Source organism: Parasteatoda tepidariorum, chromosome 9 (assembly GCF_982258835.1).
Source record: "Parasteatoda tepidariorum strain Cologne lab strain chromosome 9, Ptep-v5.0, whole genome shotgun sequence".
Lineage (NCBI taxonomy): Eukaryota > Metazoa > Arthropoda > Arachnida > Araneae > Theridiidae > Parasteatoda > Parasteatoda tepidariorum.
This window is the reverse complement of record NC_141763.1, coordinates 2550248-2694426: the sequence shown is the minus strand read 5'-3', so window position 1 is coordinate 2694426 and position 144179 is coordinate 2550248. Positions and strand designations below refer to the sequence as shown.

At 29.9% G+C, this 144179-nt stretch overlaps 1 protein-coding gene across 23 annotated transcripts; it reads right to left on the bottom strand.

Moving 5' to 3' along the window:
- Positions 1-41795: 41795 nt before the first annotated feature.
- On the bottom strand, positions 41796-118655 carry LOC147803249 (disheveled-associated activator of morphogenesis 2-like). 23 transcript variants are annotated; one of them, XM_087150672.1, is made up of 15 exons: positions 118373-118655; positions 117403-117502; positions 116842-116934; positions 111609-111744; positions 108874-108961; positions 101792-101853; positions 97547-97733; positions 92840-92957; positions 85353-85482; positions 83001-83095; positions 79319-79452; positions 76010-76124; positions 67108-67251; positions 51688-51787; positions 41796-44642 (listed from the first exon to the last, which is right to left on the bottom strand). In XM_087150672.1, the coding sequence occupies exons 8-10, from the start codon at positions 92909-92911 to the stop codon at positions 83004-83006; spliced, it is 294 nt and encodes a 97-aa protein (XP_087006798.1). In that variant the 5' UTR covers positions 92912-92957; positions 97547-97733; positions 101792-101853; positions 108874-108961; positions 111609-111744; positions 116842-116934; positions 117403-117502; positions 118373-118655; the 3' UTR covers positions 41796-44642; positions 51688-51787; positions 67108-67251; positions 76010-76124; positions 79319-79452; positions 83001-83003. The 23 variants fall into 23 exon arrangements, 21 of the variants coding, with proteins under 21 accessions (XP_087006798.1, XP_087006797.1, XP_087006796.1 ...); XM_087150671.1 differs by having other exon boundaries at positions 118498-118655; XM_087150670.1 differs by lacking the exon at positions 116842-116934 and adding an exon at positions 112995-113081 and having other exon boundaries at positions 118498-118655.
- Between the last annotated feature and the right edge of the window lie 25524 nt (positions 118656-144179).

Below are 144179 nucleotides of genomic sequence, written 5' to 3'. Positions count from 1 at the left end.
TTAAAGAACTTTAAAGCGCGTACCTAATGGAACCTATTATGGGCCATTGTATGTCCCCTAATATGTCTATAAAAATTCTCTTTCGTACGATTGTTTAGTATATTAAACTCCAATCTCTTGCCGAGTTTGAAAATTATAAGTTAATATTAAAGGAACATACTGGGTGATTCGTATCCGTGTCTGCGGACCCGAAATTTAACCGTTTTATAGCAATTCTTTGCTTTTTCCCAAAGAAAAATAATAATTCTTATATATTGAACACTTCATTCACGTAAAAATATTGAAAAAGATATTAAAAGAATAATATAGAATAAATAAATAAAAATTAACCCTTGACCGGTATCGCAGTTTTAAAAATTAATCTTCTGCCAGTATCGATCCCCAGCCTCTATGCTTACTACCCCGTCGCTCTTCCAACCACGCTATGCCTTACACACTTCTGCCGCGAATATCAAGCTTAAAGAACTTTAAAGCGCGTACCTAATGGAACCTATTATGGGCCATTGTATGTCCCCTAATATGTCTATAAAAATTCTCTTTCGTACGATTGTTTAGTATATTAAACTCCAATCTCTTGCCGAGTTTGAAAATTATAAGTTAATATTAAAGGAACATACTGGGTGATTCGTATCCGTGTCTGCGGACCCGAAATTTAACCGTTTTATAGCAATTCTTTGCTTTTTCCCAAAGAAAAATAATAATTCTTATATATTGAACACTTCATTCACGTAAAAATATTGAAAAAGATATTAAAAGAATAATATAGAATAAATAAATAAAAATTAACCCTTGACCGGTATCGCAGTTTTAAAAATTAATCTTCTGCCAGTATCGATCCCCAGCCTCTATGCTTACTACCCCGTCGCTCTTCCAACCACGCTATGCCTTACACACTTCTGCCGCGAATATCAAGCTTAAAGAACTTTAAAGCGCGTACCTAATGGAACCTATTATGGGCCATTGTATGTCCCCTAATATGTCTATAAAAATTCTCTTTCGTACGATTGTTTAGTATATTAAACTCCAATCTCTTGCCGAGTTTGAAAATTATAAGTTAATATTAAAGGAACATACTGGGTGATTCGTATCCGTGTCTGCGGACCCGAAATTTACCCGTTTTATAGCAATTCTTTGCTTTTTCCCAAAGAAAAATAATAATTCTTATATATTGAACACTTCATTCACGTAAAAATATTGAAAAAGATATTAAAAGAATAATATAGAATAAATAAATAAAAATTAACCCTTGACCGGTATCGCAGTTTTAAAAATTAATCTTCTGCCAGTATCGATCCCCAGCCTCTATGCTTACTACCCCGTCGCTCTTCCAACCACGCTATGCCTTACACACTTCTGCCGCGAATATCAAGCTTAAAGAACTTTAAAGCGGGTACCTAATGGAACCTATTATGGGCCATTGTATGTCCTCTAATATGTCTATAAAAATTCTCTTTCGTACGATTGTTTAGTATATTAAACTCCAATCTCTTGCCGAGTTTGAAAATTATAAGTTAATATTAAAGGAAGATACTGGGTGATTCGTATCCGTGTCTGCGGACCCGAAATTTACCCGTTTTTTAGCAATTATTTGCTTTTTCCCAAAGAAAAATAATAATTCTTATATATTGAACACTTCATTCACGTAAAAATATTGAAAAAGATATTAAAAGAATAATATAGAATAAATAAATAAAAATTAACCCTTGACCGGTATCGCAGTTTTAATAATTAATCTTCTGCCAGTATCGATCCCCAGCCTCTATGCTTACTACCCCGTCGCTCTTCCAACCACGCTATGCCTTACACACTTCTGCCGCGAATATCAAGCTTAAAGAACTTTAAAGCGCGTACCTAATGGAACCTATTATGGGCCATTGTATGTCCCCTAATATGTCTATAAAAATTCTCTTTCGTACGATTGTTTAGTATATTAAACTCCAATCTCTTGCCGAGTTTGAAAATTATAAGTTAATATTAAAGGAACATACTGGGTGATTCGTATCCGTGTCTGCGAACCCGAAATTTAACCGTTTTATAGCAATTCTTTGCTTTTTCCCAAAGAAAAATAATAATTCTTATATATTGAACACTTCATTCACGTAAAAATATTGAAAAAGATATTAAAAGAATAATATAGAATAAATAAATAAAAATTAACCCTTGACCGGTATCGCAGTTTTAAAAATTAATCTTCTGCCAGTATCGATCCCCAGCCTCTATGCTTACTACCCCGTCGCTCTTCCAACCACGCTATGCCTTACACACTTCTGCCGCGAATATCAAGCTTAAAGAACTTTAAAGCGGGTACCTAATGGAACCTATTATGGGCCATTGTATGTCCCCTAATATGTCTATAAAAATTCTCTTTCGTACGATTGTTTAGTATATTAAACTCCAATCTCTTGCCGAGTTTGAAAATTATAAGTTAATATTAAAGGAAGATACTGGGTGATTCGTATCCGTGTCTGCGGACCCGAAATTTACCCGTTTTTTAGCAATTATTTGCTTTTTCCCAAAGAAAAATAATAATTCTTATATATTGAACACTTCATTCACGTAAAAATATTGAAAAAGATATTAAAAGAATAATATAGAATAAATAAATAAAAATTAACCCTTGACCGGTATCGCAGTTTTAATAATTAATCTTCTGCCAGTATCGATCCCCAGCCTCTATGCTTACTACCCCGTCGCTCTTCCAACCACGCTATGCCTTACACACTTCTGCCGCGAATATCAAGCTTAAAGAACTTTAAAGCGCGTACCTAATGGAACCTATTATGGGCCATTGTATGTCCCCTAATATGTCTATAAAAATTCTCTTTCGTACGATTGTTTAGTATATTAAACTCCAATCTCTTGCCGAGTTTGAAAATTATAAGTTAATATTAAAGGAACATACTGGGTGATTCGTATCCGTGTCTGCGGACCCGAAATTTAACCGTTTTATAGCAATTCTTTGCTTTTTCCCAAAGAAAAATAATAATTCTTATATATTGAACACTTCATTCACGTAAAAATATTGAAAAAGATATTAAAAGAATAATATAGAATAAATAAATAAAAATTAACCCTTGACCGGTATCGCAGTTTTAAAAATTAATCTTCTGCCAGTATCGATCCCCAGCCTCTATGCTTACTACCCCGTCGCTCTTCCAACCACGCTATGCCTTACACACTTCTGCCGCGAATATCAAGCTTAAAGAACTTTAAAGCGCGTACCTAATGGAACCTATTATGGGCCATTGTATGTCCCCTAATATGTCTATAAAAATTCTCTTTCGTACGATTGTTTAGTATATTAAACTCCAATCTCTTGCCGAGTTTGAAAATTATAAGTTAATATTAAAGGAACATACTGGGTGATTCGTATCCGTGTCTGCGGACCCGAAATTTAACCGTTTTATAGCAATTCTTTGCTTTTTCCCAAAGAAAAATAATAATTCTTATATATTGAACACTTCATTCACGTAAAAATATTGAAAAAGATATTAAAAGAATAATATAGAATAAATAAATAAAAATTAACCCTTGACCGGTATCGCAGTTTTAAAAATTAATCTTCTGCCAGTATCGATCCCCAGCCTCTATGCTTACTACCCCGTCGCTCTTCCAACCACGCTATGCCTTACACACTTCTGCCGCGAATATCAAGCTTAAAGAACTTTAAAGCGCGTACCTAATGGAACCTATTATGGGCCATTGTATGTCCCCTAATATGTCTATAAAATTCTCTTTCGTACGATTGTTTAGTATATTAAACTCCAATCTCTTGCCGAGTTTGAAAATTATAAGTTAATATTAAAGGAACATACTGGGTGATTCGTATCCGTGTCTGCGGACCCGAAATTTACCCGTTTTATAGCAATTCTTTGCTTTTTCCCAAAGAAAAATAATAATTCTTATATATTGAACACTTCATTCACGTAAAAATATTGAAAAAGATATTAAAAGAATAATATAGAATAAATAAATAAAAATTAACCCTTGACCGGTATCGCAGTTTTAAAAATTAATCTTCTGCCAGTATCGATCCCCAGCCTCTATGCTTACTACCCCGTCGCTCTTCCAACCACGCTATGCCTTACACACTTCTGCGCGAATATCAAGCTTAAAGAACTTTAAAGCGGGTACCTAATGGAACCTATTATGGGCCATTGTATGTCCCCTAATATGTCTATAAAAATTCTCTTTCGTACGATTGTTTAGTATATTAAACTCCAATCTCTTGCCGAGTTTGAAAATTATAAGTTAATATTAAAGGAACATACTGGGTGATTCGTATCCGTGACTGCGGACCCGAAATTTAACCGTTTTATAGCAATTCTTTGCTTTTTCCCAAAGAAAAATAATAATTCTTATATATTGAACACTTCATTCACGTAAAAATATTGAAAAAGATATTAAAAGAATAATATAGAATAAATAAATAAAAATTAACCCTTGACCGGTATCGCAGTTTAAAAATTAATCTTCTGCCAGTATCGATCCCCAGCCTCTATGCTTACTACCCCGTCGCTCTTCCAACCACGCTATGCCTTACACACTTCTGCCGCGAATATCAAGCTTAAAGAACTTTAAAGCGCGTACCTAATGGAACCTATTATGGGCCATTGTATGTCCCCTAATATGTCTATAAAAATTCTCTTTCGTACGATTGTTTAGTATATTAAACTCCAATCTCTTGCCGAGTTTGAAAATTATAAGTTAATATTAAAGGAACATACTGGGTGATTCGTATCCGTGTCTGCGGACCCGAAATTTACCCGTTTTATAGCAATTCTTTGCTTTTTCCCAAAGAAAAATAATAATTCTTATATATTGAACACTTCATTCACGTAAAAATATTGAAAAGATATTAAAGAATAATATAGAATAAATAAATAAAAATTAACCCTTGACCGGTATCGCAGTTTTAAAATTAATCTTCTGCCAGTATCGATCCCCAGCCTCTATGCTTACTACCCCGTCGCTCTTCCAACCACGCTATGCCTTACACACTTCTGCCGCGAATATCAAGCTTAAAGAACTTTAAAGCGCGTACCTAATGGAACCTATTATGGGCCATTGTATGTCCCCTAATATGTCTATAAAAATTCTCTTTCGTACGATTGTTTAGTATATTAAACTCCAATCTCTTGCCGAGTTTGAAAATTATAAGTTAATATTAAAGGAACATACTGGGTGATTCGTATCCGTGTCTGCGGACCCGAAATTTACCCGTTTTATAGCAATTCTTTGCTTTTTCCCAAAGAAAAATAATAATTCTTATATATTGAACACTTCATTCACGTAAAAATATTGAAAAAGATATTAAAAGAATAATATAGAATAAATAAATAAAAATTAACCCTTGACCGGTATCGCAGTTTTAAAAATTAATCTTCTGCCAGTATCGATCCCCAGCCTCTATGCTTACTACCCCGTCGCTCTTCCAACCACGCTATGCCTTACACACTTCTGCCGCGAATATCAAGCTTAAAGAACTTTAAAGCGGGTACCTAATGGAACCTATTATGGGCCATTGTATGTCCCCTAATATGTCTATAAAAATTCTCTTTCGTACGATTGTTTAGTATATTAAACTCCAATCTCTTGCCGAGTTTGAAAATTATAAGTTAATATTAAAGGAAGATACTGGGTGATTCGTATCCGTGTCTGCGGACCCGAAATTTACCCGTTTTTAGCAATTATTTGCTTTTTCCCAAAGAAAAATAATAATTCTTATATATTGAACACTTCATTCACGTAAAAATATTGAAAAAGATATTAAAAGAATAATATAGAATAAATAAATAAAAATTAACCCTTGACCGGTATCGCAGTTTTAATAATTAATCTTCTGCCAGTATCGATCCCCAGCCACTATGCTTACTACCCCGTCGCTCTTCCAACCACGCTATGCCTTACACACTTCTGCCGCGAATATCAAGCTTAAAGAACTTTAAAGCGCGTACCTAATGGAACCTATTATGGGCCATTGTATGTCCCCTAATATGTCTATAAAAATTCTCTTTCGTACGATTGTTTAGTATATTAAACTCCAATCTCTTGCCGAGTTGAAAATTATAAGTTAATATTAAAGGAACATACTGGGTGATTCGTATCCGTGTCTGCGGACCCGAAATTTAACCGTTTTATAGCAATTCTTTGCTTTTTCCCAAAGAAAAATAATAATTCTTATATATTGACACTTCATTCACGTAAAAATATTGAAAAAGATATTAAAAGAATAATATAGAATAAATAAATAAAAATTAACCCTTGACCGGTATCGCAGTTTTAAAAATTAATCTTCTGCCAGTATCGATCCCCAGCCTCTATGCTTACTACCCCGTCGCTCTTCCAACCACGCTATGCCTTACACACTTCTGCCGCGAATATCAAGCTTAAAGAACTTTAAAGCGGGTACCTAATGGAACCTATTATGGGCCATTGTATGTCCCCTAATATGTCTATAAAAATTCTCTTTCGTACGATTGTTTAGTATATTAAACTCCAATCTCTTGCCGAGTTTGAAAATTATAAGTTAATATTAAAGGAAGATACTGGGTGATTCGTATCCGTGTCTGCGGACCCGAAATTTACCCGTTTTTTAGCAATTATTTGCTTTTTCCCAAAGAAAAATAATAATTCTTATATATTGAACACTTCATTCACGTAAAAATATTGAAAAAGATATTAAAAGAATAATATAGAATAAATAAATAAAAATTAACCCTTGACCGGTATCGCAGTTTTAATAATTAATCTTCTGCCAGTATCGATCCCCAGCCTCTATGCTTACTACCCCGTCGCTCTTCCAACCACGCTATGCCTTACACACTTCTGCCGCGAATATCAAGCTTAAAGAACTTTAAAGCGCGTACCTAATGGAACCTATTATGGGCCATTGTATGTCCCCTAATATGTCTATAAAAATTCTCTTTCGTACGATTGTTTAGTATATTAAACTCCAATCTCTTGCCGAGTTTGAAAATTACAAGTTAATATTAAAGGAACATACTGGGTGATTCGTATCCGTGTCTGCGGACCCGAAATTTAACCGTTTTATAGCAATTCTTTGCTTTTTCCCAAAGAAAAATAATAATTCTTATATATTGAACACTTCATTCACGTAAAAATATTGAAAAAGATATTAAAAGAATAATATAGAATAAATAAATAAAAATTAACCCTTGACCGGTATCGCAGTTTTAAAAATTAATCTTCTGCCAGTATCGATCCCCAGCCTCTATGCTTACTACCCCGTCGCTCTTCCAACCACGCTATGCCTTACACACTTCTGCCGCGAATATCAAGCTTAAAGAACTTTAAAGCGCGTACCTAATGGAACCTATTATGGGCCATTGTATGTCCCCTAATATGTCTATAAAAATTCTCTTTCGTACGATTGTTTAGTATATTAAACTCCAATCTCTTGCCGAGTTTGAAAATTATAAGTTAATATTAAAGGAACATACTGGGTGATTCGTATCCGTGTCTGCGGACCCGAAATTTAACCGTTTTATAGCAATTCTTTGCTTTTTCCCAAAGAAAAATAATAATTCTTATATATTGAACACTTCATTCACGTAAAAATATTGAAAAAGATATTAAAAGAATAATATAGAATAAATAAATAAAAATTAACCCTTGACCGGTATCGCAGTTTTAAAAATTAATCTTCTGCCAGTATCGATCCCCAGCCTCTATGCTTACTACCCCGTCGCTCTTCCAACCACGCTATGCCTTACACACTTCTGCCGCGAATATCAAGCTTAAAGAACTTTAAAGCGCGTACCTAATGGAACCTATTATGGGCCATTGTATGTCCCCTAATATGTCTATAAAAATTCTCTTTCGTACGATTGTTTAGTATATTAAACTCCAATCTCTTGCCGAGTTTGAAAATTATAAGTTAATATTAAAGGAACATACTGGGTGATTCGTATCCGTGTCTGCGGACCCGAAATTTACCCGTTTTATAGCAATTCTTTGCTTTTTCCCAAAGAAAAATAATAATTCTTATATATTGAACACTTCATTCACGTAAAAATATTGAAAAAGATATTAAAAGAATAATATAGAATAAATAAATAAAAATTAACCCTTGACCGGTATCGCAGTTTTAAAAATTAATCTTCTGCCAGTATCGATCCCCAGCCTCTATGCTTACTACCCCGTCGCTCTTCCAACCACGCTATGCCTTACACACTTCTGCCGCGAATATCAAGCTTAAAGAACTTTAAAGCGGGTACCTAATGGAACCTATTATGGGCCATTGTATGTCCCCTAATATGTCTATAAAAATTCTCTTTCGTACGATTGTTTAGTATATTAAACTCCAATCTCTTGCCGAGTTTGAAAATTATAAGTTAATATTAAAGGAACATACTGGGTGATTCGTATCCGTGTCTGCGGACCCGAAATTTAACCGTTTTGTAGCAATTATTTGCTTTTTCCCAAAGAAAAATAATAATTCTTATATATTGAACACTTCATTCACGTAAAAATATTGAAAAAGATATCAAAAGAATAATATAGAATAAATAAATAAAAATTAACCCTTGACCGGTATCGCAGTTTTAAAAATTAATCTTCTGCCAGTATCGATCCCCAGCCTCTATGCTTACTACCCCGTCGCTCTTCCAACCACGCTATGCCTTACACACTTCTGCCGCGAAAATCAAGCTTAAAGAACTTTAAAGCGCGTACCTAATGGAACCTATTATGGGCCATTGTATGTCCCCTAATATGTCTATAAAAATTCTCTTTCGTACGATTGTTTAGTATATTAAACTCCAATCTCTTGAAGAGTTTGAAAATTATAAGTTAATATTAAAGGAAGATACTGGGTGATTCGTATCCGTGTCTGCGGACCCGAAATTTACCCGTTTTTTAGCAATTATTTGCTTTTTCCCAAAGAAAAATAATAATTCTTATATATTGAACACTTCATTCACGTAAAAATATTGAAAAAGATATTAAAAGAATAATATAGAATAAATAATTAAAAATTAACCCTTGACCGGTATCGCAGTTTTAAAAATTAATCTTCTGCCAGTATCGATCCCCAGCCTCTATGCTTACTACCCCGTCGCTCTTCCAACCACGCTATGCCTTACACACTTCTGCCGCGAATATCAAGCTTAAAGAACTTTAAAGCGCGTACCTAATGGAATCTATTATGGGCCATTGTATGTCCCCTAATATGTCTATAAAAATTCTCTTTCGTACGATTGTTTAGTATATTAAACTCCAATCTCTTGCCGAGATTGAAAATTATAAGTTAATATTAAAGGAACATACTGGGTGATTCGTATCCGTGTCTGCGGACCCGAAATTTACCCGTTTTTTAGCAATTATTTGCTTTTTCCCAAAGAAAAATAATAATTCTTATATATTGAACACTTCATTCACGTAAAAATATTGAAAAAGATATCAAAAAAAATAATATAGAATAAATAAATAAAAATTAACCCTTGACCGGTATCGCAGTTTTAAAAATTAATCTTCTGCCAGTATCGATCCCCAGCCTCTATGCTTACTACCCCGTCGCTCTTCCAACCACGCTATGCCTTACACACTTCTGCCGCGAATATCAAGCTTAAAGAACTTTAAAGCGGGTACCTAATGGAACCTATTATGGGCCATTGTATGTCCCCTAATATGTCTATAAAAATTCTCTTTCGTACGATTGTTTAGTATATTAAACTCCAATCTCTTGCCGAGTTTGAAAATTATAAGTTAATATTAAAGGAAGATACGGGGTGATTCGTATCCGTGTCTGCGGACCCGAAATTTACACGTTTTATAGCAATTATTTGCTTTTTCCCAAAGAAAAATAATAATTCTTATATATTGAACACTTCATTCACGTAAAAATATTGAAAAAGATATCAAAAAAATAATATAGAATAAATAAATAAAAATTAACCCTTGACCGGTATCGCAGTTTTAAAAATTAATCTTCTGCCAGTATCGATCCCCAGCCTCTATGCTTACTACCCCGTCGCTCTTCCAACCAGGCTATGCCTTACACACTTCTGCCGCGAATATCAAGCTTAAAGAATTTTAAAGCGCGTACCTAATGGAACCTATTATGGGCCATTGTATGTCCCCTAATATGTCTATAAAAATTCTCTTTCGTACGATTGTTTAGTATATTAAACTCCAATCTCTTGCCGAGTTTGAAAATTATAAGTTAATATTAAAGGAAGATACGGGGTGATTCGTATCCGTGTCTGCGGACCCGAAATTTACCCGTTTTATAGCAATTATTTGCTTTTTCCCAAAGAAAAATAATAATTCTTATATATTGAACACTTCATTCACGTAAAAATATTGAAAAAGATATCAAAAAAATAATATAGAATAAATAAATAAAAATTAACCCTTGACCGGTATCGCAGTTTTAAAAATTAATCTTCTGCCAGTATCGATCCCCAGCCTCTATGCTTACTACCCCGTCGCTCTTCCAACCACGCTATGCCTTACACACTTCTGCCGCGAATATCAAGCTTAAAGAACTTTAAAGCGGGTACCTAATGGAACCTATTATGGGCCATTGTATGTCCCCTAATATGTCTATAAAAATTCTCTTTCGTACGATTGTTTAGTATATTAAACTCCAATCTCTTGCCGAGTTTGAAAATTATAAGTTAATATTAAAGGAAGATACTGGGTGATTCGTATCCGTGTCTGCGGACCCGAAATTTACCCGTTTTTTAGCAATTATTTGCTTTTTCCCAAAGAAAAATAATAATTCTTATATATTGAACACTTCATTCACGTAAAAATATTGAAAAAGATATCAAAAAAAATAATATAGAATAAATAAATAAAAATTAACCCTTGACCGGTATCGCAGTTTTAAAAATTAATCTTCTGCCAGTATCGATCCCCAGCCTCTATGCTTACTACCCCGTCGCTCTTCCAACCACGCTATGCCTTACACACTTCTGCCGCGAATATCAAGCTTAAAGAACTTTAAAGCGCGTACCTAATGGAACCTATTATGGGCCATTGTATGTCCCCTAATATGTCTATAAAAATTCTCTTTCATACGATTGTTTAGTATATTAAACTCCAATCTCTTGCCGAGTTTGAAAATTATAAGTTAATATTAAAGGAAGATACTGGGTGATTCGTATCCGTGTCTGCGGACCCGAAATTTACCCGTTTTTTAGCAATTATTTGCTTTTTCCCAAAGAAAAATAATAATTCTTATATATTGAACACTTCATTCACGTAAAAATATTGAAAAAGATATCAAAAAAATAATATAGAATAAATAAATAAAAATTAACCCTTGACCGGTATCGCAGTTTTAAAAATTAATCTTCTGCCAGTATCGATCCCCAGCCTCTATGCTTACTACCCCGTCGCTCTTCCAACCACGCTATGCCTTACACACTTCTGCCGCGAATATCAAGCTTAAAGAACTTTAAAGCGCGTACCTAATGGAACCTATTATGGGCCATTGTATGTCCCCTAATATGTCTATAAAAATTCTCTTTCGTACGATTGTTTAGTATATTAAACTCCAATCTCTTGCCGAGTTTGAAAATTATAAGTTAATATTAAAGGAAGATACTGGGTGATTCGTATCCGTGTATGCGGACCCGAAATTTACCCGTTTTTTAGCAATTATTTGCTTTTTCCCAAAGAAAAATAATAATTCTTATATATTGAACACTTCATTCACGTAAAAATATTGAAAAAGATATCAAAAAAAATAATATAGAATAAATAAATAAAAATTAACCCTTGACCGGTATCGCAGTTTTAAAAATTAATCTTCTGCCAGTATCGATCCCCAGCCTCTATGCTTACTACCCCGTCGCTCTTCCAACCACGCTATGCCTTACACACTTCTGCCGCGAATATCAAGCTTAAAGAACTTTAAAGCGGGTACCTAATGGAACCTATTATGGGCCATTGTATGTCCCCTAATATGTCTATAAAAATTCTCTTTCGTACGATTGTTTAGTATATTAAACTCCAATCTCTTGCCGAGTTTGAAAATTATAAGTTAATATTAAAGGAAGATACTGGGTGATTCGTATCCGTGTCTGCGGACCCGAAATTTACCCGTTTTTTAGCAATTATTTGCTTTTTCCCAAAGAAAAATAATAATTCTTGTATATTGAACACTTCATTCACGTAATAATATTGAAAAAGATATCAAAAAAAAATAATATAGAATAAATAAATAAAAATTAACCCTTGACCGGTATCGCAGTTTTAAAAATTAATCTTCTGCCAGTATCGATCCCCAGCCTCTATGCTTACTACCCCGTCGCTCTTCCAACCACGCTATGCCTTACACACTTCTGCCGCGAATATCAAGCTTAAAGAACTTTAAAGCGCGTACCTAATGGAACCTATTATGGGCCATTGTATGTCCCCTAATATGTCTATAAAAATTCTCTTTCGTACGATTGTTTAGTATATTAAACTCCAATCTCTTGCCGAGTTTGAAAATTATAAGTTCATATTAAAGGAAGATACTGGGTGATTCGTATCCGTGTCTGCGGACCCGAAATTTACCCGTTTTATAGCAATTCTTTGCTTTTTCCCAAAGAAAAATAATAATTCTTATATATTGAACACTTCATTCACGTAAAAATATTGAAAAAGATATTAAAAGAATAATATAGAATAAATAAATAAAAATTAACCCTTGACCGGTATCGCAGTTTTAAAAATTAATCTTCTGCCAGTATCGATCCCCAGCCTCTATGCTTACTACCCCGTCGCTCTTCCAACCACGCTATGCCTTACACACTTCTGCCGCGAATATCAAGCTTAAAGAACTTTAAAGCGGGTACCTAATGGAACCCATTATGGGCCATTGTATGTCCCCTAATATGTCTATAAAAATTCTCTTTCGTACGATTGTTTAGTATATTAAACTCCAATCTCTTGCCGAGTTTGAAAATTATAAGTTAATATTAAAGGAACATACTGGGTGATTCGTATCCGTGTCTGCGGACCCGAAATTTAACCGTTTTATAGCAATTCTTTGCTTTTTCCCAAAGAAAAATAATAATTCTTATATATTGAACACTTCATTCACGTAAAAATATTGAAAAAGATATTAAAAGAATAATATAGAATAAATAAATAAAAATTAACCCTTGACCGGTATCGCAGTTTTAAAAATTAATCTTCTGCCAGTATCGATCCCCAGCCTCTATGCTTACTACCCCGTCGCTCTTCCAACCACGCTATGCCTTACACACTTCTGCCGCGAATATCAAGCTTAAAGAACTTTAAAGCGGGTACCTAATGGAACCTATTATGGGCCATTGTATGTCCCCTAATATGTCTATAAAAATTCTCTTTCGTACGATTGTTTAGTATATTAAACTCCAATCTCTTGCCGAGTTTGAAAATTATAAGTTAATATTAAAGGAAGATACTGGGTGATTCGTATCCGTGTCTGCGGACCCGAAATTTACCCGTTTTTTAGCAATTATTTGCTTTTTCCCAAAGAAAAATAATAATTCTTGTATATTGAACACTTCATTCACGTAATAATATTGAAAAAGATATCAAAAAAAAAATAATATAGAATAAATAAATAAAAATTAACCCTTGACCGGTATCGCAGTTTTAAAAATTAATCTTCTGCCAGTATCGATCCCCAGCCTCTATGCTTACTACCCCGTCGCTCTTCCAACCACGCTATGCCTTACACACTTCTGCCGCGAATATCAAGCTTAAAGAACTTTAAAGCGCGTACCTAATGGAACCTATTATGGGCCATTGTATGTCCCCTAATATGTCTATAAAAATTCTCTTTCGTACGATTGTTTAGTATATTAAACTCCAATCTCTTGCCGAGTTTGAAAATTATAAGTTAATATTAAAGGAACAGACTGGGTGATTCGTATCCGTGTCTGCGGACCCGAAATTTAACCGTTTTTTAGCAATTATTTGCTTTTTCCCAAAGAAAAATAATAATTCTTATATATTGAACACTTCATTCACGTAAAAATATTGAAAAAGATATCAAAAGAATAATATAGAATAAATAAATAAAAATTAACCCTTGACCGGTATCGCAGTTTTAAAAATTAATCTTCTGCCAGTATCGATCCCCAGCCTCTATGCTTACTACCCCGTCGCTCTTCCAACCACGCTATGCCTTACACACTTCTGCCGCGAATATCAAGCTTAAAGAACTTAAAAGCGGGTACCTAATGGAACCTATTATGAGCCATTGTATGTCCCCTAATATGTCTATAAAAATTCTCTTTCGTACGATTGTTTAGTATATTAAACTCCAATCTCTTGCCGAGTTTGAAAATTATAAGTTAATATTAAAGGAAGATACTGGGTGATTCGTATCCGTGTCTGCGGACCCGAAATTTAACCGTTTTATAGCAATTCTTTGCTTTTTCCCAAAGAAAAATAATAATTCTTATATATTGAACACTTCATTCACGTAAAAATATTGAAAAAGATATTAAAAGAATAATATAGAATAAATAAATAAAAATTAACCCTTGACCGGTATCGCAGTTTTAAAAATTAATCTTCTGCCAGTATCGATCCCCAGCCTCTATGCTTACTACCCCGTCGCTCTTCCAACCACGCTATGCCTTACACACTTCTGCCGCGAATATCAAGCTTAAAGAACTTTAAAGCGGGTACCTAATGGAACCTATTATGGGCCATTGTATGTCCCCTAATATGTATATAAAAATTCTCTTTCGTACGATTGTTTAGTATATTAAACTCCAATCTCTTGAAGAGTTTGAAAATTATAAGTTAATATTAAAGGAAGATACTGGGTGATTCGTATCCGTGTCTGCGGACCCGAAATTTAACCGTTTTATAGCAATTCTTTGCTTTTTCCCAAAGAAAAATAATAATTCTTGTATATTGAACACTTCATTCACGTAAAAATATTGAAAAAGATATTAAAAGAATAATATAGAATAAATAAATAAAAATTAACCCTTGACCGGTATCGCAGTTTTAAAAATTAATCTTCTGCCAGTATCGATCCCCAGCCTCTATGCTTACTACCCCGTCGCTCTTCCAACCACGCTATGCCTTACACACTTCTGCCGCGAATATCAAGCTTAAAGAACTTTAAAGCGGGTACCTAATGGAACCTATTATGGGCCATTGTATGTCCCCTAATATGTCTATAAAAATTCTCTTTTGTACGATTGTTTAGTATATTAAACTCCAATCTCTTGCCGAGTTTGAAAATTATAAGTTAATATTAAAGGAACATACTGGGTGATTCGTATCCGTGTCAGCGGACCCGAAATTTAACCGTTTTATAGCAATTCTTTGCTTTTTCCCAAAGAAAAATAATAATTCTTATATATTGAACACTTCATTCACGTAAAAATATTGAAAAAGATATTAAAAGAATAATATAGAATAAATAAATAAAAATTAACCCTTGACCGGTATCGCAGTTTTAAAAATTAATCTTCTGCCAGTATCGATCCCCAGCCTCTATGCTTACTACCCCGTCGCTCTTCCAACCACGCTATGCCTTACACACTTCTGCCGCGAATATCAAGCTTAAAGAACTTTAAAGCGCGTACCTAATGGAACCTATTATGGGCCATTGTATGTCCCCTAATATGTCTATAAAAATTCTCTTTCGTACGATTGTTTAGTATATTAAACTCCAATCTCTTGCCGAGTTTGAAAATTATAAGTTAATATTAAAGGAACATACTGGGTGATTCGTATCCGTGTCTGCGGACCCGAAATTTAACCGTTTTATAGCAATTCTTTGCTTTTTCCCAAAGAAAAATAATAATTCTTATATATTGAACACTTCATTCACGTAAAAATATTGAAAAAGATATTAAAAGAATAATATAGAATAAATAAATAAAAATTAACCCTTGACCGGTATCGCAGTTTTAAAAATTAATCTTCTGCCAGTATCGATCCCCAGCCTCTATGCTTACTACCCCGTCGCTCTTCCAACCACGCTATGCCTTACACACTTCTGCCGCGAATATCAAGCTTAAAGAACTTTAAAGCGCGTACCTAATGGAACCTATTATGGGCCATTGTATGTCCCCTAATATGTCTATAAAAATTCTCTTTCGTACGATTGTTTAGTATATTAAACTCCAATCTCTTGCCGAGTTTGAAAATTATAAGTTAATATTAAAGGAACATACTGGGTGATTCGTATCCGTGTCTGCGGACCCGAAATTTAACCGTTTTATAGCAATTCTTTGCTTTTTCCCAAAGAAAAATAATAATTCTTATATATTGAACACTTCATTCACGTAAAAATATTGAAAAAGATATTAAAAGAATAATATAGAATAAATAAATAAAAATTAACCCTTGACCGGTATCGCAGTTTTAAAAATTAATCTTCTGCCAGTATCGATCCCCAGCCTCTATGCTTACTACCCCGTCGCTCTTCCAACCACGCTATGCCTTACACACTTCTGCCGCGAATATCAAGCTTAAAGAACTTTAAAGCGGGTACCTAATGGAACCCATTATGGGCCATTGTATGTCCCCTAATATGTCTATAAAAATTCTCTTTCGTACGATTGTTTAGTATATTAAACTCCAATCTCTTGCCGAGTTTGAAAATTATAAGTTAATATTAAAGGAAGATACTGGGTGATTCGTATCCGTGTCTGCGGACCCGAAATTTACCCGTTTTATAGCAATTATTTGCTTTTTCCCAAAGAAAAATAATAATTCTTATATATTGAACACTTCATTCACGTAAAAATATTGAAAAAGATATCAAAAAAATAATATAGAATAAATAAATAAAAATTAACCCTTGACCGGTATCGCAGTTTTAAAAATTAATCTTCTGCCAGTATCGATCCCCAGCCTCTATGCTTACTACCCCGTCGCTCTTCCAACCACGCTATGCCTTACACACTTCTGCCGCGAATATCAAGCTTAAAGAACTTTAAAGCGCGTACCTAATGGAACCTATTATGGGCCATTGTATGTCCCCTAATATGTCTATAAAAATTCTCTTTCGTACGATTGTTTAGTATATTAAACTCCAATCTCTTGCCGAGTTTGAAAATTATAAGTTAATATTAAAGGAACATACTGGGTGATTCGTATCCGTGTCTGCGGACCCGAAATTTAACCGTTTTATAGCAATTATTTGCTTTTTCCCAAGGAAAAATAATAATTCTTATATATTGAACACTTCATTCACGTAAAAATATTGAAAAAGATATCAAAAAAAATAATATAGAATAAATAAATAAAAATTAACCCTTGACCGGTATCGCAGTTTTAAAAATTAATCTTCTGCCAGTATCGATCCCCAGCCTCTATGCTTACTACCCCGTCGCTCTTCCAACCACGCTATGCCTTACACACTTCTGCCGCGAATATCAAGCTTAAAGAACTTTAAAGCGGGTACCTAATGGAACCCATTATGGGCCATTGTATGTCCCCTAATATGTCTATAAAAATTCTCTTTCGTACGATTGTTTAGTATATTAAACTCCAATCTCTTGCCGAGTTTGAAAATTATAAGTTAATATTAAAGGAAGATACTGGGTGATTCGTATCCGTGTCTGCGGACCCGAAATTTACCCGTTTTATAGCAATTATTTGCTTTTTCCCAAAGAAAAATAATAATTCTTATATATTGAACACTTCATTCACGTAAAAATATTGAAAAAGATATCAAAAAAATAATATAGAATAAATAAATAAAAATTAACCCTTGACCGGTATCGCAGTTTTAAAAATTAATCTTCTGCCAGTATCGATCCCCAGCCTCTATGCTTACTACCCCGTCGCTCTTCCAACCACGCTATGCCTTACACACTTCTGCCGCGAATATCAAGCTTAAAGAACTTTAAAGCGCGTACCTAATGGAACCTATTATGGGCCATTGTATGTCCCCTAATATGTCTATAAAAATTCTCTTTCGTACGATTGTTTAGTATATTAAACTCCAATCTCTTGCCGAGTTTGAAAATTATAAGTTAATATTAAAGGAACATACTGGGTGATTCGTATCCGTGTCTGCGGACCCGAAATTGAACCGTTTTATAGCAATTATTTGCTTTTTCCCAAGGAAAAATAATAATTCTTATATATTGAACACTTCATTCACGTAAAAATATTGAAAAAGATATCAAAAAAAATAATATAGAATAAATAAATAAAAATTAACCCTTGACCGGTATCGCAGTTTTAAAAATTAATCTTCTGCCAGTATCGATCCCCAGCCCCTATGCTTACTACCCCGTCGCTCATCCAACCACGCTATGCCTTACACACTTCTGCCGCGAATATCAAGCTTAAAGAACTTTAAAGCGGGTACCTAATGGAACCCATTATGGGCCATTGAATGTCCCCTAATATGTCTATAAAAATTCTCTTTCGTACGATTGTTTAGTATATTAAACTCCAATCTCTTGCCGAGTTTGAAAATTATAAGTTAATATTAAAGGAAGATACGGGGTGATTCGTATCCGTGTCTGCGGACCCGAAATTTAACCGTTTTATAGCAATTATTTGCTTTTTCCCAAACAAAAATAATAATTTTTATATATTGAACACTTCATTCACGTAAAAATATTGAAAAAGATATCAAAAAAAATAATATAGAATAAATAAATAAAAATTAACCCTTGACCGGTATCGCAGTTTTAAAAATTAATCTTCTGCGAGTATCGATCCCCAGCCCCTATGCTTACTATCCCGTCGCTCTTCCAACCACGCTATGCCTTACACACTTCTGCCGCGAATATCAAGCTTAAAGAACTTTAAAGCGGGTACCTAATGGAACCTATTATGGGCCATTGTATGTCCCCTAATATGTCTATAAAAATTCTCTTTCGTACGATTGTTTAGTATATTAAACTCCAATCTCTTGCCGAGTTTGAAAATTATAAGTTAATATTAAAGGAAGATACTGGGTGATTCGTATCCGTGTTTGCGGACCCGAAATTTAACCGTTTTATAGCAATTATTTGCTTTTTCCCAAAGAAAAATAATAATTCTTATATATTGAACCCTTCATTCACGTAAAAATATTGAAAAAGATATCAAAAAAAAATAATATAGAATAAATAAATAAAAATTAACCCTTGACCGGTATCGCAGTTTTAAAAACTAATCTTCTGCCAGTATCGATCCCCAGCCCCTATGCTTACTACCCCGTCGCTTTTCCAACCACGCTATGCCTTACACACTTCTGCCGCGAATATCAAGCTTAAAGAACTTTAAAGCGGATACCTAATGGAACCTATTATGGGCCATTGTATGTCCCCTAATATGTCTATAAAAATTCTCTTTCGTACGATTGTTTAGTATATTAAACTCCAATCTCTTGCCGAGTTTGAAAATTATAAGTTAATATTAAAGGAAGATACGGGGTGATTCGTATCCGTGTGTGCGGACCCGAAATTTACCCGTTTTATAGCAATTATTTGCTTTTTCCCAAAGAAAAATAATAATTCTTATATATTGAACACTTCATTCACGTAAAAATATTGAAAAAGATATCAAAAAAAATAATATAGAATAAATAAATAAAAATTAACCCTTGACCGGTATCGCAGTTTTAAAAATTAATCTTCTGCCAGTATCGATCCCCAGCCTCTATGCTTACTACCCCGTCGCTCTTCCAACCACGCTATGCCTTACACACTTCTGCCGCGAATATCAAGCTTAAAGAACTTTAAAGCGGGTACCTAATGGAACCTATTATGGGCCATTGTATGTCCCCTAATATGTCTATAAAAATTCTCTTTCGTACGATTGTTTAGTATATTAAACTCCAATCTCTTGCCGAGTTTGAAAATTATAAGTTAATATTAAAAGGAAGATACTGGGTGATTCGTATCCGTGTCAGCGGACCCGAAATTTACCCGTTTTATAGCAATTATTTGCTTTTTCCCAAAGAAAAATAATAATTCTTATATATTGAACACTTCATTCACGTAAAAATATTGAAAAAGATATCAAAAAAAATATATAGAATAAATAAATAAAAATTAACCCTTGACCGGTATCGCAGTTTTAAAAATTAATCTTCTGCCAGTATCGATCCCCAGCCCCTACGCTTACTATCCCGTCGCTCTTCCAACCACGCTATGCCTTACACACTTCTGCCGCGAATATCAAGCTTAAAGAACTTTAAAGCGGGTACCTAATGGAACCTATTATGGGCCATTGTATGTCCCCTAATATGTTTATAAAAATTCTCTTTCGTACGATTGTTTAGTATATTAAACTCCAATCTCTTGCCGAGTTTGAAAATTATAAGTTAATATTAAAGGAAGATACGGGGTGATTCGTATCCGTGTCTGCGGACCCGAAATTTACCCGTTTTATAGCAATTATTTGCTTTTTCCCAAAGAAAAATAATAATTCTTATATATTGAACACTTCATTCACGTAAAAATATTGAAAAAGATATCAAAAAAAATTATATAGAATAAATAAATAAAAATTAACCCTTGACCGGTATCGCAGTTTTAAAAATTAATCTTCTGCCAGTATCGATCCCCAGCCTCTATGCTTACTACCCCGTCGCTCTTCCAACCACGCTATGCCTTACACACTTCTGCCGCGAATATCAAGCTTAAAGAACTTTAAAGCGGGTACCTAATGGAACCTATTATGGGCCATTGTATGTCCCCTAATATGTCTATAAAAATTCTCTTTCGTACGATTGTTTAGTATATTAAACTCCAATCTCTTGCCGAGTTTGAAAATTATAAGTTAATATTAAAGGAACATACTGGGTGATTCGTATCCGTGTCTGCGGACCCGAAATTTAACCGTTTTATAGCAATTCTTTGCTTTTTCCCAAAGAAAAATAATAATTCTTATATATTGAACACTTCATTCACGTAAAAATATTGAAAAAGATATCAAAAAAAATAATATAGAATAAATAAATAAAAATTAACCCTTGACCGGTATCGCAGTTTTAAAAATTAATCTTCTGCCAGTATCGATCCCCAGCCTCTATGCTTACTACCCAGTCGCTCTTCCAACCACGCTATGCCTTACACACTTCTGCCGCGAATATCAAGCTTAAAGAACTTTAAAGCGGGTACCTAATGGAACCTATTATGGGCCATTGTATGTCCCCTAATATGTCTATAAAAATTCTCTTTCGTACGATTGTTTAGTATATTAAACTCCAATCTCTTGCCGTGTTTGAAAATTATAAGTTAATATTAAAAGGAAGATACTGGGTGATTCGTATCCGTGTCAGCGGACCCGAAATTTACCCGTTTTATAGCAATTATTTGCTTTTTCCCAAAGAAAAATAATAATTCTTATATATTGAACACTTCATTCACGTAAAAATATTGAAAAAGATATCAAAAAAAATATATAGAATAAATAAATAAAAATTAACCCTTGACCGGTATCGCAGTTTTAAAAATTAATCTTCTGCCAGTATCGATCCCCAGCCCCTATGCTTACTATCCCGTCGCTCTTCCAACCACGCTATGCCTTACACACTTCTGCCGCGAATATCAAGCTTAAAGAACTTTAAAGCGGGTACCTAATGGAACCTATTATGGGCCATTGTATGTCCCCTAATATGTTTATAAAAATTCTCTTTCGTACGATTGTTTAGTATATTAAACTCCAATCTCTTGCCGAGTTTGAAAATTATAAGTTAATATTAAAGGAAGATACGGGGTGATTCGTATCCGTGTCTGCGGACCCGAAATTTACCCGTTTTATAGCAATTATTTGCTTTTTCCCAAAGAAAAATAATAATTCTTATATATTGAACACTTCATTCACGTAAAAATATTGAAAAAGATATCAAAAAAAATTATATAGAATAAATAAATAAAAATTAACCCTTGACCGGTATCGCAGTTTTAAAAATTAATCTTCTGCCAGTATCGATCCCCAGCCTCTATGCTTACTACCCCGTCGCTCTTCCAACCACGCTATGCCTTACACACTTCTGCCGCGAATATCAAGCTTAAAGAACTTTAAAGCGGATACCTAATGGAACCTATTATGGGCCATTGTATGTCCCCTAATATGTCTATAAAAATTCTCTTTCGTACGATTGTTTAGTATATTAAACTCCAATCTCTTGCCGAGTTTGAAAATTATAATTTAATATTAAAGGAAGATACGGGGTGATTCGTATCCGTGTCTGCGGACCCGAAATTTACCCGTTTTATAGCAATTATTTGCTTTTTCCCAAAGAAAAATAATAATTCTTATATATTGAACACTTCATTCACGTAAAAATATTGAAAAAGATATCAAAAAAAATAATATAGAATAAATAAATAAAAATTAACCCTTGACCGGTATCGCAGTTTTAAAAATTAATCTTCTGCCAGTATCGATCCCCAGCCTCTATGCTTACTACCCCGTCGCTCTTCCAACCACGCTATGCCTTACACACTTCTGCCGCGAATATCAAGCTTAAAGAACTTTAAAGCGGGTACCTAATGGAACCTATTATGGGCCATTGTATGTCCCCTAATATGTCTATAAAAATTCTCTTTCGTACGATTGTTTAGTATATTAAACTCCAATCTCTTGCCGAGTTTGAAAATTATAAGTTAATATTAAAAGGAAGATACTGGGTGATTCGTATCCGTGTCAGCGGACCCGAAATTTACCCGTTTTATAGCAATTATTTGCTTTTTCCCAAAGAAAAATAATAATTCTTATATATTGAACACTTCATTCACGTAAAAATATTGAAAAAGATATCAAAAAAAATAATATAGAATAAATAAATAAAAATTAACCCTTGACCGGTATCGCAGTTTTAAAAATTAATCTTCTGCCAGTATCGATCCCCAGCCCCTATGCTTACTATCCCGTCGCTCTTCCAACCACGCTATGCCTTACACACTTCTGCCGCGAATATCAAGCTTAAGGAACTTTAAAGCGGGTACCTAATGGAACCTATTATGGGCCATTGTATGTCCCCTAATATGTTTATAAAAATTCTCTTTCGTACGATTGTTTAGTATATTAAACTCCAATCTCTTGCCGAGTTTGAAAATTATAAGTTAATATTAAAGGAAGATACTGGGTGATTCGTATCCGTGTTTGCGGACCCGAAATTTAACCGTTTTATAGCAATTATTTGCTTTTTCCCAAAGAAAAATAATAATTCTTATATATTGAACCCTTCATTCACGTAAAAATATTGAAAAAGATATCAAAAAAAATAATATAGAATAAATAAATAAAAATTAACCCTTGACCGGTATCGCAGTTTTAAAAACTAATCTTCTGCCAGTATCGATCCCCAGCCCCTATGCTTACTACCCCGTCGCTCTTCCAACCACGCTATGCCTTACACACTTCTGCCGCGAATATCAAGCTTAAAGAACTTTAAAGCGGATACCTAATGGAACCTATTATGGGCCATTGTATGTCCCCTAATATGTCTATAAAAATTCTCTTTCGTACGATTGTTTAGTATATTAAACTCCAATCTCTTGCCGAGTTTGAAAATTATAAGTTAATATTAAAGGAAGATACGGGGTGATTCGTATCCGTGTCTGCGGACCCGAAATTCACCCGTTTTATAGCAATTATTTGCTTTTTCCCAAAGAAAAATAATAATTCTTATATATTGAACACTTCATTCACGTAAAAATATTGAAAAAGATATCAAAAAAAATAATATAGAATAAATAAATAAAAATTAACCCTTGACCGGTATCGCAGTTTTAAAAATTAATCTTCTGCCAGTATCGATCCCCAGCCTCTATGCTTACTACCCCGTCGCTCTTCCAACCACGCTATGCCTTACATACTTCTGCCGCGAATATCAAGCTTAAAGAACTTTAAAGCGGGTACCTAATGGAACCTATTATGGGCCATTGTATGTCCCCTAATATGTCTATAAAAATTCTCTTTCGTACGATTGTTTAGTATATTAAACTCCAATCTCTTGCCGAGTTTGAAAATTATAAGTTAATATTAAAAGGAAGATACTGGGTGATTCGTATCCGTGTCAGCGGACCCGAAATTTACCCGTTTTATAGCAATTATTTGCTTTTTCCCAAAGAAAAATAATAATTCTTATATATTGAACACTTCATTCACGTAAAAATATTGAAAAAGATATCAAAAAAAATAATATACAATAAATAAATAAAAATTAACCCTTGACCGGTATCGCAGTTTTAAAAATTAATCTTCTGCCAGTATCGATCCCCAGCCCCTATGCTTACTACCCCGTCGCTCTTCCAACCACGCTATGCCTTACACACTTCTGCCGCGAATATCAAGCTTAAAGAACTTTAAAGCGGGTACCTAATGGAACCTATTATGGGCCATTGTATGTCCCCTAATATGTCTATAAAAATTCTCTTTAGTACGATTGTTTAGTATATTAATCTCCAATCTCTTGCCGAGTTTGAAAATTATAAGTTAATATTAAAGGAAGATACTGGGTGATTCGTATCCGTGTCTGCGGAACCGAAATTTACCCGAAAATGGCGGGATAAAAGGTTCAAATTTCAAGTCCATCTAACTGCCTTTAATTTTAAGCTATAAATTTCAAACTTGGACGGAAATTTGGCCTTTAAGAGCTAAACCACCCTGTGAAGCAAAATTCTTATAGACCTATTAGGGGGGCTGCAAACTCCCCTTAAGTCTTTTGATTAGCTCACCGGGAGAGGGTACTTGAAGCTATGTAGTAGCCCGATCTCCGTCTAAACGTGGTTCAACGGCTAAGACCGCGTGTTAGTAACTTACTCCTTAAGCGAAGGAGTGCGGATTCGAACCCCGGCAGAGATTTATTTTCAAGAAAAATTTTTCTCTTTTTTTTATTTTACATTATATTATTTATTTACTGTGTTTTTCGATATATTTAAGGATCCTATAAATAAAAATAATTTTTTTTATTCGGGAAATATAAAAAAATGCTTAGAAACTCGAAAATTCCTGGAAAATTAGTTTATTTTTATTATATTTTTTTTAAAACTCCTTTTACAATATTTTCACGATAGTTTAGCATGTGAAATGCGTCCTGTGTTTGAAATCAATTGTCTTTCTTGGAGAAAGAACGCATAATAGAACAAAAAACAAGATAAAATGGCGGGAAAAAGGTTCAAATTTCAAGTCCATCTAACTGCCTTTAATATTAAGCTATAAATTTCAAACTTGGACGGAAATTTGGCCTTTAAGAGCTAAACACCCTGTGAAGCAAAATTTTTATAGACCTATTAGGGGGGCTGCAAACTCCCCTTAAGTCTTTTGATTAGCTCACCGGGAGAGGGTACTTGAAGCTATGTAGTAGCCCGATCTCCGTCTAAACGTGGTTCAACGGCTAAGACCGCGTGTTAGTAACTTACTCCTTAAGCGAAGGAGTGCGGGTTCGAACCCCGGCAGAGATTTATTTTCAAAAAAAAATTTTTTCTTTTTTTTATTTTACATTATATTATTTATTTACTGTGTTTTTCGATATATTTAAGGATCCTATAAATAAAAATAATTTTTTTTATTCGGGAAATATAAAAAAATGCTTAGAAACTCGAAAATTCCTGGAAAATTAGTTTATTTTTATTATATTTTTTTTAAAACTCCTTTTACAATATTTTCACGATAGTTTAGCATGTGAAATGTGTCCTGTGTTTGAAATCAATTGTCTTTCTTGGTGAAAGAACGCATAATAGAACAAAAAACAAGATAAAATGGCGGGAAAAAGGTTCAAATTTCAAGTCCATCTAATTGCCTTTAATATTAAGCTATAAATTTCAAACTTGGACGGAAATTTGGCCTTTAAGAGCTAAACCACCCTGTGAAGCAAAATTTTTATAGACCTATTAGGGGGGCTGCAAACTCCCCTTAAGTCTTTTGATTAGCTCACCGGGAGAGGGTACTTGAAGCTATGTAGTAGCCCGATCTCCGTCTAAACCTGGTTCAACGGCTAAGACCGCGTGTTAGTAACTTACTCCTTAAGAGAAGGAGTGCGGGTTCGAACCCCGGCAGAGATTTATTTTCAAGAAAAATTTTTTTCTTTTTTTTATTTTACATTATATTATTAATTTACTGTGTTTTTCGATATATTTAAGGATCCTATAAATAAAAATAATTTTTTTTATTCGGGAAATATGAAAAAATGCTTAGAAACTCGAAAATTCCTGGAAAATTAGTTTATTTTTATTATATTTTTTTTAAAACTCCTTTTACAATATTTTCACGATAGTTTAGCATGTGAAATGCGTCCTGTGTTTGAAATCAATTGTCTTTCTTGGAGAAAGAACGCATAATAGAACAAAAAACAAGATAAAATTTCGGGAAAAAGGTTCAAATTTCAAGTCCATCTAACTGCCTTTAATATTAAGCTATAAATTTCAAACTTGGACGGAAATTTGGCCTTTAAGAGCTAAACCACCCTGTGAAGCAAAATTTTTATAGACCTATTAGGGGGGCTGCAAACTCCCCTTAAGTCTTTTGATTAGCTCACCGGGAGAGGGTACTTGAAGCTATGTAGTAGCCCGATCTCCGTCTAAACGTGGTTCAACGGCTAAGACCGCGTGTTAGTAACTTACTCCTTAAGAGAAGGAGTGCGGGTTCGAACCCCGGCAGAGATTTATTTTCAAGAAAAATTTTTTTATTTTTTTTATTTTACATTATATTATTTATTTACTGTGTTTTTCGATATATTTAAGGATCCTATAAATAAAAATAATTTTTTTTATTCGGGAAATATAAAAAAATGCTTAGAAACTCGAAAATTCCTGGAAAATTAGTTTATTTTTATTATATTTTTTTTAAAACTCCTTTTACAATATTTTCACGATAGTTTAGCATGTGAAATGTGTCCTGTGTTTGAAATCAATTGTCTTTCTTGGAGAAAGAACGCATAATAGAACAAAAAACAAGATAAAATTTCGGGAAAAAGGTTCAAATTTCAAGTCCATCTAACTGCCTTTAATATTAAGCTATAAATTTCAAACTTGGACGGAAATTTGGCCTTTAAGAGCTAAACCACCCTGTGAAGCAAAATTTTTATAGACCTATTAGGGGGGCTGCAAACTCCCCTTAAGTCTTTTGATTAGCTCACCGGGAGAGGGTACTTGAAGCTATGTAGTAGCCCGATCTCCGTCTAAACGTGGTTCAACGGCTAAGACCGCGTGTTAGTAACTTACTCCTTAAGAGAAGGAGTGCGGGTTCGAACCCCGGCAGAGATTTATTTTCAAGAAAAATTTTTTTCTTTTTTTTATTTTACATTATATTATTTATTTACTGTGTTTTTCGATATATTTAAGGATCCTATAAATAAAAATAATTTTTTTTATTCGGGAAATATAAAAAAATGCTTAGAAACTCGAAAATTCCTGGAAAATTAGTTTATTTTTATTATATTTTTTTTAAAACTCCTTTTACAATATTTTCACGATAGTTTAGCATGTGAAATGTGTCCTGTGTTTGAAATCAATTGTCTTTCTTGGAGAAAGAACGCATAATAGAACAAAAAACAAGATAAAATTTCGGGAAAAAGGTTCAAATTTCAAGTCCATCTAACTGCCTTTAATATTAAGCTATAAATTTCAAACTTGGACGGAAATTTGGCCTTTAAGAGCTAAACCACCCTGTGAAGCAAAATTTTTATAGACCTATTAGGGGGGCTGCAAACTCCCCTTAAGTCTTTTGATTAGCTCACCGGGAGAGGGTACTTGAAGCTATGCAGTAGCCCGATCTCCGTCTAAACGTGGTTCAACGGCTAAGACCGCGTGTTAGTAACTTACTCCTTAAGAGAAGGAGTGCGGGTTCGAACCCCGGCAGAGATTTATTTTCAAGAAAAAATTTTTTCTTTTTTTTATTTTACATTATATTATTTATTTACTGTGTTTTTCGATATATTTAAGGATCCTATAAATAAAAATAATTTTTTTTATTCGGGAAATATAAAAAAATGCTTAGAAACTCGAAAATTCCTGGAAAATTAGTTTATTTTTATTATATTTTTTTTAAAACTCCTTTTACAATATTTTCACGATAGTTTAGCATGTGAAATGTGTCCTGTGTTTGAAATCAATTGTCTTTCTTGGAGAAAGAACGCATAATAGAACAAAAAACAAGATAAAATTTCGGGAAAAAGGTTCAAATTTCAAGTCCATCTAACTGCCTTTAATATTAAGCTATAAATTTCAAACTTGGACGGAAATTTGGCCTTTAAGAGCTAAACCACCCTGTGAAGCAAAATTTTTATAGACCTATTAGGGGGGCTGCAAACTCCCCTTAAGTCTTTTGATTAGCTCACCGGGAGAGGGTACTTGAAGCTATGTAGTAGCCCGATCTCCGTCTAAACGTGGTTCAACGGCTAAGACCGCGTGTTAGTAACTTACTCCTTAAGAGAAGGAGTGCGGGTTCGAACCCCGGCAGAGATTTATTTTCAAGAAAAAATTTTTTCTTTTTTTTATTTTACATTATATTATTTATTTACTGTGTTTTTCGATATATTTAAGGATCCTATAAATAAAAATAATTTTTTTTATTCGGGAAATATAAAAAAATGCTTAGAAACTCGAAAATTCCTGGAAAATTAGTTTATTTTTATTATATTTTTTTTAAAACTCCTTTTACAATATTTTCACGATAGTTTAGCATGTGAAATGTGCCCTGTGTTTGAAATCAATTGTCTTTCTTGGTGAAAGAACGCATAATAGAACAAAAAACAAGATAAAATGGCGGGAAAAAGGTTCAAATTTCAAGTCCATCTAACTGCCTTTAATATTAAGCTATAAATTTCAAACTTGGACGGAAATTTGGCCTTTAAGAGCTAAACCACCCTGTGAAGCAAAATTTTTATAGACCTATTAGGGGGGCTGCAAACTCCCCTTAAGTCTTTTGATTAGCTCACCGGGAGAGGGTACTTGAAGCTATGTAGTAGCCCGATCTCCGTCTAAACGTGGTTCAACGGCTAAGACCGCGTGTTAGTAACTTACTCCTTAAGAGAAGGAGTGCGGGTTCGAACCCCGGCAGAGATTTATTTTCAAGAAAAAATTTTTTCTTTTTTTTATTTTACATTATATTATTTATTTACTGTGTTTTTCGATATATTTAAGGATCCTATAAATAAAAATAATTTTTTTTATTCGGGAAATATAAAAAAATGCTTAGAAACTCGAAAATTCCTGGAAAATTACTTTATTTTTATTATATTTTTTTTAAAACTCCTTTTACAATATTTTCACGATAGTTTAGCATGTGAAATGTGCCCTGTGTTTGAAATCAATTGTCTTTCTTGGTGAAAGAACGCATAATAGAACAAAAAACAAGATAAAATGGCGGGAAAAAGGTTCAAATTTCAAGTCCATCTAACTGCCTTTAATATTAAGCTATAAATTTCAAACTTGGACGGAAATTTGGCCTTTAAGAGCTAAACCACCCTGTGAAGCAAAATTTTTATAGACCTATTAGGGGGGCTGCAAACTCCCGTTAAGTCTTTTGATTAGCTCACCGGGAGAGGGTACTTGAAGCTATGTAGTAGCCCGATCTCCGTCTAAACGTGGTTCAACGGCTAAGACCGCGTGTTAGTAACTTACTCCTTAAGAGAAGGAGTGCGGGTTCGAACCCCGGCAGAGATTTATTTTCAAGAAAAAATTTTTTCTTTTTTTTATTTTACATTATATTATTTATTTACTGTGTTTTTCGATATATTTAAGGATCCTATAAATAAAAATAATTTTTTTTATTCGGGAAATATAAAAAAATGCTTAGAAACTCGAAAATTCCTGGAAAATTAGTTTATTTTTATTATATTTTTTTTAAAACTCCTTTTACAATATTTTCACGATAGTTTAGCATGTGAAATGTGTCCTGTGTTTGAAATCAATTGTCTTTCTTGGAGAAAGAACGCATAATAGAACAAAAAACAAGATAAAATTTCGGGAAAAAGGTTCAAATTTCAAGTCCATCTAACTGCCTTTAATATTAAGCTATAAATTTCAAACTTGGACGGAAATTTGGCCTTTAAGAGCTAAACCACCCTGTGAAGCAAAATTTTTATAGACCTATTAGGGGGGCTGCAAACTCCCCTTAAGTCTTTTGATTAGCTCACCGGGAGAGGGTACTTGAAGCTATGCAGTAGCCCGATCTCCGTCTAAACGTGGTTCAACGGCTAAGACCGCGTGTTAGTAACTTACTCCTTAAGAGAAGGAGTGCGGGTTCGAACCCCGGCAGAGATTTATTTTCAAGAAAAAATTTTTTCTTTTTTTTATTTTACATTATATTATTTATTTACTGTGTTTTTCGATATATTTAAGGATCCTATAAATAAAAATAATTTTTTTTATTCGGGAAATATAAAAAAATGCTTAGAAACTCGAAAATTCCTGGAAAATTAGTTTATTTTTATTATATTTTTTTTAAAACTCCTTTTACAATATTTTCACGATAGTTTAGCATGTGAAATGTGTCCTGTGTTTGAAATCAATTGTCTTTCTTGGAGAAAGAACGCATAATAGAACAAAAAACAAGATAAAATTTCGGGAAAAAGGTTCAAATTTCAAGTCCATCTAACTGCCTTTAATATTAAGCTATAAATTTCAAACTTGGACGGAAATTTGGCCTTTAAGAGCTAAACCACCCTGTGAAGCAAAATTTTTATAGACCTATTAGGGGGGCTGCAAACTCCCCTTAAGTCTTTTGATTAGCTCACCGGGAGAGGGTACTTGAAGCTATGTAGTAGCCCGATCTCCGTCTAAACGTGGTTCAACGGCTAAGACCGCGTGTTAGTAACTTACTCCTTAAGAGAAGGAGTGCGGGTTCGAACCCCGGCAGAGATTTATTTTCAAGAAAAAATTTTTTCTTTTTTTTATTTTACATTATATTATTTATTTACTGTGTTTTTCGATATATTTAAGGATCCTATAAATAAAAATAATTTTTTTTATTCGGGAAATATAAAAAAATGCTTAGAAACTCGAAAATTCCTGGAAAATTAGTTTATTTTTATTATATTTTTTTTAAAACTCCTTTTACAATATTTTCACGATAGTTTAGCATGTGAAATGTGCCCTGTGTTTGAAATCAATTGTCTTTCTTGGTGAAAGAACGCATAATAGAACAAAAAACAAGATAAAATGGCGGGAAAAAGGTTCAAATTTCAAGTCCATCTAACTGCCTTTAATATTAAGCTATAAATTTCAAACTTGGACGGAAATTTGGCCTTTAAGAGCTAAACCACCCTGTGAAGCAAAATTTTTATAGACCTATTAGGGGGGCTGCAAACTCCCCTTAAGTCTTTTGATTAGCTCACCGGGAGAGGGTACTTGAAGCTATGTAGTAGCCCGATCTCCGTCTAAACGTGGTTCAACGGCTAAGACCGCGTGTTAGTAACTTACTCCTTAAGAGAAGGAGTGCGGGTTCGAACCCCGGCAGAGATTTATTTTCAAGAAAAAATTTTTTCTTTTTTTTATTTTACATTATATTATTAATTTACTGTGTTTTTCGATATATTTAAGGATCCTATAAATAAAAATAAATTTTTTTATTCGGGAAATATGAAAAAATGCTTAGAAACTCGAAAATTCCTGGAAAATTAGTTTATTTTTATTATATTTTTTTTAAAACTCCTTTTACAATATTTTCACGATAGTTTAGCATGTGAAATGCGTCCTGTGTTTGAAATCAATTGTCTTTCTTGGAGAAAGAACGCATAATAGAACAAAAAACAAGATAAAATTTCGGGAAAAAGGTTCAAATTTCAAGTCCATCTAACTGCCTTTAATATTAAGCTATAAATTTCAAACTTGGACGGAAATTTGGCCTTTAAGAGCTAAACCACCCTGTGAAGCAAAATTTTTATAGACCTATTAGGGGGGCTGCAAACTCCCCTTAAGTCTTTTGATTAGCTCACCGGGAGAGGGTACTTGAAGCTATGTAGTAGCCCGATCTCCGTCTAAACGTGGTTCAACGGCTAAGACCGCGTGTTAGTAACTTACTCCTTAAGAGAAGGAGTGCGGGTTCGAACCCCGGCAGAGATTTATTTTCAAGAAAAATTTTTTTCTTTTTTTTATTTTACATTATATTATTTATTTACTGTGTTTTTCGATATATTTAAGGATCCTATAAATAAAAATAATTTTTTTTATTCGGGAAATATAAAAAAATGCTTAGAAACTCGAAAATTCCTGGAAAATTACTTTATTTTTATTATATTTTTTTTAAAACTCCTTTTACAATATTTTCACGATAGTTTAGCATGTGAAATGTGCCCTGTGTTTGAAATCAATTGTCTTTCTTGGTGAAAGAACGCATAATAGAACAAAAAACAAGATAAAATGGCGGGAAAAAGGTTCAAATTTCAAGTCCATCTAACTGCCTTTAATATTAAGCTATAAATTTCAAACTTGGACGGAAATTTGGCCTTTAAGAGCTAAACCACCCTGTGAAGCAAAATTTTTATAGACCTATTAGGGGGGCTGCAAACTCCCCTTAAGTCTTTTGATTAGCTCACCGGGAGAGGGTACTTGAAGCTATGTAGTAGCCCGATCTCCGTCTAAACGTGGTTCAACGGCTAAGACCGCGTGTTAGTAACTTACTCCTTAAGAGAAGGAGTGCGGGTTCGAACCCCGGCAGAGATTTATTTTCAAGAAAAAATTTTTTCTTTTTTTTATTTTACATTATATTATTTATTTACTGTGTTTTTCGATATATTTAAGGATCCTATAAATAAAAATAATTTTTTTTATTCGGGAAATATAAAAAAATGCTTAGAAACTCGAAAATTCCTGGAAAATTAGTTTATTTTTATTATATTTTTTTTAAAACTCCTTTTACAATATTTTCACGATAGTTTAGCATGTGAAATGTGCCCTGTGTTTGAAATCAATTGTCTTTCTTGGAGAAAGAACGCATAATAGAACAAAAAACAAGATAAAATGGCGGGAAAAAGGTTCAAATTTCAAGTCCATCTAACTGCCTTTAATATTAAGCTATAAATTTCAAACTTGGACGGAAATTTGGCCTTTAAGAGCTAAACCACCCTGTGAAGCAAAATTTTTATAGACCTATTAGGGGGGCTGCAAACTCCCCTTAAGTCTTTTGATTAGCTCACCGGGAGAGGGTACTTGAAGCTATGTAGTAGCCCGATCTCCGTCTAAACGTGGTTCAACGGCTAAGACCGCGTGTTAGTAACTTACTCCTTAAGAGAAGGAGTGCGGGTTCGAACCCCGGCAGAGATTTATTTTCAAAAAAAAATTTTTTCTTTTTTTTATTTTACATTATATTATTTATTTACTGTGTTTTTCGATATATTTAAGGATCCTATAAATAAAAATAATTTTTTTTATTCGGGAAATATAAAAAAATGCTTAGAAACTCGAAAATTCCTGGAAAATTAGTTTATTTTTATTATATTTTTTTTAAAACTCCTTTTACAATATTTTCACGATAGTTTAGCATGTGAAATGTGTCCTGTGTTTGAAATCAATTGTCTTTCTTGGAGAAAGAACGCATAATAGAAAAAAAAACAAGATAAAATGGCGGGAAAAAGGTTCAAATTTCAAGTCCATCTAACTGCCTTTAATATTAAGCTATAAATTTCAAACTTGGACGGAAATTTGGCCTTTAAAAGCTAAACCACCCTGTGAAGCAAAATTTTTATAGACCTATTAGGGGGGCTGCAAACTCCCCTTAAGTCTTTTGATTAGCTCACTGGGAGAGGGTACTTGAAGCTATGTAGTAGCCCGATCTCCGTCTAAACGTGGTTCAACGGCTAAGACCGCGTGTTAGTAACTTACTCCTTAAGAGAAGGAGTGCGGGTTCGAACCCCGGCAGAGATTTATTTTCAAGAAAAAATTTTTTCTTTTTTTTATTTTACATTATATTATTAATTTACTGTGTTTTTCGATATATTTAAGGATCCTATAAATAAAAATAATTTTTTTTATTCGGGAAATATGAAAAAATGCTTAGAAACTCGAAAATTCCTGGAAAATTAGTTTATTTTTATTATATTTTTTTTAAAACTCCTTTTACAATATTTTCACGATAGTTTAGCATGTGAAATGCGTCCTGTGTTTGAAATCAATTGTCTTTCTTGGAGAAAGAACGCATAATAGAACAAAAAACAAGATAAAATTTCGGGAAAAAGGTTCAAATTTCAAGTCCATCTAACTGCCTTTAATATTAAGCTATAAATTTCAAACTTGGACGGAAATTTGGCCTTTAAGAGCTAAACCACCCTGTGAAGCAAAATTTTTATAGACCTATTAGGGGGGCTGCAAACTCCCCTTAAGTCTTTTGATTAGCTCACCGGGAGAGGGTACTTGAAGCTATGTAGTAGCCCGATCTCCGTCTAAACGTGGTTCAACGGCTAAGACCGCGTGTTAGTAACTTACTCCTTAAGCGAAGGAGTGCGGGTTCGAACCCCGGCAGAGATTTATTTTCAAGAAAATTTTTTCTCTTTTTTTTATTTTACATTATATTATTTATTTACTGTGTTTTTCGATATATTTAAGGATCCTATAAATAAAAATAATTTTTTTTATTCGGGAAATATAAAAAAATGCTTAGAAACTCGAAAATTCCTGGAAAATTAGTTTATTTTTATTATATTTTTTTAAAAACTCCTTTTACAATATTTTCACGATAGTTTAGCATGTGAAATGTGTCCTGTGTTTGAAATCAATTGTCTTTCTTGGAGAAAGAACGCATAATAGAACAAAAAACAAGATAAAATGGCGGGAAAAAGGTTCAAATTTCAAGTCCATCTAACTGCCTTTAATATTAAGCTATAAATTTCAAACTTGGACGGAAATTTGGCCTTTAAGAGCTAAACCACCCTGTGAAGCAAAATTTTTATAGACCTATTAGGGGGGCTGCAAACTCCTCTTAAGTCTTTTGTTTAGCTCACCGGGAGAGGGTACTTGAAGCTATGTAATAGTCCTATCTTCGTCTAAACGTGGTTCAACGGCTAAGACCGCGTGCTAGTGATTTACACCTTAAGCGAAGGCGTGCGGGTTCGAACCACATCTGAGGGTAATTTTTAAAACTTTTTATATTTTTCTTTTGTTTTTTTTTTACATTATATTATTTATTTATTGTGTTTTCAGATATTAAAGAATCCTATACAAAAAAAATAATTTTTTTTATTCGGGAAATATAAAAAAATGCTTAGAAACTCGAAAATTCCTGGAAATTTAGTTTATTTTTATTATATTTTTTTAAAAACTCCTTTTACAATATTTTCACGATAGTTTAGCATGTGAAATGTGTCCTGTGTTTGAAATCAATTGTCTTTCTTGGAGAAAGAACGCATAATAGAACAAAAAACAAGATAAAATGGCGGGAAAAAGGTTCAAATTTCAAGTCCATCTAACTGCCTTTAATATTAAGCTATAAATTTCAAACTCGGACGGAAATTTGGCCTCTAGGAGCCGAACCACCCTACAAAGCAAAATTTTTATAGACCTATTAGGGGGGCAGCAAACTCCCCTTAAGTCTTTTGTTTAGCTCACCGGGAGAGGGTACTTGAAGCTATGTAGTAGCCCGATCTCCGTATAAACGTGGTTCAACGGCTAAGACCGCGTGCTAGTGACCTACGCCTTAGCGATGAGGTGTGGGTTCGAACCATGGCTGAGGTTAATTGTTAAAATTTTTTATATTCTTTTCTCTTGTTTTTTTTTTTACATTATATTATTTATTTATTGTGTTTTTCGATATATTAATGTATCCTATTTGTAATAAATAATTTTTTTTTATTCGGGAAATTTCAAATAATGCTTAAAAAATGGAAAAATTCAGAAAAATTAGTTTATTTATATTACATTATTTCCTAAAACTCCTTTTACAATATTTTCACGATAGTTTAGCATGCGAAATGTGTTCTGTGTTTAAAATCAAGTGTCATTCTTAGTGAAAAATCGCATAATGGAATAAAAAATAAAGTCCATGGAACAAACGCTTCACCGTTACAAATTTTGAACATTTTATGCCAGTGATATAAACGAAAAAGAGCTAGATCTATAATTAGAACATTTCAAGCATGATTTGGCCTAGAAGAATAAGTTAGATGAATTTGGAATCGATGCATAAAATAGTAAAAAACAACAATCTCGAAGACACTTTTCCATACATTGACGTTTGTCATATTTTTTTCAAGCGTGACATTGGACAATTGTCATTCATGATAGCTAGATGCAGTGGCGCACGTTTATTCTCCATACTAAACTTGATAAAAAATGAACTAAAAAATGACTTAAGAAAGAATTAATCAACATGAGCATTGAACATGATGTGCTGGAAATTGATTTCAGCAATGTGATAGAAGTCTTCACCTCTCAAAACGCGTGAAAGTATTGCTACCTTAAACTTTTGATGAAAATAATGTAATTAAAGCTTTTATAATAATGTATCAATGTTTTACTTTCTTAAAATAAAAATTATTCAAAAGTAAAATTTTTTCTTTGAAATTACTCATAAAGCGCCCCCTAATGAAGGCAGGCCGAGGGCCCCCAAAACGGCTCTGCTTTTTGTATTATTCATTTTCATTTAAAAAAGTTTAATATATTACCTTAACGCTAGTTTCGTGTACAAAATGAATAAATAATGAAAATGTGACCGCGCTTACACTTTATTGTTCTCATTTATCTGCTATATAACTAACGTTTTTCTGGAAAGTATGCATAGCGCTTTCGAAAGACGGAGCTCCAAAACTAGCACAGCAGTGCGTTGTAGTTCTGGGAGGTAATGTCCCAATAGTTTCGTCAAGAGAGCTGTCCAAAGTTTAGAACAATTAATGTTAATTTTACTTTTTGTGTATTTCACCATATCTCGAAAACTTACAAAAAGAATTTGAAACATTTTTGCTCTCAGTTATAAAATTCGTTTATCCAAAAGAAAATTCTATGCAAAATATAGCTTATAGTAAATGCTAATTATTTTATTTAATAATAGTCGAAAAATTGAACTGCAAGGTAGAAATTTCTTTCAAAATTTAACTTTTCACTAATTGACCGATTTCACTGAAATTTTGCTATTTAAAATTGCAGTCTTTAAAATGATGTAAAAAAATTATTTACTATACAATTCAAAAATTTTAAGACTTATATTAAATAAAAAACCAATGATCATTTACTAAAAGATATATTTTGAGTGGAATTAAATTTAAATAAACGAATTTTACAACTGTGAACAAAAATCTTTCAATCCGTTTAAAAAGTGCTCAAAAAAAAAATATTAACATGAAGGAATCCAAAGTTTGGAATTCTCTTCTGTCCAAACTATTGGAACCATACTTCCAGAGTTCCGGCTGCCCCCAATATCTTGGGGGTCAGACATCTACATCACTAAAAAAAAAAGTTGGTTTACTCTGAGAAAGTGCATTTTTGTGTCTGATTTCGTAAAATATTGTTACTGTAAGACTGTCTTTTTTGTGTTAAAGGGGCATTTATATTCTATTCCTTTACTATTTGATTGAAAGCGGCCAAATACTGTCTTTGAAGATTCTTGACCTCATTTCAAATCAACTGAAATAGAGTTAAACCGTTTAATGCTCATTACATGAATTATTTGCGCTTGCTTATCCATTACTGCTACCTTATAACCTGAATTAATAGTGCTTTGTTTCTTTAATAAAGTTGAAAACTGCATTTTTTTTCTTAGAATAAATCAATTATATTTTAAATGGGAATAAAAAGTACATTGAATGCTTAATTTCTGGATCATTTTTATCAGTATTAATGTACTTACGTGTGTACTCAATAAAAGTTAATTTAAAAAAAGGAGCTGTTTTTGTAAATTGTTTTCAAAAATGCTGCAAATCAAGTTTCTTTTCTTTTTTGCCTACTACGGAAGATAACACAACTTTTTTTTTATTATAATTAATTTAAAACAGAAAGTAAGATTTGTATACTATTGAATTTGTAATTTTTGTTGAGAAGAATGCATGTAGATAATTGGCATTTTATGTTTAAATTTCATATTGGGACACAATCAAAGTCACTAATCCTAACCACTTTCAAGAATTGATTTGAAATAAATACTGTACTAAAATTTGGATATATGTCATATTTTATTGTGTTAATAAATAAATACAATTAATTCAAATATGGTGTTTTATGTTTTTTAAAGTGTTGACTACGCTGTAATTGGTCTTGTACCTGGAAGGTTCTGGGTTCGAATCCCGCTTAGTGCATAGATGTAATCTATCTGTCCTTTTAAGGGTGACGTTGATCCACCTTAATGGGACCCACAAAACAGAAATAAACATTAGTGCCTGTCACGTGCCATATGTTGCCAAAAGTGGTGGGCATTGAAATAATATTTCTGAAAAATATTAATCTTTGGAATGTCTTGCACATCATACAAAGTCATCTTAAAGACTAACAGTTAAAATTGAGTCAGCAACTTTTAAAAAATAAATCTTTCTTGTGTTTCAAATTTTATAAATTAGAATGTCTTTAAAGATTAACAGAGTGTTGTATTTTAAGTTTATACGATTGTATAATATTTTTATGCTCAATTGACTGAATTAAATGGTAAATTTTATATTATGCCTTTTGAGCTAACAGTATGTCTTTGTAAATCTGCTCTGGCTCTTTCTTTTAGTATCTTGATTTTTTTTTATGTGTCACGTTGATGCATTCCTTTATATATATATATAACGTCGTTGCCGAGAGGAAGGATAAAAACAGGTCTTAGGCAGGGAAAGAGGGCACAATATTTAATTTTTAGAGAGAGAAAAATCATCAAAGTGACACAAAATCCTTGCGTTCTTCGATAAAAGTTAGTTTCCCAAAACTGCGGCTTTTCTTCAAGTCAAGTGCTAGCTTCTATTGTTCAATACTTATCAGTGTTTCAATCAAATGACTTCTACTAACGTACTATTGGACATATTTTCTAAATTTAAGAAGTTTTTAATTAAATACAGTAGCATTAAATTCTAAATTGAAATTTATTTAAACTGAAATAGTTGAAATAGTAGTAAGCTTGTATATAAAGTGAATTAAGTACCTTGGATAGATATTCCATAAAATAGCAGCTTTCCCTTAAATTATGTATCTTCATGTTATGTATCTTCCTAATTATGTATCTTCAAGAAATGATAAATAAATGAGATACATTTTCTTTCGATAATTTTTATTTTTGCCTTTTTATTTATTTTTTAGTGGTAAGTAAGAGTACAGCATATGTAAAAAGTATAAAATAGGTTTTATTGTTGTGTTATTCTAGGTCCTGTTCCTGTTTTATTCTAAGACGTACTTATAGAAACTAATGTTGGCTGGAAACTTGAAATAAATTGTCACAATTATTTTTACTGATAAATGAATTGTAGTGGTATCATCAATGAAGAATTTTCTACCCCAGATAAAAGTTGGATAAAAATAAAAATTATTATTATAATATCTGGTTATTGTAACTAAAATTGTCCGCAATATAAAGAAATGTCTACCTTTTTAAAATGTTTGACTTATGAGCAGGATTGTTGATTTTGCAAATTCTTATGAAAAAAAGTCAGCTTTTATATAATTTATTTTTGTTTTGTTAAGACATATCTCTTAAAAAATGCATAGAAGGAAAATAATTCAACAATCAAAGACTATTTTCTAATTAAGGATTAAGCTTTTACTTAAATATATCAGGATGCAATGAGAATTGTGTATTACAGTATACACTCAATATGTTGAAAACCTTGTTATGTCAAAAAAATATTTTTCTCCTTGACATTATACAACCACCAAATGCTAATTTGAATTCCTATGTTGCAGAGTTTCTTCTCAGAACATTACGTTGATTTTTTTTTACATAAAAAATCATTTCTAATTAATGCATAATTATTTTTGTCTCACTTTTAAAAATAAAATTATTGCTGTGTTTAAAATTATATGTGAATGTACATTTCTGAAGCATTGATGTTAATTCAATAGAAGGGAATATATACATTTTCTGTAATTTTTTAATCACTTTGTATTTTAGAGTAAATAAAAAAGCATTAAATACCTATCAAAATTGAAAATAATTTATGATTTTTTACTGTTTCTTAAATACTGTTGAGAAATACATAAAGCTAAAGGTTAAAGTAATTTGTTAAAAATGGTTTAGAATTACATACTCGCTCCTGTAAACATGAATAAATATTTCATAATAATTCATGTTTAAATAAACAATTTCCTTATTCAAAACCATTTTCAACAAGTGTGTGATTTAAGTTCTCCAGCAAAGTCCGTCTTCTAAAGATAGGAAAGCAATCGCTATATTTTTTAAAAATAAGTTGTTGTAGTTAACTATATTTATAATAAAGTAGTTGTAATTAAGTACAAAAATGTAGTTTTTTGCACACCTGTATATGCATATATACTATACGTATATGCATACATATTACTTGCTACGAATTTATAATTAGACTAATGTAATCTGCTTCTGTTTTGTGATTTCAATTGAAAATACAGTTTTCTAAATTTAAACCTGTTATTCTTAAAATCTGTTTTGATAAAACAAAGATTATTTTTTACATAAGTATTTAAATATTTGATGAAAAACGCTTGAAATATAAATGGAACAAAATCTATATTTTTGCATCGCTGTTTTTTTTTTTTTGCCAAGATATAACTTTTGAAGTGACAATTAATATACATAAAAAATTGGGGAGTGTGGTAATGAATTGGCCACTAATAATGTATGAAAAAGTATTTTTATTTATATGAAATAAATTTAAATGCTACCGATAAGTGGAGTTACTTGCTCTGTCGAACACATCAAATGTGAAAAATTTGCAACTTCTTTTTTTTTTCTGCAAACAAAATACTACCTAAAAAATATCTGTTATTTAATGACAACTAGAAAACCTTTTGTAGACTAACTTTAAATGTGTCAATGCTTGAATTTAAATGATCTTCAGAATTCTGATTACATGTACAAAAAGTAATATGTTCGACTGAATGGACCTCATTTGCCCTGATTATGAAGATTATTTTGCTTTTGCTTGCTTTTTTTTTCTATTTAGAATTCTTTTTTCTTGATGTATGAAACTATTAAAATGGCTGTTAAAGATTTTAGATTAAATGGCAGTTCAAAAGGCATAATTTATATTCATTTCTAAAGAAAAATGTTGCCTGATGTTAAATTCTTCAGAATATTAGTTTATTAGAAATTGATTACTTGAAATTTAATTAAAATAAGTTTTTGTTTCAGATGGACAGTGTTTTCAAGTCAAAGACAGACCAAGGATATACATTTTAACAGATGTAAAATTAATTTTGATAAATCATTATCTGTTATATTTAGTCAAAAAAAGAAGTTGATACTTACTTTTTAATAGAATTTCATGTGGCCCATTCATATTTATCAATGGCACATTCAACCTCACGTGTTGGAATTGAATGGGCTAAATTTCTATTTTTTTGTTTATCTATTATTTACAGTAAGCATTTTCTAATCCAATTTTTATAAATTTTTCAGATAACCAAATATATAAAATAGACATACAATTTTGAGCTAAAGAAATAAAATCGAAAATATTACAAAACTAACTGAAATTTGACTCATTTATGAGCACTCTTTCCTATGAGGGATTTCCTGGTTTACGAAAAACAAAAACGACCTTGCTTTGTTAAAAGTAAATTATTTCATTTGTTACATGCTTCCATCGTGAAAACCAGTACAAATATATACTAATTAGTCCTCACACTACAGGCTCCAGAAAAAGGTGTAATGCAAATGTTTTAAGATTTATAAATTCATTTTTTCAGAAATTTGGAAATTCTCTCTACATCATTTTTCTTAAAATATATAAATAAATATTTCACATAAACTAATTTATGTGAACACTCATTAGACTTAATATGCATTGAACAAAATTAAAGACACAGTTTAAAAAAGCCCAAATAGTGTTTTGCTATTTATAGGTATTTATTTCATGAAAGATAAGAGATACATTAGGTAACATACTAAGTAAGCTGAACAAAATAAACGAATCACAAATTTTCAGCTCATTTTAAAATGAGAAAATAAATTGTGCAGCACGGAGCACAGCTCAATTCCAGAAATTATTTAAATACTTCTTTTATATGTGTACTACAGGTCAATACTCTCAATTAGACTTCGTGTTATGTCAATCATTGTCCTTGAATATTTCTGATGGTGCAAAAAAATTTATTACATGTCAAGTTTTGTTTTAGTTTTTCTCATTTTAACATGATTTTTAACATTATATATTTACAATAAATTTTAAAGCATAAAATGAAAGTAAATTAATTTTTATATCTTTAATTGAGCTATCAATGCTTTCAAGAATTAATTTTCTGGTGAAAAGCCAATCCCAACATAAATTATGATACAGTTGAATAATGGTTGAAATTTAATGATACGTCATGTCATGGCACGATATTGCAGAGTTACACATTTTGAAAGTTGGTTCTTGTGAAAGTTTTGAGTAATTTATATTCGTCAATAAACATATAATACAGGGTTAAAGAATACATAGAATCACTCAAATAAAATAGGGCAAAGTATGCAAAATTCCTTATTAATTAATTTCATTTATGTAAAAGTATGGTGACTGAAGGTAAGAAATGCTAAAATAAAAAAAGAGGAATCAGGAATTATAAATAGGTTACAAAGAAAACAAATTTAAAATACATGAAACTTAAAATATGATCTCAGAAAATAAATATTTTATTGCTAGTTAAGTAGGTTTGTAAAATAAAAGTAATATTTACAAAAAATAAATAATTCACATTCTCTGACATAAAATTGAATTAATTTTCTTATGGAAAATCAAACTAGAATAAACTTGATTGTGAAAGATTAGCCAAGGGTCCCAATCCTTGCTTCCGAAACACGCGTGGCAGTGCCTTTCCATGGGGAAATGTATGGAATTAGGTTGCCGGACGCTCTTTCACTGTGTTCCATATAACTTTTGCTAAAAATAAATAAAGTCTTGTTATATAAAAAACATACTCTCTTTAAAAAAAAGGAACGAAACCACTCAATTTAAGGAAAAATTTAGAATTAAAACCTTTCACTCCATTAAAAGAAGGTGTAAAATCAAACAAATATCAAAATATTCGAGAACTTGTTTACTTGAAGAATTAAAGTTTACTAATAAAATCTTCTTAAAAAAAACAACTAAGCCACACAAAAAATTATTAAAAATGTCTGAAATAAATAAATAAAAAGCTAAATTATTAAAATTTCTCAATATCACTCATGATAACAAATTCTCTCACTATAGAATATTTTACAAAAAATTTTTAAGAAAAAAAGGATTCAAGCATCTTACATAAAAAAAAATATGCTTTTTTAAAATATAAATAAATAAAAACAATATTCTCTTGGGAGAAAATTTTTCTTTAAAAAATTAAAATCAAGAGCCTTAAACGTAGGACAGGATATACTTTAATTGCTTAAACCTTACTTGCTTATTAGTAAATGGTAAACTTTAGTTACTGATATGCATGCCATGAAAAAATACATTATTGAAGAAAAATAAAAGTTTATATCTGTAAAATAATAATAACCTAGTTCCCGAACTAAGATTTATTTAAAATCAATTTAACAGAATGCGCGGATAAAAAACAGAGATTGAAGTTTGAAGAAAATATTTAATAATTAATTGAGATATATAAAAAATTAAATATATTGTGTGACAAGAAAAAGATGCTTTTGAAATAAAATAATGAAAAAATAGTTAAATAAAACCAATAAGCTAAATATAAATTTTATCGTTTGTTCTAATACTTTTATTCAATTTCAAAATTTAAATGAGTATAAATACAGAATGATAAAGCATTACTTAATATGGTAAGACAATTTATACTACTAATTGGCAATTGAAAATGAAATGTATTTGATTGAATTATAAATGACTAAGTAAATTATCACCTTACATGGAAAAAAAGACATTTTGTTGTTAATATTTTCACAATTCATAAGCTTGTTATGGTCAATAATGAAGTAATTGAAGTGATGAATAATAAAATAAATACAGATATAGTAAACGTGACTTTACGCCTAATTTTTCCAAGTCAATAAATAAAATAAAACCAGCATATAAACAGATGTAGAAAAATGATTAGTTTAAAATTAATGATAATTCACAGCATAAATTAGTCAACACCTTTTTCTCCTCATGGCAGCGAAGGAATTTTGTAAGAGTCTCCCACAAATTTAATGGATGAGTAATTTCTATCGCTGCTAAGTTCTTAATGTTTTTCTTAAAAATCAGAAGAGGGTTTTACTCTAGCACGCTAGTCATTGAAAATTCTAAAGCAGTTCTTTTCCAGCAATCTTCTCACTCTTTTCTCTAAGTTTTATTTAATACTCCAATTTTTATGCCTATATATATATATTTTTCTTAGTTTATTTTAACTACATTAAAGGCTATGCCCCCTTCTATTCATTGCTAACCAATCCTTAGAGTTTCACAATTTAATTTCTACAAAAAAATTAGAAATTTAAACAAAGACACGTTTAAATAAAACATGAGAAAATAAATTTTCATAAATATGACGAATGGCCAAGAGTGAAACTGTATGAAAGGTCACAGCAACCTCCCATCCTGCAGTAGCAAAACATGAGAATTTTTATTTAGCATTTTCAAATTTTCTTTGACAATAGTCGAACCAAAAATGGGATAATACACCTTCCAATTACACATATCATTTTCTTCCAGGATCTCGTTTTGCAGTCATATCTTGGAGAATGTGACATTACAGTTTAAAAGAAATCAACAACAGCTGAAATTAAAATATATTTAAGAATTAGCAATAGAATTCACCAAACATTTAAAATAATTTATTAAAAATATTATTATCAAAGCTACATTGTTTTTAATATTACAAGTAGCTACACATGCTTTAGTAAATAATAAAAATAATTGATAGCAAATAATAGTTATGAATAACACAAAAGAACTTCATAAAGCATATAAAAGCAAATGCGTTTTGTCTGTAAAAGGGATTGTTTTAAATAATAATCACACAAGTAAAATTCATTTCAACACGATTTAAGCAATATTTTAAATAAGCAGTCTAGGATAACAAACTTGATCTTCCATCCCTGAGTGCAGGATGAGGGTAAACTTTGAAATCATAATTATGAACTCCCATTTTTCTTTATTTCATGATTTTCCAAAAAAATTTACTCTTATGTTTTTGTTTTAACCTTATCTATAGGTTTATTTATTTTGCATTATAGATGACGTTGTAGAGGAGAAATTTATATACATTATAGGTACCAACTGCTTAAAATGAATTGTTGAGTTAATTGAACAAGAAGGATATCCATATTTAAAATTTGCTATGTTGTGCTCAATTTGATAGTAAGTTGGAAATATTAGACACCGAACTTTTTCAACAATTAAGTTTTATCAATACATAAAAATCAAACGACTTTTTCAACTATTCAAAATCGAAATCGGTTTAAAATTTTTAGTGAATATAGTTGACTCTCATTTTTTTAAAGCACCCAAATTTTTTTTGATTCTTAAACAACTGAACTTTTTTGTGACATAAAGAACATTATTTTAAATGAAAATTACATGCAGTTACATAAACACAACACAAAAAGGAATAACAGGAAAAATGTAAATTTAAAGCTCAATTAGCAAACTCTAAAGTTTCTTGTTCTTCAGGAGGTGCCGCTGCTGTTGTTTTGCAGCTTCAATTTCTACAAAAAGTCAAATATAGCACAAAGAGTAAAGGAACAAAAGAAAAGAAGAAAGAAAGAGTTGCGCCAACACAAATTATAAAGAAAATATACATGTAGACCAGAATTGACTGAAGGTTGAAAATTTATATTTAGGACATAGTTTAAAAATTAGCAAGTTGTTTAAAGTAAAAATTATCCCTTAAAAGAAAGATAAAAAGCACTATAAGATTATATTAAGTGATGAACTTAAATTTTTTGGATGAATCCTATACTTTTCAAAACATTTTATATTATACTTATTTTATAGTTTTTTCAGCAAATTAGCAATCTTCAAATCCCCATAGTGTAGGACATGACATAAACTGCTTGGTTTCAAATGCAAAAACCATCAAGCAATGACAATTCTATTTTGAGAAAGAGAGATAGGCCGAAAGGAATACTTTCTCAAGTTTTAAAGCATGTTGTCACACTTCTTTATTCTTTCCTTTCATTTTGGTTTAAATAAATTTCTGAATTCTGCAAATTTAATTTTATTCCAACTAGAATAGAAACATCTGTATTCTTCACAATTATATCCTAATTTTGCTATAACAAGAAAAAAGAACATTTTTGAAAAAAGCAAACAAAATGAATAAAGCATAGATGAATTAGATTGACAAACTTTTTATGTATTATTCCTTTATTTTTAAATGTGAAAAGTTATTAATTTCAAGGGAAAGTTTTTTTTTTATATATATAATTTATAAAAAAATACATTTAAAGTAAGAAAGGTTTATTTAATTTTAAAAAAGTTTTCTTTGAAAATTATCACAGGCTTAATTAGCTTCAAAAATTAGAATGATTGTTAAATATATAAGTCAGCAATATTTTTTTAAAAAAAAAATTGCATATTTTTGCTTTAAGAAAAATACTTGTGAAGCATTTTACCAAATCTCAGTATTTTTCACCAAAAACACATTAAATAAAATAAAGAAATTTCAGCAACAGCACTGAAAAAAAAAATCCTATCTTTATGAAATCAAAGTAGACCTGATACATGCATAAACACATTTTTGGCTTTTTGATAAGAAAATATACAGTAAACACACTAATATTTCTAAATTTAAACTGTCAAAACTCACTTTTTAAAAATAAAATATTTCAATGGAAAGAACTATTCATTACTATTGCATGTCCTGGTGCATAAGTAAACTTTTCAAATTCCAAAAATTTTACAAAAATCAGGGGGGTTCGACTTATACATTGGTATAGTTCATTCAACAGGAGTTGACACTTGGCTCCGCCTCCATCATGTGGTTTTCCAACGATACTATTTTGCTATTTTTTGGGAAAAGGATGTTAACAAACCTGAAGAAGGTTGCTATTTGGTAATCGTATGAGAAAAATATTTATTTCGCAATCTTTATGTGTATTTTTTTTAACATTAAATATTTCATAAATTTGACAGGGTGGCCACTCAAAACAGAGTTCAAATTTCCCTGACTTTTCCAGGTTTTCCAGGTAAAAATCTTAAAATTTCCAGGTTTGTGTTTTTTTCCTTTTTTCTTATAAAGTGTAGGCTGTATACAAGAAGAGTGTCTGCATTAAAAAATATCTTATTCAAAATGTCATTTTTAAAACATATCTTGAAAAAAAAAATATTTTTTACAAGATATTTTTTTATTATCTTTTAATGTTCTGGTACAACATTAATTTCTAAAAAATTAAGACGTGGAGAAAATAATATGTTTAGCTTGCAGAATATATTGTTTTTATTGAATAATTTTAATTGTTTTTATTGAATTTAATGTGTTACTTTAAGTAGTATTTGCTCAAAGTGTACCTACAAAATCACAAAATCAGAATAACCAATAAAACCTTGTATAAGTATTGTTTAATATATTTTCATTAAGGAAAAGAAAACCGTTTCAGGTGATTATATATTAATAATTTTTAATAATTACAGTGGCTCCCAAAAGTGCACACTCACTTATAACTTATATTGAAATAGGAAATAAAAATTCAATAATTAAAATGAATATTTCACAATGGGTATTTGATAATAAGATGTATAATCTATTCTTAGCAAAACTGCACGGAATATTTTAAAAACAAAGCAAACGTTAATTTTTTTTATCAAATAGTAACAAAAATGTTACCCCACGAAAGTCATCGTACATTTAAATGTTTTGGATCTCAGAATTAAAATTATCGTCAATTGCTTTTTTTATTTAATTATTTTTCATTTCTTTATTAGCAATTTAGTATCAAACCTATAATAGCAAAATTATATTTTAATTTTTGCTTGCTAACTCCGTAATATTTTATTTTATCATTTAAAAATGACTTGTGGTCGTAATAGAATAGACCAAATTTGATTATTTGTCTTCATAAGAGGTAAATCAGTAATGAATATGTTAAATTAGTTTACTGTATTCAATTGAACTGCGCAATATGTGATAAAATGCTTAAAAGAAGGACTTCATATCAGAGATTAAAATCATAAATTTTGTGGAAAAAATTCATAAATTTGCAATTGAGTGTTGTAAAAGTTTCTGTAAAAATTTTTAAAAAATATTCTGCACGAATTTCACCAGACAAAAAAAAAAAACTAGTTACACGTATTTTCAACCTTTAAAAGCTATTGTAGATGTTAAAAGAAACTCCACTAAATGTTAATTTAACGAAAAATTAGATTTACTAATAGACTGAGTTTTTACTTTAAAAGTGTATGATGACTTTTGTGGGATAAAGTTTTTGTCACTTTTTGATGATTGATTCCTTAAAAATAAACTTTTCCTTTGTTTTCAAAATATTTCATATTGTCATTTAAAATATTTCAGTTTTGTTAAGATTAGAACACATTTTTTATCATTAAATATATATTCTGAAACATTATTATGGATTATTATGGATTATTTAATTAATGGATAGTCTTATTTCATTGAAAGTCATAACAGGGTTGCCACTCAAATCTGGAGAAAAAAAATTCCCTGTGTTTTCCCTGTACTATTATACACAATATATTAAAAGGAAACAACAATTACTGTGCTCTTTTGTGAGCTATATAGGGCTAACTATATTTATTAGTTTTAATTGGTGGGAAAACAGCTGAACATATTTAAATAATGTTATAGTAAGTGAAATAGTTTAGTATAGCTGAAATATCATGGCTAAATATCCCATAGATTACGCTTTGAGTGTGTACCATTTTTTAAAAGACAAAAATAAGAAACAAAATTCCCTGTATTTTCCCAGTTTGCAAGGAAAAAATCAAAATTCCCTGCATTTTCCCTGTTATTTTAGGTGATTTTTAAATTCCCTGTATTTTCCAGGTTTTCCCTGTTCTCCATGTAGAGTGGCAACCCTGCATAAGTGTATCAACACTTTTGTGAATCACTGTAATTACATTTCAATATAAAGCTTTAATGTATACTGTATTTCATCTTACCAGTGCTTTTTATAAAATTCACTGATCATATTTTCCTTAAACCAATATCTCAAGTCAAATTTTTAAATAATGGCATTTTAAAATAACATTTTTATTTTAAGGGATTCAGTATAAAAAAATAAATGTCAGAATTGTAAAATTGTCTAATTTTCAGTTCTATACTCTATAGAAGAAAAAAAATAGAAAAAATTCCTTTAAATTTATACTTTTTTGATTTTATTTTCTTATTTGAAATTAAAACATTTAAAGAATTCCAATCTAAACACACAGTTTTTTAGTTTAGCATAGTTAATTGTTTTTTGTTCCGTCTAAAAAATGTGGGTATAATGGATGAAACAATTTAAATTAAGAAAATTAGCAAATAACTTAAATTAGTGAAATTAAAAAAAATATATAAGAAAAAATTTCCAGCTTTTCTTTAAAATTTCCAGGTTTTCCAGGTTTTTATCCATATTTCCCTGATTTTTCCAGGTTTTTTCCAGTATAAAAAAAATTCCCTGATAATTCCAGGTTTTTCAAGGTTTTCCAGGTGGGTGGCCACCCTGATTTGATATTTCTCTCTTTTGAGTGAAAAGATAGTCCCTTTTGAGACATTTTGCTGGGAAAGCAGCAGTTTTTAAATTTAAAATATATATTCAATTAGCCAGAGTAATGAAAGGTATAATGGCGGATGATAAAGAGAAGTAAGTAAGTGAAAAAGAATTTACTGTTTGCGTTTGGCGCGCATTAAGGGTTGTCTCCTTTTTAACAACAAAAATGTTTCTCCTATCCAGCGCTAAAATTAACTCTGCGCCCGAGTAGGTGGAGCCAAGTGCCAACTCTTGGTGAACCAATTATAGTAAAGTTGGGCATTCGTTGAATGTGAAATATTCATGCATTATAAACTATAAGATATGTATGAATAACTCAGTATCAATTTACTCCTTTCAAAAACTATTTTTACTATGTTATGTATAATTAATTCTGAATTATCTCTCATATTTTCTTTACATATATTGGTTTTTTTAAAAACAATTCCTTAAAATACGTTCTGAAAAATTAAGATTAAGAAAAGTTATATATTTCAAAAAATATAACACAATGGAAACTTTTAAGACAGACCATAGAGCTACAAATTTAAAGATTTCAGATCACCTGTCAGATTCAGTACAATTAACAGTGTCTTTATTCGGATCTCACATTTAAAACTTCATCTGCTGAGTCTTACAGAAAATAATTTTAATCCTCATTCAAAAAATTTGTATTTCCACACTTTTAAAAAGACTTCACAATAACAATTGAATTTATATTTTGGAGATGGTCTCAAACATCATCTTTACTTAAGGGTAAACGTATCATATTCAGAGAGATTTAACAATTTTATTTATTTATATTCTAATTTTAGAAATTTTCTTATTTGGTTTACATAGTGGTTGACTTATACACCTGACCATACCAGAAACTTGATATGTTGTAATCAAAATTGGGTTGACTTTAATCACAGGATATACAATAATTCATCTATTTAAGATTATTCATAATAAACAGTAGAGTAAACTGAATTTAAAAAAAAAAAAAAAAACAATAGAAGTCATAATATTTATATCCAGTAAACCTGTTTTAAAAGAAGGAATAGAAAACAGACAATATAATTTTAATTTAAAACACTTACAAAAATTTTTTGTTTACACAGGGTATTTGCGACATTTTAGATTTTCAATTCATGGCTTTCCATGACAAATTCCAAGAATTTTTCATGACTTAAGAAAATTACTATTTTCTCCGGAAAAAAAAATCAATAAATTAAAAAAAGCATTATAATAACATTAATTGAAATGATAGATAAAACCCAAACTGTTATACTTTGCATCTTCATAATTATAGATTTTAAATTTAAAAAAACAGTAATGAAAGAGTTAAAGCAATAAAATAGCTGAAAAATACAGAAATGCAAATAATTTTTTTCTTTTTTTCTGCAGAATTATATTCTATAGATACCTTTATTGTTTAGTCGAAATGAAATAAATACTTCTGATTTTTCTGTTCTCATTTCAGAATAAAAACAATTTGCCAATGACTGGCTTGCTTCAACTGGAATTTTAAATTGATAAAATAAAAAATTCTGAAATCACAGAAGTTTAAAAGATAATTCGCTCTATAAATGATGTTTTTTCTTTCATTTTTTGAAAGATTATTTAAGATTAATTTTTTAATTAACTTTAAGTAAGCAAAATAATATTAAAAAACTCTTAAAAATTAAATAGTAATATCCTGAAATGATGAATATTTATCAACTAAAATTAAAAAATGAAAAAGAAAAAAGGCAGTTTATTTCAAATCGCATTGAAAGAAAAATTAAAGGAACATTAAAATGAATATTAGAGGCATGAATTAAAGCCTTAGCATTTAATTACACACACTAAACTACAAAATAAATAGATTTAAACAACATTTTAAAATTTTTTAAAAAAAAAGTTGAGTTAAGAGTAGAGCTTCAAAAATTGGCCATACTGCATCAAATGTAAACAATATGATCTGCTTCAGATAAACTTATAAAAGTTTGCTATTAACTAAGTCCAGGGCGAAGAAAAAAAAGGGAACTCGGGTACATTAGAGACAACCTCTAAGAGGATAACCAAAACTTATGAGAACAAATTTGCGAGTGGATTTTAAATAATAAGCTAATTTAGGGTTAATTATAAAGAAAAGAGTAATATATTTACCTAAAATGAGTAATTCGGTTTTCAAGAAGTATTCGTAATTGTACCTCAATATTGGCAAAAATATCACTTTACAACAGTCACAGTTCCAATACCATCTGGCCTTAGGTAGAAAATAATTTTTACTTTTTTAGTATATTATTTTCATAAAACACATATAATATTACAATAAAATTAGTATACTAAATTATTTATAATATACATAAACTTGTTCTTAGCATTGATGCAATCTTTATAATAAGCTATGAAGTTTATTTAAAAATGTTTTTAACTTCCACTTTACATATTAACTTTACATTTCAATCAAAAAAGAAAGAAAAGAGGAAAAGAGAAAAAAAAAAGAAAGGTAAGTAAGAAAATAAAAAATTAAGCGAAGAATAAAATATTAAGCATATTTTATCGATTTTCTTTTTCTCCTATCTTTTAGCATAAAGAGGCGGCGATATAATTCGTCACTTATACAGGCCCGAAAACTAAAAGTGTCATTTGGCCTTCTACTATTAATTGGTTACAAGACCTTCATTGCATGCCATTATTAATTTTAAGTAACAATGAATAGATTTATTAATAATGAGAAAGTGTAGAGTTGGTATAAAATTTTTTTTATTAACTCGAAAATTTGAAAAAAGATAGAAGAATAAAATCCATAAAATATTTAGCATATTACGATTTAAAAAATGCACTTTCATTGTTCTTTAAAATTTGCAGAACTTTTACATAAAACATTAAAAAGTTAGCATTTTATTAATTTACTATAACCTAAATATGAAGTCTGGAATTGCTTATTAAATAGTTTTAAAAAGTAATTCGATTTGAAATAAATATTTTAAAATTTTTAAATAAATATTTATAAGAATTTTTTATTCTAAAAAGCATTTCTCGAAGTATAATATTTAAATCCGTTTATATTCTTTGTTTTGAAGTAAATATTTTTGATGAAATTTAATACTATTTCCCTTAAAAATAAAATTATTACAACTTATAACTAGAACAATTCTTAAATTTATTGAAAAATGTTTTTATTTTAATTGCTTATTATAAAATGTTTAATATGTTGTATTAAGCATGTATTTTAAAATAAAGACTTTTCTTTTATTAGATAAAAGATATATTTATTTTTAATGTTACATGATTCCTAAAAATTTATTATTTTAATAATAGATGGTAAAAACAAGTAGTTAAAAAAATTTCATATAATAGCAGGAAAAAGATAAAGGTACGTTCTTGTTTGTATTACGGCATTTTAGGAAGAAGCCTGAAATGAGCTACTATAACTACTTATAACTATATACATATATATATAATTACCTTTCTTTAAGCCTTCTTTAAAAGTAAAATTAATACGCAATTCAGAAATGATGAAGACATTCAGAAATAATGAATATATTTATAGATAAGAAGAAAAAGTACTTTAAATTGCTGAAATCCTCCTTTTAATCATACATTTTTTTAGTTCAAAGTAACGATTTTTTATGAAATATACTTTTTTATTTTATTAATTTGCTAACTTTAATTACAATTTAAGTATTATGTTATAATAAATGTTAAAATAGGACATTTTTAATTTATATAAATTGTTTTAATCTATTTAAATGTTCAATATTTAATGTTCATTTTAACTTAAAATCTCAGTTAAATTACTTACTTTTTAAAAACGGGATTCAAAAAGGGTATAGTTTTGCATAAATAAAATATGTTTAAATTTTTTGAATTTTTAGAACAAAACTCTAGTATAATAGACTCAATAATATATTTTTCAAAAAATTTTGGGATAATATTTGAAAATAGTAATTGCTAAAGAAATTCTGTTTTTAAAAATTGATTTCTCTCAATATTTGGAATTTTTATTAATTGAATTTCAAAATATTAGACAATTTACAATAAAACGATTTACTGATAAAATTATTACTGATAAAATGATTTTATTTTAAATTTTAATACAGAATATAAATGAAAATCAAAATTATACTTTAAAAACGCTCAACATATTTATTTTTCATTTACATAGCAAAAATATTTTTTCATGTAGCATCATATTTATATTTAAAATAGTTTTAAAAAAAACTTAAATAAAATCTTTCAAATGTCATATAGAGAGAGGGAGCTGTTTATTATTTTATTATATTAATCAAAATTATACTTTTAAAATGCTCAACATATTTCTTTTTCATTTACATAGCAAGAATATTTTTCCATGTAGCATCATATTTATATTTAAAATAATAATAAAATAAAAAAATCTTTTAAATGCCATATAAAGAGGGTGCTGTTTATTATTTTAGACGTGTTTTAAAAAGCTTCCGATAGATGGCAGGGAAATTATTTTTCTAGCTTTCACATCATATACCTCCTCAGCAAAGGGAGAAAGAGGGCTTTATTTTCTTCAGAATTCGAAAAGATTAGAACAGTCAGTTTCATATCAAATCGCTAAAAATCAAGATAAGAACAACAGTATCAAAGATTATTTTCCTTAAAATATTATGGCAAAACAACAGCATAAAAGAAAATGGAATCCATAAAATAGCATGGCTAACTGATGGTTAATAAAATTAATTTCTGCTAACTAAAGCTCTTTTCAGTCACAGATGACTTAATACTGTCAATAATACTCTAAATAAAACCTATTTTATACTTAATATGTTATTTTTTAAAATTTAATGTTATTTTTATAAAATTAAATTTGAAAAAAAAAAAATTTCGTGCCATCATTTTTTTAAAGTATTCTTATTCTTTGTGAGTGGAAAGTTTATTTAATTTTTTCCTATGAAGGGGAAAAATACTAATTGAGCTCTAAAATCAAAAATTCGTTCTTTTTTTAATTGAAACTATAGAATTATGTAAAGGAACATTATGTTTTATGGAGACAGCTAATCCATGTTATCCACTACGGCAAATCTTACATGAACAAATTAAAATGTTATAGAACAAATAAATAAAGTTTTATTTTAATTAATTATAAACTCTTTCTTTATTAAAAAAAAATTAATAAAGAAAGTTGATTTTTAATACTTTAAACTTTTATGAATAAAGCCTTTTTATAAGTAACCCTTTCTAGTTCAAACGAAAATTACTTTTAAAATGAATGTTGTTTTTCTTATGGTACTTGATATTTATCTGGTAAGAGATTGAGTGTTACATATGAAAGCATCAAAAAATGAGCTGCGAGTTAAGTAAATTTTTCCATGATCTTGGGATAAATAGAGTAATTTGAGTAAATCTATTTTCTTTTTTATAATATTCTGTATTGTATTATACCATTCCTTTTAAATAGAATTTCTTTAAAAAACAGAACTCTATAATTCAAAAAGAAGTCTATGACTAAAATAAAAAAAAGTAAAATAGTTTGAAAATCAATTACTTAATTTATGGTGAGCTTCTTAAACATTCCAGAGGAAATATATAATAATTGTACCAAGTATAATCATATTTTTTTTACTATCCCCAAGTTGTATTGAAAATACTGTTATATAAAACTGTTATGTGTTATATGAAAGTACTGCTTCCCTCATGATGTTCTGATGATTTTTTTGCCTGCTCTTCTCTTTTTTCTTTTTCAAATTTACAGTAAAATTTTCACTAACATTTCCTTGACTTATCACTATTTTAAGAAATATTCTCTTTTACGAAAAACTTATTCCCTATTCTTGAAATAGTAAATTTTTTCCCTATGAGTTTTTAATAAACATTTCAATCATTACTATAAAAATAATCTTAAAAACTTATGAGAGAACGTTGTCTTACAATATTTTCCTTTTATTGATTAATAAAAAAGGTTTGACAGAAGATGCAAAGCAAATATTTTGCATGTAATGATTTACATATGGAAAAAAATTATTTATGAGTATAACGTTATAAATTGAAGATAAATGCAAGATAAGTTAACTACGAATTTGTAATTGTTAAGAAATGCGATATTATATATTACAAATTTAAATCCCTTCCGAAAGAAAATTCTGTCTACTGCTTGATACATACCTGGTAACTACTCCGGATTTTCCGGAGGATTTTATTTTCATATTTAAAGTGGTAGTAATTATATACTATTTTTTTTTTATAATCTTAATTTTTAAATGATATTGATCACCACTATTCTTACAAAAATTAAGCACATATATTAATATGCGTTACTATCATGGTTGTCAACTTAAGTTTTCTCAAATACAACGTATTTGTTTGATTAAAATTGAAGTTTTAATTCCATTTTAATACCACTGGGAAAAATGATAATGGAAGGGATTAAAAGTTACCAGGTATGTTGATATATAATATTTTAAAATGTATGAACGAATCATGAAAGCACAAAATTATCGGCAAAAGATCCGATACTTCTTATCTTGCTGTTGAAAATTTCTTAAATTATATATTTTTTGCAATAAAACACAAGTTTCAAGTGAGAAAAAATCCAAACAGCATGCTTCTCTAAGACAAGGTGTGGGGTTTTGTAGGGTTGATTTGCTTTTGATTCTCTAGAATCTCGCAAAAAAACATTTACACGGGTGTCTGTAAACTGATCGGTGTGGCTTTTGACCAGAGAATGAGAGGAGGTCTTCGTAGGGACCCCCTCCCCCCGGGCTTGACCTTCAAACCTTAAGCTTTCGCTATCCATATCAAGCAGAGAAGAAATTTATAACTCATGTGTTGCAATAGCATAAAATGCGTCATTCGGAAAATATTTAATATAAAAATAAGCAACTTCATTTACCAATTAAAGAGCAAAATAGTTTTTTTAAACTAGAATTATTTCATTTTAAAAAGCTTTATTTTAAATTCAATTTTTTTAATATCAAATTAGACTAAAATAAACATTAAAATTTCTATTTTGATTTATCCCTTTCTATTTTGATTTATAGTAAAATTTATCATATAATTTAATTCAAGACTTACATAGCACTCTAATTAAAGCGGAAAATAGTACAAGAGTCATAGCATAGTTTAAAAAAAGTTATAAATTTTTTCTGCTACTAAATCAATTTAATATTCAAATCAAAAGACGTATAAAAAAAATTACTCCTTTCCCAGTAACTATTGAATAATGAAAGAAACATAACTTGCAGTGGCAACACAAAATAATAAACACACATTTAATCATTTTCAATGCTGATTTGGAAAAAATGTTTCCTATACATGCAGATTTCTTGCAACAAATTTTTTGGGGGAGTTAACAACTATAAGTATGTGTAAAATGGTTTAAATCTCTGGAGTTAGTTGAAGAACCCTGTTTGAAATATAAAAAGAACGTTAAGAGTACCGAAATTTCGACTTTTATTGAGTTGAAATATTAGTATAGTTTCCAATTTATAGTTGAAGATACAGAATCTCAATATTTCAGAAAAGGCATAATTGTCTAGATGAAATAAAATTATTTTGTAATTAGGACTTAATAGGGGAGATCTTTAAATCACGAACAAGTGAAAAATAAAGCGGTATTTCTTGCTGCCTATAAATGACAATTTTCATGCTACAAAAGAAAATCATTTTCATACCTCCCTTTTAATTAGTGGAACTCTTTTAAAATTAGTCAAGTAGAATTCCGACAATAATAATTAATGCTAATAATAACTTTTTCAAAAACACGCCTTAGTAGATAAATTACTTATCATGCACATATTTCACTAATAAAATTATTTTTAGATTGTGACATGATTTATGCCTTGACTGTAGCAAAAGATTTGCCTACTGTTCATCAGCCTCCACAGTCGGACTTTTGGAATGATTCTAAATGTGCATCATACACTCACAAATAATTGTTTTTCGTCACAGATTATTTGTAAGCATCCTTTTGCTTTTCTACTGGGAGGCTCCGTTACCTGTTCGTTTCACTCATCAGCCCCAGTAGTTGCTTGTCATTCATGATTGTAGATTAAAAGAGGAGAACTGTTTATGTCCCCCTTTCTTTTATAAAATTACTGCCATTAGTTGTATTTTGAAGATTACTTAGTTTAGCAAATAAAAACAAGGAAAAAATCGGTTCTCGCAGAGAGTTATTACACAATAAAAATGCAGTTTCTGCCCATGCACAAATCTTTTTCTTCTCAGAACCAGAAGCAGTGGACATAAACCGTTCCTTCCCCTTGTTCTTAAAAGTTGATTAAAAATCATTTTGTTTGTAAAATATATAAGTATTATAATTTTCGCGTAAGCATATTTTATTTTAAGAATCCTAACAAAAATTAGATGATAGCTGATTTGAAAATAATCAAACGTACTTGAATAAATAATTAAATTAAGAACAAAATGTGTGAGACAATAGCAATTAAAACAAGAAATAATTTTTCTTGCTAATAATATATAATGATGATCTTATATGATATACCGGATCATATTCAAAACTGCTTTTATCTCTCTTTTTTCCTAATATTTTTTATTTTTTAAAACGTCTATATAAATGTTTAGATTTATATTTGGCAATATTTATAAATTTTTTTTTTCTTTTTTAGTAAATTTTTATGTCAAGGGAAGTTTGAAGTTATGAAAATCACGTAAAAGATAAATTTTTCTACATTCCAATGGAAAAATATTTATTATATAGGGAAAAAATCTTTAAGTGAAAAAAAACTAAAAAAAACTCTGTATTAAACTTGGTCTTTTCAGCATGCCAAATTTCAACTTAGTTGCATTCCTGCAGAGTAACTTTGGTCTATTTTCCCATCAAGTTTAGAAGTTACAAATTCTCAAATTAACTATCGAATGCTAATTTTTTTCTTCCATTGTAATCCTTGTATAGTTTTCCACACACCTTAGTAATTTAAAGTTCTAAGTGAGCAGAAATGCAAAATGAATAGCAAACGTTAAACTCTCAAAACAATCCCTTTCAAGTTTCTGATATAGAAAAAAATTTATTAAAAATTTATTTGATATAGAGAAAAAGCAAGTATCAAGTTCGGTGAGCATGGCAGTTTTTTTTTTTTTTCTTTTTCCAAGTTCATATGAAAGGAAATTTTTAGGATTGGTCAGAGAGCAACTTAATCGATTAGATCAACTTCAACACTATAGTCTCAAGTTAAAATCTGTAAGAGTCAAAATAAAAAAATCAGGTTAATATAAGCATTAATAAAAAAGCAACACACAAAGATCAAATCAGGCTATAATTTTTGATCTTCTTATACTTGTAGTTGATTGTTTCCCAAGATGAATTTCTTTCTTTTTCTTTTCATCAGGGAGTGATTTTAATATTTTTACATGAAATTACCTTAAAGTGTTTTTATATTCCTGTATGGTTAATTTATACATAATTACTGTCCCTTGTCTTAGCATCATTTCTTATGTAAATATGAATACCGAAGAAGGAAAAGAACTTAGTGACTTCCTAGGAACATATTTAGGTAAACAATTACTGTAAAACAAATAACATTGTTATTGCTGAGAATGTTTGCAAGCTTTAATGATGCATTTTTATTGGAGTTTTCATTGACAAGTCTGGTAAATCATAGATTGTTCAAAAAACTTGAATTAAAATATTATTTCAAATTATTTATATAAAAACAGATACGAATTTTACCCACTGCCTCCTTGTTGCCCTGACTGGTCAACGATAAAATTATAATAATTTAAATATTTTTAGGAATGAATGCTATAAAATTAGTAATTTGTAGCTTAAACACTTTTGTATGTGGTAAGAACTAGAACTCTTTTTCTGCACATCTAAAAATGTTCAGTTTTTTATGTATCAATATGAATTAATCAGTATGTATTATTATAATGTAATGTCAAAATGAGAATCATAAGAATCAATGCAATTTTAGGAATAAAAAAAATTTGTATGTATATTAGTGTATCCGTCATGATATCTAAATATTGATTACTAGAAGAAGTACAAACGTTTGTTTTAGAATAAGAATTTGAATTTTTTTTTAATAGGGATGAACTGTTGATGGGGTGCAGCTGTAGATCCCCTTTCTGTAGGGTAAAAAGGAAAATTAATGATGTCCGGCTATGCGTTTTTCATCCCTCCCTGTTGGTGGTTATTCTTGAGAAGTCTTGGGCTTTATCGGCACTTTGGTTCATTTTCTTATACTTTACTTTGCATGAAACTCCCCTAAACATCCATTTCATTTTTTACTTCTTTGCTAATGATGCTGATCATTATTATTATTCAACATTTTAATGAAATTACTTTTTTTAAATCGTTTGAGATTAGCTATCCGTTAAACTACTTATTTTCCTTAAAAAAAGTAAATAGATGAAAAAATAAAAACTCTAACAACACAAAACTCTCATATTTTGTAGTTTACTCATAAAACAGTTTTAAAGTAAGTAATACAGAGTAAAAATCTTTTACAGCTCAAAATGCAATTTAAAAAAATATCAAACAAAAGTGTTTCTACCTGATATGGAAAATTACAGAAGTAAATAAAAAAAAATAAGTACATTAATAAACTCTAAATTTAAAAAATAAATAAATTTAGATTTACTATTAAGATCTTATTTTTGATAAGTAAGACAACTTTACTTGATGAGGAGGACTTCAAAATGGAAAGAGCTTCACTTTTATGCTTTATGTAAACCATTTATAGGTAGTATGTACTGTTCAAATTAGTACCTTTCTAGCTTATTATTTTTTGCGGTTAAAAAAAGGACATAATGATCAAGGCCACACAACATTATTTTCGGCTCTTTTCTTTATCTTTCAGCTCTTTATCTAAACAGTCGAAAGTTTGTAAATTATTTAAATCATGGCGAACAACTATTTGAGTCCTTCACAACTATTGAGATAATAGTACGTTTAGTACGCCATGATACAAATTAATCAAGTTTCTTCAAATGCTTCAAATATAAACAGATATATTTGTGTGCAGGTAAAAAAAAAAGACATTCAAAAACAAAAAATTTAATTCTTTGAACCCTCAGAAATTTGAGTAATTTATCTAATAAATTTGTAATAAGCTTCGTGTTCATGCATCACTGCGATATTTCTTGAACCTTGATCTTGATTTTTTACAACGTAAGCACATTATATTTCTTAAACAAATACGTAAACAGATGTTTAACTGTTATAAAACTCTGAAGAAGCATCATAGTATTTTTTTTCTCATTATAGTAATAATTTTTAAGTAGGATTATTTTAAAATTTCTTGTTAGAATTTTTTTTACTAAGTAAAGAAATTTTTAATAATTTCTTTTCAGGCAGAAGTTAGACACTGTTAATAAATTATTAAAAAAAGGAAGAAAATTAATGGTAATAAAAATGTTAAGTCTTCTTATTTCGCAACTTCAAAAATTAGTATAATTTAAATATTCCATCTAGACATAAATGCGTAAAATGTTGGATCTTTTATAATTCATGCATTTAAATGTCTATTTTTTTGTATATTTACTTTGAGGAGGTAACTCAGATGCTTCTAAACTGGATTTCATCTTTTTAATTCGAAAAATATTCTGAAAAAATTTATTAATATATTGTATTTTTATTAAATTTTTCATATGAAATAATTCATAAGCAGCGGGAGGAAAACTACTAAATTATTGAGCTGAATCCTGAAAGAAATATTTACTATAATACGTTTCTCTCTAAATAAAAAAGCCCTAAGTGAAGATCCCCTCCGCTATTTTTGGGTGTTTATTTTAACTTTACATTTTGCTTTGCTGCACAAAAAGTGTAAGATTTAAAAACTTCAAATTACGAGGGATAAGCGGTGGTGGCTCAGGGGAAAGAACGCTAGCCTACTAATGAGTTTTGAGGATTTGAATTGCTGGTTGATACAAATTTCGTACCTGGCTGACATAAAATATTCCAAGGGATAGACCCATCGTGGATTAGAGTCCCACCATCGTCTTCATAACCGTGGAAGGTTTTCGTGGTTTTCCTCACCATGGCATGGAAATGCGGTGCAGTTCCATGAAACAGTTCTCCATGAAGGCAATTCGCTCCCTGCACTTTTGTACAGGAGTTCTCTTATTTTTTGAATTGGATTCAAAATTACAAGGATACAAAGTTGAACATTGATAGTTATAAGCTCAAATTCGGGTCGGCTGTTCAACGACAGTTATAAAATAAAATTACAAAGGATTATAAAAAAAATGGACAGGGAGTGCAATGGAATAGAAAAATGACTTTTCTATTATTAGCTTGGAAATTGTTATCTGCAAAATCTGGTATAAAAAAATACTGTACTCTGCAGAACACAGAAATGCAAATACTAATTTGAAATTTTACGCGGTGAAAAGGCTAATTTTGTTCATGAACTTAATACCGGTATTCAAATTTGTTCGAAAATTAATTGCAATTTTATTATTGCCTTTTACGCACCTTTTTTTTCTCCTTCTGTTTCTTTTCACGTTATATTCATTTTGTTTTACTGAGCAAAAACGATAAGATTTATTATTTGAAATTATGATGAGTTGTAGAGAAAATTTAGATTTCGATAATTAACTTGAAAATTATTATTTGTTAATAAATAATACTACGATTGGCTGATATGTTTGCTAGAAAAGAAAACTTAATCAAAACTACCAAAATATTGTAAAACTTACTTTATTTCTGGCTGTAGGGGAACACCAAAAAGCCTAGTATTTTTGTAACGAAGTGGTTCAATAATGTTTTCGGTAAAAATAACAAAAAATTTAGATTTTATAATATGAGTTGAAATGCGATAAATGTGGTAAAATTTCGTAACTTTACCATGATAGTTTAGAGCACTGTATGAAAATCATTTGTTCGGAAAAATTTATTATTCAGTTTTATATTTTTTACCAAATGTGAGGTTATAAGAGCTATAATTTTGAAAGCTAGAGTATCCGGTAAACTGCTATCATTTTAACAAAAAATTACGAAATACTTGGTTTAAATACTTGGTTTTATTAACAGAGTTATGGTTTCGTCTTTTGTAAAAAAATTTATTATCATAGAATGCGGTAATTTAAGCAAAACTTTTTCTTCGTGTAGTTAGCTGAAAGGTAACTTGGTTAACATTTAATTTGCTGAAATAGTGGATTTATGTGTAAACTTAACAAGAATTTTGTTTTGAAATTCCAATATGTTCGAAAGCAATTGCAAATTTAAATACTCATTTGTTATATCTTTCTTAAAGTTTTTTTCTTTTTTTTGCTTTAAATATTGACTATTTATCAATTGTCATAAAAAATTTATTTTATAAGCTTGCGCTCAATTTGTTGTTAATCAAAAGTAGCGAAAGACAGCGAGAGAGAGATTTGTATGTTGCCTAATATCACTCTTAATATTTATATTGACATTTTTAAAAGCAATAAACTTAAATAAATCACGTTAAAACCATTCCCTATTTAAACTTTAATAAGTTCTATTAACGATTAAAATTACTTCGCATTCTTTTTTCCAATTGAATTACACAATCTGTATTCCTTAAATTAGTTTTTTTTTTCAAGTAGAGATAATTATTTTTCAAATTTATTAAATCCTCTATTTCATTATGCTTCACAAAATTTTCTTACATAAAGCTACATTACTTGTATATTTTGAAAATAAAATGCTACGTGTTTTGTGAAAAGTGAAAAATATTGCAGATTAAGGAAGCATATATAAAAAAAAAAAAATCAATGATGAATGAATGATAAGCAATTACGGGAGTTGGTGAGCGGAGTAAGAAAAGGGTAAAGCCTGCTAGTTTTTATTTTTGTATAAATGGAATTATTTTTTAACAAAAAATAGACAGGTAATTTTTAACCATGCATTTAATAAAATATTTAAAGTTTCAAATGATAAAGAAAAAATAACTTTTTTTACAAGTTATAGTTATACGAATAATAGCAAAATAAAAATTGATGCTACTTCAAAAATATTCTATGCATGTTTTAAAACTGTGTGAAAACAAATAATGGATTTCTAAAATCAATGTTGATGCTTAAACGTAAATAAAATAAAGTTTTAAAATTAAAGTTATGATTTTTATGTTAAAGAATTTAAAAATCGTGAATTTTAACGCCATAGAAAGTATAAATCTGCATAGCTAAATAGAATTTCATCGTATGAATATCATCTGTAAGAAAGTTAAAAGAACATCATTATCTTTATGAAGATAGTTAAAAGAAGTAAGTATTTAGTGGAAAAGTAAAGTAACTTCAAATTCTTGTTTAAAGTATCCAAGGCAATGAATTTGTTGCAGTTGGCCTATTTAGGATTTTAAATCTTTGTGATAATTAGCTTTCAACCAAAAATATAATTATTATTTAGTAATGTAAGTGAATAATGTAAAATAACACAGTCTTCATGCATTCATTCATAAAAAAACATTTTTTTTTAACGTGGGAAGTAATTTATAAAGACTTTTAGACGAAAATATATTTTTTATTAGTTTATAATTTTGTAATACTAATATCATATTTTGCACATCCAGTTTGCTAATGTAAATAAATTTGCCCAATTAAAGATACTTAATTATTTATAAAAAATATTTCATAAAAAGAGAATGTGTTTTTTATATACTAAAACTGTTGAAAAGCTGATGAAAAGCAAAAAAATGGTTTATTTACTTAAATGTGTTTAATTATAGCAGTTTTACTGTTCATTATAAAGAAACGATATCCTAATTTACTACTCCACGAATCAAAATATGTATGTAAGCATTATTTCCCAGTTTATATGTATAAAAAATTTGCTTACGAAAAGTACTGAAATGAATTTTGATTTCAATAATTTTTCAATTTAGTAAGCTTGCTTATCGCTAATAGTTAATAAAAGGTTTTAGTGCATATTAGTTTTTTATTATGAGGACCAGAAATAGTTTTTAATAATTCAAAATAGATATTGATTACTGTTTGAAATCACCAGATAAGTATGTTTGAAGTCTTTGAAGTAAAAAGAATGTGGGAGAGAGACTGGAAGGAAGCACATTTTGTCCCCTACCCCCAATTCTAAGAAACATTCTTTTCAAGTACGGAAAATCTACCCAGAAGGTGGTCCTTGATTGTACAGATTCTTTTGGCGAGAAAGTTTTTTATAAAAAAAGGAGATAAATACTCCATTTTTTAAAACTTTCTTGCCAAATGAATCTTTGCTTAGTCCCTAGTCCTAAAGGGGTCTACTTTCTTCTTTGCAAAAAGAGAGAACTAAACACTTTAAAAGAGCAAGTAAGTAAAATGTTTTTTCTCTTCAGCTCATTCCATTTATTATATTAATTACATAGCTTTTTATAATTAGTTTTATTCGTTTTAATTGTATTTGTTAAGTTTTTAGAAATTATATTTTATAACAATCATTTTTTAGTTGGCTATTTCATTTTATGCTCTCCTGTAAGCTGTTAGTTTAGTTTTAAAATGAATTAGAAGATTTTTTTCATAAATAAAAGTTCAATTAACTCTATTTAATAAAAGAAGAATTTATAATTTCGTAGTCATTAATAACAAATGTTTCTTTCATTTTTCAGAAGCATTGCTTAATTTAATAATTTGCTTAATTTCAGTAGCCATTTTTTTTTTTTTTTGAAGGACTGTAAAAAAACATTATTTGAATAATCTAAACCGCGGGTGTCAATTATTGTTTCAAAAAATACTTTTGATTAGATATGAGAAGTAATTTTAAATAATTTTTAAACCACCAAAAAATAAATAAATAAAACTAATATTTATAAATAATTTATTTGTTTTGATACTCAATATAATATATTTTGTTTACTAAATAAATGAATAACAAAATGACATATTAAATAGAAGGACCTTATTTCTAATTTTTATTTTGTTATTTTTATCTTTTTTTTTTTTTACATTTAATGAATTGCTGTAAAGGTAAAAGAACATTTCAAATCTTTATATTAAGTTTAATTTTACAATTAAATTTGTTATAAAATGAATGAATTAGTTATAAAACTATTATTATGTTGTAAAATTAAATTTGTTATAAAATTAATTTACTTTAAAATTAAGGTTAAATTTTTTTGAATTGAAATTAGACTATTATTTCATGGTTTTCATACATATCTTATTCTTTTTCTATTTTAATTTACTATTTCGAGTTTTTATCTGTTTTTATATAGTTGTAATTCTTAAATATACCTGTTCAGCCTTCACCTTTAAAAATTTTGTTTTTAAGAAACTTATACTTGACATATTTTCTACAATAAAGTAACTTTAATTAATTGTTTAATTAAAATTTAATTTACGATGATAACTGTGTAGATTAAATATATAATCCAGAAATTGTTGGAAACTTTCCTCAATAATTCAGGAAATTTTATTTCTAAAATTTAGTGGGAACCCTGAATAACAAAAGCTTTATTTAGAATTTATCTATTTATTTTAATTCTAATTGGCTCCCATGTCTTATTTTTTTTCATACATATCTTATTCTTTTTCTAAATTAGAATCAAAAAAATTTTTCACTTTAAAAACAACTTCATTATGTTAGAAAAATATTTAACTTATTATTATTTTATAATTTTATTATAATATTATTAAATATTTAGTAGCTCACATATTTTATCCAACTTCAAAAAACGATGCATAATAAGTTAAAATTTCAAGTCTAATTATTTACTTTAGATTTAGACCTGCCCTCTAAATTTTCCACTACAATTCCCAACTAAATTTTATAGTCTTTTCCAATGATATTTATTTTTAATCAAAATCATCAGTAGTTTATGCTAAAATGCAATATGCATTGAGCATAAAAAACATAGTTGTTAAACATTCAACTTATTGTCAGTTACTAAAAATAAAAATATTTGCCATAATTTTAATACATGATCTTTCTCCTTCATTTAAATCAAAATTAATTTCATTTAAGTAAAAAAATTGTTTTTAACAAAAATTATAAAATATAAGAAACAGTTTTGATTTTGTTGATTTTTAACTGTTTTTATGACCATCATATTCTAATTAATTCCTTTTCTTTTATGGAAAGACAGGATGAAAGATCCAAGAAATGCCAATCCACTAGTCAACAGAAAAGAAAGTAAGAACATATAGTGAAACATTATTTTGTCTCAGTGACATGAATTTTATCCCATATTTTGTGAAATAGGGTGAACCGGGGTAATTCACGATCACTCTGCTTCTGGGGAAAATAATGATCACCTAAGTTTTATTTACAAATATATATATATATATATATTTTTAATTTGAGACATGGACAAGAATGCTTGTACACTTTCCTAAAGTATAACTACATTTACTTAATAATAGTTTTTTGTTTAATCTAACAAAATAAGTATCTTTTAAACTGCTTTCTGCATTTTCCATTTCAAAAATGGGTTTCAAAATGCGTACATTTCTGCAAAGATCCTCCTCCTTCTCTTAATAATAAATATTTTGAGTTACTTTCTTTTTCTTTGATATAAAAATAGTGTAAGCTTTTGTTTAATTGTTTCACATCTACTGTAAACATTATAATTGATTATAGGAAACTCTATCAAATGTTGCCCCTTATAGATGGGGCAATTATTGATCACTATTTGATTGATTAATCTTGTAATTTGTATTGATTAATCTTATAAATCTACATAGAAAAACAGTTACCATTACTACAACTTCGGCTACACTAGTCAAAACATCAGGCCCCATGAATGGAAAAGTATGTTTTGTTCAGTCAGGGCAAACAGTAGGACTTTAAAGCATTTGTCAGGTCCGACATTTTTCAGCAACTGAATAAAAGAAGCACCCCTAAAAAGAACAAAATTAAAAATGTGCAGATAAAAAGCTAAATATTTAGTAAGCCTAGAAGATACAAATAAATAACTAATAAAGTATGCAATTAAAATTACAATTGTTTTTACGATATTAAATTGAAGACATGTCAAATAATATTCTAAGTGAAATTTATTGAGTTAGGGAATTTAAGTACTTGGGTTCAGTTGTCACTGAAAGCAATGATATTATGCCAGAGATTAAGCAAAGACTAAATGCCAGAAATCGCAGTTATTTTGCACTTAAGAGATTGCTAACATCAAAAGTAATAACGAGGCTTCAGGTTTATAAAACTATAATCAGACCAACCTTTATCTATGGATCAGAGACATGGACTCCAACCCAGAAACAAGAAAAAATACTGATTACCAGGGAAAGAAAAATTCTTAGAACTGTGGAGAAGGCGATACAATTTTGAAATTGCAAGACCATTTAAAGAAAAAGGTATAATAAATTACGTAAAAGCAAAGAGAAGTCAATGGCTAGGACACCTTGAGAGAATGGAGGAAAACAGAGGCATTAAGAAAATATTCAAGGGGCAGTGCCAGAGGAAAAGAGGAAGACCGGCCAAGAGATGGTTATGAGGTAGAAAAAGACCTTAAGACTCTAAAAGTTCAAAACTGGAAACAAAGAGCTAAAGACAGGCGACTTTAGAGAAAAATTGTTAGTGAGACCATGGTCCAACATGGACTGTAATGCCAGGGAGTTAGTTAGAAATTTATTGCAAAAGATCTTTTACTTATTAACTTTTTCCGTTTTTATTATCTTTATTGATTACTTTTGCAAAATCAATAAATGTAGGAATATCAGTGGATAAATGTACTAAGAGATAGTCCGAGTATTTCTGGAGTGGAAAAAGGCTCTAATTGAATTAAAAAAAAAACTTTTTTTTCTTTTCCCTTAAATTTTTTTTTCTTCTTTAAAGGAAAAAACGAGGACACTTACGAAGATGATTGTTTAATCAAATGTGATTTCTTTACGAATATGTTCTCCAGTGAAAAAAAAAATTAAAACTTTTGGTTTCTTTTTTTCCACTTAAAATTAATACTTCTTTTTTTTAAAAAAACTTTTCTTTTACAAAGATAAGTTGTTTTCTTACATACAATTAAAATAAATACTAATTTTTCTTAAAATGTAAAATATCAAAAGAGATTACACTTAACAAATTTAATATATTAGGAGGCTTTGCTTTATTTGTGGACGAAATATATAACAACTAAAATTGGGAATAGTACTTATAACTATCTATTAAGTTTTCTTTTTAAAAATTTTACCATAAATATTGAGATTTATAACTTATTAAAAGGCAGGATTATGTTAGTCCAAGTATTTTTGGAGTGAAAACAGTTCTTATTGAATTCAGAAAAAAATTTTCTTTTAAATATATATATATATATTCTCAATTTTTCGAATGATAATAATAACTGGGACACTTACGAGGTTGATTGTTTAATTAAAGATGACATAAAATGTGCTTTCTTTACAAATATGTTTTCCAGAAAAACAATGAAAGCTTTGGGTTTGAAATATAGCTTTTTCCCCCCGTTAAATTAATACTTCTTTAAAAAAAACTTTTCCTTAAAAAAAAAAAAACTTTTCATTTACTAAAAATAAGTTTATTTTATTTTACATACATTTAAAATAAATAATTTTTTTATATATTTAAGATACCTAGAGAGAATACACTTAACAAATGTAATATACTGGGAATGTCCGCTTTCCAACCCTCATAATTGATTTTTATTTCTTAAACATCAATATTTTCCACAAAAACACAGAATATTTAGCGAACATGTAAATAAATGAGAAGTAATTTTACTTGTCCTATAACTAAAATAGGAAACATTGCATTGAATTTTAATTTTAAAAATGTCACTATAAATGTTAAGATTTATAATGGGCAACACACAATCTCTTTTTTTCTTTTGCTACTTCAGATTGACATCTACTCTAGCAAGAATTTTTAAATTAAAGATATTAAGATTTTGTGGGGGAAAAGTAAAATTTTTTACAATAATGGAAAAATATTCGGTGTTTAAAGAAAAATAGGTTGAAAAAAAAACTGACTTAAGTTTGCAATAGCTTTTGAACAAATGGAAATTTTTAAAAACGCTGAGAATAAATCAAAGTATAAAATGGTACAACTAGCAAATTAAATTTTACCTCTGTAGTTACGTTTTACAGATAGTAGATTTACGAACATGTGTTTTTTTTCTTCTTTTTTTAACTACAAGTTTAACAGTTAATAATTCTTAAACTAACAATCGAATCATATATACCTAATTCCTTAGAACATTTTGTGTACTATTCTTCACACCTTCATAATTTTAAGTTTCTAAGTCTTATAGACGTTAGGCAACACAGTATAATTTAAGGTAAATCAACAACAAAAACATGGGGAGGGGGAGAAAAGAATTTGCAAAAAAGGCACTTAAAATTTTAATACCTTTTAATCAAATTGGAATTTTAGAAGAAAAAAAACTCTGTTAAGTTCATATACAAATGTGGCCCTTTCAGCATGCCAAATTTCAACTCAGTAGTTGAATTTTTAAGGACTGTAGAGAGGCCTGTATGGTATTTTTTACAACAAGTTGAACAGTTAATAATTCTTGAACAAATAATAGAATGTTAATTTTTTTTATAGCATCATAATTCCACAACACTCTTCGACACGCCTTAATAATTTAAGTTTCTAAGTGTTATAGCTTTTGGGGCAGCAAAGCAAAATGCAACATTAAGTTAAAAACACAAAATAGCGGCGTTGGAGTAGGTGGTACCTCTTAACGATGTATTTTTTTTTGTACGTAGAGATGATTATCTGAATATTGATCAAACATATTTCAATGTGACACCTAAACTAAATTCTATTTGCACTTACGTAAGTGGCAGCTGTGTATCTCCTGGTTGGGCAAGCGTAATGGTATAATCAGAAAGCGAGAGGGAAAATACAACATGATCATTCATTTGCTTTCACTAGAAAATATTTTTTTTAAAGTAATGTGTCTTTAAATTTTATATTCAGTTACTTTTTCTTATCCAAACATATCCATTAACAACATATCCAAATCATTATCTGATTCAATCAATTTCTTAGATGACATAAATAAATAAGATACGTCAAAATTAGATATTTAGACAACAGTATAAACTAAACCTTTAAAATTTGGAGAGCTATAAAATTATGGCATACTTGAATTAAAATCCTTGGTCATTGTACTGATGGGAAAGGAACTTCAAGCATGAAATTAGATATTATTCAAGAAAAAATGATTATTTTATACTAGTAAAATATTGTTTAAACCAGAGGTTCCTGAACCTTTTTGTTTCGCAGACCACCTGCCATGTTTTTCCATTTTGGATAGACCCCCTGCTTTCCTGATATTGATTTTCTTGTAAATTCATCAACTTAATTTTGTAATGTATTTTTGATAGCTGGAACAGTGCTACTCACAGTGAAATATTTAAATTTCTAACTGTAGTGAAGTATATTGTGGAAAAAACATGTTATTTTATACATTTATTAATTAAATTCAATCTAATTTAATATATAAATGGAATAAAATAATTCCACTATATAGCCCGTACTCCGCTACAAATATTATAATTGCGGAAATAAGCTTGTATACAAAACCATAGTAGTGTATTGTCGGTCTGCTTATTACGTTTTCACATAAAAAGTAGGCAGCAAATCTCCGTGATCTTGTGCGTAGATAAAGTTGGCAGTCTAGCTAGCTAAAGAGTTAACACAGGTTAGACTACAATTTACCACAGAAAAATACTTTTTTGTTACAAAATAAAATCTTACACGCAGAGAAAAAAAAATGTACGCAGGCAGAGCTGCAGGCAACTGCTAGTTTATAATAATTCAGTTTCATACATCAAAAAATAATCCTAATAACTTAAATTTTCATAAAATTTTTACTTCATAGCTACTTTTGTAAATTATGTAGAATGTAGATAGATATATGCTTTTATATTATAAGGTAATATAATGTAAATAATTAAGTACTATCAGTGTATGTTGATTATTCCATTCATGAAATGCCAAAATTAAAAGTCACTACCTGCCCATATGAGATCCACTATCGTTGACCCCCATTTTCATTTCATGGACCTCCAATTTTTTTTCACTCGACATGGACCCCTTGCAGGTGTTCATCGAACCCTGGGGGTCGATATAGACCACTTTGGGAATCACTGGTTTAAATTATTAAACATTGTTCAAATTATTGTTAAGAATTTTAAGACATACAATTAAAAGAAAAATGTTTTCAATACCAATTTATCATTATGGATTTTAAGCTCAGTTACGTTTATTTTCAACATCTACAGAAAACTAATAAAGACCGATTAAGGATTGCCACTCAAATCTGAACAAAAAATTCCCTGTTACATATTATAAACAATATATTAAGAGGGAATACACAATCACTATGCTCATGTATGATCTATATTAGGATAACTATACAGATTTTAATTGCAGGAAAAACTCAAAAATAAGGAACAGTTCAACAAACTACTTAAAAAAAATGCTACAGTAAATGAAATAGCGTAGCGGAATAACGGTTGCTAATCGGTCACAAGGTGATAAAATATAACACTAAAAAATTGTCAGTCAGCAGACACCAAATTGATCTTTTCTTCTACAATGCACCCCATGTGCGTTTTGTTATAATATTTTAAAATAAATATGGGATTATTTTTTGTATTTCGCAAAATTCCAAAAATTACTTTATTTCATACTTAATTTTTTTTAAAAATTTTTAAAAATGAATTTTGTAATGTTGTTCATATTTTGAGAATGCTTAAACAGGGTTCCCACTAAATTTCAGAAAAAAAAATTCCCTGACTATTTCAGTTAAACTACGTAAATTAAAATGAAAATTGAGCCCTACGTTCATCAGAAAACTTTGATTCTTTTATTTATAATGTGAAATATTAGATTTTCTGTGTAAAAGATTATTATTAAATGAACAACGGGAACATTTCAGTTTGACTAAAATGTGTATCTTTTATAACAAATAATTATAATAGATGTTAGAATTATTTAACTTGAATCTCAATAACTGGTTACTGCTAGTGACAATTTTAATACTGGTTATTTTCTAGGCACTATATCGGAATATTCCAGGTCTTTGTAAAGGTCTTAATATAGGAATATTCCAGGTCTGATAATTCCAGGTTTTCCCCATGTCTCCTTGACCCATTTGAACACAGTTTAAAAGAAATGCCTTACGTTATCAAAAGTTTTTCCAATCATCTAAAATTTTTAATTTTTAAAAATGCACTACTGTTAAAGATGTTACAGTTGGCCATTGGCCGGTATCAGAAATTTCTGAATTTTAGTACATCCAACATGAAGAAGAGAGTAAGTAACAAAGGTGATTGTGACACGAAGTAAAAGACCCCGAAAATTTTCTGTGCACAAAAGTGACATCTAGATATTAATTTATATGCCATACATGTTTCAAATTTAACATAATAATTTTTTTAACTGACATTAATAATTAAATGAAATACTAATAGAAAATTTCACACCTTTATAGTAACTAATTCAAGAAAAAAATTACTACTCAGTGGAATTGCGATATTGGATTTTAAAATTGTTCAATTTGAATCAAGCTATTGGATTTTAAAACTGTGGAAATACTACTTGAAATATTGAAATTTTATATTGCGCAAATACGAACCATGATGCATGTAATTTTTAGATTTCGTTAACATGAATCGCACTGCGTATTTCTCAAATCACCTTTAAATACAAAAATAGATGTTTGATATGGGTCAATATGAGACATGATATTGGGTTTCAAAAACTCATGAATATGAATCTTGATATTGGACTTCAAAAAACTTGTGAATACGTATCGTGACATTAAATTTTTAACTCATGTTAATACGAATTGCAATATTAGGTTCTGAAATCACGTGAAATTAGATTGCGATGCACGATTTTTAAATTCTGAAAATACGAATAACATAACTTTTAAATTAGATTGAGGGGGAGGAACCATCTCATATTAAGTTGAAGACACCTATGACAAAAATCAAACAACATTTATTACTAACTGTAACATAACAAGATAAAAACAGAAACGTAAAATTAAGTATGAGTGTGCACAGAGCAAAGTTCGAAGCTTCTTAAATACTGAAGAAGGGTACAAGGTTGCCGATCCTGCGTATGTCATCCAGCTGATTCCCTTGGCGACTACGCACTATGCCTGGCGCCACATTACTCCCCACTGGATTTTCATAGTCGTCAGATTCTGAAACGAACTCTTCTTCCATACCAAGTAACATACGTCTTCGAGCACAGTACCCTTTCTGCCAATGACTGCACAATTGCAGTCATTGGCAGAAAGCCAATGACTAGTTTGCTTTAGCTAGAATTTTAAATTGGTAAAATTAAAAAAAAAAAAAAAAAAATTCTTAAATCACAGAAGAGTTTAAAAGATGATGTTTTTTCTCTCATTCTGAGGGAAGAATCTCTTTCTGAGGAGTCCCCCTCTAGAAATGATGTTTTTTCTTTCATTTTTTGAAAGAACACCATAATTTTTAAAGAACATGATAAAATAATTTTATATTCTAATAAAATATTCCTGAGTGGTGATTTTGTTAGGAATTCAGATATTTGGAGCAGGATGAAATTGGGTAGAGGGGACTGCATTTTAAAAATTAGATTTTTTGGAAGTGGTGCAAGGGGCAAAACATGATTTTGGAGCAACAAAAAAGCAATTTTGGAGCAGTGAAACAAAGATTTGGAGCATATTTAATTAAAGGAATTAAAACAATAACTTAATAGCAAGAGTTTTTAATTTTGTTCATTAATAACATATCTTAATTTTTATCACTTTTTTGAAGGTCCCTGCATAAACAAATTAAGTTTCTTTTTGGTATCTTCCAATGCTGTTAAATATTCTGCTATCCTCGACTTAGCCTCAGATAAGAGGATCTGTCCACTTTCTATAATCGACATGTCTTTATTATTTAACTCATCTTTAATATTTTATTCAGCTGTGGCTAAGAGATCTTGAGAAGCCTTCAATTTTTTTTAGCAAATCAATTTCAGCAGCTTTGAATCTGCTTTCCTCAGTTTCAGTGTTTCCACATTCTTTTCGCTTTCTTTTTTCTCAACCTCTAATCAAGCAGAATAATTTTTCAATGCTGCACTGGTCCCTTTAATCATATCTTTGTCAACTTTAAAGTTATTTAAATTACCTGCTGATATGTGAAAACTTGTTTCAAACTATTAACACTATGCAAATTTAAACTTGCCCTATTGTCAAGTAGCTTTTTATTCACACATATGAACAAAACTAAAACCTCTCTGGTACTAAAACCTCTTTCAACATCGGCATTCCCATGTGGTATGCACAAAAGAGCTTTAAAAAGCTTCGTAATAAGAGGATATTTGATATTTCCCAAATTATCTTTCTTCACAAAATAGTCCAAGTACACACAAAAACACATCAAATCACAAGTCACAAAATAGTTCCAAAACACATCAATTGGTGCATATTCATTTGAGTCAGAAGACGTAACAGTAACAAAGGTTCTCCAAGTAACAGTAACAAAGATGCCTCTTCTGGATTTATAATGAATGGAGTTACTGTTGCCAGATATCTTATTGACTTAATAGAAGTGTCTTCCATTCTCATTACAGGATGCAACACTTTAAGATGGTACAGTAACCTATTTTCAAGAGGCAATGCCTTTAATAACTTTTTTGCACATGCCATAGACCTGGCACCTAAATACAGACTTTTTTCCTGAAGAAGATAAGGATGTCATCGTATTTGTGATATCTAGTCCAACATGTATTAAATTTGAATTTTGGCAAATTTCTGCGTTTTCTACATCCAAAGATTTTAGTCCTTTCCAATCAAACTAAGAAAAGCAAAACTCTTTAAAAAAAACGCCCTAACAATGCTTAAACAAGAGACACCATTTCATCATACAGCAAGTGAATCAATGGTGTCTCAGCTTGGAAAAAACCTAGAAATTTATTTAATATAGCCGAAATATTTCTTAAAAATGACCTTTCGCCAAAACCAATTTAAATAAATTCAATATTGAGTGGCTCATACTATTTTTTAAATTAATAATTACTTTATTTAATTTTGTAAAAGGTAATTAAAAACTCTCATTAATACGATAATTTAATGTTACTATTTCAAAATTACTTTGAAGACCGTCAACTTAATTATTTTTCTATTTGCCTCCGTGGTTCATTAATTTTAACCGAAGAAGTAATTACAGATACAAAGTTTTATAAGAGTTAGTTATTACAGATATAAAGCATAGAAACTCAAACAAATCTGCTGAAAAAAAGTTCTTTTGGATCTCATTAAGTACTCAAAAAGAAAAAAAAAGTGCTTGTAAAGGAGGTATAAATTTCATGTTAACGAGATTTTGTGTAAGTAGTGAAATTTAAATTTTTGATTAGCGAAATTCCGAGAAAATTTTGTTGAAATATAAATTATTGATTTACAAAAGTTTGTGAATCAATAATCTTGAGATTTGCAGAATTCTGCAAATTAACAGAAGAAACACATGCCTGATAAGAACAAAATTCCCAATAATCCCAATTTAAAATGAATTTTAAAAATCAAATTGAATAAGTCAAATATATTTAAAAAAATAGTAGATAAATAAAAAGGATTCTACCTATACATTACTAGCCCTTACTGTTTACATTCAAAACTGCAATGAATTTATCTTAAAAAAAACATACCTTTTGCATCTCCAAGACAAGAAAATATAGTTTTGATTTTACAAAGAATATTTTCTGTAATTTCGCGAGATTTTGCTATCATTGGAAAACTATTCCTCCAATTATACAACAATTCCTAAAAGAAACAATATATAGCTTTAATGAAATATTACAAGTTACAAAATTATAATGTTATGAATAAATGTTAAAATAATTTATAGTGTAATGAATAAAACAGTTTAACACATTTAATCAGCAATATGTATATATGTAATAACAGGGCTACAACCCTGTTATCAGTTTTGTATTTAGCTTGAAATAATTGCAGTCTTAAGCCATCATACGTTCTAAACAGGTTTATTTAGAGGTAGGCTGGTATTGATAACAGTTCCCGTCCCCACTCCTGCAAAGGAGGGGGCGTGGACAAGTCTCCGGACAATTCCGGAACAGCTTATCTGGATCAAATCATGATGAAAAGGACACACAAAACTATGTGTTCTTACGTTTTATACCAACACAGATTTGAGGTAAAAAGGCACACTTCGTACATTCCTTCTAGCCTTACGCATTAAGGAAAATCATTTACTGCTTCCTTATATGGCAGTGAATGAGGGAACGATTCTAAAAATAACTCTTCCTTTGAAATATAAATCTATTTATATTTCAATGGTATGTTTTCAGACTTGAATTCCCAAAATAGAATCTCTCTACGCTTATTCTTTAACAAAGACATTTTATGAAAACGAAAGAGTTTTAATTCTTTTATTAATACAAAAGTAATATAACAATTGATTAGACTAGATAACTAATTGATTGATAACTAGAGATTAAAAATGCAATCTGAATATTTAGTAAAAATGGCTGATCTAGACACAGTAGTTACCCGTAAGATTTCTTTCTGTGAGTAATGCAGATTTTTGCTTAACATTTTTAAATAAAAAAAATTACAATGATAAAAACAAATTCTGCACAAAAAAAAATCAAATTTAATTTAACAAAAAATAGCTCAAAAATAATATTGAGCCACCGGGGGAACGATTAGGTAACAAGCAACTGTCCTTAATTAAGACAAATAACCTATTCAAAATACACATATAGCATTTAAAAAATTTCGTAAAATAATGTTTTTTTTTTCTGAAAATCCCCCCCCCCAAAGTTTCTTTTTTTACATAAATGAAAATTTCTTTTGGAAATATCAACTTTGCCATTATCTCATAAAAAATAGAAGTATATTAAATTTAGAGATATTTTCATAATACTCTTTGTTATCTTGTTTTTTCATTTAATACTAAAATAATACTAAGCATTTACATTCATTATGTCAAACATTTACAAAAAAAATGGATAGTTTTAAATCACATATAGAATAAAAATAGGGTAATTATTTATACTTAATTCACGAATTCATTATAATAAATAATACAGATCTCAGTGAGCAATTTTTTAAAGTTGCAATACCTGATATTATCTTTATGTTTCTCATGGCCAATCATAAAAAATGAATCATATAACTAGAATAAAAATTGCAATTTAAATATTGTTTTAAAATCACTGAGGCTTAAAGTAATTATTTCCTTAATTAAAACTTATCTTTAAAAATTATACTTACATTTAAATTATAATTATATTTTGTTAAAAAATTCATCATCACAAAAATTGTAGTTGGGTATAATATTAGGCAGGTGAAAAACTGAAAACTTTAGCCAAAACGCCATCTTCTTCACGTATGAATAAACACCAAATTTACAAAATACAGAATATGAAACTTCTCATTGAAAAACAAATTATGAAAATAATTTTAGAAACTAACAAGTAGTAGGTAATAAAATATTTGAAGAAAAAAAAAAAAAACTCATTATAAAGCTTAAGAACATAGATTCTTTTCTTTAAAAAAAATTAAGTGATATAATTCAAAGATGATATGAAAAACTTGTGTTACCTATGATATACTAACAAAACTCATGATGTACTAAAAATTTAGAAATACAATAAATATTACTTTTAATATTTATCCGTGTTTAGAAATAAAAACTTGTTATTAAACGAAATTTGAAAATATTTACAACATTTAGATAAATGACTTAGTTTAAAAGAAAGAATGTGTGTAAAATATTCAATTTAAAATTTTTTTTACAACAATGAGCTCATAAGTAAATAATCAATTTATTTTAGAAAAATTACATATAAAATCTTTATTTAAATAATGATAGTAGACAATAAAGAGAGTAGAACTTATAAAAAATTAACTTTTTAAAATTGTTTGATATTTTAAGAATGTAACAAAAAATAATCAAAGTTTAATTAGGCTAACTTAAAAGTTTAAAAATAATGATTGTAAACAAAAAAATATTGTAACTTAGGCAAATATACTTTCAAAGAAATTCATTATACTACACTTAATTTTAAAATATTTAATTTTCACTTTTTTCTTAAACAATCAATTTCATTTTTAAAAACAAAATAGTTTGCCATTTTTTGAAAGGTACCAAATATTAAAATAAAAAATTAGATTATAACTAAAATAATAATAAATAAGCTTTTACTAAACAAAAAAAGTTTTATTAAAATCTCATTCAATAAAATCTTAACAATTAATAACTAACAAATTTAAATTTTGATATTTTAATTTGATTTTAACCAAAACATTTAATTAATCAAATACGGTATAATTAAAATAAAAGCTAAAAATATACAAAGATAATTGTTACTTTTTTATACAAATTGACAGCACATGAAGAATATATGTTAAAAAATACTGAAACTGAATATAAACATACTCATTGAATATTTTTGACTGGTAATTTAAAAGCCAATATAAAGAAATAAAGAGTTTATACCAAAAGAATATGGTTAAAGGATATTTGGAATAAAGAATTAAAAAAAACTGTGTCAAAGATTATATTCTCTTATTTTCAAAATTTAATATAAAAACTAAACTTTAATTTCTTTCAATAATTTTTTTCTTTCAAAAAATGAAGTAGAAATAGCAAGAGGAATAGTTCACACTACTTTTTGTATATACAAATAACTATTATTAAGAGTGTTCTAAGAGAATGTTTGTATAGTTGGAAAACATTTTTAATTATTTTAACATTTTTAATTACGTTTGTTTAGTTAGAAATTTTTTTTAATTTTTTAATTCTTTAAAAAAAAAACGAAGATTAAGCAGTTTCAAAGAAATTTGAAAATATTATTCATCTATTAACTAAAGATATCTAAGAAACTACGGAAGATGCAATAATTCTAAATAGATTACATTTACAGATAAAGACAAGCATTTCTATAATCATTACTAAAATAAATCTTACTCCATCATTTCTGAAATAGTACCTTGTAATTCTGTACTTCCTTCTTCTACCATCATAAAGAAAATTGAAGCATGAACATAAGTATAAACCGCATGAGACCACTCTAATCTCAATATATCAGAGCATTTTGCTGCTTCTTTCCAATCACATTTAAAGCTAATTAAAATATAAAGGAAATTTTACAGCGGCCTAGGCCTATAGGCCCATTCGCCGAATGCAGTGGAACAACAATTTAATTTGACAGCAATTATATAGAAATAAAATGTTAAAAATTTTACAGTAACAGCGATGGCAACAAGCCTCGAAAACATTGAAACACATGAGAAAGAAGGTCAATGGACCCTTAAAATTGAACATATCGTTCAACAATTTAACATAAAAACAAATTAAAACAATATTGATCGTGCTTGGTGTTGTACCGTTCAGGCCAACAGACCCTTATACTAACGAAATGTTTGTAACATCACGAACTCATTTTTACTTACTAGATACTACAGTTAAATAAAGGTATCAATAGGATCGAATTGAGAGCTAGAGCTAGTTGCTGGGTAATAGGAAAAAGTTAAGAATTACACACAAGATATAAGTACACATTAGACTAGCCTGTCCTAAAGGACATAAAATTTGTATAAATCAGTAAAATGAAAATTTTAAAAACGTTACAATTTTAAAACATTATGTTTAAAAATAAAAATCGACTGTACAAAGCCGTTTACATGCATAAAATTTCAAGATATAAAATTATTTGTGGATAAAAGATAGGATAAAGATGTAAAAAGACAAAATTGATAAAATAACAAGTATAGATAAAATATACCCTAAGATTAAAATCATTAAAATATATTCGTCCAAAAGGGACGTAAATGTTATAAAATTCATTTAAAATTTTAAAATATTTGCAAATCAAAATTTAAAAGCGTGTTTTTAAAAATACTGAAAAAATGGTGGTATGCAGAATCAAGGATAAAAGCTAATTGTGTATAAAAATTAAAAAGAAAATCATTTAAAAGTTGAATAATTAACAGTTAAAATCAATAACAGACCAGTGTAAAACAACCAGCCGAGCAACAATTAAAAAGTGTTGAGTAAAATGGAAAGCGATGTCTAAAACATAAAAAATGTAAATACAAGGTCTAAAATTTAAAATATGATACATTAAAAGTTTGAAATTTAAAATACTACGAGTAAAATTATTAAATGAAGTGGTCCAAGGAGTATTTAACTATATTTATTGGGGAGAGCAAATTAGTTGTTAAATTGGGCCAGCGTCTCCTCGAGAGTAATTTTAATGATCTCTTTAATGATGGATTTGCAAGTATTACTCGCGAAAATTTGTTGTTCATTTCTCCCGAGGAAGTGGTTTTGTCTGAGTGTCCGGAATCTGTCGCAGTGAAAGAGTAGGTGCTCAATTGTTTGAATATCTTCACAGTTATTGCAGGTATCACTTTTATTAAAAAACTTTTTTTGGTAGACCCCGAACACTCCGTGCCCCGTCAAATATTGGTTCAGATAAAAATTTGTTTGTAATCTTTTAACTGACGGGGTCTTAATAAATTTAAATGTTTGACGGCCCTTATTACTGCTCTCCCATTGATTCTTCCATATTGAAGTTAAGATATTTCTAATGTTTGTTTTAACCTGTTTTGGGGTCCTCAGTACCTGGAGATCTATTGTGCTAGAACAAATGGCGTTTTTGGCTGCCTCATCTGCCTCCTCATTGCCCTGGATCCCCACATGTGCTTTGACCCAGTTCAATTTAATGTTGTTATGCCATAGTTTTTTTGTTTCTTCAATAATTTTTGAACTGGGTTCTGGATCAGCCAGGGCCTGTAAGGAGGACATGGAATCAGTATAGATTGTTACATATTCGATATGTTGTTGATTGATCCATGCTAGAGCTGTTTTAATTGCCATGAGTTCTGCTAAAAAGATATTTGTGTTGTCGGTGACTCTGGTGGAGACCTTATGTATTGTGATACCATTCTGTTTAATAATCATTGCAAAGGCTGTCTTATAGTGATTAGGTTGTTCTGTCTCCATCCTAGAGCCATCCGTATAGATCTCCATGTCCTGATCTTTTGGGCAATCATATCCCCAAGGCAAGGATCGATATTCTGAAGGGTGTTCCGGGGCTGGTTTATCGAAGTTCATTGTATGGTCAAAGTTAGTAAGCTAATTAAAATATAACAAAGTTTATCATAAAAACAATGTATGTTCACAATTATAAAGCAAGAAGGTAATTAATTCTGAATGTTACCAGTGGCACCACAGCAATTCCCAATAACAAACATAACGAAAGTTTTTACACTCTTGCTGAACATTAATAGACAGTTGATATGTGTCAATGGCCTAGATACCCAAAATGCAATTTTTAGTGCAAGATGATAAATACTATCGACACTGGTGAACAAAATTAAGAGATGGAAAGCATTTTTGCCCATTTCTATTATGCTATATTCTTCTATGATGCACATTTCTATGACGCTATTTCTGGACGGTTATTGATATGGAGGGAACCCGATACCATCCCAGCAACATTATCGAAAGGGATCATTATGCTGGTGGAGGACTCATGGTTTGGGCAGGAATCATGAAAGATACCCGCAAACCGCCCCCATCTTTGTTTGCTTTTTAGGTTAAATGGAGGAATAGTTTTGGAAACATCATCTCTGGAAAGCAAGTAACATTTACGAACTTTCGATATTGTGATAACTATACAATTAGAATTTTGAATTAAAAATCAAATATTTACCAACAAAACAGCAAAATGAAATATTAATATATAGTTGGTTCTTGAAAAAAACCTTCTTTTAAAAATTGTAATATGTTATAAAAGGTTACAATGAAACAGAAAAAATAGCATTAATGCAACAATTGTAACAATTTGTCGACAAACATTGCTGTTAGCGATTGTAAAAAAATGTGTGATTAGTTGGTTTGCTGAGAAAAAATAGTTCACAAATTTCTATGAATGGTAGTACAAAAGCTTCCAAAAAAAGAATGCAACATAAAATATATTATTATTAAATTATAACCAACAAATTTTTGGAGAATTTTATAAAGTTAAAAAAACAAAAACATTTTGAATCATTTCATCAAAATGGAAAACAATTACCACCAAAGCATCAGAACAAACTTGAGCCATAAATGGATTCAGTCCATGGACAGAATTTAAAAACAGAAGCAAATATCCTGTTATTATATAGCTTATATATTTTATCTAATATAATTTTTATATCATGAAGTAACTAAAATATAAATGCTTTTATTACATCACTTTATTTTTCAAATAATGTGACAAGAGGGAATTAATCAAATATTGATTTGAATCTTGTTTATACCTGTTAAGCAAAATTAGGAAAAAAATACACATTCTTCTGTGGAAGCCAGAAGGCGAAGTAAATAAATAATTGATTGGCTAGAATCATTTTATTAACTGAGTACGTAAATTGTACAGATAATTTTCAATTGATGGTATTTTTAAAAATGCATGCATTAGCCAAAGATTTGAAGGTAAATAGGCAGCTATACCGTTAATCTACCCAGGACATAAAGTGTATAGAAAAATAGGAGGCATCATATTATGTATAGCTTAGATTGGTATATAAATTCGATATTTTTTTCTACTGAACCTAGGTAGAGAAACTCTGATGTTTGATAGTTCTAACTTAAAAAAAGTAAGATTTTTTTCAAATTCAACTTACCCCTTATTGAACAGCAGTCTGGACTTTAGCATCTTTCCCTGATGTATTTACAGATGATTTTGAAGTTGATTCAGAAGAATTAGACAATTCTTGAACTGTAACGTAAATAAATAAAATTGAACAGTAAAAGCATTAGCAAATTTCAAAAAACTACAAAAATCCCCTTACTTTGTGGAATAAGGAAAAAAATAACCAGCAACATACTCTATAACATTTGTTTAAGCATATATGTATAGCATTTATTGATTTGCATTCATGAAAATATTTTAGCTTTAAACTATGGATTCATGCTTTTTTTAGAGAAATAATATTTTAACATACATAGTCTAATAAATATAAAGTCTGGTTCTGGAAATTTTTAATATCATTAATGTCGAGAGCATTGTTCACAGATACAGCAGATAAATTTCTTAGTTTTTTTGCATTTTTCTTGAAATATAGGGAAACAAATGTTATAATTCCATCATCACAGACTGAAATATAAGTGGAAGAGCTAAATTTTCGTTCGAGTTCAACAAATGTGCTCAGCAAGGTGAATCCCTATTAGTTATGCTGTTCAATATCACCTTACATTTGAGAATCACATCATTCGACAACTAGGAAATATAATCACAAAGTCAACAAAAGTCTGTGCCCATGTACAGAATATAGGAATTAATGCAAGAAAAAAATAGTAGACTAATAGAACAAATAAAAGAAATTACAGGAAAAGCAAATGAAGTAGGTCAAACTAAAATAAAATTCATGATAAAGACAAAGACAGAAGAGCAAATACAAATACAAGGTCTAAAAATTGATAAAATTTCTTAGGGTACCTTTACTTATCACGGTCACGAAATGAACAATAAATGTGAAATTCCACGGACACAAAATGGAAATATTTGTAAATAATGATTACTAAAACGGAAATTAATTTTGAGAATATGTATAATATGTAAAACCCTAATAAGACCAATAGTAACATATGGGTCTGAAACCTAGGAAAACAATATGAAAATATAGTAGGAAATTTTGAACATAGTATAATTAGAAGAATTTTTGAAGCATTAGTTAAAGTAACGCATGGAGAAAGACATGCAACCACAAAATGGAAAAATTAAAAAGGAAAAACATCATATGATTTATCAAAGCTAGAAGATTATAGTGGATAAGACATGCCTTAGAAAATCATTAAAGGAAAGGAGGAAGATCAAAGTTAAGATTGCTGGATCAGGTTGAGGAAGAACCAGAAAAAAAATATTAAACTGGAGAAACATGGAACTTTATTGTAGAGAAAGCTCACAGGACTTTTGAGTTGGAAAAGAAGAAGTATAATTCTGATAATCTGACATGACTCTAAGAGTTTCAACCAATCATATAAGAGGAAATCACTTGAGATCTTAATTTTTTTGTTAAAATCCATATAACATTTCTTAATTAGTAATAGTACTCATCATATGATGTATACATCACATGAATGTAAATTATATTTCCTTCTGAATTCAACAAAAATGCATTATCACATAATTTAATTGTGATTCATAAAGTATGATTAGGATAAGTACAAAAGCAAACCATGATGATCAACTGTAAATATCTATGCAGCGTAACAAAAGTAACAACTTTATTAAATCATTCACATAGATTTGAAATTTTTTTTAAAAAAAAGCACTGTCGTTGTTCATTTACGTCACACTAGAGCTGCACAATGGGCTATCGGCGACGGTCTGGGAAGCATCCCTGAGGATGATCCGAAGACATGCCATCACAATTTTGATCCTCTGCAGAGGGGATTGCACCCTCGCTTCGGTAGCCTGACGACCTGCACGCGAAGTTGAGCACTTTACGGTAGCACAGTTTAACGAGGAGCAATACCGCACACCCTCGGTCCCTACGCAGACTGATCCAAGTGGTCACCCACCCGCACACTGATTGCAGCCAGTGATGCTTGACTTCGGTGATCTGATGGGAACCGTGTCTTAACGATCAGTCAACTGCGGGACTAAAAAGAACTGTCAGATTTGTTATTTTATATACATCTTTGAATTATCATGCTCTATTTTTTTACATGATATAAACTGTCATACAAACATGATATAAACTGTCATTTTATGATTGCAATAATGTATTCACTTGTAATAACTTAATTCAGAGTATAAATTATAGTCTTTTAGAAAGTTTATCTAAAAGGCAAGTAAGATAATCCATGGATTTTGATTTTCCAATATATCTGCAGTCTTTTGTGGATGTTAAATAATCAGAATTTGAACTATTATTTAGCTATTAGACAAGAAATTCGTAAAAATATTCGTCAATATCAACACAATAAATGAGTAAGAGACATTTAAATTTAAAAGACAATAATTGAATAACCTCTCACTTTTACAACATCTAATTCTCCTGAGAAATTTTGAGCTGTTGTTCGTAGATTAGATTGTTGATCTTTGAGCTCTTTCACATTGCTTTCTAGAGCTGTCATTTTACTTTCAAACTTAGCAACACTCTAAGAATAAAATTAAATGATTATTTACAGTACTTTTCTAAAAACAGAAATTACTGTATTTTTCACATAAATGATAGAACGTTTTTTTAAAAAATAAACAAATACATCAATTAAAAATTTTATTCAATAAGTTCCAGTATTACCTTTCTTAAAATAGATTGAAAAATACTTTAAACTAGGGGTGTGATATCTCTTGATCTGCAAACCAAGACAATATCAAAAATATAAATTTTTTTTAGAAAAAAACATCCCAGAATTTTGAATTGCACATTTAATTTTTTTCTCTTTTTTTAATGAAAAGGAAACTAAAAAAATATCAGTTTTGCATTTGTTGAATTTTAATTTATAATTTTATGTCCAATGTTTAAAATAATTTAATTTCATTGAGTTAACTGATAAAAAAAATTTAGTATCTAGTATATTGATGTTTCTGTATGAAAAATACTATAATTGCTAATATCTGTCTAAATACTTGGACAAGCAAATTGGTCAACCTGCTGTCCAAGTGGCCCTTCTCTTAAAAAGATTGTGCATCCCTACTTTAAACACTTTTAGGTTTTTTAGGTATTTTAGGTGTGAAACTATCTTCCGCAGTCTTAGCACCAAACGTTTTTTTACAGTTTCCCGTACGAATGATTTTGCTTTCAAAAAAGATGTCTATAAATTCTAATATAAGGTATAGTGTTTTCTAAACTAATTTTTAGGATCTTCGTTAAACACTTCGGAGGTAAATTAATGAGGTCGGAAAATCATTGATAGAAATAGAAATGTTACTTAGTGATTTAGTTTCATCACACTAGTAATGATCTTTGTGCTTCAATTATAACAATTCTAATTTCAAGTTGCAGAATTAGAATTTTTAGATCATTCTAAATGAATAAAAATATCATTTCATCAGATACTGTACATTAAATGGTTATTTTCAAAGAGAGATGACCCATCTTGAGTACTCATGGTACAATAAAACTACGAAGAAACAACACCAACAGAAATCACACTTTTTAAAGCTGGAAGCTAATAGTTTTTAAAAATTGAGTCATCATAAGCAGCAGAAATAAGTTGTATTTTTGAGAATAGATAAGCTTATTTAATTTTGTATAATTCTTATTATTTCAAATGATAATATTCCTCTGCATACTATTTGTTTTTGTAAGTTTATTCCAAAGTAAAATACTTAGAGGGAAAATTCAGGAATATTACAATATATTTTAACAGTAGAATGAAATGAAATTTTTTTAGTACATTAATACATTAACAGGCACAATTTTTTTTCATATTAACTCAAAAAGTACATGACATATACATTCAAACTATACCAATTAGTAAAATAATTTTTCATAGAATTAATATAATTTTTTTTTTTTTTTGCTGGTACGAAAAGAAAGACCTAAATGGACATAAAATAGAAATACTTGACTAAAAACTCAGAGACTTAGTTATTGGTCACAGAAGTATATTTTTATCAATAGAACTATTTAATAAGGCATTAAAACTGAATTCTCAATGTATTTATTTCAAATATCAATTAATTCATCAAACATTGTGAGATTAATTTAAGAAGAGAGTATTGAAAACAGTATAAAATGGTTTTGAACTGTTTTCTGTAAATGAGGTTTGCTTCATTGTGTATAAGTAATACTTATTTAAATCAAGCCTGTACAAAAATTCTATTTCATAGGAAACTGAATCAATTTTAGTGAATTTCTAAAAAATACAAAAACTGGGAGAATTGAACCAGGAGAAGCTGGCAATAAGCACTTACATTCATCGAAGTAAAAAGTATGCATATAAATCTTAATCTAAAAGTCATTTCTTTAAACCATTATGCATAATTACTTAAACTATTAACACTCAACATACTGCAGCACAGGCCATATTATCACACTGGTAACCTGTTCAGAGATAAAAGAATTATTTTCGCCATCAGTGGATATTTGATCGCCCAAAAGTTTTGTTTTTTTTTAAATTTCTTCGACAAATACGGAGAAATTTGGGAATATAGGAGTAAACAGGAGATAGTTGTAAAATACAGGAGTCTTCTTTACAGGTACACATATAAATAATGACCTTAAAACATATTCCTCCAAAATATAAAGGGCTCCCACTTAAAACCAGAAAAAAAATTTCCCTGACTTGTCCAGACATTTCAAGTAAATTTCAATGAAATCCAGACCATGTTTTATCTATAATAGAGGGTGCACAAAAAGAGGAATCTGAACGAAATAAAAAATATTAATTCCAATTTTTTTTTCCTTTAAAAAAATTAGGAAATTTTACATTTATATATTCAAGTTGAAACATCTTTCGATGTTTTAACACATTATTACGAATTGTGAGTAAAGATTCGCTAATTTAGATCACGATTTTTGACGTGGTTTATTTGCGCCAGTATTATAGCATGTCAAGTTATTTTTCAATTGTTGTTTTGGCAATTATTGGTACAATTGCTACAAGGTTTTTAAAGTCCCCATATATTTCATATGCTATAGCTACGTCTTAATTTCGAATCCCACATTTAAGTACATCACTTTTTGACACGCTTTATTTACGTTGATTTTATTTTAAATATGAAAGGTTTTTGATAGATTTGTTTGGTAGTTTTTACTCTGTGATTTAAGAAAATTCTTATATTTTTAATACTAGTCAGAGAGCAGGCAAGTTTTGAATCGTGCATTAAAATAATTACTTTTTACGTGCGCTATTTGCATCGATTTGAACATTAATATAAGAGGTTTTTCGAAAGTGTTTTTTTCTTCTTTTGTGATTTAGAATATCCTGATATTTAAACACAATATTTGCAAATCGCGCAATTCGTTTGCGTTTATTTATTTATTATTTTTTTTGTAATTTGAAAAGTATTTATGTATCTTATCAAAATCGACACCTTCCTGAAAAGAATTTTAAAAAAAACGAGATGAGTAAATTTACATAAAACACGGCCCCATTTGCAAAAAAAATAATTAAAAACATGTGCATATTTTTTTTAGCCCCATGAACACGTGGAAGTTTAACAGCACACACTTAAACTGTTCTTTTTGCTGTCATGTGATTTAAAAATCACATATTGCGATTCGAATTTAGGCGTTTTAAAAATAATACGTTATGATTCTTCTTGCAATTTAAAAGTCGCACATCATAATTCGCATTTACGCAATCTTAAAATTGCACATCGCGTTTCGTTTTAACAATAACGAGATTTGAAAAATCATCCATCGCGATTAGTATTCACGAGATTTAAAATCGCGATTCATGTTCAGTCGTTTAAAAAATCATACATTGCGAGTCTTCTCGCAATTTAAAAACCACATATCACTATTCGCGCTATTTGAAAACCATGCATAGCGATTTTTATTTGAGCAATTTAAAAATAAATAACACATCGCTATTTGTATTCACGAGATATAAAAATCAGGAAAGGAAGAACACCGTTTGTGATAGATTCCAAAACTGATGAAGTTATTTACCCTAAGTTTAATACTGCCTACACCAGCTTCTGTCAAAAGGCAGTTTTCCAGAATGAATTTGGCCTGTTAAAAATTACAGAGCAGTTTTCAAACAAAATCATTAAAATTTTTTATTTAATAACTCGAAAAAGCTATCATATGATCAAGTAGATAAAATTATCACAATATTTAAAAACTTTGCAAATTATAGAATAAACATTAAAAATTTTTTAAAACCATTTTCTTCCTACTTAGACCATTTCAGATCATATGCTGGGAAATGATCTCTATATCATTAAATTTTAACTTTAAAAATTTTTATAAAAATAAGTTTCGAAAAGTATTGTAAATTTTAATTGATTTTAAATATATATGTGTAACTGTAAATAAAAAAGCATTGGTCATAAGGAATTGAAAACAGGTATCTTAATAGTTTTTTTTTAATAAGTAAAATAATTCCTTCAAAATTAATGGGTTTTTTTTTCTTCTTTTTCTTCCCTCTCTCAGCCTCTGCTGCTTATAATTAATTTAAAATAAATGTTTTAAAGTTAAAGTATATTCCCAACTAAATGCTAATTCTTTTTAGCTGAAGGAGTTTTGTTTTAATTTTAATCATTTTTAACCCTTATCTTTCTTTAAATCAAAGTATTTAAATTGCATTTTTTTTAATGACAAAATATTTATTTTTTTAAATTTAATTCAGTGGACAAATTTTTTAATGTTAAAATTTATGTTTAAATGGACTTTTGTATTATGTAATATGATAAAAATAAAAATGATTTTTCCAAAATTTTTAATTATTTTAATTTATCTAAAAAACAATTTCTGATAAATTGATTCTGATTCTGTTCCCCCCCCCCCCCCTAAGTAATCAGTTTTGCAGTTTCTCATTTTAAACATTTAAAATTATTCAATTTTATGCAAAGATATTACAAGGTTAACTGACAAAAAGAATTTAGTCTTGAGAACAATGATGTTTATATAACAATTACTACCAACAATTGCTGCCAGCATGACTGTCTAAATATTTTGGCCTGCGGCCTTTTATTGGTAAATCTGCTGAGCATGTGGCCCTTCACTCAAAAAAGGTTGTGCACCCCTAATCTATACCATGTAATTTGTCATTAGAAAACAGAGTTTTTAATTTGTAAGGCTTATTGCGTAATAAGACTTTTAGAAGGTCAAAAAAATCTTTAAATATGCCAGTTTCCCGAAAATAAGAAATTTTTACAACAAATAATTGTAATAGACATTGGAATTATTGAACTTGAATCTCAATCACTGATTACTGTAACTGATAATTCTAAAATTGGTTATTTTTCTGGAATGATACAAGAATTCTCCAGCTTTTTGCCAGAAATTGCAATCTTTCCTGACTATTCCCTGCTTTTTAAAGTTAAAATAAAATTCCCTGAGAATTCCGGGTTTTCCCAGATCCGAGGGAATCTTGATATCATAAATCTGTTTTTAGTAGCGAAGCAGAATACGGATAATGATATGCAGAATTATTCAATATTAATACAAATATTGAAACATTTATTATTTACCATTTAGGAGACCAGTGAAGCATGTGAACAAGGCTTCACTCAATTCTCTCTCTATTAAAAAATCGGAAAGGCTACTGTTTTGGGCGTACAATTTAACATTACATTTTGTTTTGTTGTGCAAAAACTAAACAATTTAGAAACTTGAAATTATACAGGTAAACTTGTAGGAAAAAATACTATGTGGGCCGCTCTACAGACAGCAGGAATACAACTTCAGAGTTGAAACTAGGAATGTTGAAAAGGCCTCGATTGTTTATGCACAGCTTTTTTTTTCTTCATTTTTTTTTTTTTTTTTTGAAATTCCAATTTGTTGAAAGTTATTGCACTTTTAAGGGCTTTTTTATCTTCTTTTTTTTTGCTTTAGGTTACATTTTGCTCTGCTGCACAAAACTCTATAATCTACTGTGACAATGTCACTGCCACGGGGGTATTATTTATAAATTTTATCTTATTTTTGTTGGTAAGTGTATAAAATTCTTTAAAAGAAAAGATCGATTAATTAAAATAAAATCTAATTTTCTTGATTTAAAAAAAAAAAAAAATTCAGGAAACTCATCCTCATATCTGATATCCTGAGTAGAGACTGATGTCTAGAAGGGATATACAGAACAAAGTTCACATTAGGTTGGAGAGGCAAAATTATAAACTATAGGGGAGAGTGGGGTCAATTGTAACAGGGTACGATTGTAACAGAGCAAAAATTTCGAGTGTCCGGTTCTAGATTTGGTTCCTAGGTGGCGCACAAGGTGTATTTAATAAATCTACATGCACACTCCTGCTGGCAACCATTTTTATGTACTTTTGAAAGAGTTACATCACAAAAGATATTTTCACGCGATGTAAGTGCTTTTTTTGGCATTAGAATATTATATTGTAACAAAGTAATTTTGTTTAAACAAAGAAAAATTATTATCCGAATATGTAAGTGGACACCTTAATTAACATTTAAAAAAAAGATTAGTTTTGTTAATAAACTAGCATTGCTTTTAACAAATGAAGCTAAAAGGGCGTCTTGGGGACAATTGTAACAATAAGTAAAGGGACAATTGTAACAGCTGAAAATAAATAAACTTACGTTTACAAATCATTACTTAACTCTTTAAGAACCACCAATAGTTTCCTATATCATTTATATTATGTTGCATGTGCATTATTTTATTTGTCACCTTTCACAGCATAAATTAAAATTTTTAACCCCTTAAAGTTAAAAGTTTAACCCTTTAGGTCTCTGCTCATTATTATTTTTACTCCTAATATATCACTACTATTTTGATCAATAAAAATACGTATATATCACAACTATGATAATATGTATAATTAACTATGTTTTAGTTGAATTTATGAACTGTTACAATTGACCCCGTAAGAGGGGATAATTGTAACAAGTGCACGACTGTCAAAAATTGTTAATAACTAATATAATAACATTTAAAATAATGCATTTACTTTTTTTTCTAGTAGAGGATAGTCTACTTTACTCGTCTGTCAATTAATACTAATAATATATTGGAAGTAAAAAATGTTACAATTGATCCCACTCTCCCCTATCATGATCGGAAATTAAAACGCTGTATCTATATTAGTAATATAAGTTTATAACAATATTGCTAATATATAGATTCTTTGCACAGATTTGGATAAGTGAGTATTAAAAAAATAAAAATCTGTGACTTCGGGAAAACAATGCAAAAAATTTTAAAATTATTTTCTTATTGTCTGTATGAATATTGAATTTATGTGACAAGTTATGCTTTGAATTATGAGGAAACCAGAGACGAAACTTATTCATTTTGCTCGGCAATGCTTTGAAATTGAATGAATACAAGTATCACGATATTTGATTTCTCGAACGTGTGAATACTAATAGGAACATTCACTTTTTAAATCACACAAAAAACTAGATCATTTTTTTCACAAATTAATAAAAGGGAAAAGTGCCAAAAAATCATTCTCTTATTATATTTATATGCCACAATATATGAAGAAATAGTTCCCTAAATATTCAAAAAGTCACTATTTTTGAAGAAAAAAAAAGTCTTTAGACACTTTTTTTGCTTAAAAGAGCCGCCATAGTCACCTAGGAACAAAATAGGTGGCAAGTATAGTTTGTCTATGGTAATAACTCCCCCATACAAAGTCTGAGGCCATCTGCTGCTATGGAAACAAGAATAGCACATCTGGAACAAGATAGCTTCTCTTCTCTCTAGGGCTAACACAATAGACTGGAGAAAAAAATTCCCCTTCTCCCGCCTACCAGAGCCAAAAACTTGTCTAAACAGTGACCCCCCACCCCTACTTGGGATAGTAATACCACTGTCACCGACACTGGACTAGACGAATTTTCAAGATCAGATAAAAAGATAATACCAAGTTTATCGTCAATGTGGTTGACCAGAGGTGGTTACTGTTAAGACTGAAGAACAAATTCTTTTTCAGCATTCATGGAAAGGTGAGTTAAAATAGGGAGGGAAGTCATGAACAAAACCTAAAAAAAAAAAAAAAATCATTTTAATAGGGATTTCAACAACTCAATTTAAGATCCGAAAAACAGTTTCTTGAATTTTCAATGTGTTTTCAAAATTATTAATAAAAAATTCTTATATACCACTCCCAGGCAAGGTGTAGAACAGAATGGATTAATCCAGAGTTTAAATCGTCATGCCCAAAATCCTTTTATTAAAATTATGTCACAATTAAAAAAAAATATTCTGATAAATAAAAAGTTAATTTTTGAATATGAAACGAAATGAAGACAAGTTTTTGTTTTATTTAAAAAGTTTATTATTATTTTTAACATTGCATAATTTATCCTTATACAAAAACATAATTTATCTGTATTAAAAGCATATTTATTCATATTCAAAGGATAAGGTATTCAATTTTGCTGTTCAATGAATTGTGGAGCTTCAAAACTTAAATATTTTTCAGATTATATTATTTTTCTTTTATAAGTTAAAGCATACTGTATAAAAAACATTAAATATTTATTAATATGTGTAACTATTATGTGTACAATGGTTACACCTATAGAATTTTTACCAAAGTTTTGGGACACTTTAAGAGTTTAAGACAGTAAAACCAATGTATTCTGTCCAAAATCTTAATCCTGTTGTTCTCAGGGTGTGAAAATATGAGGCAAAATTGTGGCAGAGACTTAGATTAAATATGCAAACATGAAGCTACAGACGGATACATCCGCGCAATACAAAAATCTAGATAGGTCTCCAAAAAATTGAAACTTTAAATACGTAGTAGATCAAAGAATCCTACTCAATTAAAGATCTTTTTACTTTTTTTAAGTCATAGTTAAATATTTATGTCATTCACTACTACATCAGATGAAGAAATGTAACGACAATTTAGCTGCTTTAATGAAAGACAGTTAAATTTTTAAGTTTTTCAAATGTGACATGGTCAGGGATGAGATTAGCCAAAACGCAAAAAAGCTGAATTTCCACGATAGTAAATTTTACGCAAGCGCAACCCTTTAATAATAAATTCCAGACAGTTTAAGGTAATAAATAATGTCTTGACATTCAATTGTGTACTAATCTATTATTATAAAAACAATTACATTGATACTTAACATTTAGTGAAAATAAAATTACCAATTGAAAAAATAAAGCTGGAAATTATATTTTTTCTCAGTTCACGTAAGAGACAATATCTACTTGAAAAACTACCTGGTTTTGCAAATTAAAAATACTGAGGATATAAATTAATATTTCATTTCTTTTAATAAATACTGTTATGTGATTTATAGCAAATATATCAGTAATATTACTTTTTAAATTATATTGGAAAAAAAAAACTTTAACAATGGACTGAATCATTATGTTCATATTATAGTGTGATCTAACTACAGCCCTCTGAAACATATCAATAACAGTGAAGTAGATATATATATATAAACTCCTTAACATACAAAAATTGCTATTTTAGTTTGAAAAATTACATGACAATCAGCAACTGTTTAGATAATTGTTTTTTATTTGATAAGAATTTTGCATTTTATAGCATAAATAACAGCAATTATAAATAAAATTTTGATTAATTAACTCTTTAATTAACTCTTTTTCCCCCAATTTTTTTTTTAATTAAATCCCTTTTTAAGTGATTGCTTTTGTTTGCTTTATCTCTTATGTTTGCTATATTTAGTCGTTAATCCATCTTCAAACATCTTGTGACAAATCCTATTTTTTCTTCTTTGCAAGCACAGAATAAGTTTTGAATATATTCCCTTCCAGTTTCTCTGATGTTGTAACACTTACATATACTAATAATCGTCGTTAGAAAAACAGTCACCTTTATAGTAAGTAATTTTAAAAAAATTTACTTCTTACAAGAATCGCGATAGTTGATCTTAAAATTGCGTGATTATGGATTTTGAAATCACATGAATATGAAACTAGATATACGATTTTGAAAATGAGAAAATACAAACTGGGATATAGAAATTTTAAAATGCGTAAATACAAATCACGATTCATAATTTTTAGATAGCGTAAATACGAATCATGATGCGTAATTTTTAGATTGCATAAATAAGAATTATGAATTTTTAGAGTGCGTGAATGCGAATCCCAATGCCTTATTTTAAAATAACGTATAAATACGAAAATCAATGTTTGATATTATAAACCGCATGAGCAAATCAACACATTGAATTTTAAACTTGCGTGAATACGAATCGCTACATAAGTTTTTAAAAAAACGTAAATACGAATCACAATATCGGATTTTTAAATCTCGTAAATAAGAATCGCAACATACAATATTCAAATCGCTTGAATAAGAATCGCAACACGCAAATATGAAAAGCTATGTTTGATATTAAAATCGTGTTAATAAGAATCAAAATATTAGCAGATTCCTGGCTTGGGACCTTTAAAAGGCTTGTCAGAAGCAGCGTCATTTGAACTATGAAAATCGGATCTATCTGTAGGGCGGGTAAAAAATTCGGAAAATCTTATCAGCTGCGTGTAAAAGGGGTGAAAATAAGTAAAAATGAGAAAGGATTGGTAGCTACGTAGTTTGAATTTTCTGCTTCTCTTTGAAAATCGGTGAATTTTCTAAAAAAGCGGAATACTTATAAAAAAAATGAAATTTTTAGAAAATCTGAATTTTTGATAAAAAAAAAAAAAAGCTGAAATTTATGAGATAAAAATGAAAAAAGCGGAAATCCGCTAAAAAGCGGAAAAATCTCATCCCTGCATGGTTACAAAAATGACGCTCTGAGTGTTTTTTTGTTTTTTTAAAACGAAAATAACACTATTTCGATATAAATATTACTCAATCTTGGAAATTAAACTAAAGGAAAATGCTATTTGAAAAAGTAATCGCTTTTTGAAGTAGCAAAATAATAAAAATTAAGAAGCGTATAATTATACAGATTATTACAATTGCTAATAAAGTATAACAATTTTGGTTAATTTGCGAGTCATTAAATGAAACATTAGTGATTATAAAATAGCATTAATTGCTCTATAAGTTACGAAATCAGACATAAAAGTATCCTTTTTTTTGTTGAATTTCTAAAACTCACATTTTGGATTAGCAATAATCTGGGAAATATAAATTCAATAGTTTAAGCAGGAAAGCTAAAAAAAGGTGTGAACCCCTTAATTCATTAACGCCCAAATTTTCTCTACTTAATATATTTTAATGAATCTTTCAAATTTTATTTATTTTGTCTGAATAAGAGTTTAAAACTTAAAATTTAAGCATAATTTGAATTAATTTTAAAATTATTGCATTGAGCTCTAGAAGAAAATTACAAAAATTTAAAAAAACACCTAAAAGGAGAAAAAAGTTCCTAAAATAACGGATATATTGTTTAAAATATGTCTGATATTTCCTAGCAAATGAAATAAAATTCATAGCAAATCAAATAATTCAAAGCAAATCAGATAATTCAGATGTATTTAGTTTATTCCAAAAATAATTGACTTTAAATTAAAAATATTAACTTCCTGGCTTTTTCATTTTCCAGTTTATTTTTCATCTGAGTATACTAGGACAGTCACCAAAATTAAAAAAAGCAAGCCTCTCACAGAGACATAAGTAAGCTTTTCTTCTGTTATCTGTTCAATATTAGATGGCTAAATATATGGCTCATCATTAATTTGGAAGTATTTGAGATGCAACAACATCCTCAAGAATATTCATAGAAAAGATCGGTATAATTAATGTTATTGTGATGTCATAATTAATGTCATGAAATTACTAAAATATTTCTTGTGAACTTCGCTAAAAAATTTTTCTCCTTTTAACTCTGAAATGTAAACTAATTATAATAAAAGGCTAAGAAATAGAAGTTCTATCACTTTTTCTTTTTTATTTGTAGTGACAAGTAGTTCTGGTATGATAACAACAAATGAAAAGGAACAATTCCGGCACTGCTGAAATAGAACACACGAAGAGAAAGATATTTTGTTGCCGTTGAACATAAAAAATTTGAAAATGGTTTCTCCTATCTTCCAAAAATATATAAACTTATAAATACAGATTTTATATAAATGATAAATAGGTTTAAGAAGCATTAAATTTTACTCAAAAATGATAACTAGCATATTAGATAAAAAAAATTTTTTATTTAAATCAGTGACATTTAAAAAAAAAATCCAAGTGGTTTAAATTATGATTTTTCCTCTTTCAATACCTATTCATGTTAAATAATTCCTTGTTAACAATGCTTGATATTTCCGATCTATACTGAAATAAATACAATAATGTTATCTTTTTAACATATTAATAACTGGCACAATCATATATTTTAAATAGGCGCTAAGAAAAGATGTTGGTGCATGCAAAAGTCTAATTCAGACATGTATTCTTTAATCCAACATGCTAAGCAGGACATGTATTATGAAAAAATTTTGAAATTTTTTAAGCACTGGGAGATTCTGAATAACACACAAAAATAATGGGTTAGCGTTATTTTTAAAAAAATATCTATATATGTATGCATATAGACAAATTTATTAAAGAAAATTATTTAGAGTCAGATAATAATAAGAAGAACAAACAGGTATGAAAGTTACAACAATAAATTTAACATGTTAAGCAACATACCGAGCTGGTTCCAAGAGTTCTTTAGCAGTTACACCATCTCTGTGCTTTAACTTGATCAATGCCAATTCAGTCATAATGAAAGGTATCAAATACACATCATCTTTAACTCACTTTTCAAACTTACAAAAACAAGTGCTGCCTAATTCTACAGACTGTGAAACATCTTTACTCTATTGCCATTAAATATCTGCAAAATAAAGTTTCAGGGATTGTTAAGCTACTTAATTTTATTTTAATAATTACAAAGATGATAAATATGTACATTGCACAAAAAAATAAATGGACTACCTTGAATAACTTTTTATCTAATGATTAGTTCAAGAACATAGACTTAAGGGTTTGGGGGGTGACATCAGACACAAAAACGAACTGTCTCTGAATAAACTTTTTGAAAGATTTGAATTTCGGATACTTAAAATATAGGAGTGGCAGCAGCCTAGGAAATATGGTCTCAATAGTTTAGATCCCTTAAGTGTTAATTTTACTTTAGCGTATTTCGCCATATATTGAAAAAATTTTAAGCATATTGAAGAATTTTACTTATAATTAATTATTAACTTAATTTTGCCAAAAATAATTCCATGCAAAAATTAGTTTTAGTGACTACTTACTATTTTTTATTATTTTATTTAGTAGTAAAAAAATTTGAATTGCATGGTATACAATTTTAACATTATTTTGAAGACTGTATTTTTGCCTGGAAAAATAAAAAGTTTGAGCAAAATCAGTCAAATAATTTCTAGAGAAATTAAATTTAAAAAATACATCTTTTACAAAATTTGATTTTTCAGAAACTATTTAAACGATTTCGCTAAAATTTTGCATTTAGAAATTTACAACTGCATTCTTTAAAAATGATCTAAAAACTTAAATACCTAACAATCCAATACTTTTTGGATTATTACTATTAAACAAAAGTAATATATGTATACTAAAAGTTTTATTTTGCATGGAACCTTCATGAAAAAAAAATTTATAATTATAAGTAAAAACTTTTTAATTTGCTTAAAAAGTTCTCAGACTGATGGTGAAATAGGCAAAAGGTAAAATTAACATTAAGGAGTTCAAACTGAGGAAGGTTCTCTTGACCAGCCTATAGAGACTATATTTTCCAGAATACCGTTAGATCCTATATTCTGGGGATCTGAAATTCGAAACCATCAACAAAAAAAGTATGTTTATACAGAGAAAATACATTTATGTGTGTGACTTAAAATATTGTCTGCATTAATTAATCAGCATATTTTAGGCCACCCCCTTGAACCATTAGGATTGAGTCCCAAAAGGTAAAGATCCGATCATTAAATCAAAATCTATTGAGTGGTCCTTTTTACTTTGTGCACTATACATAAGGTATAAAAGATCAAAAGTCATTTGACAATTAGTGTTAAACTCACAAAGCAAAAGCACAAAAAAAAAATTAGATTTTTATTAAGCCCAACCAAAATCTTTTTTCAATAAACAAACTAGAGGCTGAGACTATCTCATCTCTATTTCCAATATATGAATTTTAACCAATAGAATATAATTATGAGAGTGATATGAAGTTTTGTTTTGCACTGACAAACACTTTTGATTCCAAGTGTTTCAATTGAACTATATACAGCGCCTACTTTAGATTTCATACAGAAGGTAAGTAAATACAATATGAAATTTAATGACCAATATTATAATATGGGATTTATATATAGTATTATTATTTGATTTATTTTTCTGGTTTCTAATGTACAGTACACATAAGATTTAGACATTTCTTCTTTTACAAAATTAAAACAACGGTTTGCTTATCTCCATATAATATTTCTATTTTGTGTGTATTAGTACACCTGAATTTCTATCTTAAATCTCTATCTTTGAAATGCAAAAATTAATAAATAAAGTAAAATTAAATAATTTTTAAATATCATTTTTTTGTACAGTTCTAAAAGAAAATTAAAAAAAAAAAAAACACTATTTCAAGAGAACTTTAATGTTTCCTCAGCTGGAACTGCTATTAAATCCTTCCTTACTCATACCCCACAAAGGCTTCTTCCTTTTGCTGACTGATGGAAAAATTCTTAGTTTCCAATGTCAAAATAGAGCAAAGCATGGGAAGAAGAGGAGATGGAACAAGGTTTCTCATGAAGGCTCACTTTTGAAGGTTGGAATCAGCTCAAGAAAACCGAAGCCAGATATAAATATGATTACTTGGAGCCTGGGATATATGTCAGATGAAGGTTTAAAAAGAAATTAGTACCAAATTTCTTCATCTATTCTTTTTGCATTGTAAATATTTTAATTTTTAAAGTTCAAATAAATATCAATGTGCAAATAAGTTTATATAATTATTTCTATGTCATTGTTCTAAGAACAATTTATGGAGTTATTCTAAAAACATTCTCAACAATTGTTATTCTAAAAACAATTTATGGAGTTATTAATGTACCCTTCCTATAAATGGAGAACCCTTGTAAGCAGACAATTTTTTCCCTTTGGGCAATTTTGTCCCAAGAGTGTCCACTTAACCAAGGTTTCCTTATATATGATAAATTAACTATACCTTGAAAAATTGAACAATTGCCAGAAGACAAGTTAACTCCTGGACCAAACATAGGTACAAATATGCCTTCATAGAAGACATTTTAAATGAAATTTGTGTTATATAGAAAGGAATCCACAAAAAACTCTTAAGCTTAGCTCGAGGGCAACTCTAATTCATAATTTGTCTATCACTGAAAATATTTTAAACCAGTAATGTGAACAGCTTTGAACCAGTCATTACCGGGACTAGGATTTGCCAATGGTTTTCCTCTCATTGTATATTTCTTATTTTTTGTCACTTTACAATATTTAATATTTTTGAGTTTACTAAAAAATTACTGCATGCCAAAAACTTTTTACAATATAAAGTAAAAGTGGTTATTTTTAATAAAAAAAAGAATTTAGAGGAATATAATTTTATATAAATTAATTTATATAAAATTAAGATTGAGACAAGGTACTGACTACTTAGTTTTTTTAGCTGGATTACTAAGGAATGATTTGCTTTTGTTTTGAGAAGTAATAATTTTTACCATTCAACAGAGATTATTTTCTGCAAGTGTCTGAAATTAAGAAATAATAAATTTCTTTAAATGTTTCATACAATTTTTATAAAGCAACTTTATCAAAGAAAAAGTGTTAATATTAAAAAAATTCCAAAATTTCAAATATTGCCTGGTATACAGTTTTTTTTTTTATAGGATAAAATCAAAAATTAAAATGAAATTAATTTTTAATAATAATGGAAAATGTAGAATAAAATAATTTTTGAAAAAAAGGATACTTATTATTTTTATTTTACAAAAAGTAAACATTTTCAAAGCGTGTAGTTAAAAAAAAAAATTTAGAAAATAAAATTTGTAACAATTAGATAGAATAGGTATTATTTTCATTTTAAACCAACATACTAGTTTTAGCTCATAAAATTAATTAATAACTAAATTAATTAGTTTTGAAACTCACTAATTTCCATTTCACACATTTATTAAGTTTATCTTAATCTCATATTATCCAAGATGGTAAAAATTAATACTGTGGTAGATTTATAGCTTAGTTTATTTTCAATTAGTATGTCTTCTGTTTTAAATCACTAGAGAAATGGAAAAAATTAGAAATTTTCTCCCCTGCACAAAACTCCTCAGTGATCCAGTAGTTGAAAACAAGAATTTCATTTTTTTCCTATCAAATATTTAAAGATGAATTTTAAATTTTTATATCCTTGTCAGCCTACTGTTTCTGAATTTCTTATTTGCCTCTGTGGATAAATTTATCCTTAATAAACAAAATCAACATATTTTAATAGAGCACACCTTGAAGTTACAGTTTCCAGTACAAGAACAGAAATATGGTATGTCTGCTTTTCAAGAGAATAGTTAGTCAATTAGTAGATTAATTTTCTTGTTATGACAGGAATTCTGCAGAGTGATTATCTTGAAATATCTAATTTTATTTATCAAAAAACCATTAGAAATGTTAGAATTATTATATCAAATAATTATGTTCTTACTCTCCCTTTAAAGTCATTAATTTTGAATGAAATAAGCAATAGGAAAATACATTTTGACATACAAATTAAATTACATATAATTTGGAAACTCATATTAACTTAACTCTTAAAGAAAACACAAAGGTTTTAAAGAATTTAAAATTAAAAGAAAGCATCTTCAATTAATAAAATTAAGAAATTTTGCACAGATTAAAATAAAATATATGAGTAGTACGCACTTGACTTTTACTGCCAGTCGAACATGATGAATATCTCCTTCAATTTTTAAAACATCTTTAAACTGTAAAAGAAAAAATTATTTTAATTATTTAAAGGTTTCACAAATTTTGGGGGAATATTTCATCCTTAATACTATTTCTTTTGCTAGTTACATGAAAAAAACTTTCGAACGCAAAGAAGACTACAGATTAAATCTTAAATAATTAATAAATGAATTAATTAAATAAAAAGTTTACTTTAATTTGAATATGATTTTAAACCAATCAGTTGGAAACAAAAGTTTTGAAAGAGTTCTATTTGTTATTATCGAAAAATGTACTTTACATTCTGGCACTGAAAAAATTTGCTATTTTTAACTCTGTCTTCTGCGTGAAAATTCAATCATTAGATCAAAAGTTATTAATGCATTAGCTTTGTGCATTCGTTAGAAACCTGATGAAATACATTAACAAAAAATTGCTTATTTAAAAGAAATGCCAGATTCAGCTGCAATCATGACAAAGTCAAAATCTACGCTGTTAAAAATTTGGAGAACTTTACAGATTTGGTTATTAATCTCTGGAACTTAATGAACTGATAAATTTTAATGAAATTCGTTTTGGATAAGATGATATAATACAGTCAAACCCCGCTATAGTGAACACGGTTTACAGTGAACTCCCGGATATAGTGAACGAAATATTCGGCTCCGTGCCCTGCTATACCCGTTTTTTGTGGATATAGTGAACCAAAAAAGTGATTAAGTTAGATAAAATGAACTTTTTCTGTCTTCGACTGATTTTTTTCTTCATTTTTTGTAATAATTTTAAAATTTCTACTTCAAAATAAATACATATACCGATTTTTAAAGTCATCTGTAGAGAGGAAGGTAGCAGTAAGCATTTTTTTCTTGTTTGCTTCTTTTATCTTACTTTCCCATCCCTAAACAAATCAAGTAGATGTTTCCTACCCAGGCAGATGATGCACCTGTAAGGTGTCAGTGGGATCAATATGCATTTTCTGTCAGAGGGAAAGAGTAATTATTCATTATTGGTCAAAGGGTTGGACACTAATATGTGTTGATAAGACCCTCATTTCAACTCCATTTTGCTCTCAGTTCAGTTAAAAAAAGCCTGCAAACAAGTGTCTCAAATTTAACTATGGCGAACAGTAAACGTAAAATGTTCTTCAATGATTATAAAATGGGCATAATCAGGAAAATTGAAAATGGATGTAATCAAGCTGATATTTGCAGGGAATATAAACTATCCAAATCTACACTTTGTAACATATGGAAAAATAGGCAATTAACAATTTCTGCTCATGAAAAGGAATTAAATGGCAGAAAAAAGTTGAGAAAAGCAGATCCCAAGGATGCTGAAGAAGCAGTACTAAAGTGGTTCAGCATTCAAAGAAGCCGCAATCTTCCAGTATCTGGACAAATGTCGAGGAATTTGCTGAGCGATTTTATTAGACTGCTTTAATGTGCTCGAATGGCCAATTCCAAGATCTGAGTGGCCAATTCATCTGGCGAATATCTTCAATTTCGAGAAAATTGTGAGAGCAAACAGCTCTAAGTGAGTGTCTATTGTTGATCAAAGCAATCATAGAGCTTTTAGATTTTACTCATATGCTGCACACTAGCTAATTTGCCGCTCTAAAGAACATAGAAAGATTTATAATTACTTAGTATAATGCCTGCCAAGATTATCAAACTTCCTCTGCTATAGCAGTTGAATTTTTTTAGTTGGTAGGTAGATAGTGAGTGCCTGGTTTGTATAATTCATAATTATATAAGAAAAGAACCAGGAATTTGATGCCTTAAAGTTCAATGTTAACCTTTACAGAATGTAATCGGGTGGCGATTTCATTTTAATGGGACTTGGGCAGCCATCAAGCTTACCTAGTTTAAACTTTAAAAAGAGGGGATATTTGTTGAATCAAATTTCCAGCCAGATATCAACTTAATAGTGTATTAAAATCTGGTCTGTCATAATGGAGATAGGCTACCAAATATGAAAATTCTCTTATTTTTGAAAACACAAGTGTATTTATCTTAAAATTTAAAGAAATGATTAAAGCAATTAACTTTTTAAAATTGACTAAAATGTAAACAAATATCATTTATCTAGCTTGAAAAATTTAGTTAAAAAGAAATTATTCAATGCCTCAAATCATAGTAAATCTATATTTTCAAGCAAAACTGTGATCCTTTTCGCAACTTTAGTGTTCTTTCCTTTGCTTTAAAAACTAATGAAATGGTACAAAAAAATTACAGAAACAAATTATAATGTGAGCACTACATGAATTTAAAATGAATGTTTCAAAGACATCATGCAAAGAGAAAAACTTACCCCACAAGTAATTTCAGATTTCAAAATAAGAATATCTAAGGTTTCTAAATTAAATTTAATCTTCCTAATTGTTTAAGATTTTAGAATCTAACAAATAGAAAGCTAAAAATATAAACAAAGAATTCCAATTGAAAGAATAAACTCTAAATGGTGGTAAATTTATGTAAAGATATATTAAAGAGACAAGAATTTTTTTAATTAAAAGAAAAATTTTTTCTTAACAACAAAAGTAATAAAAAAATTTTAAGCATTTAAAAACATATTTAATAACAAATATTTTTTTTAATTGTGTTTTACCAAAAGATTATAGAGATGTTTATGTTAAAAGATAATGGTAAGATCATATTGCATTTATAATTAGATGAGGTTTATTTCTTAGTATGATTAGTTTTCAAATTAAATAGTTGTTTAGCAAAATAGCTGTAATGTTAATCAGGACTTTTTTTTATTCTTATTTATTATTAACTCAAATAAGAATTTAAAAATTCAGAAAGAAATAAGGTCAAGTATTTATTCTGCAACTTTGCAATAAATCTTTAGAATAATAGAAAAAGTGGGTTGGTAGATATATGAGCATTGATGAAACATATTATGTTGAAAAAATTTCATAGTACTTAGGTTCCTCCTTACGAAACTGTTGAATGTATTTAAAATTTGGTTACTTTTAATTTATCAAGAATTTATGGATTTTTATCTCTAGTGTGATACAAAACAAGAATTGTCTCTTATATTTAATAAATGACATGACTTTTGTACTAATAATAATGTGCTCTAAGATTCATTTTTCTCCAAATTTCGTTTTGATATTTTCCTCCTTTATTAATTTGTTCCTTGAATTTTTTTCTTCTCTTACATACGATGATAAAGGTCACTATTTATTGCAATAATAGATTTGTTACAAAATGTTTTGTATTCGTTTAATTGCATCAAAATGAAAGGATATGATATTAGAAGCAATTTCGTTTTAGCACTGACAATAAACAATATTTATATTATCAGAATTGTGTTTATTACTTTAAATTTAAATTATTTGGCTGAAATTTGAGACAAGTACCAAAATTTTTATTCGCATTATGTTTAAAATAATATAACAGTAAAATAATGATCATAGCAAAAAAATTATTTGATTGACTTAATGTTTAAATTTTAACTGAAAAACATCTACATTATGGTAAACGAAAAAAAATTACATCACTGTAAAAAAGAATCTTGTATAAAGTTTCATCTGAAAGGTCCTGTATAGTCTTTGTAAAAACAAGATTTGTAAATGCTTAATATAGCTTTTTCTATTGCTTATTCATCAATATCCGAAATTTAACTTTAGCATCTCTTCAATTTTTGTATTTTCTTCTTTTAAAATGTCCCATTAAAATGTTTACATATTACACCTTTTATTGTAAACCTCTTTACAATGTAACAATGTAATGTGTGTCTTTTTTATTGTAAACCTTTTTTTCCATTCTAATTTCGGAATTAAAAAAAATTCGCCAATGACTGGCTTGATTCAACTAGAATTTTAAATTGACAAAATAAAAAAAATAAATAATAATAAAAATTCTGAAATCACAGAAGTTTAAAAGATAATTTACTCCAGAAATGATGTTTTTTCTTTAATTTTTTGAAAGAACACCATAATTTTTAAAGAACATGATTAAAACATTTTATATTTTAATAAAACATGACTGTGAGTGGAAATTCTTTTACAAATTCAGATATTCAGAACACCATGAAAAGTGGGGGAGGGGAACGGACTACACATCAACAGTTAGAGGCCATAGGTTGTGCAACCCTAAGTCAGAACATCATATTCTAAATAAGTTACTGTCAGCACCTTCATTCTTTAAAAGAAAGAAATGCCAACAAATAATAGACTTGATTTGAAAAAACAGATTCTAAAGCAAAAATGTATAAAGGTTTGAAGATATACTAATATCCTACTAAAAGTAGAATGCTTTCTTCTACTCTTAAAATATTTTGTGAACTGAGAATCAATAACACGGATTTGCAAATTTAACAACTAAGACCAACACCTTGACATAAATTTAAATTTATAATAAAACAGAAACTTTTTTGTGATGCATATTTTTTTAATAAAATAAGGAATGTCTTATTATAATTAAAGGTTTTGAGTTAGAGGTTCTAGAATGATGCCAGAGAACATTATCTAAACAAATCAAACCATAACCATAAACAGAAAATATGAAAGAATATTTAGAAGAAACAAAAAAAAAAAAAAACTTTGATTGATGAACTTTTGACTTAAATATCTCTTAAAAAAATTAAAAGTTAAATCGAAAGAAAAACTTTCTGAAAATAAAACCCTGAAATGAAATATAAATATTCACTTATTGTTCTGAACAAATAATTCTTTTATTAATATAGTGATAATCAAATATTGTTCTCATTAAGTTTTAAGAACTACAAAAATACCTTTTGAAAAATAATTTTATCCATTAAGAAAAAAAGTTGAACAAATTCATAATAGCAACCATGTTATGTCATATCTACTTACAAAATATATGACTGTAGAAGAAGCAAAATATTTGCATACCAGTAAAACAGTATCCTTCTTTTTAATTAGTAATTTATGAACATGGGTGCAATGTAATATATTTATTATATTGGTACTTTTAGATTGTAAAAATAAATCAATGCTTTAAGCCTTTGGTGTGCTTTTAAATGTTTTATTCTAATTTAGCTAGTATCAATATGTTTTTCAAACATTCAATATCATTCTTTTAATAGAAATAGTCAAAAGAGTTTGTAATTACTTAAGACAAAAAAACTCTTTCATCTACTTTCCAATGCTCATGAACCACAAATAAGATTATATTTCAAAATCCTAAAACAATAATTCAACACTAATGGTTAAGAACAGATAGTGAATCAAATGCAACTAACAATTTAAATTGTGGCAAAACCATGTTACTCACAATTCTGTTTATAAATTATGATATAAATTAATAGTTATTTTTTTAAAAAAAAAGAAAGAAACAAAGTGTTTTTACCCCACTCTTTATTTTAAAAAAAACTAGAGCTTTTGCTTGGTATATTTTTATGTTTATCTTATAAGAATTGGTAAAAATAAATGTAAATTTAGTACTAAGGAAATGATACCAACTTCATTTTAAGTAAAAGAAATGGATATAAAATAACAGCAACAGAACTGAAACTCATAACTTAAACGACTGTATATAATACCTGTGGTAAATACTAAAAGCTGAATATGTTAGTTAAGCAAAATGGCAATACTGCTTTTTGTTAGCAAACATTTTCCTTAAGAAACTTGTTTTACTTTATTAATAAGTTTAAAGATGCAAACACTTCATTCTCATAAACATATCTATCATCATAAACTATTTATTTTATAGTTTCAAAACAACTATCTTCATTCAGAAACAATAAAAGACTTACAAAATATAAAGAAATTACGAACAACCTTCCTAAAATACAGAAGTTTGAATTATGTTTGTAAATAACATTTTTGGTAGGAAAAAAAAAATTTATAACTTTTTTTTTACATAATTCCATTAACAATTAGAGAGAAGTCAATTTAACTAGTTACTTTCATAGATAAATTGTTTTACAAAACCTTAAATTAAGTGATTTTAAAATTGATTGGAGGATTTAAAAATTATTACCCATTTAAAATAGAAATTCTGTTATTTGCAAATAACTCAAGAGCATCAATTTACATATTTTATTTTTCATTCCATAGCAATATGAGAAAAATTTAACGGCTTTTTGCCTTCCTGCGGAATAATTTAAGTGTAATACTGAAACCTTATATTTTAAATACATTGTATCAGATTAAACTTTTCCTAAAAACTCTCGATTGGTGTATTCTCCCTACAAGCCTGTTGATACAATTTCTTTAATCATTCTGCGGTATATCTCACCCTCTTAACCTTGAACAAAAGGCATTAAATATTTATTTAAAAAAATTAAACACACAACCACAAAAACAGCAATATTACAAAATGATAATTTACTTTTAAAAGAAATAAAAGAAACCAAAAACAAGAAAGAAACAAAAACCTCAAACACCAATCTAGGATTTTATTTGAAAGCCAGGCCTTAAGATAAATGCACATTTCTTTAAGGAACAATTTCAAATAAATTTAAAAACTTTCCAATAATCCTATTAGAAATGTAAGAATTAAAAATTCAATCACATAATCAATGCAATTCCACAACAATTAATTTTTTTTCTATGTTCAATTTCCAAACAGGAAAAAAGAAAGTTGCAAGTAAAAATGGCACAAGGGAATAAATTTCAGAACAAAACAAGTTTACTGAAAAATACCACCATTTCACTTCATTGTATTGGTGGCTTTTTCGAGCAAAGACTGAAAAAAATAGAAAGTGAAATAAAAGGGTTTATTTTAATTGCTAGCACCTGATCAGGCCTTAGATTATTCTGACATCAACAGTTTCTTCAAGTAAAAGTGGGACTGGCTCAACAAACAACCCTTCAGCTATAACATGCTTATTAATAAATAAAGAAGAACCCAAAATATTTACAGCAATTGTAACAATTAGAAAAGGAAAAATCTTAGTTTCAAAATAATAAGTATCCATCTAATTCAAGACTGAAAATTTTGACTGAAAAAATTAACATAGCAATGAAACCACAAACTAAAAGGATCAATTCATGAATAAAAATATGATTCACAAATTTTCTCATTTAAATGAATAATGATAAAATACGGTCATTATGCAAGCAATGCAATTTTAATCGATATTACTTTTTTGAATATAGAGCATCTTCTTCAGATATTTTCACAAACTCATTCATTCTTAGGAGTTTCATATCTTTTTCTTCTGTTGCATCAGCTAAAACAAAATAAACGAATGTTTCAATTTCAGCAAAACTAAGGCCTAATTAAACTTTGACTGTATTATTAAGCAACTTATTTAAAACAAAAGGTCCTTAAAATTAGATTACTAGGATAATAAAAGAACTAATAAAAATTTAATTCACAGTAATTAAAGATAATAGCATTAACAATAACTACACTAGTCAGTGAAAGTAATTTGAAGAGCACATTTATGAAGGACATAAGAGGAAAACAGTAAATTTCAAACTAATTTACTTTCAATAAATATTTTAGTTAAGATATATAAGATATATTTATTTCCCGTTGTGATATAAAGCATTATCATAATTAATGGGTAATGAATAAAAATGTAAAGGTAACATAAGATGTAAAAGTAACTTTCTAATCTGGGAAATATTAACAAATGAAACAGGGTCTGATTTTTGAGGTCAAAAACATGTTAAAAAGCATTATAAACTGTCAAAAACCTGTGGCAAGTTCTTTTTTGTCATTGGGTAAATTTTATTAGATATTAAATCATGCACAATACTTTTATTATATACATGATGATTTACAATATATATCAGTTATAAAAAAATAGTCAAAATTATTAAAATAATTGTTTTTTCTAAAAACATGGTACTCTTAATACTTTAAAATCAACATTAATCAATAAGTGTACAGTGAAAATATTTGACATAGTTACATAGCTATTAGTAGCTGTTTCTTTTAAAAACAAAATCACAAAGACATTTTTTCAAAAATTTAAAATTATAGTACAAAAATAAAACTGTTACACACAGGATCTTAATATTTATAGAATTTGAAATTAAAAAAAATAGTAAAGAAAGAGTTGAAGCAATATAATAACTGCAAAAAAATCCAAAAGCAAATTTTTTTTCTTTTTTTCTGCAGATACTTTTCTTGTTCATTGGAAAGGAAAGAAATACTCCAAATTTTTCTCTCGTTTCGGAATAAAAAATAATAACAAAAGTTCTGCAATCAGAAGTTTAAAAGATCCCTCTAGAAAAGTTTTTTTCTTTCATTTTCTGAAAGAACACCATAATTTTTAAAGAACACGGATAAAAACATTTTATATTTTAATCAAATATGTGAGCGGGGATGTTGTTAGAAATTCAGACATTCGGAACACCATGAAATTCGGGGAGATGATAAATTCCATCTTAAAAATTAGATTTTTTGGTAACTTAAATCACACACAATAGCAACTTAATAGAAAGATAAGAAATTAAAAAACATTTTCCACTGACATTGGTCGTGAACAAGGCGATGATGATTGTTAAGAATCGAAAATTTTGTGATCGATAGCATGATGAGGCAATTTGGACAGCATTGCGCATGCATTCACCTCCTAGACAATCTGGAACCCTTCAATTTTAAGCTGGGTAGGCTTCAAGGTGCCAACAGAGATATGCATCAAAATTATTAAATAGAAACCGTAATACTTAGTATTTTCCTTCCTAAATGATTAAAACAGGGTTGCAACAGAAAAAAATGAACAAAATAGTTGCTTTTAGTAGCCTAAAACATGAAAATAGTTGCCTAAATAAGAACAAAAATTCAGCAAAAATAAGACTAAAATTTTATTAAATGACTTAATTGTCATATACCATGATACATTTAGTCAAGTTAGTGGCAAATACGATAATTTTTATGTCAACGTTAGTGTTCTAGCACTAAATTTTTATATAAAAAAATTTGCATATTTGCAGAAAATTAAATACTTTTAATTACTAGAATTCATTCAAATTCATGCACTGTGTTAAAAATTGGGATCTTTCAAATCATGCAGAATTTCTCAGCAATAACCGTTCAAAAGGCAATCGAGAAATGAAATAGACTTAGAATCTATGCAAATTGAACGCATTAAAAAGTGATGACTCAAATTTACAATCGAAAACTTTTTATTTTTTAATTATTTATTTAATTTTTTTTAATTTTATTATTTTTATTTTACATTTCCTAAGAAAATAAACTCAGTGTCTTCAGAAGATTTTGCGGGCTGCAGGTTTTCAACCCAATTATGCTAAAAACATTGCTAGAAGTACAGAAAAGTCTTCTCATAGTCTCCTTTTCCTGAAAATAGTTGCTTTTTTTAGTCTTTTCAGACAAAAAAAAAATTTTTTATTCAATTTCTGAATTTTTCTATAAATTGTTTAAATCAATTATTATATGGTAAAAACCATTTTAATTTTTAACATGTTTTAATTACTAAGAGCTTGTTAAAATTATAAAATAATACAATCACTTGCAAACATAAATTTTTTTTTTTTTTTTTTTGCTTTCATTGCAATAGAAGAAAATTTATTTATCTGTACTAATCCAATACTTTCAAAATTATATATTTTTTGTGGAAAAAAAGTATTTCTGCCTTAATATTTATGTACCTTTATTAACAATGACTATTTCCAAAATAATTAACACTTTAGAGGACTAAATTCTAGTCAATAAGTTATATAAGATTTTTCCACATGCCTACTCAAAAAGCTCCGTGAAACATTGCATGAAAAGATGATTTGTTTGTAAAATATTATAGATTTATTTATACTTTTGATTGGTATTAAAAAATATGCTCCAGTCTCTTCAGCAGTTGAACTTTTTATTCAACTTTCTTGAAATGTTAAAATACACAATATACTTACGGAATTATTCATGAGTGCTTTCACTCGCCCTATTAGTGAGGTGTGAATAAGACTTTCTGCTGTATTGTAATCCATACTGAGTAAGAAGTTCAATAATCCAGACAATCCATTTTGTTCTAAAAACCTCATCACAAAGCTGCAAATAAAATTATCTTTAAAACTAAATGATAATTTAGAAAAAAATTAGTTTTTCTAAGCAATTTAATAAACATAAATCATTATCAGATTATATTAGCATTATTATCAGATTGTATTACCATTATTATGAGATTATAAAAGAATATTACAATAGTGAATATTGAAAGAAAAAAATTAAATTAATGAAAGTTTGAACAATTAAAAGGTAGTTGAAAACAGTATTATCTAATGATCCTTCATAATTCATATTTTTGGAATTCTCGATAAATGCTATAAAAAATCTGATGAATAACAGTTGATGAAGGCAGGATTAAAAAAAAAAATACAAGTAGTTTCATTGTTTGATGAAATTTGAAAAATTCTTTTTCAAATTCCATTCTTCTTATAAATTCTCTGTTAACTCAACAAGTTACGTCTTTAATCTTGCATTCTTTGTTAATAATTTGTCAGGTTTTGATTACAATCTTCTTTTCTCCGAACTAAATACTATTACTTTCCAACCACAAAAGCCTAACCCATATCAACCTCTATTTTTCAATTAATTTCTTATAAGAATTCCATATGTACAAATTTATTAAGGATGGTGGTTGCAAAACAACTTGTTTCATATTATATACATGGACTTTGCCTTACTTACCTTAATTTATCTCAAGTAATCATAATTTTCAGAATTCACACACATTCTGGCTAATCAAGCTTTTACTATGTATTTATTGTATTCACAAAAAACATTTTCATTTGGGAACAAATTATAAATCGTAAGAATAAAAAATGTAATGAAATGAATTTAAATCCACGTTGGAGCAATTTAAGTATGTGCTACAACCCATAAATTTTCAAAATTAGAACAAAATTACTAAAGAGGTCAAACACCCTTTTGGGATTTATTGAAGATGCTCTAGTTAATCATTAAAATACTTATTATATTTCACTAATGGTATTATATTGGTCTTTTAGAAACAATTCTGTCAATTGTGGATCCCCACGATTCGCAAATTGTTTCTTAAATGGGAATAAAAAATATAAAAATTCATAATCTTTATGAAATTTGAAATCTTTGAATTTAATTCTTCTACGGCTTGCTTTAGAAGCTCTCTTGATAAAAATGGTCACAGAAGTATTCAAGATACAAATTGTTCTGCAGGACTTCATTTGTTCTGCGCTGTACGTCACAGTTTTAGGCACTTTCTGCTTCTGGGCCATTACATATCACTACAATACTTGTGCAAAAAAGATTTTAACTTTTACCTACAGTTGCATCCTTAATGCAGTTTTTAAGTTGTCTAAAAGTTTTGCACGGGATATTATTTCATCCTCTTCACGTGGAAACAATAACTGAAACATACCATAGTAAAATTTTTATTCTGTTAACTGAAGCACAGAAATAAATACTTAAAAAAATTAACTATAATGTAAATTTTGTGAATAAAATAAAAACATTTGTTTCAAAACTTACTTCAAAAAGTGTAGGGTGATTCCAATAGAGATGTGTCAAGCATTTTTAAAAATGCTTTCTTAAACATGAATTTCAAGTCAGTGTTTTCATCATGGAAAAAAAATGGGTGAGAATTTCTCACCCTTTGTCAAAAACAGGGTGAGATTTCAAAAAGTTAAGTGAGATTTCTAAAAACTAAAAAAACACAAAAACTCTTGAAAAAAAAATCATTTCTTTACTTTTAATACATTTTTAACGTCTTCTATTTTTTAAAGCATTGAATATTTTTGGTGCATCATCATAGAAGATTTTGCCTTTACAAGGCGTTTGTCCATCTTACATTACATTACATTAGCACATAAAAAATTTGAACGTCTTACATGAAGAAACCTTACCTACGGTAAACACGTGGTTGCAGAAAAATGTGTTTTGAAAGGGGTTCCGTGGTTGTGTTCTGTTGTTCGAAAAGGTTCTGAACAATACTGGTAATTAGGGAAGCTAGATAACGGGGCAGATGTTAAAAATAATGAAAGATCCAGGAAGAAAAGTGAAACAGATTTTATTCTAAAGGGCGTAATTCGAAGCTTTTTCCAAATTGCAAGAAATTCGCGAATTTTGAAATTGATTTATAGAATGCGCGAATTGCTCGCGGTAATCATTTTTTAATGCGAGAAAAGAAAAAAATATGCGAGATTCTCGCGTTCTCGCGCTGTAGTGAAAACACTGCAAGTGTAACTAAATCGATGATATGGTTGGTAATGTTTCTGATACAAGTACCAGAAGTTATCTAATTTAAAATTTTACATAAAAAAAAACATGCTTTTTTTTAAATTCTTTTTTTTAATAAAACCTGCAATAGGAGAAATACCAAATGAAATAGAGGTAAATGGAATGTACTTAATTCATGTAAACTAAGAAATATGAAAAAACAGTTAATGGAAGATAAACAAGATCAATTTCATTGCCTTGTTTATCTTCCGTTATTGTATAGTAAGGTACTTGTAAATAAACTTTTAAATGTTCAATTTTTGCATTGAAATTTCACTTTTCGAATTTAACATAACTAGGAATAGTTCATGTTTAATAAGCTTTGTATTTCCTAAATAGGGTTGATGTTTGTTGTAAGTACATAACAGATTTTATTATAAACTGTTCAGCATGAAGACAGACTTTATACTTATAGTTTTCAATCAAATCACTAAAATCCAGACAAGTATTTTAACATTTACATACCCTGATGGAATGAGTAGTTCATGTTATGAAGAATAAAAATCATAAACTAAATTTAATATTCACTTTTACATAAACTAATAGCATATAAGGTTTGAGTGATGGGCATCATTCTCAAAATTTTAGTCATGATTAAATTTATTTGGAGTGATTATTCTATAGCAATTAAAAAATAATTCAATGTACTAGCAGTAAACTCCTTATTCTTTCTTACAAATAGATCTGTAAGCTGCAAATCAAAGAAATTATCTTTCATATGCCTTAAGTACAAATATTACAACAGGTGTCATATTTAAAAAAGTTGAAAAGTCAAACTGTCAAAAATTAAATTCAAAATAATGGGTAATGCTTAACTAGTCAGAAAATTCTATTTCGTTGCTTGCCTATCCTGCTTGAACAATTCATCACAAAATGCTATAACACTGACAATGATCGTCTCAGTGCTTTGAATTATTATGCCAAATTTCATCGTATTAGGCACACAGACTTAGCCCAAAGATATTCATTTATGTAAATATAATAACAAATTTAAAATAACTTTTATGTATGGAAAAATTAGTACTTACATCTTATTTACTCCTTTAATCACAAAACTAAGGAACTAGTAAAACTATGAGCCTTTATTACTTAGAATTTGAAGAAAAAAATTATAGAAAGAGTCTATCAAAATAAGTGAGCAGGAAAATATTTAGAGGAAAGCTGTTAATTGTTTCAGAAGATATAGTTTAAAGCAAAATGTCAATATTTTAATTTCAAAGTGAGCTTTTGCAGCTATCTTAAATTTACAGAGTGGTGCAAAACTTAAAACTTTGCTCTCTAGACGGGGAGGTGTTGTTCTAATTTGTACAGGTCAATAGAACTAAAAGTTTAAAACTTAATGCGATTTAATGAAAAAAAATACAAATTTAGACTAATAAATATTTAAGCATCTGACACTGCTGTCTGGGCAAGCGAGGTAATGTTTCATAAGTTTCATTTTCATTTAATTTTCAGTTTTATATAAAATATTGATTATTAACATTGTTATGAGTTTTTAATTAAATTTACAGCATTAAGTTTTAATTAAATATTTCTTTAAATTAAACTCTTTGGTGAGTTGTAATAAAAATACAGTGCAATGGACAACATTAAAAATTTAATTAGTTTTTTAAGATAAGTTTTTCTTCAATGTTTGTTTATAGAATTATGGAAGCCTAATGCCTTTTTTAGGGATGCACTTTTTAGGCGGTGTCATGTGATCCGTATATATTTATATCTCATGTTAATATGTATTTATATCAGTATATGTAGGATTTATGCAGTGTTTTCCTTAAACGACTTTAGAAGCCCTGTCTACCCTTTGATCTCTATAAATGCACCCTCTTTACCTGTTCTGTAAAAATAGCCATCATCCCTTAAAAGCGCTGCCTATTTATTCATATTCCATTTTAAAGAAAAATAAATGACAATTACACAATGGTAAAATTTGTATAAGTATCTCTTTTTCCGAATAGGGAATATTAATGATTTTTTTTACGCGATTTTAAAGTTATTTTTTAATTAAATACTTTATTTTTAAAAAATGCACCATTAAATGCTTATTTTCTAATAATTTTCGGTTCGAGTTATAGAAAAAAGCTTTCAAGCTGTTTTTTAAGAAACAGTTTTTTTTTTTTTTTTTTTTTTTTTACAACTAAATATAGATCGGAGTTAGATTGCATAGTACAGTAGGGAACCGATTATCCGGAACGATCGGGACCATCGGTATTCCGGATAACTGATTTTTCCGGTTTTCTGAATCGCTACAAAAAGCCGTTTTTTTATTGTTAAACCCAACTAAAAAAAATAAAAAAATTGGAAATAATCTTAAAAAGAAGAAAAAACGATGAAGTAATACACTAATAATTATTTCCAAAATGATGGTAAGGTAAATATCTTTAAAAAAAGACAGAAAAATTCTAAAATCTTATGAGAAAAAAAAATGTTTTTTTTTTAAAATGGCGGGAAAACTTATCGAATTTCGTTCCGGTTTTTTGGTTTTCCGGTTTTCTGATTTCCGGATAACGGGTTCTGTACTGTATTCATATGCAGAGAAATTTTTGTATGATAAATTTTCTAAAATAAATTACTTAAAATCTAAAAAATATTTTACATTTTAAAAATATATTTCTAAGATGAGAAACCAAAAATATTGGGAATTATGAATCAAACTGTGAACTACAGGATGACTAAACCATAGCCACTTTCAAATAAAAACTAAAATACAATGATTTCAATAATTTATGAAGGAATTTTTCTTCTTAGTTAAGAACTAATGAACTTCTGACCATGTAAGTAAAACTTAATTGTACCTTAAATATAAATAATTTTTTAACACCCAAAAGAACATGATCATAGAATTTTCATTAAAATTCAGAAATACCCAGGTTTTTATGAATTTTAAGTATTTACCTGGGTAAATATCCAGAGTATTATATAATATATTTTAACTCTTTTTGCCTTGTTTTTCTTGTTATTTTATCCGTTTTGTTCTTTTAAATTGGCCTGCCATTGGAAATAAAAATATAATATAATATCTAAATGTAGGAAAATACAACTTATACGTAACTAATTTTGAATAGAAATTTTACAGTGCACAGATCAAGCCTGAAATTACTTAATTATTTAAGCTAGTTGATAAATATTCATTTTATGCATATTAAATATTTATGTTACAATACAAATTTGATAGCATTAGTTTACAATACAAATGGTGAAATACAAATTTTACAACATCGTATCTGCTGTAGCATATTTAACAGATATGGGATAATAATATTCTATTAAATTAAGCTAGTTGATAAACATGCATTTTACAGTGCTGACAGCACATGTTAAAAATTCATATTGTAGGCACATGATCAATTGACATGATTTATCAATTGATAAACTTAAAGTTTGGTTTCAGTAGTTATTATAAATTTTGAAACACACAAGAAAGAGAATTATTGGCTTAGGTTATTTTTTAATTACCATTAGATCAGCTGATAGCTTCTTAGATTTTTAACTACCAATGTCCATCAATTCTTTTATGTTTGCAATCTTCAGCTTCTAAAAAAATTTCGACGATGTTCTAGATAAGAAAGAAAATTTTTTTTTAATTAAGTGCAGGAATAAGCATAGTTATCAACATGAAAAGAAAAACAATATGATGATTTTACAAAAATGTAAATTTCACACCAACTTTCAAACCATATAGATATTTTTTCATGAACTTCAAACTTTGATAATTAAGTTCACTTTAAAACCAATTTATTGAATGTACCAATTTAACTAGGGAATAATTTTTTTTAATTTAAACTAATTATCTCAAAGAAAAAATTTTTTAGTGATAAAATTAAAAACTTTGTATAATTTGGGTGTCTTAAAAGTCAAGCAAATATTTGTAAACAAAGCTGTTTTTTATGATGGGTGCCCTCTTTTAAGGGGCTCTATACAGTTTCTAATGCCCTGCCCTTCTGAAGGTCTAGAATGAGCATCACAGATTTTATATCTTAATACAAAAGTTACAAAACAATGAAATAAAGATAATATTCCAATTAAAAACAGCAATTGGAATTCTGAGAAGTAATGTTTAAACACATTAGAATATTTCAGATAAACAAAGCTAAGTATTACACAATACACACAAATTTATCAAGAAAATAAATAAACTGGTTTCTTGAATGTTAAGCACTGTTTTAAACTAGCAAATGAATTATTTCAGTTTTGTTAACTCTTACTAATGAGTAAATTTCTCGTTTACTTCGTTACAGAACTATATAAGATATATTTACTACACCAAATAGGTTTACGCCATTTACAATATCCTACACAATTTCAATAATTTTTCTCCAAATAAAACTTCAAAATAAAAGAGAGCTTTTATAATAAATTTTAAACTAAAACTAGCTCAATAATAACAAGTGAACTATCGACCTAAATAAAGCAAAAATTTAAATACTATTTTCTGCAGATAATTTCGGTTCTGGACGTAATATTTATATAAAAATTACTATAACAAAATACTATAACATGCAACCTATCACTAGTCAACATGCAGAGCAAGTATTAAAAAAGGTTGTGCACCCCGAAATTTGTAGTTTCAAATAACTTTTTTTATTTTAGTCGAATTTTTTTAATTTAAAAATTCTCTTTTCGTAATAATATCAACAATTCAAATGCATGGAGTTGAGAGTATCTAAGATCCATGTTCAAATACCAATAAATAAAAAAAATTGTTTACATTAAGCCTGTTTCGAAGGATTGTGTGAAAATATTTTTACGCTTATAGCTTACTAGGAAAGCATCTTTAAAAAAAAGAGCAGAAATTAAAATAAATAATATACTTGTTGTTGTTGTTGTTACTTTACGTCGCACTAGAGCTGCACAATGGGCTATTGGCGACGGTCTGGGAAACATCCCGGAGGACGATCCGAAGACATGCCATCACAATTTTGATCCTCTGCGGAAGGGATGGCACCCCCGCTTCAGTAGCCCGACGACCTGCGCGCGAAGTCGAGCACTTTACGGTAGCACAGTTTAACGAGGACCAATACCGCACACCCTCGGTCCCTACGCAGACTGATCCAAGTGGTCACCCACCCGCACACTGACCGTAGCCAGTGATGCTTGACTTCGGTGATCTGCTGGGAACCGTGTCTTAACGATCAGTCCACTGCGGGACATAATATAATTCTAGGAGTAGAGTTAGTACGAATTAGAATAAAGCACGAATTATAGGAGCAGAAATTAGATTGCTGTTGTTGTTAATTTACGTCGCACTAGAGCTGCACATCCCGGAGGAATATACTGGAACTGATTTATGATTGATTTACATTTTGGGAACAAACTACGGAGAAATGTTGTTGAGGAGGAGCTACAAAAAAACTTATCAGAAGGCAATGCCGAGAAAGCCAATCAGCGCTCTCAAAATCTCTATGCGTGAAAAGAGAGTTTACATGCATCCTCAAGGATGATCCGAAGACATGCCATCACAATTTTGATCCTCTGCGGAGGGGACGGCACTCCCGCTTCGGTAGCCCGACGACCTGCGCGTGAAGTCGAGCACTTTACGGTAGCACAGTTTAACGAGGAAAAATACCGCACACCCTCGGTCCCCACGCAGACTGATCCAAGTGGTCACCCACCCGCACGCTGACCGTAGCCAGTGATGCTTGACTTCGGTGATCTGCTGGGAACCGTGTCTTAACGATCAGTCCACAGCGGGACCATCTTTCTTTGTTAAAGAACGCATAATGGAATAATAATAAAAAAATAAAAAATGAAATAAAATGGCAGGGTGGGGTTCGAATTTCGAAGTCGTCGAACTCCCTTTAATATCAAGTAATAATTTCCGCACTCGGCCCCTAAGTAGGGGCTTATGGTCCAAACATGTTTGCTGAAGAAAATTTTTATAGGTGAATAAGAAGGTGCAGGGGGGCCCTCAAAGGTCTATTGCAAAGCTGACCGTGAGAAAACTTTTAAAGCAAAATTGGGGCAGGCCTTTCGTGTTCGAGTGGCGTGGTGGTCAAGACACCGGCATAGTAGCTGACAACTGGGGCAAGAGACCCAGGTTCGAATACCAGCTACAGCAACTTTCAAAAAAAAATATTTTTTTTCTTCCGCTTATTTTGCTTTATATTATTTTTTAAATGAGCTTTTCTATATTTTTTAGGGTCTTAAATATAGAAAATAATTTTTTTACATCGGGAAAATGTCGAATAATGGGTAAAAACTGGAAAAATCTCGGAAAATTGATTTATTTCTATTGTTTTAAATTATTTTTACAATATATTCGACAGTTTATCATGCATAAGATCTCCTACAAGTAGAATCGTGCATTTTTTTTTGTTAAAGAACGCATAATGGAATAATAATGAAAAAATAAAAATAAAAAATAGTATAAAATGGGGGGGAGGGTTTCGAATTTCGAAGTCGTCTAACTCCCTTTAATATCAAGTTATAATTTTCAAACTTGGACCTTAAGTACGGGTCAATGGTCCTAACATGTTAGCTGAAGGAAATTTTTATAGATGAATTAGGGGGTGCAGGGGGGCCCTCAAAAGGTCTATTGCATAGCTGTCCATGAGAGGACTTTTGAAGCAAAATTGTGGCAGGCTTCTCGTGTTCGAGTGGCGTGGTGGTCAAGACACCGGCATAGTAGCTGACAACTGGGGCAAAGGACCCAGGTTCGAATCCCAGCACAGCAACTTTTAAAAAAAAATATTTTTTTTCTTCCGCTTATTTTGCTTTATATTATTTTTTAAATGAGCTTTTCTATATTTTTTAGGGTCTTAAATATAGAAAATAATTTTTTTACATCGGGAAAATGTCGAATAATGGGTAAAAACTGGAAAAATCTCGGAAAATTGATTTATTTCTATTGTTTTAAATTATTTTTACAATATAATCGACAGTTTATCATGCATAAGATCTCCTACAAGTAGAATCTTGCATTTTTTTTTGTTAAAGAACGCATAATGGAATAATAATGAAGAAATAAAAATAAAAAATAGTATAAAATGGCGGGGAGGGTTTCGAATTTCGAAGTCGTCTAACTCCCTTTTATATCAAGTTATAATTTTCAAACTTGGACCTTAAGTACGGGTCAATGGTCCTAACATGTTAGCTGAAGGAAATTTTTATAGGTGAATTAGGGGGTGTAGGGGGGCCCTCAAAAGGTCTATTGCATAGCTGTTCGTGAGAGGACTTTTGAAGCAAAATTGTGGCAGGCTTCTCGTGTTCGAGTGGCGTGGTGGTCAAGACACCGGCATAGTAGCTGACAACTGGGGCAAGAGACCCAGGTTCGAATACCAGCTACAGCAACTTTTAAAAAAAAATATTTTTTTTCTTCCGCTTATTTTGCTTTATATTATTTTTTAAATGAGCTTTTCTATATTTTTTAGGGTCTTAAATATAGAAAATAATTTTTTTACATCGGGAAAATGTCGAATAATGGGTAAAAACTGGAAAAATCTCGGAAAATTGATTTATTTCTATTGTTTTAAATTATTTTTACAATATATTCGACAGTTTATCATGCATAAGATCTCCTACAAGTAGAATCGTGCATTTTTTTTTGTTAAAGAACGCATATCGGAATAATAATGAAAAAATAAAAATAAAAAATAGTATAAAATGGGGGGGAGGGTTTCGAATTTCGAAGTCGTCTAACTCCCTTTAATATCAAGTTATAATTTTCAAACTTGGACCTTAAGTACGGGTCAATGGTCCTAACATGTTAGCTGAAGGAAATTTTTATAGATGAATTTGGGGGTGCAGGGGGGCCCTCAAAAGGTCTATTGCATAGCTGTCCGTGAGAGGACTTTTGAAGCAAAATTGTGGCAGGCTTCTCGTGTTCGAGTGGCGTGGTGGTCAAGACACCGGCATAGTAGCTGACAACTGGGGCAAAGGACCCAGGTTCGAATCCCAGCACAGCAACTTTTAAAAAAAAATATTTTTTTTCTTCCGCTTATTTTGCTTTATATTATTTTTTAAATGAGCTTTTCTATATTTTTTAGGGTCTTAAATATAGAAAATAATTTTTTTACATCGGGAAAATGTCGAATAATGGGTAAAAACTGGAAAAATCTCGGAAAATTGATTTATTTCTATTGTTTTAAATTATTTTTACAATATAATCGACAGTTTATCATGCATAAGATCTCCTACAAGTAGAATCTTGCATTTTTTTTTGTTAAAGAACGCATAATGGAATAATAATGAAGAAATAAAAATAAAAAATAGTATAAAATGGCGGGGAGGGTTTCGAATTTCGAAGTCGTCTAACTCCCTTTTATATCAAGTTATAATTTTCAAACTTGGACCTTAAGTACGGGTCAATGGTCCTAACATGTTAGCTGAAGGAAATTTTTATAGGTGAATTAGGGGGTGTAGGGGGGCCCTCAAAAGGTCTATTGCATAGCTGTTCGTGAGAGGACTTTTGAAGCAAAATTGTGGCAGGCTTCTCGTGTTCGAGTGGCGTGGTGGTCAAGACACCGGCATAGTAGCTGACAACTGGGGCAAGGGACCCAGGTTCGAATCCCAGCTACAGCAACTTTTAAAAAAAAATATTTTTTTTCTTCCGCTTATTTTGCTTTATATTATTTTTTAAATGAGCTTTTCTATATTTTTTAGGGTCTTAAATATAGAAAATAATTTTTTTACATCGGGAAAATGTCGAATAATGGGTAAAAACTGGAAAAATCTCGGAAAATTGATTTATTTCTATTGTTTTAAATTATTTTTACAATATATTCGACAGTTTATCATGCATAAGATCTCCTACAAGTAGAATCGTGCATTTTTTTTTTGTTATAATGGAATAATAATGGAATAATAATGAAAAAATAAAAATAAAAAAAGTATAAAATGGCGGGGAGGGTTTCGAATTTCGAAGTCGTCTAACTCCCTTTAATATCAAGTTATAATTTTCAAACTCGGACCTTAAGTACGGGTCAATGGTCCTAACATGTTAGCTGAAGGAAATTTTTATAGGTGAATTAGGGGGTGCAGGGGGGGCCCTCGAAAGGTCTATTGCATAGCTGTCCGTGAGAGGACTTTTGAAGCAAAATTGTGGCAGGCTTCTCGTGTTCGAGTGGCGTGGTGGTCAAGACACCGGCATAGTAGCTGACAAATGGGGCAAGGGACCCAGGTTCGAATCCCAGCTACAGCAACTTTCAAAAAAAAATATTTTTTTTCTTCCGCTTATTTTGCTTTATATTATTTTTTAAATGAGCTTTTCTATATTTTTTAGGGTCTTAAATATAGAAAATAATTTTTTTACATCGGGAAAATGTCGAATAATGGGTAAAAACTGGAAAAATCTCGGAAAATTGATTTATTTCTATTGTTTTAAATTATTTTTACAATATATTCGACAGTTTATCATGCATAAGATCTCCTACAAGTAGAATCGTGCATTTTTTTTTTGTTAAAGAACGCATAATGGAATAATAATGAAAAAATAAAAATAAAAAATAGTATAAAATGGCGGGGAGGGTTTCGAATTTCGAAGTCGTCTAACTCCCTTTAATATCAAGTTATAATTTTCAAACTTGGACCTTAAGTACGGGTCAATGGTCCTAACATGTTAGCTGAAGGAAATTTTTATAGATGAATTAGGGGGTGCAGGGGGGCCCTCAAAAGGTCTATTGCATAGCTGTCCGTGAGAGGACTTTTGAAGCAAAATTGTGGCAGGCTTCTCGTGTTCGAGTGGCGTGGTGGTCAAGACACCGGCATAGTAGCTGACAACTGGGGCAACGGACCCAGGTTCGAATCCCAGCACAGCAACTTTTAAAAAAAAATATTTTTTTTCTTCCGCTTATTTTGCTTTATATTATTTTTTAAATGAGCTTTTCTATATTTTTTAGGGTCTTAAATATAGAAAATAATTTTTTTACATCGGGAAAATGTCGAATAATGGGTAAAAACTGGAAAAATCTCGGAAAATTGATTTATTTCTATTGTTTTAAATTATTTTTACAATATAATCGACAGTTTATCATGCATAAGATCTCCTACAAGTAGAATCTTGCATTTTTTTTTGTTAAAGAACGCATAATGGAATAATAATGAAGAAATAAAAATAAAAAATAGTATAAAATGGCGGGGAGGGTTTCGAATTTCGAAGTCGTCTAACTCCCTTTTATATCAAGTTATAATTTTCAAACTTGGACCTTAAGTACGGGTCAATGGTCCTAACATGTTAGCTGAAGGAAATTTTTATAGGTGAATTAGGGGGTGTAGGGGGGCCCTCAAAAGGTCTATTGCATAGCTGTTCGTGAGAGGACTTTTGAAGCAAAATTGTGGCAGGCTTCTCGTGTTCGAGAGTCGTGGTGGTCAAGACACCGGCATAGTAGCTGACAACTGGGGCAAGGGACCCAGGTTCGAATCCCAGCTACAGCAACTTTTAAAAAAAAATATTTTTTTTCTTCCGCTTATTTTGCTTTATATTATTTTTTAAATGAGCTTTTCTATATTTTTTAGGGTCTTAAATATAGAAAATAATTTTTTTACATCGGGAAAATGTCGAATAATGGGTAAAAACTGGAAAAATCTCGGAAAATTGATTTATTTCTATTGTTTTAAATTATTTTTACAATATATTCGACAGTTTATCATGCATAAGATCTCCTACAAGTAGAATCGTGCATTTTTTTTTGTTATAATGGAATAATAATGGAATAATAATGAAAAAATAAAAATAAAAAAAGTATAAAATGGCGGGGAGGGTTTCGAATTTCGAAGTCGTCTAACTCCCTTTAATATCAAGTTATAATTTTCAAACTCGGACCTTAAGTACGGGTCAATGGTCCTAACATGTTAGCTGAAGGAAATTTTTATAGGTGAATTAGGGGCTGCAGGGGGGGCCCTCGAAAGGTCTATTGCATAGCTGTCCGTGAGAGGACTTTTGAAGCAAAATTGTGGCAGGCTTCTCGTGTTCGAGTGGCGTGGTGGTCAAGACACCGGCATAGTAGCTGACAAATGGGGCAAGGGACCCAGGTTCGAATCCCAGCTACAGCAACTTTCAAAAAAAAATATTTTTTTTCTTCCGCTTATTTTGCTTTATATTATTTTTTAAATGAGCTTTTCTATATTTTTTAGGGTCTTAAATATAGAAAATAATTTTTTTACATCGGGAAAATGTCGAATAATGGGTAAAAACTGGAAAAATCTCGGAAAATTGATTTATTTCTATTGTTTTAAATTATTTTTACAATATATTCGACAGTTTATCATGCATAAGATCTCCTACAAGTAGAATCGTGCATTTTTTTTTGTTAAAGAACGCATAATGGAATAATAATGAAAAAATAAAAATAAAAAATAGTATAAAATGGCGGGGAGGGTTTCGAATTTCGAAGTCGTCTAACTCCCTTTAATATCAAGTTATAATTTTCAAACTCGGACCTTAAGTACGGGTCAATGGTCCTAACATGTTAGCTGAAGGAAATTTTTATAGGTGAATTAGGCGGTGCAGGGGGGCCCTCAAAAGGTCTATTGCATAGTTGTCCGTGAGAGGACTTTTGAAGCAAAATTGTGGCAGGCTTCTCGCGTTCGAGTGGCGTGGTGGTCAAGACACCGGCATAGTAGCTGACAACTGGGGTAAGGGACCCAGGTTCGAATCCCAGCTACAGCAACTTTTAAAAAAAAATATTTTTTTTCTTCCGCTTATTTTGCTTTATATTATTTTTTAAATGAGCTTTTCTATATTTTTTAGGGTCTTAAATATAGAAAATAATTTTTTTACATAGGGAAAATGTCGAATAATGGGTAAAAACTGGAAAAATCTCGGAAAATTGATTTATTTCTATTGTTTTAAATTATTTTTACAATATATTCGACAGTTTATCATGCATAAGATCTCCTACAAGTAGAATCGTGCATTTTTTTTTGTTAAAGAACGCATAATGGAATAATAATGAAAAAATAAAAATAAAAAATAGTATAAAATGGCGGGGAGGGTTTCGAATTTCGAAGTCGTCTAACTCCCTTTAATATCAAGTTATAATTTTCAAACTCGGACCTTAAGTACGGGTCAATGGTCCTAACATGTTAGCTGAAGGAAATTTTTATAGGTGAATTAGGGGGTGCAGGGGGGCCCTCAAAAGGTCTATTGCATAGCTGTCCGTGAGAGGACTTTTGAAGCAAAATTGTGGCATGCTTCTCGCGTTCGAGTGGCGTGGTGGTCAAGACACCGGCATAGTAGCTGACAACTGGGGTAAGGGACCCAGGTTCGAATCCCAGCTACAGCAACTTTTAAAAAAAAATATTTTTTTTCTTCCGCTTATTTTGCTTTATATTATTTTTTAAATGAGCTTTTCTATATTTTTTAGGGTCTTAAATATAGAAAATAATTTTTTTACATAGGGAAAATGTCGAATAATGGGTAAAAACTGGAAAAATCTCGGAAAATTGATTTATTTCTATTGTTTTAAATTATTTTTACAATATATTCGACAGTTTATCATGCATAAGATCTCCTGCAAGTAGAATCGTGCATTTTTTTTGTTAAAGAACGCATAATGGAATAATAATGAAAAAATAAAAATAAAAAATAGTATAAAATGGCGGGGAGGGTTTCGAATTTCGAAGTCGTCTAACTCCCTTTAAAATCAAGTTATAATTTTCAAACTCGGACCTTAAGTACGGGTCAATGGTCCTAACATGTTAGCTGAAGGAAATTTTTATAGGTGAATTAGGGGGTGCAGGGGGGCCCTCAAAAGGTCTATTGCATAGCTGTCCGTGAGAGGACTTTTGAAGCAAAATTGTGGCAGGCTTCTCGTGTTCGAGTGGCGTGGTGGTCAAGACACCGGCATAGTAGCTGACAACTGGGGTAAGGGACCCAGGTTCGAATCCCAGCTACAGCAACTTTTAAAAAAAAATATTTTTTTTCTTCCGCTTATTTTGCTTTATATTATTTTTTAAATGAGCTTTTCTATATTTTTTAGGGTCTTAAATATAGAAAATAATTTTTTTACATAGGGAAAATGTCGAATAATGGGTAAAAACTGGAAAAATCTCGGAAAATTGATTTATTTCTATTGTTTTAAATTATTTTTACAATATATTCGACAGTTTATCATGCATAAGATCTCCTACAAGTAGAATCGTGCATTTTTTTTTGTTAAAGAACGCATAATGGAATATTAATGAAAAAATAAAAATAAAAAATAGTATAAAATGGCGGGGAGGGTTTCGAATTTCGAAGTCGTCTAACTCCCTTTAATATCAAGTTATAATTTTCAAACTCGGACCTTAAGTACGGGTCAATGGTCCTAACATGTTAGCTGAAGGAAATTTTTATAGGTGAATTAGGGGGTGCAGGAGGGCCCTCAAAAGGTCTATTGCATAGCTGTCCGTGAGAGGACTTTTGAAGCAAAATTGTGGCAGGCTTCTCGTGTTCGAGTGGCGTGGTGGTCAAGACACCGGCATAGTAGCTGACAACTGGGGCAAGGGACCCAGGTTCGAATACCAGCTACAGCAACTTTTAAAAAAAAATATTTTTTTTCTTCGGCTTATTTTGCTTTATATTATTTTTTAAATGAGCTTTTCTATATTTTTTAGGGTCTTAAATATAGAAAATAATTTTTTTACATCTGGAAAATGTCGAATAATGGGTAAAAACTGGAAAAATCTCGGAAAATTGATTTATTTCTATTGTTTTAAATTATTTTTACAATATAATCGACAGTTTATCATGCATAAGATCTCCTAAAAGTAGAATCGTGAATTTTTTTTTGTTAAAGAACGCATAATGGAATAATAATGAAAAAATAAAAATAAAAAATAGTATAAAATGGCGGGGAGGGTTTCGAATTTCGAAGTCGTCTAACTCCCTTTATTATCAAGTTATAATTTTCAAACTCGGACCTTAAGTACGGGTCAATGGTCCTAACATGTTAGCTGAAGGAAATTTTTATAGGTGAATTAGGGGGTGCAGGAGGGCCCTCAAAAGGTCTATTGCATAGCTGTCCGTGAGAGGACTTTTGAAGCAAAATTGTGGCAGGCTTCTCGTGTTCGAGTGGCGTGGTGGTCAAGACACCGGCATAGTAGCTGACAACTGGGGTAAGGGACCCAGGTTCGAATCCCAGCTACAGCAACTTTTAAAAAAAAATATTTTTTTTCTTCCGCTTATTTTGCTTTATATTATTTTTTAAATGAGCTTTTCTATATTTTTTAGGGTCTTAAATATAGAAAATAATTTTTTTACATAGGGAAAATGTCGAATAATGGGTAAAAACTGGAAAAATCTCGGAAAATTGATTTATTTCTATTGTTTTAAATTATTTTTACAATATATTCGACAGTTTATCATGCATAAGATCTCCTGCAAGTAGAATCGTGCATTTTTTTTGTTAAAGAACGCATAATGGAATAATAATGAAAAAATAAAAATAAAAAATAGTATAAAATGGCGGGGAGGGTTTCGAATTTCGAAGTCGTCTAACTCCCTTTAAAATCAAGTTATAATTTTCAAACTCGGACCTTAAGTACGGGTCAATGGTCCTAACATGTTAGCTGAAGGAAATTTTTATAGGTGAATTAGGGGGTGCAGGGGGGCCCTCAAAAGGTCTATTGCATAGCTGTCCGTGAGAGGACTTTTGAAGCAAAATTGTGGCAGGCTTCTCGTGTTCGAGTGGCGTGGTGGTCAAGACACCGGCATAGTAGCTGACAACTGGGGTAAGGGACCCAGGTTCGAATCCCAGCTACAGCAACTTTTAAAAAAAAATATTTTTTTTCTTCCGCTTATTTTGCTTTATATTATTTTTTAAATGAGCTTTTCTATATTTTTTAGGGTCTTAAATATAGAAAATAATTTTTTTACATAGGGAAAATGTCGAATAATGGGTAAAAACTGGAAAAATCTCGGAAAATTGATTTATTTCTATTGTTTTAAATTATTTTTACAATATATTCGACAGTTTATCATGCATAAGATCTCCTACAAGTAGAATCGTGCATTTTTTTTTGTTAAAGAACGCATAATGGAATATTAATGAAAAAATAAAAATAAAAAATAGTATAAAATGGCGGGGAGGGTTTCGAATTTCGAAGTCGTCTAACTCCCTTTAATATCAAGTTATAATTTTCAAACTCGGACCTTAAGTACGGGTCAATGGTCCTAACATGTTAGCTGAAGGAAATTTTTATAGGTGAATTAGGGGGTGCAGGAGGGCCCTCAAAAGGTCTATTGCATAGCTGTCCGTGAGAGGACTTTTGAAGCAAAATTGTGGCAGGCTTCTCGTGTTCGAGTGGCGTGGTGGTCAAGACACCGGCATAGTAGCTGACAACTGGGGCAAGGGACCCAGGTTCGAATACCAGCTACAGCAACTTTTAAAAAAAAATATTTTTTTTCTTCCGCTTATTTTGCTTTATATTATTTTTTAAATGAGCTTTTCTATATTTTTTAGGGTCTTAAATATAGAAAATAATTTTTTTACATCTGGAAAATGTCGAATAATGGGTAAAAACTGGAAAAATCTCGGAAAATTGATTTATTTCTATTGTTTTAAATTATTTTTACAATATAATCGACAGTTTATCATGCATAAGATCTCCTACAAGTAGAATCGTGAATTTTTTTTTGTTAAAGAACGCATAATGGAATAATAATGAAAAAATAAAAATAAAAAATAGTATAAAATGGCGGGGAGGGTTTCGAATTTCGAAGTCGTCTAACTCCCTTTATTATCAAGTTATAATTTTCAAACTCGGACCTTAAGTACGGGTCAATGGTCCTAACATGTTAGCTGAAGGAAATTTTTATAGGTGAATTAGGGGGTGCAGGAGGGCCCTCAAAAGGTCTATTGCATAGCTGTCCGTGAGAGGACTTTTGAAGCAAAATTGTGGCAGGCTTCTTGTGTTCGAGTGGCGTGGTGGTCAAGACACCGGCATAGTAGCTGACAACTGGGGTAAGGGACCCAGGTTCGAATCCCAGCTACAGCAACTTTTAAAAAAAAATATTTTTTTTCTTCCGCTTATTTTGCTTTATATTATTTTTTAAATGAGCTTTTCTATATTTTTTAGGGTCTTAAATATAGAAAATAATTTTTTTACATAGGGAAAATGTCGAATAATGGGTAAAAACTGGAAAAATCTCGGAAAATTGATTTATTTCTATTGTTTTAAATTATTTTTACAATATATTCGACAGTTTATCATGCATAAGATCTCCTGCAAGTAGAATCGTGCATTTTTTTCGTTAAAGAACGCATAATGGAATAATAATGAAAAAATAAAAATAAAAAATAGTATAAAATGGCGGGGAGGGTTTCGAATTTCGAAGTCGTCTAACTCCCTTTATTATCAAGTTATAATTTTCAAACTCGGACCTTAAGTACGGGTCAATGGTCCTAACATGTTAGCTGAAGGAAATTTTTATAGGTGAATTAGGGGGTGCAGGAGGGCCCTCAAAAGGTCTATTGCATAGCTGTCCGTGAGAGGACTTTTGAAGCAAAATTGTGGCAGGCTTCTTGTGTTCGAGTGGCGTGGTGGTCAAGACACCGGCATAGTAGCTGACAACTGGGGTAAGGGACCCAGGTTCGAATCCCAGCTACAGCAACTTTTAAAAAAAAATATTTTTTTTCTTCCGCTTATTTTGCTTTATATTATTTTTTAAATGAGCTTTTCTATATTTTTTAGGGTCTTAAATATAGAAAATAATTTTTTTACATAGGGAAAATGTCGAATAATGGGTAAAAACTGGAAAAATCTCGGAAAATTGATTTATTTCTATTGTTTTAAATTATTTTTACAATATATTCGACAGTTTATCATGCATAAGATCTCCTGCAAGTAGAATCGTGCATTTTTTTTGTTAAAGAACGCATAATGGAATAATAATGAAAAAATAAAAATAAAAAATAGTATAAAATGGCGGGGAGGGTTTCGAATTTCGAAGTCGTCTAACTCCCTTTAAAATCAAGTTATAATTTTCAAACTCGGACCTTAAGTACGGGTCAATGGTCCTAACATGTTAGCTGAAGGAAATTTTTATAGGTGAATTAGGGGGTGCAGGGGGGCCCTCAAAAGGTCTATTGCATAGCTGTCCGTGAGAGGACTTTTGAAGCAAAATTGTGGCAGGCTTCTCGTGTTCGAGTGGCGTGGTGGTCAAGACACCGGCATAGTAGCTGACAACTGGGGTAAGGGACCCAGGTTCGAATCCCAGCTACAGCAACTTTTAAAAAAAAATATTTTTTTTCTTCCGCTTATTTTGCTTTATATTATTTTTTAAATGAGCTTTTCTATATTTTTTAGGGTCTTAAATATAGAAAATAATTTTTTTACATAGGGAAAATGTCGAATAATGGGTAAAAACTGGAAAAATCTCGGAAAATTGATTTATTTCTATTGTTTTAAATTATTTTTACAATATATTCGACAGTTTATCATGCATAAGATCTCCTGCAAGTAGAATCGTGCATTTTTTTTGTTAAAGAACGCATAATGGAATAATAATGAAAAAATAAAAATAAAAAATAGTATAAAATGGCGGGGAGGGTTTCGAATTTCGAAGTCGTCTAACTCCCTTTAAAATCAAGTTATAATTTTCAAACTCGGACCTTAAGTACGGGTCAATGGTCCTAATATGTTAGCTGAAGGAAATTTTTATAGGTGAATTAGGGGGTGCAGGGGGGCCCTCAAAAGGTCTATTGCATAGCTGTCCGTGAGAGGACTTTTGAAGCAAAATTGTGGCAGGCTTCTCGTGTTCGAGTGGCGTGGTGGTCAAGACACCGGCATAGTAGCTGACAACTGGGGTAAGGGACCCAGGTTCGAATCCCAGCTACAGCAACTTTTAAAAAAAAATATTTTTTTTCTTCCGCTTATTTTGCTTTATATTATTTTTTAAATGAGCTTTTCTATATTTTTTAGGGTCTTAAATATAGAAAATAATTTTTTTACATAGGGAAAATGTCGAATAATGGGTAAAAACTGGAAAAATCTCGGAAAATTGATTTATTTCTATTGTTTTAAATTATTTTTACAATATATTCGACAGTTTATCATGCATAAGATCTCCTACAAGTAGAATCGTGCATTTTTTTTTGTTAAAGAACGCATAATGGAATATTAATGAAAAAATAAAAATAAAAAATAGTATAAAATGGCGGGGAGGGTTTCGAATTTCGAAGTCGTCTAACTCCCTTTAATATCAAGTTATAATTTTCAAACTCGGACCTTAAGTACGGGTCAATGGTCCTAACATGTTAGCTGAAGGAAATTTTTATAGGTGAATTAGGGGGTGCAGGAGGGCCCTCAAAAGGTCTATTGCATAGCTGTCCGTGAGAGGACTTTTGAAGCAAAATTGTGGCAGGCTTCTCGTGTTCGAGTGGCGTGGTGGTCAAGACACCGGCATAGTAGCTGACAACTGGGGCAAGGGACCCAGGTTCGAATACCAGCTACAGCAACTTTTAAAAAAAAATATTTTTTTTCTTCCGCTTATTTTGCTTTATATTATTTTTTAAATGAGCTTTTCTATATTTTTTAGGGTCTTAAATATAGAAAATAATTTTTTTACATCGGGAAAATGTCGAATAATGGGTAAAAACTGGAAAAATCTCGGAAAATTGATTTATTTCTATTGTTTTAAATTATTTTTACAATATAATCGACAGTTTATCATGCATAAGATCTCCTACAAGTAGAATCGTGAATTTTTTTTTGTTAAAGAACGCATAATGGAATAATAATGAAAAAATAAAAATAAAAAATAGTATAAAATGGCGGGGAGGGTTTCGAATTTCGAAGTCGTCTAACTCCCTTTATTATCAAGTTATAATTTTCAAACTCGGACCTTAAGTACGGGTCAATGGTCCTAACATGTTAGCTGAAGGAAATTTTTATAGGTGAATTAGGGGGTGCAGGAGGGCCCTCAAAAGGTCTATTGCATAGCTGTCCGTGAGAGGACTTTTGAAGCAAAATTGTGGCAGGCTTCTCGTGTTCGAGTGGCGTGGTGGTCAAGACACCGGCATAGTAGTTGACAACTGGGGCAAGGGACCCAGGTTCGAATCCCAGCTACAGCAACTTTTAAAAAAAAATATTTTTTTTCTTCCGCTTATTTTGCTTTATATTATTTTTTAAATGAGCTTTTCTATATTTTTTAGGGTCTTAAATATAGAAAATAATTTTTTTACATCGGGAAAATGTCGAATAATGGGTAAAAACTGGAAAAATCTCGGAAAATTGATTTATTTCTATTGTTTTAAATTATTTTTACAATATAATCGACAGTTTATCATGCATAAGATCTCCTACAAGTAGAATCGTGCATTTTTTTTTGTTAAAGAACGCATAATGGAATAATAATGAAAAAATAAAAATAAAAAATAGTATAAAATGGCGGGGAGGGTTTCGAATTTCGAAGTCGTTTAACTCCCTTTAATATCAAGTTATAATTTTCAAACTCGGACCTTAAGTACGGGTCAATGGTCCTAACATGTTAGCTGAAGGAAATTTTTATAGGTGAATTAGGGGGTGCAGGAGGGCCCTCAAAAGGTCTATTGCATAGCTGTCCGTGAGAGGACTTTTGAAGCAAAATTGTGGCAGGCTTCTCGTGTTCGAGTGGCGTGGTGGTCAAGACACCGGCATAGTAGCTGACAACTGGGGCAAGGGACCCAGGTTCGAATCCCAGCTACAGCAACTTTTAAAAAAAAATATTTTTTTTCTTCCGCTTATTTTGCTTTATATTATTTTTTAAATGAGCTTTTCTATATTTTTTAGGGTCTTAAATATAGAAAATAATTTTTTTACATCGGGAAAATGTCGAATAATGGGTAAAAACAGGAAAAATCTCGGAAAATTGATTTATTTCTATTGTTTTAAATTATTTTTACAATATATTCGACAGTTTATCATGCATAAGATCTCCTACAAGTAGAATCGTGCATTTTTTTTTGTTAAAGAACGCATAATGGAATAATAATAAAAAAATAAAAATAAAAAAAGTATAAAATGGCGGGGAGGGTTTCGAATTTCGAAGTCGTCTAACTCCCTTTAATATCAAGTTATAATTTTCAAACTCGGACCTTAAGTACGGGTCAATGGTCCTAACATGTTAGCTGAAGGAAATTTTTATAGGTGAATTAGGGGGTGCAGGGGGGCCCTCGAAAGGTCTATTGCATAGCTGTCCGTGAGAGGACTTTTGAAGCAAAATTGTGGCAGGCTTCTCGTGTTCGAGTGGCGTGGTGGTCAAGACACCGGCATAGTAGCTGACAACTGGGGCAAGGGACCCAGGTTCGAATCCCAGCTACAGCAACTTTTAAAAAAAAAATTTTTTTTTCTTCCGCTTATTTTGCTTTATATTATTTTTTAAATGAGCTTTTCTATATTTTTTAGGGTCTTAAATATAAAAAATAATTTTTTTACATCGGGAAAATGTCGAATAATTGGTAAAAACTGGAAAAATCTCGGAAAATTGATTTATTTCTATTGTTTTAAATTATTTTTACAATATATTCGACAGTTTATCATGCATAAGATCTCCTACAAGTAGAATCGTGCATTTTTTTTTGTTAAAGAACGCATAATGGAATAATAATGAAAAAATAAAAATAAAAAATAGTATAAAATGGCGGGGAGGGTTTCGAATTTCGAAGTCGTCTAACTCCCTTTAATATCAAGTTATAATTTTCAAACTCGGACCTTAAGTACGGGTCAATGGTCCTAACATGTTAGCTGAAGGAAATTTTTATAGGTGAATTAGGGGGTGCAGGGGGGCCCTCAAAAGGTCTATTGCATAGCTGTCCGTGAGAGGACTTTTGAAGCAAAATTGTGGCAGGCTTCTCGTGTTAGAGTGGCGTGGTGGTCAAGACACCGGCATAGTAGCTGAAAACTGGGGTAAGGGACCCAGGTTCGAATCCCAGCTACAGCAACTTTTAAAAAAAAATATTTTTTTTCTTCCGCTTATTTTGCTTTATATTATTTTTTAAATGAGCTTTTCTATATTTTTTAGGGTCTTAAATATAGAAAATAATTTTTTTACATAGGGAAAATGTCGAATAATGGGTAAAAACTGGAAAAATCTCGGAAAATTGATTTATTTCTATTGTTTTAAATTATTTTTACAATATATTCGACAGTTTATCATGCATAAGATCTCCTACAAGTAGAATCATGCATTTTTTTTTGTTAAAGAACGCATAATGGAATAATAATGAAAAAATAAAAATAAAAAATAGTATAAAATGGCGGGGAGGGTTTCGAATTTCGAAGTCGTCTAACTCCCTTTAATATCAAGTTATAATTTTCAAACTCGGACCTTAAGTACGGGTCAATGGTCCTAACATGTTAGCTGAAGGAAATTTTTATAGGTGAATTAGGGGGTGCAGGGGGGCCCTCAAAAGGTCTATTGCATAGCTGTCCGTGAGAGGACTTTTGAAGCAAAATTGTGGCATTCTTCTCGTGTTCGAGTGGCGTGGTGGTCAAGACACCGGCATAGTAGCTGACAACTGGGGCAAGGGACCCAGGTTCGAATCCCAGCTACAGCAACTTTTAAAAAAAAATATTTTTTTTCTTCCGCTTTTTTTGCTTTATATTATTTTTTAAATGAGCTTTTCTATATTTTTTAGGGTCTTAAATATAGAAAATAATTTTTTTACATCGGGAAAATGTCGAATAATGGGTAAAAACTGGAAAAATCTCGGAAAATTGATTTATTTCTATTGTTTTAAATTATTTTTACAATATATTCGACAGTTTATCATGCATAACATCTCCTACAAGTAGAATCGTGCATTTTTTTTTGTTAAAGAACGCATAATGGAATAATAATGAAAAAATAAAAATAAAAAATAGTATAAAATGGCGGGGAGGGTTTCGAATTTCGAAGTCGTCTAACTCCCTTTAATATCAAGTTATAATTTTCAAACTCGGACCTTAAGTACGGGTCAATGGTCCTAACATGTTAGCTGAAGGAAATTTTTATAGGTGAATTAGGGGGTGCAGGAGGGCCCTCAAAAGGTCTATTGCATAGCTGTCCGTGAGAGGACTTTTGAAGCAAAATTGTGGCAGGCTTCTCGTGCTCGAGTGGCGTGGTGGTCAAGACACCGGCATAGTAGCTGACAACTGGGGCAAGGGACCCAGGTTCGAATCCCAGCTACAGCAACTTTTAAAAAAATATATTTTTTTTCTTCCGCTTATTTTGCTTTATATTATTTTTTAAATGAGCTTTTCTATATTTTTTAGGGTCTTAAATATATAAAATAATTTTTTTACATAGGGAAAATGTCGAATAATGGGTAAAAACTGGAAAAATCTCGGAAAATTGATTTATTTCTATTGTTTTAAATTATTTTTACAATATATTCGACAGTTTATCATGCATAAGATCTCCTACAAGTAGAATCGTGCATTTTTTTTTGTTAAAGAACGCATAATGGAATATTAATGAAAAAATAAAAATAAAAAATAGTATAAAATGGCGGGGAGGGTTTCGAATTTCGAAGTCGTCTAACTCCCTTTAATATCAAGTTATAATTTTCAAACTCGGACCTTAAGTACGGGTCAATGGTCCTAACATGTTAGCTGAAGGAAATTTTTATAGGTGAATTAGGGGGTGCAGGGGGGCCGTCAAAAGGTCTATTGCATAGCTGTCCGTGAGAGGACTTTTGAAGCAAAATTGTGGCAGGCTTCTCGTGTTCGAGTGGCGTGGTGGTCAAGACACCGGCATAGTAGCTGACAACTGGGGCAAGGGACCCAGGTTCGAATCCCAGCTACAGCAACTTTTAAAAATAAATATTTTTTTTCTTCCGCTTATTTTACTTTATATTATTTTTTAAATGAGCTTTTCTATATTTTTTAGGGTCTTAAGTATAGAAAATAATTTTTTTACATAGGGAAAATGTCGAATAATGGGTAAAAACTGGAAAAATCTCGGAAAATTGATTTATTTCTATTGTTTTAAATTATTTTTACAATATATTCGACAGTTTATCATGCATAAGATCTCCTACAAGTAGAATCGTGCATTTTTTTTTGTTAAAGAACGCATAATGGAATAATAATGAAAAAATAAAAATAAAAAATAGTATAAAATGGCGGGGAGGGTTTCGAATTTCGAAGTCGTCTAACTCCCTTTAATATCAAGTTATAATTTTCAAACTCGGACCTTAAGTACGGGTCAATGGTCCTAACATGTTAGCTGAAGGAAATTTTTATAGGTGAATTAGGGGGTGCAGGAGGGCCCTCAAAAGGTCTATTGCATAGCTGTCCGTGAGAGGACTTTTGAAGCAAAATTGTGGCAGGCTTCTCGGGTTCGAGTGGCGTGGTGGTCAAGACACCGGCATAGTAGCTGACAACTGGGGCAAGGGACCCAGGTTCGAATCCCAGCTACAGCAACTTTTAAAAAAAAATATTTTTTTTCTTCCGCTTATTTTGCTTTATATTATTTTTTAAATGAGCTTTTCTATATTTTTTAGGGTCTTAAATATAGAAAATAATTTTTTTACATAGGGAAAATGTCGAATAATGGGTAAAAACTGGAAAAATCTCGGAAAATTGATTTATTTCTATTGTTTTAAATTATTTTTACAATATATTCGACAGTTTATCATGCATAAGATCTCCTACAAGTAGAATCGTGCATTTTTTTTTGTTAAAGAACGCATAATGGAATATTAATGAAAAAATAAAAATAAAAAATAGTATAAAATGGCGGGGAGGGTTTCGAATTTCGAAGTCGTCTAACTCCCTTTAATATCAAGTTATAATTTTCAAACTCGGACCTTAAGTACGGGTCAATGGTCCTAACATGTTAGCGGAAGGAAATTTTTATAGGTGAATTAGGGGGTGCAGGAGGGCCCTCAAAAGGTCTATTGCATAGCTGTCCGTGAGAGGACTTTTGAAGCAAAATTGTGGCAGGCTTCTCGTGTTCGAGTGGCGTGGTGGTCAAGACACCGGCATAGTAGCTGACAACTGGGGCAAGGGACCCAGGTTCGAATCCCAGCTACAGCAACTTTTAAAAAAAAATATTTTTTTTCTTCCGCTTATTTTGCTTTATATTATTTTTTAAATGAGCTTTTCTATATTTTTTAGGGTCTTAAATATAGAAAATAATTTTTTTACATCGGGAAAATGTCGAATAATGGGTAAAAACTGGAAAAATCTCGGAAAATTGATTTATTTCTATTGTTTTAAATTATTTTTACAATATAATCGACAGTTTATCATGCATAAGATCTCCTACAAGTAGAATCGTGAATTTTTTTTTGTTAAAGAACGCATAATGGAATAATAATGAAAAAATAAAAATAAAAAATAGTATAAAATGGCGGGGAGGGTTTCGAATTTCGAAGTCGTCTAACTCCCTTTAATATCAAGTTATAATTTTCAAACTCGGACCTTAAGTACGGGTCAATGGTCCTAACATGTTAGCTGAAGGAAATTTTTATAGGTGAATTAGGGGGTGCAGGAGGGCCCTCAAAAGGTCTATTGCATAGCTGTCCGTGAGAGGACTTTTGAAGCAAAATTGTGGCAGGCTTCTCGTGTTCGAGTGGCGTGGTGGTCAAGACACCGGCATAGTAGCTGACAACTGGGGCAAGGGACCCAGGTTCGAATCCCAGCTACAGCAACTTTTAAAAAAAATATTTTTTTTCTTCCGCTTATTTTGCTTTATATTATTTTTTAAATGAGCTTTTCTATATTTTTTAGGGTCTTAAATATAGAAAATAATTTTTTTACATAGGGAAAATGTCGAATAATGGGTAAAAACTGGAAAAATCTCGGAAATTTGATTTATTTCTATTGTTTTAAATTATTTTTACAATATATTCGACAGTTTATCATGCATAAGATCTCCTACAAGTAGAATCGTGCATTTTTTTTTGTTAAAGAACGCATAATGGAATATTAATGAAAAAATAAAAATAAAAAATAGTATAAAATGGCGGGGAGGGTTTCGAATTTCGAAGTCGTCTAACTCCCTTTAATATCAAGTTATAATTTTCAAACTCGGACCTTAAGTACGGGTCAATTGTCCTAACATGTTAGCTGAAGAAAATTTTTATAGGTGAATTAGGGGGTGCAGGAGGGCCCTCAAAAGGTCTATTGCATAGCTGTCCGTGAGAGGACTTTTGAAGCAAAATTGTGGCAGGCTTCTCGTGTTCGAGTGGCGTGGTGGTCAAGACACCGGCATAGGAGCTGACAACTGGGGCAAGGGACCCAGGTTCGAATACCAGCTACAGCAACTTTTAAAAAAAAATTTTTTTTTTCTTCCGCTTATTTTGCTTTATATTATTTTTTAAATGAGCTTTTCTATATTTTTTAGGGTCTTAAATATAGAAAATAATTTTTTTACATCGGGAAAATGTCGAATAATGGGTAAAAACTGGAAAAATCTCGGAAAATTGATTTATTTCTATTGTTTTAAATTATTTTTACAATATATTCGACAGTTTATCATGCATAAGATCTCCTACAAGTAGAATCGTGAATTTTTTTTTGTTAAAGAACGCATAATGGAATAATAATGAAAAAATAAAAATAAAAAATAGTATAAAATGGCAGGGAGGGTTTCGAATTTCGAAGTCGTCTAACTCCCTTTATTATCAAGTTATAATTTTCAAACTCGGACCTTAAGTACGGGTCAATGGTCCTAACATGTTAGCAGAAGGAAATTTTTATAGGTGAATTAGGGGGTGCAGGAGGGCCCTCAAAAGGTCTATTGCATAGCTGTCCGTGAGAGAACTTTTGAAGCAAAATTGTGGCAGGCTTCTCGTGTTCGAGTGGCGTGGTGGTCAAGACACCGGCATAGTAGCTGACAACTGGGGCAAGGGACCCAGGTTCGAATCCCAGCTACAGCAACTTTTAAAAAAAAATATTTTTTTTCTTCCGCTTATTTTGCTTTATATTATTTTTTAAATGAGCTTTTCTATATTTTTTAGGGTCTTAAATATAGAAAATAATTTTTTTACATCGGGAAAATGTCGAATAATGGGTAAAAACTGGAAAAATCTCGGAAAATTGATTTATTTCTATTGTTTTAAATTATTTTTACAATATAATCGACAGTTTATCATGCATAAGATCTCCTACAAGTAGAATCGTGAATTTTTTTTTGTTAAAGAACGCATAATGGAATAATAATGAAAAAATAAAAATAAAAAATAGTATAAAATGGCGGGGAGGGTTTCGAATTTCGAAGTCGTCTAACTCCCTTTAATATCAAGTTATAATTTTCAAACTCGGACCTTAAGTACGGGTCAATGGTCCTAACATGTTAGCTGAAGGACATTTTTATAGGTGAATTAGGGGGTGCAGGAGGGCCCTCAAAAGGTCTATTGCATAGCTGTCCGTGAGAGGACTTTTGAAGCAAAATTGTGGCAGGCTTCTCGTGTTCGAGTGGCGTGGTGGTCAAGACTCCGGCATAGTAGCTGACAACTGGGGCAAGGGACCCAGGTTCGAATCCCAGCTACAGCAACTTTTAAAAAAAAATATTTTTTTTCTTCCGCTTATTTTGCTTTATATTATTTTTTAAATTAGCTTTTCTATATTTTTTAGGGTCTTAAATATAGAAAATAATTTTTTTACATCGGGAAAATGTCGAATAATGGGTAAAAACTGGAAAAATCTCGGAAAATTGATTTATTTCTATTGTTTTAAATTATTTTTACAATATAATCGACAGTTTATCATGCATAAGATCTCCTACAAGTAGAATCGTGCATTTTTTTTTGTTAAAGAACGCATAATGGAATAATAATGAAAAAATAAAAATAAAAAATAGTATAAAATGGCGGGGAGGGTTTCGAATTTCGAAGTCGTCTAACTCCCTTTAATATCAAGTTATAATTTTCAAACTCGGACCTTAAGTACGGGTCAATGGTCCTAACATGTTAGCTGAAGGAAATTTTTATAGGTGAATTAGGGGGTGCAGGGGGGCCCTCAAAAGGTCTATTGCATAGCTGTCCGTGAGAGGACTTTTGAAGCAAAATTGTGGCAGGCTTCTCGTGTTCGAGTGGCGTGGTGGTCAAGACACCGGCATAGTAGCTGACAACTGGGGCAAGGGACCCAGGTTCGAATCCCAGCTACAGCAACTTTTAAAAAAAAATATTTTTTTTCTTCCGCTTATTTTGCTTTATATTATTTTTTAAATGAGCTTTTCTATATTTTTTAGGGTCTTAAATATAGAAAATAATTTTTTTACATCGGGAAAATGTCGAATAATGGGTAAAAACTGGAAAAATCTCGGTAAATTGATTTATTTCTATTGTTTTAAATTATTTTTACAATATAATCGACAGTTTATCATGCATAAGATCTCCTACAAGTAGAATCATGAATTTTTTTTTGTTAAAGAACGCATAATGGAATAATAATGAAAAAATAAAAATAAAAAATAGTATAAAATGGCGGGGAGGGTTTCGAATTTCGAAGTCGTCTAACTCCCTTTAATATCAAGTTATAATTTTCAAACTCGGACCTTAAGTACGGGTCAATGGTCCTAACATGTTAGCTGAAGGAAATTTTTATGGGTGAATTAGGGGGTGCAGGAGGGCCCTCAAAAGGTCTATTGCATAGCTGTCCGTGAGAGGACTTTTGAAGCAAAATTGTGGCAGGCTTCTCGTGTTCGAGTGGCGTGGTGGTCAAGACTCCGGCATAGTAGCTGACAACTGGGGCAAGGGACCCAGGTTCGAATCCCAGCTACAGCAACTTTTAAAAAAAAATATTTTTTTTCTTCCGCTTATTTTGCTTTATATTATTTTTTAAATTAGCTTTTCTATATTTTTTAGGGTCTTAAATATAGAAAATAATTTTTTTACATCGGGAAAATGTCGAATAATGGGTAAAAACTGGAAAAATCTCGGAAAATTGATTTATTTCTATTGTTTTAAATTATTTTTACAATATAATCGACAGTTTATCATGCATAAGATCTCCTACAAGTAGAATCGTGCATTTTTTTTTGTTAAAGAACGCATAATGGAATAATAATGAAAAAATAAAAATAAAAAATAGTATAAAATGGCGGGGAGGGTTTCGAATTTCGAAGTCGTCTAACTCCCTTTAATATCAAGTTATAATTTTCAAACTCGGACCTTAAGTACGGGTCAATGGTCCTAACATGTTAGCTGAAGGAAATTTTTATAGGTGAATTAGGGGGTGCAGGGGGGCCCTCAAAAGGTCTATTGCATAGCTGTCCGTGAGAGGACTTTTGAAGCAAAATTGTGGCAGGCTTCTCGTGTTCGAGTGGCGTGGTGGTCAAGACACCGGCATAGTAGCTGACAACTGGGGCAAGGGACCCAGGTTCGAATCCCAGCTACAGCAACTTTTAAAAAAAATATTTTTTTTCTTCCGCTTATTTTGCTTTATATTATTTTTTAAATGAGCTTTTCTATATTTTTTAGGGTCTTAAATATAGAAAATAATTTTTTTACATCGGGAAAATGTCGAATAATGGGTAAAAACTGGAAAAATCTCATAAAATTGATTTATTTCTATTGTTTTAAATTATTTTTACAATATATTCGACAGTTTATCATGCATAAGATCTCCTACAAGTAGAATCGTGCATTTTTTTCTGCTAAAGAACGCATAATGGAATAATAATGAAAAAATAAAAATAAAAAATAGTATAAAATGGCGGGGAGGGTTTCGAATTTCGAAGTCGTCTAACTCCCTTTAATATCAAGTAATAATTTTCAAACTTGGACCTTAAGTACGGGTCAATGGTCCTAACATGTTAGCTGAAGGAAATTTTTATAGGTGAATTAGGGGGTGCAGGGGGGCCCTCAAAAGGTCTATTGCATAGCTGTCCGTGAGAGGACTTTTGAAGCAAAATTGTGGCAGGCTTCTCGTGTTCGAGTGGCGTGGTGGTCAAGACACCGGCATAGTAGCTGACAACTGGGGCAAGGGACCCAGGTTCGAATCCCAGCTACAGCAACTTTTAAAAAAAATTTTTTTTTTCTTCCGCTTATTTTGCTTTATATTATTTTTTAAATGAGCTTTTCTATATTTTTTAGGGTCTTAAATATAGAAAATAATTTTTTTACATCGGGAAAATGTCGAATAATGGGTAAAAACTGGAAAAATCTCGGAAAATTGATTTATTTCTATTGTTTTAAATTATTTTTACAATATATTCGACAGTTTATCATGCATAAGATCTCCTACAAGTAGAATCGTGCTTTTTTTTTGTAAAAGAACGCATAATGGAATAATAATGAAAAAATAAAAATAAAAAATAGTATAAAATGGCGGGGAGGGTTTCGAATTTCGAAGTCGTCTAACTCCCTTTAATATCAAGTTATAATTTTCAAACTCGGACCTTGAGTACGGGTCAATGGTCCTAACATGTCAGCTGAAGGAAATTTTTATAGGTGAAATAGGGGGTGCAGGGGGGCCCTCAAAAGGTCTATTGCATAGCTGTCCGTGAGAGGACTTTTGAAGCAAAATTGTGGCAGGCTTCTCGTGTTCGAGTGGCGTGGTGGTCAAGACACCGGCATAGTAGCTGACAACTGGGGCAAGGGACCCAGGTTCGAATCACAACTACAGCAACTTTTAAAAAAAAATTTTTTTTTCTTCCGCTTATTTTGCTTTATATTACTTTTTAAATGAGCTTTTCTATATTTTTTAGGGTCTTAAATATAGAAAATAATTTTTTTACATCGGGAAAATGTCGAATAATGGGTAAAAACTGGAAAAATCTCGGAAAATTGATTTATTTCTATTGTTTTAAATTATTTTTACAATATATTCGACAGTTTATCATGCATAAGATCTCCTACAAGTAGAATCGAGCATTTTTTTATGTTAAAGAACGCATAATGGAATAATAATGAAAAAATAAAAATAAAAAATAGTATAAAATGGCGGGGAGGGTTTCGAATTTCGAAGTCGTCTAACTCCCTTTAATATCAAGTTATAATTTTCAAACTCGGACCTTAAGTACGGGTCAATGGTCCTAACATGTTAGCTGAAGGAAATTTTTATAGGTGAATTAGGGGGTGCAGGGGGGCCCTCAAAAGGTCTATTGCATAGCTGTTCGTGAGAGGACTTTTGAAACAAAATTGTGGCAGGCTTCTCGTGTTCGAGTGGCGTGGTGGTCAAGACACCGGCATAGTAGCTGACAACTGGGGCAAGGGACTCAGGTTCGAATCCCAGCTACAGCAACTTTTAAAAAAAATATATTTTTTCTTCCGCTTATTTTGCTTTATATTATTTTTTAAATGAGCTTTTCTATATTTTTTAGGGACTTAAATATAGAAAATAATTTTTTTACATCGGAAAAATGTCGAATAATGGGTAAAAACTGGAAAAATCTCGGAAAA

Excerpts from the sequence above, each read along its gene's own strand:
- LOC147803249 (XM_087150672.1), bottom strand. The coding sequence starts at position 92,911 with ATGCTGAAAAAGAATTTGTTCTTCAGTCTTAACAGTAACCACCTCTGG. Across the intron at positions 85,483-92,839 it reads CCACATTGACGATAAACTTG|AGTGTTGCTAAGTTTGAAAG; the intron begins GTATTATCTTTT and ends TTTTATTCTTAG. Across the intron at positions 83,096-85,352 it reads AGATGTTGTAAAAGTGAGAG|TTCAAGAATTGTCTAATTCT; the intron begins GTTATTCAATTA and ends TTTACGTTACAG.